The sequence below is a fragment of the Lagenorhynchus albirostris genome, chromosome 13 (assembly GCF_949774975.1).
Source record: "Lagenorhynchus albirostris chromosome 13, mLagAlb1.1, whole genome shotgun sequence".
In the NCBI taxonomy this organism is placed as follows: domain Eukaryota; kingdom Metazoa; phylum Chordata; class Mammalia; order Artiodactyla; family Delphinidae; genus Lagenorhynchus; species Lagenorhynchus albirostris.
In genome coordinates this window covers 48888787-49032965 of record NC_083107.1, presented here as the reverse complement: position 1 = coordinate 49032965, position 144179 = coordinate 48888787, and the positions used below count along the sequence as shown (strand labels likewise).

At 38.8% G+C, this 144179-nt stretch overlaps 1 long non-coding RNA gene across 1 annotated transcript; it reads left to right on the top strand.

The window, feature by feature from the left end:
* The first annotated feature begins 61092 nt into the window (after positions 1-61092).
* On the top strand, positions 61093-111020 carry LOC132531964 (uncharacterized). The gene is made up of 3 exons (XR_009544252.1): positions 61093-61229; positions 95923-95959; positions 110927-111020. It is a non-coding gene; the product is annotated as an uncharacterized LOC132531964 (long non-coding RNA).
* Positions 111021-144179: the final 33159 nt, after the last annotated feature.

Sequence of the window (144179 nt, the reverse complement as noted above, 5' to 3'; positions counted from 1 at the left end):
TATACCACATCTTCTTTATCCATTCATCTGTCGATGGACATTTAGGTTGTTTCCATGTCTTGGCTATTGTAAATAATGCTGCTATGAACATTGGGGTGCATGTATCTTTTCAAATTAGAGATTTCATCTTTTCTGAATATATGCCCAGGAATGGGATGGCTAGATCATATGGTACTTTTTTTTTAGTTTTTTAAGGAACCTCTAGACTGTTTTTCACAATGGCTGCACCAATTTACATTCCCACCAACAGTGTAGGAGACTTCCCTTTTCTTCACACCCTCTCTAGCATTTATTATTTGTAGACTTTTGATGATGGTCATTCTGACCAGTGTGAGTTGATACCTCATTGTAGTTTTGATTTGCACTTCTCCAATAATTAACAATGTTTAGCATCTTTTCATGTGCCTCTTGGCCATCTGTATGTCTTCTTTGAAGAAATGACTTTTTAAGCGTTCTGCCCATTTTTTGATTGGATTGTTCGTTTTTTTGGTATTGAGTTGTATAAGCTGTTTGTATACTTTGGAAATTAAGCCCTTTTCGGTCTCACCTCTTGCAAATATTTTCTCCCAGTCAATAGGTTGTCTTTTCATCTTGATTATGGTTTCCTTTGCTATGCAAAAGCTTGTAAGTTTGATTGGGTCCTATTTGTTTATTTTTGTTTATTTTTCTTTTGCCTTGGGAGACTGATCTAAGAAGATATTACTATGGTTTATATCCAAGAGTGTTTTGCCTATGTTCTCTTCTAGGGGTTTTATGGTGTCATGCCTTATATATAAGTCTTTAAGCCATTTTGAGTTTATTTTTGTGTATGATGTGAGGCAGTGTTCTAAATTTATTGATTTACATGTGGCTGCCCAGCTTTTCCCAGCACCACTTGCTGAGGAGATTGTCTTTTCTCCGTTGTATATTCTTGCCCCATTTGTCAAAGATTAATTGTCCATGGATGTGTGTATGGGTTTATTGCTAGGTTCTCTGTTCTGTTTCATATTGATCTATTGGTCTGTTTTTGTGCCAGTACTATGCTGTTTTGATTACTGTAGCCTTGTGGTATTGTCTGAAGTCTGGGAGGGTTATTCCTCCTGCTTTGTTCTTTTTCTTCAGAATTGCTTTGGCAAGCCTGGGTCTTTCATGGTTCTATATAAATTTTATGGTTATTTGTTCTAGTTTTGTGAAAAATGTCATGAGTAATTCAACAGAGATCTCATTAAATCTGTAGATTGCTTTTGGTAGTATGGCCATTTTAACTATATTAATTCTTCTAATCCATGAGTATGGGGTATTTTTCCATTTCTTTGTATCATCTTCAATTTTCTTTATCAATGTTTTATATTTCTCAGTGTATAAGTCTTTAACATTCTTGGTCAGGTATATTCCTAGGTAATTTTTTTTGACGCAATTAAAAATTGTTTTGTTTTATTTTACTTTCTCTTTCTGACATTTCATTGTTGGTATAAAGATGTGCAACCAATTTCTGTATGTTAGTCTTGTATCCTGCTACCTTGGTGAATTCACTTTTTAGTTCTGATAGTTCTTGTGTGGAGTCTTCAGGGTTTTCTGTATAGAGTATCATGTCTGCATACAATGACAATTTTACCTCTTCCCTTCTGATTTGGATACCTTTTTTTATTCCCCTTGTCTGTCTGACTGCTGTGACTAGAACTTCCAGTACTATTTTGAATAGAAGTAGTGAGATTGGGCATCCTTGTCTTGTTCGAGAATTTAGCAGGAAGGCTTTCAGCTTTTCACCGATTAATAATATGTTGGCTGGGGCTTTGCCATAATGTATTTTATTATGCTGAGATGTGCTCCTTTTATATCCATTTTGGTGAGAGGTTTTTTTTTTTTCTGTCATGAATGGATGTTAAATTTTATCAAATGTTTTTTCTGCATCCATTGGAATGATCATGTGTTTTTTGTCTTTTTGTTGTTGTTGATGTGTTATCACATTGATTAATTTGGGTACGTTGAACCAGCCTTGAGACCCTAGGAAGAATCCAACTTGATCATGGTGTACGATTGTTTTTATGTGTTGTTGGATTCTGTTTGATAATTTTTTTTTTTTTTTTTTTTTTTTGCAGTACGCGGGCCTTTCACTGTTGTGGCCTCTCCCATTGCAGAGCACAGGCTCTGGACACGCAGGCTCAGCGGCCATGGCCCACGGGCCCAGCCGCTCCACGGCATGTGGGATCTTCCCGGACCGGGGCATGAACCCGTGTCCCCTGCATCTGCAGGCGGACTCTCAACCACTGCGCCACCAGGGAAGCCCTGTTTGATAATATTTTATGAAGGATTTTTACATTTATATTCATCAAAGATATCGGCCTGTAATTGTTTTTTTGGTTGTGTGTTTGTCTGGTTTTGGTATCAGAGTGATGGTGGCTTCATAGAATGACTTTAGGACTCCTCTTCAATCTTTTGGAAGAATCTGAGAAGGATAGGTAGGAGTTTTTCTTTGTATGTTTGATAGAATTCCCCAGCGAAGTCATCTGGTCCTGGGTTTTGTTTGCAGGGAGATTTGTTTTTTGAAATTTCAAATTCTATTTCACTTCTAATGGTTGGTCTGTTCAAATTATCTGTTTCTTCTTGATTCAGTTTTGGTGGGCCATACATTTCTAGAAACTTATCCATTTCTTCTAGGTTGTCTATTTTGTCAGCGTCTAACCGCTCATATTAATTTCTTATGATTTTTTAAAAATTTCTGCAGTATCGGTTGTTATTTCTCCTCTTTCATGTTTTATTTTGTTACTTGGGTCCTCTCCCTTTTCTTCTTGATGAGGCTGGCCAGAGGTTTGTCAATTTTGTTTATCCTTTCAAAAAACCAGCTCTTGGTTTTATTGATTTTTTTTCTATTTTTTAATCTCTATTTTATTTATTTCCTCTCTGATTTTCATTATTTCCTTCCTTCTACTGCCTTTAGGTTTTGTTGTTTCTTCTCTTTCTAATTTTTTAGGTGGTAGGTTAGGTTGTTTATTTGAAATTTTTCTTGTTTTTTGAGGAAGACTTGTATAGCTGTGAACTTCCCTCTGAGGACTGCTTTTGCTTCATCCCATAGATTTTGTATGGTTGTGTTTTCATTGTCATTTATCTTGAGGTATTTTTAAATTTCCTCATAGATTTCACCATTGACCCATTGTTTTTTGTTTTGTTTTTTTTTTTGGTGTTTTTTGTTTGTTTTTTTTTAGTAGCATGTTGTTTAGTCTCCGTGTAATCATTTTTTTCTCATTTTTTTTTCCCTGTGGCTAATTTCTAGTTTCTTGCTATTGTGATCAAAGAAGATGCTTGAAATAATTTTTAATGATTATAATTAAAATTATTATAATTTTTGAGGCTTATTTTGTGCCCTAGTATAAGATTATTATAATTTTTAATTATTATAATTAAAATTATTATAACTTTTAAGGCTTATTTCGTACCCTAGTATGTTATCTATCCTAGAGAATGTTCCATGCAAGTTTGAAAATAATGTGTATTCTGGTTTTTTGGTTGTAGTGTCCTGTAGATATCAATTAAGTCTAACTGTTCTATTGTGTCATTTAGAGTCTGTTGCCTTATTGATTTTTGGTCTGAAAGATCTATTCATGTCAGTGGGGTGTTAAATTCTCCTATTATTGTCTTCCTGTCAATTTCTCCCTTTATGCCTATTAGTATTTGTTTTATGTATTTAGTTCCTTCTATATTGGGTGTATATATGTTGACAAGTGTAATATCCTCTTGTATTGATCCTTTTATCATGATATAGTGTCCTTCTTTGTCCTTCTTTATGGCCCTTGTTTTAAAGTCTATTTTTTCTGATATAAGTATTCCTACCCCTGCTGTCTTGTCATTTCACTTTGCATGAAATATCTTTTTCCATCCTCTCACTTGCTATCTGTGCGTGTCTTTCACCCTAAAGTTCGTCTTTTGTAGGCAGCATATTGTAGGTTCTTGTTTTATTTTCCAGCCTGTCACTCTGTGTCTTTTGATTGGAGCATTTAGTCCATTGACATTTAAGGTAATTATTGATAAGTATGTGTTTATTGCCATTTTAAACCTTGTATTTCAGTTGATTTTGTATTTCTTCTTTGTTCCTTTCTTCTTTTTGTTTTTCCTTTTATGGTTTGATGGTTTACTTTTGTATTATGCTTGAGCTCTTTTGTTATTGGTTTTTTTGTGAGTCTGTTGTATGTTTTTAATTTGTGGTTACCCTTGTTTTCAATATTAACCCATAAGTACATCTCCTTGTTTTAGACTGATAGTCATGTAAGTTCAGACACATTGTAAAAGATCTACATTTTCTACTCCCCTCCCCCACATGTGTGATTTTGATGTCCTATTTTACATCTTTATTTCTATCCTTTTGCTGTTCATCATAGTTATAATCAGTTTTGCAAAATTTTTTGATTGTATTTTAATCTATATACTGGCTTATTTCAGTGATATTCAATCCTTATATATATATTTGCCTTTCCTATTGTTATATTCCTTTACCTGTATATTCTTGCTTCTTTTCTATTTAGAGAAGACATTTCAACATTTCTTTTGGGATAGGTTTAGTATTGCTGTGTTCTTTTAGTTTTTGCTGTTCTGAGAAATTCTTTCTCTCTCCTTCTATTCTACATGATAATCTTGCCAGGTAGAATATCCTCCATTGAGGTTTTTCCCTTTCAGGACTTTGAATATATTTTGCCGCTCCATTGTGGTCTGCAGCGTTTCTGTAGAGGAATCAGAGGATAGCCTTATGGGGTTCCCTTGTAACTGACTCTTTGTTTTTCTCTTGCTGCCTTTTCTATCAATAGTCTTTGTTAATTCGTTCATCATTTTTATTACCACCTTTTTGAACTCAGGGTCTGGTAGACTGGCAAGGTCTGTTTCATTGCTTGTTCTCTCATGGGATATCTCTTGTTCTTTTAATTGGGAGTAGTTCCTCTGCTTTTTAATTTTACTTGTATTTCTCTGACTGTAAATTTAGGAGAAACAGTTATCTACTGTGGTCTTGAAAGGCTGTTTTTATGTGGGAGCATCCCTGCGTAGACTGAGTCCAATATTTTTGGTGCAAAGGGCTGTATTTGGTGTGGACACCTGCCACGTTTTTCCTCAGCGTGTACTGGCCGATGTCCCCTTGATAGGACGTGTGTTTGGTAGTGTGGTGACCAGAGCCTGCACTCGATGTTGGGCAGGGCTTTCTCTTTGCTCTGTGGCTGTCATAGCCCTGTCGGGGGCAGTGCCTTCTCCCCACTCGTTGGAGTAGAAGCCCGCAGATCTGGTTCTAACCTGTAATGTGGGGAGCTCAGGACTGAAGTGCTCCCTCTGGGAAAGGAGTTGCTGCGTGTTCCTCCCCAGGAGCTCTCCACCAGGAAGTGCAATGCTGTGATGCCGCCTGCCACCCAGTGTGCACACCCACAATATCAGATTTATCTCTGCTGTAAGAGTGCTGATAATCAGATCATGTGTCAGCCCCACCTATCTTCGATGTGTGTACGCTCACAAAACATGAGCCCCCAAAGCCCACAGAAGCTGCGCCATGCTGTGAGCACACTGACAATGAGGCTTCTATTGTGGACGCACCCACGCTCCACCCTTTACTTTGATAACAGTGCTCCTGTGGTGGGTCCACGCTCTGTCCCATGCATACCCCAGTTGCGGCCTGGACTATACACCAGGCCCTTCAGGCTGTGTCTTGAGCAGCCAGATCAAGTCATCTCACTGTGTCTATTTGCTGAAGCCCAAGTTTCAGCACCCAACCCCTGTGCACACCAGCAAGTGCCCATCTAGGGCTGGGACGGCGATGACAAGAAGCCCTCAGCATCGGTCCCTCTGTATCCTGCTTTGCAGCAAGCCAGCCTGTGCAAACTCCTCTCCAGCAGATTCCTCCCCTGCATCTCCCTTTCTGTCCCGGCAGACCTCCCAGCCAGTGAAGGAGGTTCCAAGGTGAAGGAACCTTTCCTCTTTCACTTTTCCCTCCTAGGGGAACAGGTCATGTCCCAATTCCCTTTTTTTTTCTTTTCTTTAGTCCTACCCAGTTACGTGGGTATCTTCCTTGGAGCTTTAGTTGTATGAGATTTTTCTCCCGCTTTCAGTTGGTATTCTCTGAGAATTGTTCCAGGTGTAGATGTATTTTTGATGTATTTGTTGGAGAAGGTGAACTCCATCTTGATCTCCCTAGACAGTAAGCACCTTGTTCATCTTTGTATCTCCAGGGAAGAGCGCAGGGTCTGATATACAGGAGAGACTAAAAATCTTACTGAACTGCTCTAAACAGAAATTTCTACTCATTTAAATTAAAATAAATATTTTATTCCTCAAAGGACTCTCTAATTATCTAGAGTCACAGTGTATCTGCAGGGCTAGGTATAAGCATTTGCCCTTTTCATACACATTGTCTCCATGATCAACAGTGGTTCAGATCTATCACTTGCCAACTTTTTCCACTTTAGGGTCAATCTCACATTTTATTTCTGCTTGAACGTCCGAGAGGGATCTAAAATAAATCCATTTTTCGAATTCTTTTTCGGCTTCTTCTGTCATGCTTGCTTAGATATCTTCAGTCGTCTGTATTCTAGGCTCTGTACTATGAGCTGAGCATACACAACTAAGTAAGGCCGATTCCTGACCTCAGGGAGTTTATAGTCTGATAACGGACAATAGGGAAGAAGCCATACACGCTGTGGTGGAGATAAAGCACCAGGTGCTGCTGGGAAGCAGGAGCGGGGCTCCCAAATAATGGACTGTTTCCCAGGGAAGATGTCACTTGAGCCAGGATTTGAAGGATCAGTGGAAGATACATGACTGAGCAAGGAAGTGAAGGGCATCACAGGTGGAGAGAGAAACATCTGAGAGGGGACAGCAAATGCAAGTGGTGGTGGCAGGAGGTAGCTTGATATGTTTAGAGATCTTAAAGCAGGTGATGCGTATGGGATTAGGGATGCACATGACGTTGTGCGAGGAGAGTAGGTCAGAGATAAACGTTGAAGGCCCATGCAACTAAGTTTACGTATTTGAATTTTAGATTGACAGCATCCAGGGGGTATTGAAGCATTTTAATCACATTCATGTGTTAGAAAGGTTTCTGCAGATGCTTAGAGGGCTATGGAGTGCAGAGGGAATAAGGCAGAGAGAAGAAAGACAAGTTACGTGGCAGCAACAATTATCCAGACAAGAAGAGATGAGGGCATGAGTAAAAAAAGTGGCAGTAGGTGTAGAAAATAAGGAAAAGGTAGAATTTACAGCACTTGGTGACTAGGGGATCAGTAGGTGGGAGGTGTCTAGGATGACTTCCAGGTTTCTGACTTGGACAATGGGGCCAGTGGTGATGCTGTTTCAAAAGACAAGGGATGCAGGAGAAGGAGCAGGTTTGAGGAGGAAAATAATGTTGGGTTTTCAGCATCTTTCATTTAAGGCCCCTCTGGGTATTCAAGTAGAAATAGCAGTTGGATGCTTTCTAGCGTTGGCAAAGTGGTCCAATGAAAAATAACTCTTGGAGAAGCTATTCATTTAGGTAAAATCCCTCCAAAATAAAAAAAAAAAAGGGGGGGGAAGCTAAGGATGGAGACCAGATGAACACCAAAATTTAAGGAAAGGAAAGAGAAAAGAGAACCCTAAATGATGAGTGAGAAGGCACAAACAGAAGGTAAGAAAAAACCAGGAGAGAGTAGTAGAGTGGAATCTAAAATATCAACATAAATAACAATTTTGAAAGTCTAAGACATGTGTAATGAACAGTGTCAGAGACCACAGAGAAGTTAAAATAAGTTAAGGTTAAAACTATCCCCCACTGATATGATATTTTAAACTATTTGCTTAGTTTATAGAAAAAACTTAATAGGCACTATTCGAATTTTGAGATGGGCTTTAATTTGGTATGTGTAATGGTCTTTATGACTAAAGAAGGAATTAATGTTATTACTTTTCTCAACTCACTATAATTGGAAAACTTAGTCATCACAAATGCTTGGTATTCCCAGTGTTGGTATGTGAGAAATCACGTAATTCTAAATCCTGATTTTTACGTGTTATGTATTAAAAAGATCTCCACAGAGGCTGAGAGGGGAACATATACATTTCAAAACACTCTTAACACTAGGATGTGCCCCCTTCTTTTTTGTAACCCCATTTCAGTCAGGAAATCTGCATTCTAGACCTAAAGATGTTACTAACTAGTTGTGTACACTAGGGAAATCAGTTATTCTCTTTGGACATTTTCATTAATGGGTAAATTTACAGGATTAGGCTCTTCTGCTACGGATAAATCGAGATAAATCATGGTCTGGAAGATCTAAACCATGCTTCTTTATTGATCATCTCTACTGAATTTTTATCAGGTACACATATCCTTTCTTAGCGTTTACTTCCCAGTCTTGGTGGGAATGGGCCATTTTGTCAATATTTTCTTTTACACCGTCTACCTCCTAAATTCCTGTTTCATCTTTGCTTTACTTTTCTTCCTATTCTATCTGTTAGGCAGAGATCCATCCTCTGTACTTTCAAAATGTGTTTTACAAATATTTATTATAGCATTTATTATATTTTACCCTAATTACAAGAAGATGTGGTCCTTGAGGCATAGACCTTAATTATGTTTGTGTGAGTATTGCAAACATAGCACGTGTCTGACACAAACTGATGTTCAGTAAACATATAGGAATTGTTCAGGCAGAGGAGTCAGGTTTATCATGGTGTCTTCTTATCAGCAGGGAGAGAGATTTCTAGCTCACTGCCCCAAACTCTGAAGGAAACTGGAAGTCTGTGGATCTGCAGCTGTATACAGAGTGGCAAGAGCTCATGTGGCTTGGGACTCTATAAATGGTTTCCAGAGAAGCTTTTTTGGGAAGTTCTTTTTAATTAAATGGTGAGGCGGGATCACTGACAGTGAGATCCTGGAGGGAAGCCAGTCTATCCACTTTGAAGCAAAGCATATTGAAGCGTAACTCTTCTAGGTGGGATATATGGGGAGATGGATGATAGCAGAATACCTAAACAACTGCTGGCTGATAGGCTCAAAGGCAGCAGGAGGGATGCTTTATTAAGTGCCTGCCACAGCACAGTTACAAACAGGGCAGAACCACACTGCATACAGAGAGCAGTGGTAGCAAGCTGGCTTACCTAGGGAAGGTGTGAAAGGCACCATAGAAAAGCACAAATCTCAAAATGAGATCTGCCACCCTAAGCAAAGACAGACTTAGCAGGCACATGGTATTTTGAGATCATTCACTTCCTGGTCAAATCTATGGGACCTTAGCTGGTACATGGACACGTTTTTGTATATAATATTGTACATCACTGTGTCAGTATCAAGCTGTTAAAAGTGTTTATGGAAGATGATATATTGATCTGTTTTATAACCCATCATATAAATGGATAGTAAACTTAAAGTGTTATTTTCAGATAAACAATAGGTATGACTGGATACGCCATGTAAGAAGTAAACTATAAAACGGATTTTTTAAAAAAGGTATTACTTCTAATTCTTGATCCTTTCATCAATTAGAATTTAATTTACCAATAAACTAAAATAATCTGACCTCATTTCCTCTCATAAATATTCTCATGTATCTCAGGTATACTTTGGTTTTAATTGGAAATCTAGTTACAAGTATTATCTAGTTCTTTAAATATTGGTAGCTAGATATGGTAGGCTTAGCTCCCACTTATAAGAGGAATTCTGGTTAATCAAAATACCGTTAATCTTCCTTTAAGAGAAAATTTATAATGATGATAATGGAGTTTTCTATAAAAATCTTTAAAACGTAAATCATCGTTATAAAAATAAGGTCAATACAGAAATAAACAGTCAAGTCATTTAATATATCTTGAGCATCGACCATATGCAAAAGACTGTGTAAGTGCAGGAACAATATAAGAATATTGAGAGAATACATGACCTCAGTATTTAGTAGGTAAGAAAAACCTGGGGACATAAATAACTGTGGTAAAAGATAGAATGGGATCTATGTGATAAAAGCTATAACATTTTTCTAAATGAATAAAGTGTAGTCAAGTTACAGTGATTATTTGAAGTAGTGTAATTAGGACTTAGGTAACCATTACTAGTTGAGCAAACTTTTCCAAAGCAGTGCATAAGATTCTGTGGTGAAATACAGACAAAATATATGAGACTCATCCTTCAGAGGTGAGTTTACCTTTCAAGGCCCATTTTAATTGAGTAGAATCCCCGGAGAGTAGTCTTGATGCTCTAGAATTCCAGAAAATTGTGAACAGGTGCTCTGGTGGAATCTAAACAAACTTTATTGAATGTTACTTAAGCCAGAAATTATACTAATTTCTTGAATATTAGCTCTGAAACTTGTTTCATATATAAGTAGTTTAAGGCAAAAAATTAAAGAAAATATCATTTAACATAGGAAGTAATAAATATGTGAAACTTGGTGCTCTGACTGGGTATGAATTGAAAATATTAATAAATACAAAAAGGGACTTAATTTTCTAGAGCAGCATACTTTACAGCATATGGCAGTAGAATGAGATTTCATTCAGGGATCACTGCTTATCGTGATCTCCCATTTTTCTGTTTCTCAAACTACACTTTGTGAAGGAAAGTACCACCCAGCACTAATACACTTGCCCTTTGGCTCTAAGGATCCATGAAAAGTTCAGCACTAAAAGTCAAACAGGGAACATTTTCTTTTTGTTATTTTCAAAAAATGGTGACAATTCTACCTCTTCATAAGAGCTACTCAGTAGCAGATAAAGACTATTTCAGACTGAGGATATAATAATTACCACTTCTAATCTTTTGACAGCCCTGCCTACAGCTAAAATGCCTGGCATAACTCACTTTCTGGCTGCAAGGTAGGAGGTTCTCATACCTGTCTATACTCAAGCTGTGCTACCTGACAACCCAAGATCTTGAAGCAAGAACACTTCCCCAGAAGCGTCAAAATACCATCAAATTAATATAGTGTTTCCAAGTGTAGACCTCTGCCTTCCTGTCTCAAACATTTTGGGGACTTGCTAAAAATACTGGTTTTTAGGTTCCATCTCATTTTTACTAAATCCCAAGGTATTCCCAAGGCAGAGATCAGGAAACAAATTAATCTCCAAATGTTTAAATTTGAGAATCCCTTATCGAAGTTGGGGGATGTTCCCATGAAAAGATCAAAAACACACAGAAAATAATTGGGAAATCCAAATAGTGTTGACAACAAAGGATATCATATATAAATGATATGCCAAAGGCGAGCAGTTAACATTTCTTGAGTATAGTTCATTTAGAGCAATGCTACATTGTTCATTGTTCATATAGAAACAGCTCCCTAGTTACACTGCAGACAAACCAAATTGACAAAGGCTTCCCGGGAGACCCATGCTTATGAAATAGAAGTACTCTCAGACTGAAGGAATGTATTAGATGGTTTCCTCATATAAACATGGTTAATTACTACTACATCAGAGCCTTGGGTCCTTTGCAGATGAAAAGAAAATCTAGCAATAATCCAGTACTTTACAGAAGCTGCCTTTTGAGACAGCCAGAGCTCACCTAGCAGACCCCGTCTCTGTCTTCTCAGTATCCTACTTTTTGTATCCATTCTGGGGCCATCAGCTTCTAGAGGTCACATGTGACTGTTGCCTGCTGCGACTTTGTGATTGATTCACAAAAAGTATATGAGCATTGAATTGTGAAACTTACAGTGTTTATGGATTACTTTTGAAAAATAAGAATTTCAAACTATTTCCAACTAACCAGGCATAAATTTTCCTCACGACACTGAGAAACAGGAAATGGGAACAGGTGAACATCTCATCACATTCCAGCAAAGCCGCACTAGGTGAAGGCTGTCTGGACAATGTTGACTTGACAAAAGCCTGTGCACACCAACTTGTCTTTGAATTTAAGATCTAAAGCTGTGGTTACTGATGCACTCGGGTGACTGGTTATAAGAACCAGAGAAAATACATTCACCCTGAAGTTTCAACTAGTACCTGCATCCATATAGATAGCTTTATTCTATAAGGAGTAAAGAGAAAAGAAAAACAGCAACAACATGGAGCATGTGGAAGATTTTATAATAGAAAAATAAGAGAAGTTGTAAAGGATAAGCATGCTGGAGGAAAGGGGCTACTACAAGAAACAAAAGACAATTTGAGACTGCATATGCTGTGTGTCCTCAATGAAATCAGTCTAGTAAGTAAGACACAAAAAGTTAGATTAAGATGGAGTTGTCATAGATGAGAAAATAAGGTAGGGAAAACCAAAAGCACAAAAGGAGAATGATCTGTATTGACTATGTTAAGAGGAGACTTCTGTATTAGAGACAATAAATCAATAAAGAAAAAGTCAGTTAATCTTTCAAAAAAATAGGAAAAAAAAACTTTAGAAATGCATTTGTTGTGGAATATAAGCACTCCTCTAAGTCTTTGAGAGGTCAGTTATACCAAACATAAATAAGGAAAAGGATGGGTGCAATTTATAGTGAGAGGTCTTCTGCTCTGCAGTGTTTTCTTGATATGCCATAGACTAGGGGTCAGCAAACTGAGACACGCAGTCCAGATTGCCACCTGTTTTTGTAAATAAAGATTTATTAGAACACAGTCTCACTCATTTATTTACCTACTGTCTATGGTTGACTGTATATTACAGCAGCAAAGTTGAGACACAGCCCGTATGAACCAGAAAGCCTAAAATATTTACTATCTGGTTCTCTACAGAATATGTTTGCTGAACTCTACCCTAGACCACTGGATACATAGAAATGTTACTAAAGCATCAGATCCCTGAGTTTTTACCGCCTTTGTGTGTCATTCGGTTCTACACTTCTTACAAAGGCATCTAAGGTGTGTGTTACCTCTTTCTCACCAGATTCAATCAGCATTTCACCAATGTAGTAGATAAGCATAATGTCCTTTTGAATTGTAACAAGGATTCTTTTGTCCAGCCATTGTTTTCTGTGCTGGACAAATGGACATATTTGATGAAGATGTTTGAGGAACCATCACTATCTGCAAAGTTTTTGATGAAAATATTTCCAGGGATGTAAGTAGTTTGGGTTAAATTATTGTGACGGGTTACTGCCAGGGGATGTCTTCAGCAAAATGGTGGAATAGGAGGCCCCATACCCTCCTGCTGCCTACAGAAACTCTGACTCAACAATACATAAACCAATTCCCTTATGAGAAATCAGAAAACATGTCAAGAGGCTCTTCCACCCCAGGTGAGCATGAAACCAGCCACATCAAAGCATGGTGATCTGAAGGAAAATTCCAGCTCCTGGCTTCTTCCTTGGGAGGGAAAAAGAAAACTGAAACGTACATCCAACATTTTGACCTTTGGGATGGCAGAAAGGCTGCCCAAGGGATTGGCTTCTGTTTGGCCTGAATCTAAGCACTGACAGGAAAGGGTGCCAGGTTGGGGGCTACTAAGAATAAAGGTGATGGTTTGGACTAGCATTCACTCAGTAGCCATAGTACCCCCTTTCCCCCCTGCTACTCAGCATAGAATAAGAAAACCCTTGTTTCTCCCTGGAGAGGGAAAGAGTTCGCACCTAAGTCCAAGATTCCATCTTTTCAGGGGGCTTCCAAGGGACGAGCTTCTGTCATTCTTCTCTCAGAGCACTAATGGTATCCTGCATACTCGAGGTGCCTGGGGGCCACTGAGAACAACAGAGTGGGGTGGTTTGGTGCCATTCCAGGTTTTCTCATTTAGAAGACTTGAAGACACTATCAAGGAATAATCTGAAAAGGTAATTAACAAAACAGTCCCATTTACAATCGCATCAAAATGAATAAATGAAGGAGACAAAAGAGTTGTACGCTGAAAACTACAAAACATCGCTGAAATAAATTAAGGAAGACACAGACACATGGAAATACGTCCTGTGTTCATGGATTGAGAGGTTTTAATACTGTTAAAAATGTCCATACCACTCAAACTGATCTATGGATTCAACTCAAACTCTATCAAGATCCCAGTGGCATTTTTTGCAGAAATAGAAAAATTGATCCTAAAATTTATAGAGAAACATAAAGGACCTTGAATATCCAAAATAATCTTGAAAAAGAAGAACAAAGCTGGAGGCCTCATACTTCTTGACTGCAAAACAGATTACAAAGTTACAGTAATCAAAATGTCACCCATACCTGCCCCGAGAGCTAAAGGGATCCTTGCCTTGATTTATTTCTGTGTTTGTTTCAAAAGCACTCAGTATTTGACAGAGATGTTTTGCAGCTGTGCTTTAGAAAGTATGCAGTGGTCAGTCACCCTGAACTGGCTCTGACTTGACCACAAGAACGTACCTGTGCAGATGAGACCTGGAGGTGTCCAAAAGTTACCTTTGCTTTATTGGCATGCTAAGATCTCCACCCAAGGTGGGGGGATTTGTAATCCACTACGCACAATTCATTCATGCCCTATGCAAAGAAATGTCGAAGACTGCCCATGCCCCAGCTGCCCCCAGCTGCCCCTAGAAGTCTCCGCCTCTTTCCTAGAGCCCTGATGACATATTTGCCTCCTACCCCTCAAAATTCTCTTGCTCCCCTCCCTTTGGAGAGAAGGTATTTTTAGAGCAAAGCTCTCCCTTCTCCATTCCTTGATCCATGAATAAAGTTTCTGCTCTGCTATACCGAACCTGGTTTCATTCGATTGGCATTTGCGACTCCAAGCAAAAGACCCACCTAGGGGTCACAGATCCACTGGGGATCAGTAACAAAAGCATATAGAACTGGCATAAAATAGACACATTAACCAATGGAAAATAATAGAGAACCGAGAAACAAACCCCAGTCAAATGCTCTTTGACAAGACTACACAATAGGGAAAGGACAGTCTCTAACAAATAGAGTTGGGAAAATTCGATATCTGTGTGCAAAAGAATGAACTTGGACCCTTATCGTACACCATCACAAAAATCAACTCAGCATGGATTGCTTAAACATAAGACCTGAAACTACAAAACTCTTACAAGAAAACAAAGAGAAAAGCTCTCTAGTGTTGTTATTGGCAAGATTTCTTGTGTATGACATCTAAAGCACAAGCCACAAAAGCAAAAATAGACAAGTGGGACTACATCAAACTAAAGAACTTCTGTGTGGCAAAGGAAATAACAGAATGAGAGGGAGCCTATGGAATGGGAGAAAATTTTTGTAACCAGTATATCCCATAATAGGTTAATATCCAAAAATAGATTAATATATTTTAATATGTTTCTAAATATACACATATTTATAAATATATTAAAATATATTAATCTATTAATATATAATAATAAGGAACTCCTAGAACAATAGCAGTTGTTCAATAGTGAAAAAAAAAACTTGATTTAAAAATGGACAAAGGTCTCAGAATTGGAAGAGAGGCTATGATTCTCTATCATGAAGCAAAACTGTTCTCTTTCCACCAGACCTCTAATTTTTTGCTTATATAGATTCTGAATTTGTTAATTTCCTAATGTTAAATCATTTGTCACTCCTGGGATAAACCCAACTTGGTCATAAATTATCATACCGCTCATATCCTGCTAGTATCTTTAGAGTTACTTTCATCTATGTTCACAAGTGAAATCGGAATGTTTTTATTCACAAAATGATCTTGTCAGGTTTGGTAGCAGGGTAATGCCAGCTTCATTTTATGACTTGAGTAGTTAGTGTTCCCTCTTATTCACTAGAAGAGATTGTAGAGATTTTGATTTTTTCTTAAATATTTGACAGAACTCTCTGGAGAATCTGCCTATGCCTTAACTTTTCTTTGTGCAAATATATTTGGCTAATTCAGTTTCTTTAATGGTTTAGGTCTATGAAATTTTCTATTTTTTGAATTAATATCGATGTTAATTTTTCTGAGAATATGATCATTGTATTTGAGTTTAAAACTTACCAGAATGACATTTTTCATAACATGTTCTTGTTACCTCTTAATATGTGCAAACATCTACTATGTCTAAATAGTAAATTCTGCTATTTAGTCATCTCCCTTCTTTATTTTACTTAATTTTACCACAGTTTTGTCAATATTATTAGTCATTTATAAGAAACAACTTTTGACTTAGTTGACCTCCTCTATTATTTTAGGTTATTTTCTGTCTAATACATGTCTCTTCTTATTTTTACTTCCTTTCTTCTGCTTTCTCTATATTCACTTTGGATGTCTGGACAGTTATTGAGAAAGATTTAAATATCTCTATTCTTTAATTCCCCTTGTTGCTAACTAACATTTACGAATTTGTATAATACAAATGGTACCTAGAAGAGCAATGTTAACGTTTAAAAAAAAAAAAAAGCAATCCGAAGTATGTGGCTCCCTTTTTTGTGATTTTGGAAGTCAGCAAGGAAAGGCAAGCTGCCCAGTGGTAGACCTTTGTTATGCAGACACATATTTCATTGCAGGCTTGCTTGAGATACCTTGGAAAGCATTCCTGCAACTAGAGCTTATAACTATAGTAGATTTGGTTGGAAAGCCTTGGAGTATCACTCTGTGTTCGCTTCTTTTTGTTGATTTGTTTTTTAAGTTCTATCAGTGATATTGCAATGTAGCCTAGTTAGAACAGGTGTCTCTGAAGAGGCACCTTTCATAGTAGATCAGACTATAACCTCAAGTCTCTCCTCAAGTCTCTCCCAAGCATTTCCTATTAAGAGTTTTCAGCCAGGCAATGAAAGTGAGCTCAGGGGCAAAAATCAGATTAGGATGTGGGGCTCTTAGTCCATTAAAGGTAGAGTAAAAGAGGCCAGTAAAGGGTATTTAAGAATAAGAAATCTTTTGATGAGATTTTTGTTTATGATTACATGCAGACAGAATTGACTAGAGAAGCCCACTAAATTTTTGTAAGAAATGGTATTTCCAAAGAAATACGAGCTACCTACAAAAGCTTGTCATTTTTCTAACCTTACAGCAAGACTCTGGCCTCAAATCTGTACCATCAGAATGTGGGCTGCACAAAATATCCAGCTTCTAAAAATAATATCCTCTCCGTTGTTTTGATAAGGACAAGGAAAATCTCCCAAAGGACAAAACCAAGGACCTACAGCGACAGTACCCAGGGTCATTGTAATGAGTTACCATATGCATTAACCAAGGAACTTAATTCAGTGACAAAACAGATTTTTCACCACTCTTGCCCAGTGGTATTTTATGGTTGCTGTAGTTCAGTGAGTAGTATGAATGTCCAATGCTTCTTCCCAAAAGAGAGTTTTAAATGCATTTGTGCTATTTATTCCACCATTTTATATTGATGTAGGGGTGGAAAAACGTCTTTTCCTTTTATATTTTAATATCGTGAACACGGTGAGCCGTGTCAGGAGGAATTGTTACAAGGGAGACAATTCCAAAGTTGCATCCGTTTCAAAGTCCATCTCCGAGTGATGTGCAGTCCTCTCCGTCAGGTCTTGGTTGGCTCCTTATGTTGTGGTTTGATGTGTGGGAAAAGGGACTTGAACTTTCAGGGGGGAGATAAGCAGTGGACTGTGGCAAAGACTGATAGTTACCCCTTAGATAGCCATTCTACCCGTCTATAGGAACAGACTTTCAGTGAGGCATATGGCTGCACAGCTGTAAAGACAATTCCCAGCCTCTCTTGCATCTCTTGTGCCCGGGCCAGTGGGTTCTGAGTCAAAGTATTCATAATTTCTGGGTGTTCCTTTAAAAGAAGCATCATGCCTGCTCCTTCCCTTTTTCATTACCTTTTCCCTCTGGTTGACTGAACGTGAATGGCTTAGCAGGAGCTTAAGAGAAGTTATCTAAGATTGGCAGGTATAAAATGAGGATAATTTAGCAACAATAAATAAAGGGCCTTGGTCCTTGATACAGTAAAACCAGTATACAAGCCCTAGACCATTTATTTTGGACTGCTATGTGAGGGATATACAAACTTCTATTTTCGCCTTCATTACAAGAAAAGAACCTGTATCGTAACTAGTATAATGCCAGTGGAAGTAATTATGATGTCAGAGAGTATGTAGCTGAAAAGGTCTTTATTCTTCTTTCCACACATTTAGAATTCTAGTATTTGAACTTTGAGCAGCATTGGAAGCTATTGATGAAGGTAAGCTCTGCTCCCTTTTGATGTGCAGTAGATACAATGTAAAAATCCCCAAGATTATTCCTTCTAGTACTGATACGTCCACCGCATTTCTTTCCCTGGCATTCAGAGATCCCTGGTACTATTTGAGTTTATGTTTTAGTGGTTATTGTAGTTATTGCTTTCTGCCTTACCTCCCTGAAGTTAGTAAAATCTTTATAGACCTCATGGCACTCAATATGATAAATCACATCATAGCCAAGCTATCTGGGAGCTAAACCACTGGCATTTAAGATAATAAATGCCACAGCAAAGCCCCTTCCTCATCTCCCACTCATCTCTTTTGCCTTCCTCAGTTTATGACTAGTTGGAAATAATATTGCTTTGGTGTTGAGATTGCAGAGGATACAGAAATTCAAACTGTATGGTAGTTGATAAAAATAAATTGTATCAAAAAATGAGATAATGTCTTCAGATAACGAACTTCAGATAGCTATAGAAAGATAATCTGGGTACTTAAATGGGAGATGAACACTTAGATTACTGTACTAGACCAGCAGAAGAAACTTTATTTTTTTCTTTTTGGATTTTTTATTACATGTAGAAATTCAGAACTCTTGCCCTGCAAAGGCCTCCCAAATGCATTTTAATACCTGATGATTTTATGTGGTTTATTCCCTGCTTCCAAGAACGTTTGCACTTTTTAGGTAGATGAACAAACTGAGTTGCATGGCACGTACAAGGTCATATTTTGAGTCACTAGTAAAACCTGGACTAAGTTTCTGAACCGTTGTTCAAACCAGTTTAGTTCAATTTTCAGTACATTGTATATGCCGGGAATGTTTTTTTTTTTTTTTTTTTGTGGTACGCGGGCCTCTCACTGTTGTGGCCTCTCCCGTTGCGGAGCACAGGCTCCGGATGCGCAGGCTCAGCGGCCATGGCTCACGGGCCCAGCCGCTCCACGGCATGTGGGATCCTCCCAGACCGGGGCACGAACCCGTGTCCCCTGCATCGGCAGGTGGACTCTCAACCACTGCGCCACCAGGGAAGCCCTCGGGAATGTTTTAATACTTTATATGGAAAGTTATTTTGCATGACTCCCTGATTTTCACATTTTTCTTAACCTGTTTTTTAGTTGGCTGTGTTTTTCTTTTCTTTTCTTTTTTACTTAGTCGAACCTTTTCGCATCACTTTTTTTGCCCCTAAGGTGTACGTGTGCACTGTCTGGCTTATCGCTTTTGAGGTACGTGCACATGGTAAATTCAAACGGCTGAAACTTACTGAGCAATGTGAAGTGCTGTGAAAGAGGAAAGACTTAAAGAGATTATTCCTTACACTAGTAAGCCTAGATGGATCCTTTACAGATGTGTTCTTTGCAGATGTTATGTAATAAATTTAAGGGGCTATTTGTGTGTGATAAATTAAATGCAGTAAGTCAAAATGAGGCATTCACTTCCATTTAAATAAAGTGAAAACTCATTTTATAGTCAGTCAGCTTGCTATAGAATGGATAATATTAGGGCATCAGTCCTCTTTTTCCTGAGCATACAGCAACATATCTTGCATTTTCTTTGCTATCATACTTTTTCAGGATTTGGCCATTCTGAAAAAGTAGCCTGATGATAAGCTTCTCTTTATTCTTTCCCCAAATTAAGCTTTCTTTCTGCATGCTTTCAAAGAAAACACAGTTCAATTATTTTCCATCTCTTTTCCGTCATTGCTTGAGGAAAGATATACGGTCTCAGAAGTGCCAGTCAAACTAGAAAACGAAGAGGTTGCCAGTAGCTCAAGGGATCAATCAATAGTGTCCACCTTTGCAAATTGATGGTATTTTGAAGTAATTATAAATAATCATGTTATTAGTAGTAATACTATTATTATAGAACTGTCCAAACAAATCAACATGATGAGCCTTTCTGACACCAAATATTTGCTTTATTCTTTATCTGTTCCTGCCTTTCCAATAACCATTCAACCACTATTTAGAAGATCTACTTCTATGCTTCTCAGCTCTATTTGCAAATAATAATAATAAATTATAAAACATTTCGCCACTGATTAGCCAAGTGAAATTCATCACTTTTTCCTGAATCTGAGTCTGCTACCTTTTAAATTGCTATCTCATAGTCCTTTAAATCACTTAGGCTAGAAAACTTTTGAATGTACTGTATTCTTTGGCATATATATATATGTATGTATGTTGTGTGTGTGTGTGTGTGTGTGTGTGTGTGTGTGTGTGTGTGTGTGTGTGTATCCCCTCCCTGACCCCCAGGCTTTATCCTGGTAGTGTGTGCTGATTTCCCAGAATTCTTTTCGCTCATTATTTGGTGAGGTTCTTTGATGTCTCCTTTTTTTTTTTTACTTTTTATGCTGAGACTTTATTAATTATATAAAGCTCAGCCACATGTATGTAAGCCTCGTGTATGATAGAAATATACAAGATCATAGAAGGATTCGACCCCTTTTTCTCATCTTGCAAAGGTAACTAAAAAGAGGTCCTGTAGTTTCTTATATCCCTTCCCCATTAGAGCTTCTATACCTCTAGTTCTGGCTGTTGCAGCTCCTGTTCTGACTTCCAAATTATTCCTCCCATCTCTGATTTCTTCCCACTCTTATCCATTATCCTAGACACCGAAGTGATTTCAAAATGCAGATTTGACCCTGCTCAAACCCACATTGCTTTCAGTCTCCTTAGCATGGTACTCAGGTCCTTTACCATATGACCACGGCCTACGTCATCAGCCTCATCCTTGTCACTCCCATCTGTAATAGAAGTACTTTTCTTTGAGGATATCTGTTTGGGAACCTATTGTGGTAAAGAGAAACCGCTAAGACCACTCTTTTGATTCTTAAATTAATAAAGTGCCCTTCTCCTTCTCCCATAAATGCCCATTCAAAAATTAAACTAAAATAAGCAGTGTGCCAAATTTTAGGACATCTTCAATACCATGAACTTGATTGTGGCAGAATCATCTAGATCAACTGTTTAAGATACCATAAGTATATAAAAAAATAATTGTTTCCTTCTTGAAATTTGGGCTCAATATGTTTTGGTTTTTTAATTCCATTTTAAAATTCAAAGAAAATAACCTGTGTTAGATGCTCTTATTCAAGAAATACACATGCACACACACACACCCCTTGTCAATGCTTTGTTGCCCTAATTTCTTCCAAAGTTATTCAACTGTGACTACATTAGTTTAGATAATTAACTTGAGAATGCCTTATTTGGCATAAATGCTTTAAGTATAATATTACACAGAGCTATTTTTTCTGTTTCTCTAGAGTTTGGCTTTAACCATGGCTTTAAAAACACTAGGTTTTTGCATAAATTTAGAACTAAAAAGCCATCCACAAAGTTGCACTGGACACCTCTGTTTCTCCAGTGTCCAGCACAATGTCACATGGAAAAAGGTGCTCAATTGACAATTCTGGAAGGCAAGTGAATAATGCAGGCAGAGGTAAACCAACACATCGACTTTCAATCAACTGATCATTTACTGTGTGTAAGGCATAAGGGTAGGTCCATGGTATCTAGAGAAGCATAAACTTATACATGTGAAGAGGATTAATGGCAAGTGCCCATGTGAATGACACAGATATCCACCCATGAATGGTACAATAATAATAGTAAAAAGAATGATGATTAATATTTATTGTTTCCTACATGCCAGGATCTGTGATAAACTCTTCTAGGCACTGTATCATTAAATTTTCATAGAAGCTCTGTAAGGCATGAACTACCATTATCCCCATTTTGCAGATTGAGAAGGATTCAAGAAGTTATGTGTACACTTGGCTTTATCCATCTAGTAAGGGGTAGAGCTGGAACTGCCTTTTTCTGAGCTTATAACTCCATAATGCTCTAGAGGTAGTGTTTACTTCTGTCAGTGGCATCACTAATATGGTGAAATTAAATGATGAATAGAATCAAATATATTCACTATGAAATAAAATTTAAAAAAAAAATTTTTTAGTGTATCAGAGCACAATTAAGACATAGCTTCTCTGTGTTATCAGCTCATAGGAAGAGGGAGTTTTTTCCAGGGATTAAAGTTCACCTTTGGTTAGAATTGGCACTCAGCCAACCCTATTTCCACAATGTTTTGAAGTCTTGACGTATTAAGATATAAATAGCATAAACATTGATAAATCGAGTGTGTCATATGCTTGAGATTTCAAGTTTTAAAAAGACTTCCTATATAATTTAAAAGGATTTTAAAAAAATAAAGCATTGCTCCTTAAGACTACAGAAGTTACCATGGTACGTTTCAAGTCATAATTCCAAAATAGCATCAGCACACATGATCGCGTTACTAATTGAGTCCATAGCAAATATGGAACAGGGTGCACACGTGAAGCTCTACTTTGATAACTGAAGTCTATCTTGAATAAACAGCAAACAATGTATCTTAAGTTGTCATTACTGTGGTATTCAAGTGAAAGGATGTTCGTGAATGATTATGCAGATTTCAAGAAACACATTCAAAATGCAGTTTAAAAGCCGTGTGGAAAACATGAAAAGAGTTCTATTTCTTGTTTTCTTAGCTGAGTTAATCTGCTCGTATTTCAGAAATCTAATATTTAAGGACGAAGAAACTGGCAATTTACTTGTCATTGGCACAGATTTAACGACGGGAAATTCCTATAAATATTTCTAGTCAATTAGGGTTGGCCAGGAAGTTTGAAAATTCGCGATACGAATAGAACAATTCATAGGGAAAAAGACAAAGAAAATGGATTTTGAAACCGTGAGACAGTACGTAAATTAAAGGGATAAAATAAAGGAATATGAGATTCATTCATTCATTATTCATTCATCCAGTAGGTTTTTATCAAGCACTTTACTGTGTGTAAGATCCAACAATGGACAATAGCCTCTTCCCTCATGGGCACTTTCTAGTGAGAGGTACAGAAGTTTTAAGACTGATAGTCTAATTCATTATTTAGCTACAATTATGATAATATGTTTTAAGGAGACATTAGAGTGAACTATGAGTATAGTAAGAGAGCTTGATTGAGTGGGTGCAAGAGAATGGGGACATGGCAGGCACATCAAAGACAGATTCATTAACAAAGCAACGTTTTGGTCGAGGTCTGAATAATTAGGCCAATCAACTAGTGAATGAGGCAGAAAGGCAGGTAATTTTGTGGTGTGAAGTACATGCATACAGAACTGTGGTGGACATGACGCGGGATGGAGTAATAATGATAACAAAACGTCTTAACACTGGTGTAGTGTTATCTATGTGCCAAACATCATGCTAAGAGCCGAATCTGTGTTTCCTCATTTACTTCTTATAGCAATACCCTGAGGTCAGTTTTATTATTATCGAATTTTAAGGATAAAGAACAGGCAGAATAACTTCCTCAGGATCATGATACTGATCTGTGGTAGGTCTGGTTTGAACTGAGGTCATATGATTTCAGAGACTGCATTCTTGGTCACTGTCTACCCAGATTATACGTTCATCTGTAACTGTCCAGCATCTATGTGAGTTTCTATACCAAGCTTTTTCCATAGTGTCGTAAGGTAGTTGTTGCAGAATTGAGTATGATTATGGTCAGGTGATGTCCAAGAAAAATGCTATATTTAGAAGCAGTAATACATGGTGGCTGAGTTTACTTTGGAATCAGCCAGGATTTGACTCCCTTCCTTTCTCTCTGTGTGGATGTCAGGCAAGTTTCTTCAGCGTTCCAAATACCAATAAATAGCTACAAAATTGGGATGATAATAATGATGCTGTTATTACAAGCTTGCTATGAGGTTTACATGAGAAAATAAATGTTCAGTGTATCCCTGGCACAGAGTAATTACTCAATATATGTTAGCTATTATTATTAGCAGAATAAAAGATTGATAATGAATGTCAAAGAGGACTTTGAAGGCCTTGCATAAGAGGGTGAATGTTATAAGCAGCAGGAAGCCACTGACATTTTCTGAAAAAGAATAACTTCAGCATACATGGTAAATTATGAGTGATAATCTGTAGTTTACAAAGTGTTTTTGAATAGATTACTTAATTTAATCCCCCTTAATCTCAGAGGGATGATATTTTGATTGTCATTCTACAGATCAGCTAAAACTTAGAGATCTTAAATGAGGTATCCAAGCGCTCACAGGACTTGGTGGAGTAAGTGTGACTTAGATTCAGTACTTCAAATAAAAGGTCATTGTGCTTTTCATCATACCACAGCTTACAGTGGATTTTAAAAGACATTGTAAAGAGGTTCCATAGAAGAATTAAGGGGCAAAGCTGTTTTGATTATTCTGAATTTGAAGTGGAGAAATTATTATTTTTTTAATTTTAGAATGTTGATGGAAGGAACATAGGTACCTGGTGAAGGTTTGAGAAGCTGGGAACTGCGGTGTTGGTCCCATCTCTGCCACTTCTTGGCTTTGTGACGAGTCATCGACGAGTCACTTAACCTTAAGTGGTTGTAGGTTTCTTCAACTGAGAAAAGGAAAATATAATCCCATTTCTTGGGATTTTCCAGTGGATCAAATGACACACCTTCCTCCCCGCAAAGGCCACAACCAACAAAGCAGAAAACTCAGGAAAAACACACATGTATTATTGTCACTTCCCGTATAAAATGTTTCCATTCCCGACCATGAATTTAAAATTTTATAGGAAAAATGCAGTCAGAGCCACCGGAGTTGAAAGAGAATCTATCAAATATTTTTTTTATTAAAATGAAATTAAATATCCAGAAAGCTAGGTTTTCAGTGACATTTAATACATGTTAACCCATTGATATGGCAACTCTACGTTTTTCCGTTTACTGACCCGGCTCGCCAGAAACCTTTCGGGTGCCCTCTCTCTTCCGGTTCAAACTGTGAACCTACAGACCTGTCTTGGTTCACTGCATGTGTCATATGTATTGGGGGACATTTTTCCAAGTCTAGTCCTTTATCCAGATGTTAATGAATTTTTTGCTTTTATGGCTTTGCTTTCTGTGTCCCATCATGTTTCCAGACATATCATCAGCTTCTTTAGGGAAGCAGGAGGAAAATTCTGAGGTTCTGTTGTATTCTCAGCTTCCTTTATGATTTGCAAGACCCCTTGAGATAGATTTTTTTTTGCGATGGAGGGACGGGGAAGGTGTGAGAGTGGGAACTTTCTACTTATTCCCTTCCTTTCCTATTCCAGTCTTACGATTTCCTCCCCTTCTCATTATCCCCAACTGATTTTATACCTGATTCTATCTGATGGAAAAATTGGAGATGTCTGAAGATGTCCTCAGATATAATGCCACACATTACTAGAAATTTCCATAGCATAACTTATATTTCTGGAGTTTAGTATAATAACCACCAACATATTGTAAGCCTTTACAAAATTACTGCTTGAAAAGAAAAAAAGGGGACTCTGACCTGTAGAACTTTTGTAAAAGCTAGAATGTCTGAAATAATTTACCTGCTTGAAAGAATAGCTGTATTAAGAATTTCCCTCCTCTCCCCATCCCTTTGGCTTAAATGAGATAATCTGATATTTTCCTACACAAGATCATAAGCAGCTAATGTGGAAAAGCTTCATGTGAAAAAATATGCAAAAAGTACTGAGATAACATTGAAATATGTTAGAGCTTGGTTTTGTTGGAATGTTAGAGACAGCACTGTTGTATATATTCTTATGAGCCACGTGATAATGTAATCTATATGATAGAAAAGCAGTCAGCATATGAAAGAATTTTACTATTCTGCAAAGGTAGTTTTGATTTGTAACTTTTTTTTTTTTTTTTTTGCCACACCAGCAATAACACCACTTAGAAACTCAGAACACTAGAATGAGAATAAGCATTTGAAATCACATAGTCCAATATCCTTATTTTATACAGGAGAATGCTGGTCTCAGAGGAGAGGTGAAGTGGTTGGCTAAGGTCATACTACTAGTTAGAAGCTCCAACTAGCACCCTGACATACTAATCCTGGTGCAGTGTTCCTATGTTAATCCTTATTTTTTCCTCAGTGTGCTCCATGGTTTGCACACCTCAAAGCAGAAAGACTTTATCTGGGATTGGGCTTTTATGCACAGGCAAGAACAAAGCAAGAATCTAGCCTAGCCCCCAACACATGCATCAATTTCAAGCAAATTGATATGTGCCAACAAACAGTACTATTAAGAAAGGGATGTTTTGTGGACCAAAGAAATGACCTTCACACATGTGGAAATAGAAGCAGTGTTGAATGCACTGTAAGATGGAAGAACAAATGAATTATATATAAAGATAGTTCAAATTGATTATGGCAGCAAGAGACTAGTCAAGGACATTCACAGGCAACCTTACTAAAACATTTCTCTATCGTTCCTCGAGAAAATATTCCAAATCTGGAAGAAAACGGCATCTGGATAGAGAACTCCTAAACCATCACATTTTGTCAATTCCATTGCTACTAAAACCCACCAAAATTTAAAAACCTAAAAACCAGGTAAATATGCTAAATAGGGTTCATGTGACATTACTGTGAAATAGAGGCAGCTCAGATGATGAACGCAGGGCCAGATTACGGTTTGAAAATCTGCATAACGAATGCTTTTTCATATTCACCGCCAAAGCAAAGGGGAGAGAAAGCAATGCCAAACTGAGGAAGGCTTTCCCAGCAGAATGTGTGAGAGAAGTATGCTGGGTGTAACTGCCAAGTTTTATGGCAGGGGCTGAAGGGCACTGGGCAGTCACTGTGAATAAAGAGTGACATGCTATTTTAGAATTTGCTCTCATGGGAGAACACTAGCTGGAAGGTGGAGGGCTGTCTTCACAAACGTAAAGAACATTGAATGGATGTTATATTGAAAACCTTGAAATCAGCTCTAAAGGATACCCGGAATGGTTGTCCTTAATGCTTATGTTTTCCTCCAACATAGATACCTTCTCCTCATCGTAAAGCAAATGATAATCAAACACCAAAGGCCTAGGAAGTAGTGTGGCATGATCAGAAGTCACCCCCTGCCTCACTGTCCTCCTGTAAATTAACTCACTGAAGTGGAATTTCTTACAGGAGAGTTTTTCGTCACCCTCATCCTATAGTTATCCATGACCACTGAAGCCTGTCTTGTGTTTATATCATCACAAGTAAAGTCACTCAGTAAATAATGGAGGAAGAGGAAACAGGTGAAGAGTAAGGACCACCTGTGATGACAGATGAGCAGAGAAATCACCAAGACAACTGAAGGGAGACACGTTTGGAAGTCCTAAAAGAAGCCAAGAATGAAAGGGCTTTACTTTTCCCCCTGGAAATGCACAGTTTCTGTCTACCACCAAATGTTCAGTGGAGTCTTCCGTGTTTGGGAAATGACAGTAACTCCATTCTGGTAAAACTGCCTTCCTGATCATCGTGTCTCCATAATCAAACAAGAGAGAAGGAGCTGCGTTTAAAAAGACACGTGAGAAGCTAGCCGTGTAGAAGTCACTCATGTAGATACAGGGAGATGAGGTACGTGAGACTGAGATGAACATATTAGCTGGAACTATAATCTAGCCCTGCATTTTAGGGAAGGGCACTTTCATACAAGAAAAGGAAGCTATGCTTTAAGGACTATTTAAGGCACCCCATGACCATGGGTGGAGGATAACATTATTTAAGTTAGACTATCCAGTCTATGAAAATTTATACAAAAGGGTGCTCTAACCTTAAGAAGTGTTTTTTTTCATGACTGGAACATGCATATCAGACTCAGCAATGACTGTTTTATTTGGCTAGGAGGGTCCACGTCTGGAGGGGACGATGAACAATAACTGTCCTCTCTATTTATAAGCTGCTCAGCATTTTCATACTCTGTACATTGTTTTATAATCATCATTAATAATAATGGACTAACCCTTTTGCACAACATAAGATGAATCAATTACTTGCTTCAATCAAACATGTTCATATATTCAGAATTTTAAAGAATTTTGACAGATTCTGTTGATTTTTTTTTTTCTTGTAGGAATGCAAACTTAGTACTGGGCAGCTGACCAGAGGGTTCAGGTAGACTTGGGCGTGTGTAGAGAATCGACAAGTAAAACTTTGTGTTCCATTTGCAAAGGACCAAGTATCTCTTGAGGGAGAGGGACTCCAGATGACAAAGTTTATCTCAAGGCAATACTCCAGGTTCAGTCAAGAGGCAGGGCACAGAGTCCATCATTCTCTTGTGACATGGATTTAGAGTGAAAAAATAGTCGATAGAAACCAAAGAAAGTGACTTCACTATGAGCTCTGTGGAATCATTGTTCAGGTTTTAGAGGGAAGGGTGAATGAATTACAATCTTTTTCCCTCTCCAGAATTCAAAGCCAGTTGAAAGAAAGACACAAGAAGCAAAGATTTAAAAAACAAACCAATAAACAAAACCCTTTATTATGAACCAAACATGGAATGGAAGACAAGATTTCTAGGTGTAGCCAGAGGGCCTTACTGAGATTTTAACTGATGAGTTAGGCAGACTTACCCAGGCAGCCCCTGGCTCTACTGGTTCACTGCAGGACACCCCTGCAGGGCAGTCCACTTGCTGCGTTTCAGAGAACAGACCAGAAAGCAGCCTCAGAGATGATTTGACAGGGACTGAGCCATACAGTCCCACTTCCCTCTGCCAAACTCATTCATCAAACAGTATACTTCTCTTCCCCAAAGGAGAGAAAATGGGGAGTGGCGTTGTATGTGCCAAGCTTTCCTTCCCAAGGAAAAGTGATGAGTGGGGAACACGTGGTCCTACGAACAATACATAGAATACAGGGTATCAGCAGCTGAGGGGCTAGAAACAAGAGGAGATGATAGAGACAGTGCTCTTAGGAGACTTAGTCCTCATGGCATTTGGTATAAATAACTGTCATATAGGCCCCAGCCAACAGCGTCAGGGTTTCATTTTATCCCCAGATATGGCCTGGAAGATATGGTGCTCACCCAACGTCCACAGTACATGCTTAATATTAATAAAATATAAAGTTATATTACAGATACTTTAAACCTTATAGGTAAATAATTATATGCAATTGGACAAACACTGTAATCAATTTTATGGTGTGCAGGTTACTAAGTTAATTAGAATATCAGTTATTCTGAATGTTTCCCCATCCCATGTCAACCATTTTGAATCAATGAGAGTTATTTGATTGAACATTCCTCTTTAGAGATCCATTATTTTCCAGACACTGTCTTCATAACAGACATAGAGAAATGAATTAGATAATTCCTTGCCCTGAAAAGACCATATCACAGAGAATTTACAGACATGTAGCTAATTAGGTACAGCACAACAAAAGTGCACTGAAAGAGGCAGTGCAGAAGTAGCAAAAAATAGAGAGCGTTCAGATCTGCCAGGACCTCAGGCAAGGCTGGGATTTGAGTCAAGGGTGAAAGTATTTAACAGGCTCCTGAAAAATAAGTGAGATGTCACCAGGTGGGCTTGGAATGAGAGAGGACATTCTAGGTAGCAACTGGAGCAATTCTCACAATAGGATGCTTTGTGAAATTACAGATAATGCTATAATTGAAGAGTAGAATTCAACTGTAGCATTGACAAGAGTTAAAGGTCAAGATGTAGGTTGAGGCAAGCTCTTACGAGTTATTAAGTGCTGTGCTTCTGTTATTATCATTACGTGTTTACTGCTTTTGTTTGTTTTTTGTTCTCTTCTTTGGCAATGGAGACTGCCCTCTCATGTTAAAGAATAGGTGGGGACTAGATACCACCTTGGAACCACTGATGTTTGCTATACTTAGAAAGGGAAATGAATGAGGAAAACGCTCTTAATCTTTCTGGGAGAAAAGAGTAGTTCCACTCTGAGAGAGGCTTATCACTGGGCTTGGTGATTACATTTCTGTGATGTGGTAGACATTGGACTCAGATTTCCCAGCATTCACGGGGCTGATTTGCATTTAAGAATTAATGTGCATGATAAATAAATGCATTTATAGATCTGTAGTACTTTCTTGAGGGCCTATGATGGATCCTGTTGTTGAGAAGTAATTGTTCTGCCCGTTACTGTTACAAAAGGGCTTGGCGCCAGAACTGGTGATAGCTGCAAGAGATAAAGAACCTGCCTTCCTTACTGACTTTTGGACCCAAATGATAAGGTCAACCTTACCTATTGGGGGAGTGCCCCATCATGTAGTCCAAATCTCCTGCAGAAGAAACTTAACTCCCTCCCTCTTCTGCCAGAAAAACGTACCATTCCTGAGCCACTTTGGTGCAGCAGCACTTGTCTGCAGTAACTGATTATCCTTGCTGTGTCCTCCCCATGAGGCCAAGGAGATCTAAAGAGTTTAATTCAAATGTCTCCAGCCAGCTCGGCTGGCGCCTGTCCATTAAGCAAATCACTGGGGAGTAAGTATCCCTCCCCATAATATTTGTTATTACAGACGATCACAACTGCTTCATAACAGATAACTGCTATGGAAGATGGGATTCGGTCCATTTCTTGGCTTGGGACACAAATTGTCAAGTGAGTGAAGGGTAGCAGAATAATGCCACCCCAAAACATGTTCCTTGGGCATATTGGTTATTTTGAACTTAGGGACCTAAAAAACAGCGAATGTGGGGAGGAACTTTCTCTGAACTCCTCCTATCTGCCTAAAGACAGATCCTGCAAAAGGAACTCTATGATCATAAATCCCCTCCCAGAGAGTTTCATCAACCAGGGAAGATTGACTCTCACCACAGAAGAGGAGACTAGAAGCCGACACCACACCCAGATGAACTTTGTCACAAGCTATCATATCTCCTGTCTGTTATTCTAAGGGCCAATTTATCTTTTCTAAAGGTTATTTACACTCCCCTAAGAGGCCTGCATTCCCCTATCTTTTCCCTGTTAGGATGGTATTTAAGCCTGAATTTGAAGCCACCTTGGGAGTTATGCAATTTTCCCTGCATATCTCCCGTATATATTTACATACATGAGGTATACATGTTAATACCCCTCTGTTTGTTTTTCTCTTGTTAATCTGTCTTTTATTATAGGGGTCTCAGCTTAGAACTCAGAAGGGTAGAGGGAAGATTGTTTTCCCCGAAAACCACTGCTCCTCTGTCATCCATTCACTGCATTCAGTGTAATGACATTGGACTGATCCGGTGGTGCTTTCCTACAACACTCAAGGTACATATAAGGATCCCTGTCAAGGGGAGGAAAGGCAGATATCCTCGGAAGAAGGAAAACTGGACTTTTGGATATCTTGCTATTGCCTGTATGGGGAAAGTAGTCAAGGATTTTGCACTTTGGGGACAGACTGGGACGGGTTTTTGAACTCCTATGATCTGTAGGGCCTCACCCTGGTTTTATGAACATGCTCGAGAAAGAGATAATCCGTGTTTTTAATCAATGGAGATAGACACGATCAAATATGCTTTGTAGCAGTTTATGCTGGCAACAGTAAGGCGGAGGACAAAAAGGGATCCTGGGACTAGGTGAACATCAAGGAAGCCACTGCAGATATTCAAACCCGGACTGAGAGTAGCCGTAGTGATGGAGAGAAGGAAAATAATCAAGGCTTCCTCACCGGGTATATCCATATACTATTAATGTAGTTTTCATTTTAGGGCATTATTTCTTAGGAAATGTTTATTGCAGTCCCAGTGCCACAGGTTGGTTCATGGTTCAGTGTATCATTCACACGAAGGAAGTGCATTAGGCCATGTCCAACCATCAATGACTTGGTTTGGGGCCTTGCTCCCTGGGGAATGTCAGCTACCAGCCTCCTCCTGACTTTATGACATCTATTGAAAACTGAACCCTCCTCCTGTGTAAAGGTGTCCTACCCCTACCATCCTCCTCCTGGGTGAAGAGTGGTTTTCATCTTAAAAGAAATACCAGGCGCTGGCTCTGTGTGAAGGAAGTTGCTGCCAAGATAAAGAAGTTGCCTAGAAGCAATAATTGAAGGGACAGACAAAACTGATGTTCTTATAAAAATGCTGAGGAGTAACTGCTAGTTAGGAAAAGTTAAGGTTGAAGGCAAAAACCAAAGGTGTAGTCTTGAATTTCATCCATTGATCGTGTCTAGAAGAGCTGATTATATGTATTTCCCTGATTCTTAAGTAGCTAATATATTTTGTGGCAAAATATTTTTCTGAGGCAAGGGATATACTTGTAAGACAAAGAAATAATCATTTGTTTGAAAGTACAATCCTTTACTTTAAAGTATTTTGCACCATTCATTGGAGTGAGAAAAGAGTGAACAAATGGGTAAGGAGTTACAGTTTGAAGTTACCCAAGAACCACGTCATAATGTTTTCATTGTTTCTGAAATTATCTTACATATCTTAGGAAGGAACGCCACTCTAATCCACTGCTGTCAGAGATACAGAACAAGCAACGGCGGCAGCAGCAAATAAGCCCAAGAAAAACTATAAAATGCATCTCATTCTCAAAGGGATGGATAAGGCCCAACAACCCCACAAAAGCTTCTAAATAATGTTTCCGTGTAGATATTAGGCTACCTCAGCAGAGACTTCAATTAGAAATATTCTGTAGGCAAAGGGTAGAACAAGATGAACAGACGAAATTTAACTTACTTCTCCAGTACATGCTGTGAGAGCTACATTCTCACCTCCACAAACCAGTGAATCAAAGGTACTAAGGATTCAAGCATTTTCTTCCAGCAGTGGGTGGCCCAAGTGCCGCAATTCAGCTGTCTTTTCATATTAGAAGGAAAGCTGAAATCATTGTCGCTCGTATTATATCTTCTTTGTTCTGCTGCTCTCACTAAATTCTCTGAATTTTATCTGAGGTCTCTCTCCCACTAAGAAGATGAATCTGTGCTGCAATTTCTCTGCTTAAATTGTGGTATAACTCCTCCTTTCAGAAAAAGAAAGCGTAGAAACATTCATTTTTACAAAGAAGCCTGGCTTTGGGAGACTTATCTTTTCATTACAGAAATAAACTGCAGATGATTAGATTGTTACATTTCATAAATTTGCTCTGTAAATCTTAAAACAGTTGCTCTTGGTTTTGTAAAAAATGACTTATCAGCCGTCGCCTTTCAAGGATGACTAAATCATATGACTGCAAGGGACTTTCCCCAGAATGGCCAACCATTCAGCAATGAATTCCAGTGACACATTCCCTATGAGGGCAGGCACTCTTTCTGTACAAGGAATCTGCCTTCTGTTTATTGGTTTTTGCAGTTCCCTAACTCCCCACCTGGGGGAAAAATGACAGTGGAGGAAGTGGAGCTGGAGGGAAAAGTGGAAATCACCTCACTTGGAATTATGGAAAATTATTCTGAAAAGTATTTTTTAAATCAATAATAAACATAGGTTGACTTCCTGTGAATCCCAGGACTGTGCTGGGTGGGGCTGGAGAGAGGTACAAAGAGAAATTTAAGAAGAAATTTTTCCCTGATGAGACTCTGAAGAAAAGCATTTAGTTGAAGAAATTAGCAGTATATGATAAAAATAATTAGTGGAGGAGGGGGAGGATTAAAAGACAATCCACAACGTCTTCCACCTTTACCCTTCTCTCCCCTTCATCTTGGTATTTATAATTCATGCCCTCATAGGATCTCAATACACTATGAGTATTGAGTCTTTCAGTTAGGGAATTCCCTGGCAGTCCAGTGGTTAGGACTCCATGCTTTCACTGCACAGAGCACAGGTTCAATCCCTGGTTGGGGAACGAAGATCCTGCACGTTGCGGCCCAAAAAAAAAAAAAAGTCTTTCAGTTAGAAGAAAGACTCATTTGTTTCTCTCTCTCCTTTATTTTTGCAGAGAATCCTGCCCACCCACACATTCCAAGGTTCTATATTTGGTGCCAGTGAAGCTCACGAATGAATGACCTGCTCTTGTTCAGTCCCAGTTCTCAATTTCTGGGAGAGAGAATTTGATTGTCTCCGCCGGGGTAATCAGCTCTGGCCAGGGGACTCAGGATCGCATAGTTTAAATTTAACCATGGTGGGTGGAGAACCAAACTGTGGCTCAGAGTTCAGTCACTGGAGAAAAGCAGACGGTTTTTGAACACAAAAGTTATCCCCAAAGAACGTTTACTACACTAAGTTGAATAATTTATGAGAAGAAAATTTCTATAAGGCCATCTTTTAGCAGAAGCCGTACATATTTCTTATTTCTCTCTGACATTTCCAGGAGAAATAAGTATATCATTCTGCAACTGAAAAGAAACACTGTTTTTATTTTTCAGTTAGTGTGCATGTGTGTTTAAGACAAAATTCTTTCTTGACTTCCTTCTGTAGTAGAAAATGGAAAGGCAGTCAGCCCCAAGTCAGCTAGCTTCTTGTCCCTGACTCTACCACTGTGTCAACAAAATTCTCTCACCATATGCTCTCTGCAGTGTTTAGGCAGATCTATATTATGGGGGAACCATATGTTGACTTTGCAATAGCATATTTTCTACTTTGCAGATTTGAGCCCACCATATTGTGGACACAGGCAGTGTCCTCAATAGCTTTCATTTGAATGCCAAGAGGGCATTAAATGTATGTGCAAACGGTACAGCTAGATGTATGATTGCTTGATTTGAATAAGTGAATGTGGGTCCCTGACAGGTGGTTCCCTACCATGTTTAGGATCCCGCAGAAACATTTTAGAATTCCAAACCGAAGGAGAGGTCTTGTTTCGGGCTCTTCACTAGACTTGGGTCTTTGTTTAAAGCTTCTTGCTTTTTCCCCATGGTTTACATTTTGAAGATGTTTGGAATTGCCTTTCAAAATGGCAATTTCCTGGTGTTCTTGGAAAAAAAGTAAAAGACAGCTTACTCTAAAACTTTTTACATAGGAACATATTTATTATATATATATATATATGCGCTAATAATTGTTATCTTTGTGTTAATGTGTCTAATGTATATTTTCCATGTATTTGCATACTTTTAGCTACAGTAAGAGAAGTTTCTTTTTACAGAAATAAGATATCTGTTTAGGTTAGGTGCCTAAAACAAAACCACTCTTCTGTACCCTAAGGGGTGTATCTCATGAACTAGGGCGGATCATTGCGCATTCTATTTGCGTTTTAAAGCAAAAAAGAAGGTAATTCACAGAGGTTTTTTTAAAAGGTCTTTTTTAAGGTTTTTAGAGAACTTGTTAAAAAAACACCCACAACCAAGGCGCATCCCCTCTCCTGTGTCTTCTCCCCACGAAATGCTCAGACTTCCAGTTTAAAGGAGAAACACAGTCAAGCCAGATAAAAAGCATCCCAATGCAGAGAAGGTTAATCGTGGATGGCAAGGGAGGTGATCCAGACAATCTGCAGTTTCCTTTGGAATGACTGCATGTAGCCTTTTCTTCCCCAGGCCGCTGAGACAAGACGGCTGACATTCACTAGTCCCGAGACTCCAGGTACTAACTGTGCTCATCCACAATTGGGATTCTTCCTCCTTCCTCACTGTCAACCTTCTTCTGACCTAAGAGTCCTGGGAGGGGAGCCTGAGAAGGAGGTCTTAGGGACCCACAGATAAGAAGATAAGCAGAAAAATGAATAGAAATATGAAACCCTGGATGCCCTGGTTTAGCAATATTAAGTAGTAAGCTAGGTCTTCTGTCTGTTCATCGAATCCAGATAAATCCGGGAAGAGAAGTAATTTGTTATGTGATAACAAATGCAGTTTTTCAGCTTCATTTTCAGCTCATGGCCTGACAGCCCAGTGAGTTGTCATGACAAACAAAAACGAGAATACAATATAAATTTCAAGCTGTATGATTGTTTTTTAGTCCTCCCTTCTCCCTGTGTGATAACAGAAACTCAGCCTGCATCCTGAGTTATGCTTTGATCTTGGTGGCTGTTCATAATCATCACAGCAGACAAACGGCCAGTGTCCTTGTCTGTAAAGTAGAAACGATAATGCTGCCTGCTTCACAGGGTTATCATAAAGATTGAATGAGTTAATGGACATGTACTGCTTAGCACGGGCTCAGGCCTATAGTAGGAGAGCAAAGAATGTTAGCTATTCTCATGCTTATAACTTCTGTTAGAAATAGGAATTGTATACTTGTAATGTAAGGTTATAAATATAATTATACTCTATCAGGCAGAAGACTTGGGTTCTAGTATTGGCTCTGTCACTAAGAAACTAAGAGTCCTTAAATCAGCCACTTAACACCTCTGGCCTCAGCTTATAAAATGAAAAGTTTGGATTGGGTGATTATTAAGGTCACTTCTGGCCCTAATATTCTTCTGTTCTTCTGTTTGACTTTTCCATAGGAAATGTTTTCTACAGTAAGACTAGCTGGGCTAGAGATCTGCTCTCCACAACACAGTTCTCTTTTTAGAAATGCACAGATCAGGAGTGAGCTTTTCTTTGAGGAATCAGTTTCATGATCAGAACTGAGTATCACTTTCTTGGAAATTTCTGAGCCCAAAGGAGAAAAACTAAATTTCCTTACCATTGAATATTTTTAGAAAATAAATCTGGTATAACAGAAGTACTGAATAACAGTGGGGTCTGATGGAGGTATGTGTCATATCCCAGGACTTACGGAGCAGTACAATGGTGGCAGAGGGAGAGGGAGGGTTGAATTGGAGCAGATCTGGGTGGTAAACCAATAATAACATTCCTTCCACGATGTCCAGGCACCAAATCCAAGTTGATATGTGGTTTTGGCAGTGAATGGAAGGGCCCAGGATCCCCGAAGGATATTGACAAAGGATAGTGATGGGAATGGGTTGCAGGAACATCTTGGCCGGAAACCACATGGGCAGTGGCTTCTGTTCAGGAGAGTTGTCCACAGGGAGCCAACAGGCAGACATGAATGTGTTTCAGGGTCAAGGTAACACTAAGCAATAGCCCAGTCCTGGAGCAACGTGGGCATGAGAGGGAGAAAAATCATAGGGGCGAATTCCTCAACTCCACTGACCACCATTGTGGCAGCTGAATCTGAAACCGCGAAAAGAGAAATCAATGTGGAGGCACCCCTTACGTGAAGAGGCCCCTCCAGTGGGAGTCCTCAGGAAAAGCTCCACATACCAGAGAGTTGTCCAGGGCCATCTAAATATGGGGCTTGGGGCAAACAGATGGACAGGAAGATAGTATGCAAACTGGCTCTGGGTTGGCCAAAGGAAGAACACCATAAAGCATTCATCTTGTATCTGACCTATGCCACAAACCTGCCCTTTTGCCCTGAAGCCAGCAGAAAGTAGACCGAATAACATCTTTATATTCTGAATCAGGATTTCAAATAGCTCTGGAATTAAAACACTCGTGGTGGCCCTGTCACCATTACCCGCATGTGGAGATCTCAGCAGGATGCTTGATGTCCAGGGTAAAACCAGGTAAATTCTGGGGAAAGCTAAAAACCCTAGTGTGGATGGTGACGATGAGAGAAAAGCAAAGCAGAGTTGGAGGCAACTCCAGGCAGAAGTGTGGTGGGATGAAGGAGAAAAATGAAAGGTAGAGGGATCAAGTGGGAAATATGCTAATCCTCCATTTCCAAAATAAACTTTTCACTCTTTTAATATGGGGGGACAGTATGCCTCTCTCTACACCTCCATTGGTCATCCCAAAGGGAAACCTGCACCTCAGTAGGCCCTGTTACATGGAGCCCATAGTAATTCCTTCTATTTAGGGGAAAAGAGTATGGGAGGAATGGACTCACTAAATGGAGAGAAAAACAGAACCATTTATATATCGATATATCAGTCAATATCGTTCTTATCCATAAATATTAATACACAACCAGTGAACACCTGACATTTGATAAAAATAAAACCAAAAAAACAAATAAGACAAAGGACCAAAATGAACAAGTGGAACAACTAAAAATAGGAGTGAAAACATTTAATTCGTGGAAAAGAAAGGGACATTTTAAGAATCCTAATTAGTATCCACCAATTTAAATTAAGTTAATATAAATTAAATTTTAAGCAAATTAGATTCAAATAAACAAGAACAGGCTGTCATCTTGTATCTTACCAGATAACAAGAAAAGTTTCTTGAAAATGGAAAATACTTGCTTCAAGACAAAACAAGCAAAATCACTGTTCTAGTAATCATGATTAAGAAAATATACAAAGCACACAGCTTGAAAAAACTAATGAAAGGTATGGAAAATCAATCCTGAAAGAACAATATCTACTTAATAGGAGGTCCAGGAAGGGAAAGCTGTGTTAATAGATGGGAAGAAATTATCAGAGAAAAAAAATGAGCTAAGGTAAGGCCCAGAATGCATTCAGATTGAAAGGATCTGCTGAGTGCTGAGGAAAATGAAATAGTAGTTAATGTTTTCTGAGTTCTTTAAATGTGTTGTTTAAATTTTTCCAACAATTCTGGTATGTTTATTATTAACCTAAGGGTTAAACGCTCATCATTTTAAAACTGAATAAAGTGAAATATGATTCAGTTTTTAACTTACAGGAGGTCCCACAATTTAGTGGCACACCCAGCTCTAGAACATAGTCTTGCCTGAGAAACTCTCCTCTTAGTCACAAAGTGTGTATGTAGAGAGGAAGAAGACTCACACCTGGATAGATTGTTACAAGTATCAAAGATATAGAGATGGCATTAAAAGGCTTGCATTGAGCACATATGTTGCCAGTGAAAAGATACGAATCTGAGTTAAATCAGTCTTTTTATTAACATAATTATGCTACTAGGAATTCTGAGTGAAAATGATTTAGAACCCAGAAATTACTTTGTGCCCCCAACCAAACTATCAATAAATTTAAGACAAAAACATATTTTAAAATCTGCAAAATCTAAAGAAGTTCATCTCCCATGTACCTATTTTTAAGAACAAAAAGAAAAATTAAATTATTGCAGCAAAATTAAAGAAAAATCCAAGAAAGACACGGGATTTAACAAACAGAAGTAACTTAGGGGTTCAGTGGACCCCCAGAATTATAGTTTTTCAGAAAAACCAGAAAGCATTGATTTACATGAGAATGAAGAATGTCTTCAAGAATATAGTAAATTCTAATTATTGGAAAAGTGGAAGCTCTTAATATCTCTTCTACCAAAAATAAGAAAGAAAGGCAATTAAAAACTTTACAAAAAGTGCAATGTGGTAAAGTCATGGTTTTGCAAAACACAAACTACAATTTTCAACTATTTTGAGCAATTTTTTTTGGAGCATTGAGTAAGATAAACCGTTGGACTTTGATGCTTGGAACATTGTTCAAGTGGCACAGATTTAGTGACTAAGATTATATTACTTTTCCTACAGATACAGTCATACAACTTGGTTGTACAACTGATCATTCCTACACAATCATATCATACATTCTAGTCAATGGTATTCAAGGTTTAGAATAAAACTAGACACACAGAAGACTTTGATATATTTACAGAGGAGAATATATATTATAAAACTTGGCAATATTAAATGATGACATAGATAACAGAGTCAGGAGGTAAGGAAGGGCGGGTATAGAGATGTGGGTAGACTAATGTTTCTCATCTTACAATATGGGAATCCAGCTGATAGAGAGTAAAGGTAGTGGACCCAGAAATAAAGGATTAAGAATATTATTGAATATTACACTGATAAGTGTTAACATGAGAAGAATTTAAAGTAAGGTGAGTTGAAGAAAGAAGTGGAGAGAGGGTGGTAGGGTAAGTGTGCATAACTCATCACATTTTATAGATGAGAATCTATAGAGTATCTAGAGGTGATAAATCAAGAAGCACTAATAATAAGAATTAAGAGCAAACATGGTTAAAAGTGGAGAAAGAGGAAGGAATGAGAGTCAAAAAAGGGAGAATTTGACTTGTCTTGTGAATCTCTTCTGTGAATATATGTTTTATTCCTTTTCTGTGAGTGCCTATATTACATTTCCAAGTAAATTTTTTAAAGGGCATGTAAGTACAGGTGCCAGATGTCATAACTATATAGAGGCCAGCTTGATGACTCTACTTATTCCTCTTGGCATAGAGGTACTGTTAATCACTCCTTTTGTTTGATGTTTAACTCTTGAGATTTGCTATTGTCATTGAGTTTCACATATTTTAAATAACAATTTCATTTAATACTCATGCCCTGGAGAAAATATAGAAAATTGTAATTTTAGAAAATTATATCAGAAAATAGGAAATTGTAAATTTAAGAAGAAAGAAAAAGCAGGACTATCCTAAATCAGTGATAAGCTTCTACCTCAATACCAGACTGTTCCCTCTTTCATTTCCACTACATCCTTCTCAATCTTGATTGAATTTGCTCTGCTGGCTTTCAGTCAGAACCACTCTAGAAGATTGATAAGGTTCTGACTCATGACCATTATTAAGGTTTTGGTCAATCTACATAGAATTTAATCATGTACCACAGATAATTTTTTTAAATATATGCAGAGATATTTTGTTGTTCAGATGTATTTTTTTCTGTTTTGTTTTCAAACTAATACTATATCTAAGATATATTATTTGCATCAGGTCTGTACAGTTGAAGACTAATAGTACATTTTGTATTTGAAAAAATTCTAAGGGTAAAGGTTTATTTGTGGTAGTCTTAAAAACAACAAGAAATAAATGCTAGACTGTATGCAGTGGCAACTATGGATGAATGTTTACTGAATATAGACTTATTTATATTTTAAAGAAACATATAAACATTCAGTAAACATCTTATTTTATATGATGATCTTATGCCCATTAATTGTTGTAACAAACGTAAAAAATTAGGTAGTCACAGGTTTTAATTCTTTGTTCTTCAATAAATTATTTTCCAGGGACAATAAGCTATAATGCTTAATTGTGAAATCTTTCTATAGTGTGCAGAAGAAAATAGCGTGTTTTCAATGATTGCTGTAGAGTGATGCACAGAAAACATCTCAATATAGTAGTAAAAGATGGACAGTAGTATGTATTGCCAACCTTACCAAAAATGTTTCTGATTCTTTAGCTTACTGAATGAATGACTACTTCATTATACTTGGAGTGGGGCTAGACAGCCACTGAAAAAATATCTGCAAATTTTGCTGGGGTGGTGACCAAGACAGAACCAGAGAATCTTGTTGAAAAAAAGGATTTCCAACAGATTGCATCCCTTGGTGGAAATGTTCTGCCAAATCCACTGGGAAGATATGGCCCTTCTCTAAAGACTGTAAAGCATGGAAATAAGTATTCCAATATCTCTAGCATTTGCATCCCACCAAGTCATCTCAAATGCCATACCCTTTTGTCTGATGTTTCTGGCATGTGGACTACTTATTCTGACAATTTCTCACCTCCTTTTTCTTAACTAGTGGGATAAATGGAGAAGTAATAGGAGTAGAAAAAAAGGAAATAGAAGTAGTCAACCAGTTTCCATTGCAGTTCAAGCAAAGAGCTATCAATGTCACAGAAATCATATATTTAAAAATATATATTAAAACTGTTACCAGCAGCAGTGGATTTTCAGGTATGTAGTAAAGAGATGCACTGGGTTCTAGAGATGGAATTTTCATAGCCTCCACAATTAACAGGGCTCGGAAGAAAGATATTGGGTTTTTTTAATTTAAAAAAAATTTTTTATTGGAGTATAGTTGATTTACAATATTGTGATAGTTTCTGGTGTACAGCAAAGTGAATCAGTTATACATACACATATATACAATCATTTTTAGATTCTTTTCCCATATAGGTCATTACAGAGTATTGAGTAGAGAGAGTTCTCTGTGCTATACAGTAGGTTCTTCTTAGTTATCTAATTTTATATATAGTAGTGTGTATATGTCAATCCCAACCTCCCAATTTATCCCACCCTCCCTTTCCCTACTGGTAACCATAAGTGTGTTTTCTATATCTGTGGTTCTATTTCTGTTTTGTAAATAAGTTCATTTGTACCATTTTTTAGATTCCATATATAAGTGATATCATACGATATTTGTCTTTCTCTGACTTAACTTCACTTAGTATGATAATCTCCAGGTTCGTCCATGTTGTTACAAATGGCATTATTTCATTCTTATTATGGCTGAGTAATATTCCATTGTATGTACCACATCCTCTTATCCATTCCTCTGTCGATGGACACTTAGGTTGCTTCTGTGTCCTGGCTATTGTGAATAGTGCTGCAGTGAACATTGGAGTGCATGTATCTTTTCGATTTATGGTTTTCTCAGGATATATGCCCAGGAGTGGGATTGCTGGATCACATGGTAGCTCTGTTTTTGGTTTTTTAAGGAACCTCCATACTGTTCTGCGTAATGGTCGTACCAATTTACATTCCCACCAACAGTGTAGGAGGGTTCCCTTTTCTTCACACCCTCTCCAGCATTTACAGTTTATAGATTCTTTGATGCTGGACATTCTGACCAGTGTGAGGTGACACCTCATTATGGTTTTGATTTGTATTTCTCTAATGATTAGTGGTGTTAAGCATCTTGGCATGTGCCTCTTGGCCATCTGTATGTCTCCTTTGGAGAAATGTCTGTTTAGATCTTCCAGCCATTTCCTGATTGGGTGTTTTGGTGTTTTTTTTGATATTGAGCTGCATGAGCTGTTTATATATATTGGAGATTAATCCCTTGTTGATCACTTTGTTTGCAAATATTTTCTCACATTCGGTGGATTGTCTTTTCAGTTTGTTTGTGGTTTCCTTTGCCGTGCAAAAGCTTTTAAGTTTACTTAGGTCCCATTTGTTTATTTTTATTTTCATTACTCTAGGAGGTGGGTCAGAAAAGATATTGCTACAATTTATGTCAGAGAGGTTTCTGCCTGTGTTTTCCTCTAAGAGTTTTATAGTCTCAGGCCTTACATGTAGATCTTTAATCCATTTTGAGTTAATTTTTGTGTGTGGTGTTAGAGAATGTTCTAATTTCATTCTTTTATGTATAGCTGTCCAGTTTTCCCAGCACCACTTATTGAAGAGACTGTCTTTTCTCCATTGTATATTCTTGCCTGTCCTTTGTCATAGATTAGGTGACCATAGGTGTGTGGGTTTATCTCTGGACTTTCTGTCCTGTTCCATTGATCTATATTTCTGTGTTTGTGCCAGTACCATAGTGTTTTGGTGACTGTAGCTTTGTAGTATAGTCTGAAGTTAGGGAGCCTGATTCCTCCAGCTCCATTTGTTTTTTTTTTTTTCTTTTGCAAGATTGTTTTGGTTATTTTGTCTTTCCATACATTTTGTAAAATTTTTCGTTCTAATTCTGTGAAAAATGCTACTGCTAATTTGATAGGGGTTGCACTGAATCTGTAGATTGCTTTGGGTAGTATAGTCATTTTGACAATATTGATTCTTCTAATCCAAGAACATGGAATACCTCTCCATCTGTTTGTGTCATCTTTGACTTATTTCATCAGTACCTTATAGTTTTCTGAGTACAGATCTTTTGCCTCCTTAGGTAGGTTTATTCCTAGGTATTTTATTCTTTTGATGTGATGGTAAATGGGATTGTTTCCTTAATTTCTCTTTCTGATCTTTCGTTGTTAGTGTATAGGAATACAAGAGATTTCTGTGTATTAATTTTGTGTCCTGAAACTTTACCAAATTCATTGATGAGTGCTAGTAGTTTTCTGGTAGCATTTTCTATGTGTAGTGTCATGTCATCTGCAAACAGTGACAGTTTTTATGGGGTTTTTTTTCCTTTTTTTCTTTTAACAGTGACAGTTTTAATTCTTCTTTTCCAATTTGGATTCCTTTTATTTCTTTTTCTTCTCTGATTACTGTGGCTAGGACTTCCAAAACTACATTGAATAAAAGTGGCAACAATGGACATCCTTGTCTTGAGCCTGATCTTAGAGGAAATGCTTTCAGCTTTTCACTGTTGAGAATGATGTTTGCTGTGTGTTTCTCATATGTGGCCTTTATTATGTTGAGGTATGCCCTCTTTCTGGAGAGTTTTCATCATACATGAGTTTGAATTTTGTCAAAAGCTTTTTTTGCATCTATTGAAATGATCATATGGTTTTTATTCTTCAGTTTGTTAATGTGGTGTATCACACTAATTGATTTGAAGATATTGAAGAATCCTTGCGTCCCTGGGATAAATCCCACCTGATCATGGTGCATGATCCTTTTAATGTGTTGTTGGATTCTGATTGTTAGTATTTTGTTGAGGATTTTTGCGACTATGTTCATCAGTGATATTGGCCTGTAATTTTTTTTGTTTTTGGTGGTATCTTCGTCTGGTTTTGGTATCAAGGTGATGATGGCCTCATAGAATGAGCTTGGGAATGTTCCTTACTCTGCAATTTTGGGGAAGAGTTTCAAAAAGATAGGTGTTAACTCTTCTCAAATACTTGATAGAATTCACCTGTGAAGCCATCTGGTCCTGGACTTTTGTTTGTTGGGACTTTTTAAATCACAGTTTCAATTTCAGTACTTGTGATTGGTCCTTTCATATTTTCTATTTCTCCCTGGTTCAGTCTTGGAAGCTTGTACCTTTCCAAGAATTTGTCCATTTCTTCAAGGTTGTCCATTTTATTAGCATATAGTTGCTTGTAGTAGTCCCTTATGATTCTTTGTATTTCTGTGGTGTTCGTTGTAACTTCTCCTTTTTCATTTCTAATTTTATTGATTTGAGTTGTCTCCCTTTTTTTCTTGATGAATCTGGTTAAGGTTTATCAATTTTGTTTATCTTTTCAAAGAACCAGCTTTTAGTTTCATTGATCTTTTCTATTGTTTTCTTCATCTCTGTTTCATTTGTTTCTGCTCTGTTCTTTATGATTTTTTCTGCTAACTTTGGATTTAGGTTGTTCTTCTTTCTCTAGTTGCTTTAGGTGTAAGGTTAGGTTGTTTGAGATTTTTCTTGTTTCCTGAAGTAAGATTTTATTGCTATAAACTTCCTGCTTAGAACTGCTTTTGCCATGTCCCATAGGTTTTGTATCATCATGTTCTTGTTGTCATTTGTCTCTAGGTATTTTTTGATCTCCTCTTTGATTTCTTCAGTGATCCTTTGGTTGTTTCGTAATATATTGTTTAGCCTCCACATGTTTGTGATTTTTACAGTTTTTTTTTTCTGTAATTGATTTTTAATCTCATAGCATTGTGGTCTGAAAAGATGACTGATATGATTTCAATTTTGTTAAAGTTGCCAATGCTTGATTTGTGGCCCAAGATATGATCTATCCTGGAGACTGTTCCATGTGCACTTGAAAAGAAAGTGTGTTCTGCTGCTTTCAGATGAAATGTCATATAAATATCAATTAAGTCTATCTGGTCTACTGTGTCATTTAAGGCTTGTGTTTCCTTGTTAATTTTCTGTCTGGATGATCTGTCCATTGGTGTATGTGGGTTGTTAACGTCCCCCACTATTATCGTGTTACTGCCGATTTCCCCATTTATGGCTGTTAGCTTTTGCCTTATATGTTAAGATGCTCCTACATTGAATACGTTTATATTTACATTTGTCATATCTTCTTCTTGGATTGATCCCTGAATTATTACATAGTGTCCTTCCTTGTCTCTTGTAACTGTCTTTATTTTAAAGTCTATTTTGTCTAATATGAGTATTGCTACTCCAGCTTTCTTTTGATTTCCATTTGCATGGAATACCTTTTCCATCCTCTCACTTTCAGTCCATATGTGTCCCTAGGTCTGAAGTTGGTCTCTTTTAGACAGCATACATATATGGGTCTTGTTTTTGAATCCATTCAGCCAGTCTGTGTCTTTTGGTTGGAACATTTAATCCATTTACCTTAAAGGTGATTATCAATATGTATGTTACTGTTGCCATTTTCTTAATTGTTTTGGGTTTGTTTCTTTACGTCTTTTTTCTTCCTTTCCTCTTTCTTTCTTTTTTTCTTGTGGTTTGATGACAATCTTTAGTGTTGTGTTTGGGTTGTTTTTTCTTTTGTGTGTATCACAGTTTTTTGGTTTGCATTTCCCACGATGTTTTCATACAGCAGTCTATATATATATATACACACATATATATATTTGTTTTAAGTTTCTGGTCTCTTAATTTCACATGCAATTCCCATTTCCTGCATTTGCACTGTCCTCTTCTCGTGGTTGCTGATTGTGATATAGTTGTGTGGGGGTGATTTCCTACTACAACTTTATGTTTGCCTTTACCAGTGAGCTTTCCCATTTGTGATTTTCTTGTTTCTAGTTGTAACCTCTTCTTTTCCCCCTTCCTAGAGATGTTCCTTTAGCATTTGTTGTAAGGCTGGTTTGGTGAGGCCAAATTCTCTTACCTTTTGCTTTTCTGTAAAGCTTTTGATTTCTCTGTCAAATTTGAATGAGAGCCTTGCTGGGTAGACTATTCTTGGTTGTAAGTTTTCCCCTTTCATCAGTTTAAATATATCATGCTGCCCTCTTTTGGTCTGCAGACTTTCTGTTGAAAAATCAGCTGATAACCTTATGGAGAGTCCCTTGTATGTTATTTGTTGCTTTCAATATTTTTCTTTGTATTTACTTTCTGTCAGTTTGATTAATATGTGTCTCGGCATGTTTCTCATTGTGTTTAGCCCATATGGGACTCTCTGTGCTTCCTGGACTTGGGTGACTGGTTCCTTTCCCATGTTAGGAAGTTTTGGGCTATAATCTCTTCAAATATTTTCTCAAGCCTTTTCCCTCTTTGTTCTTCTCCTGGGACCCCTATATGTGAATGTTGGTGTATTTCATGTTGTCCCAGAGGTTTCTGAAACTGTCCTCATTTCTTTTCATTCTTTTTTCTTTATTCTGTTCCATGGCAGTGGTTTCCTCCACTCTGTCTTCTCGCTCACTCTGCTATTGATTCTTTCTAGTGTATTTTTCATTTCAGTTATTGCCTTGTTCATCTCTGTTTGTTCTTTAAATCTTCTATCTATCTCTTTCTTAAACATTTCTTGTATCTTCTCAGTCTGCGCCTCCATTCTTTTTCCAAGATTTTGAATCATCTTTACTATCATTACTTTGAATTCTTTTCCAGGTAGATTGCCTATCTCCTCTTTATTTAGTTGTTCTTGTGGGGTTTTTTCTTGTTCTTTCATCTGCAGCATACTTCTCTGTCATCTCATTTTGTCTAATTTTCTGTGTTTGTGGTCTCCTTTCCACAGGCTACAGGATCATAGTCTTTTGCTTCTGGTGTCCACTCCCTGGTGGGTGAGATTGATCCTGGTGTTTCTGTAGGCTTCCTGGTGGGAGGGACTGGTGCCTGTCCTCTGGTGTGTGGAGCTGGGTCTTGTCCCTCTGTTGGGCGGGGCCATGTCAAGGGGAGTGTTTTAAGGAGGCTGTGAGCTCAGTATGAATTTAGGCAGCCTGTCTTCTGATGGGTGGGACTGTGTTTTCTGTCTTGTTGGTTGTTTGGCCTGAGGCTTTCCAGCACTGGAGCCTGTACATTGTTGGGTGGGGCTGGGTCTTGGTGCTGAAATGTGGACCTCTGGGAGAGCTCACTCCAATCAGTATTCCCTGGGGCATGCGCTACCAGTGTCCTTGCCCCCACAGCGAGCTAGAATCGACCTTCACCTCCCTAGGAGACCCTCCAAGACCCCTAGGTAGGTCTAGTCTAGGTTCCTGTGGAGGTACTGCTTTGTGCTGGGTCCCATGCATGTGAGACCTTGTGTGTGCCCTCCAAGAGTGGAGTCTCTGTTTCCCCCAGTCCTGTGGAGCTCCTGCACTCAAGTCCCACTGGCCTTGAAGACTAAATGCTCTGGGGTTTTTTCCTTCCAGTGCCAGACCCTCAGACTGTCTTGGAGGGCTATTTTTACGTGCAAACATCCTTGTGTAGCCTGCGTGGGTTTAATATTTTTTGGTGTGAGGGCTGTTTTTATAGTATAGATGTCTGCCACCTCTTTCCTCCGTGTATCATGGCCATTATCCTCTTGATAGGAGGTGTGACTGATGTTGTGGTGACCAGAACCTGCACTGAATATTGAACAGAGCCTCCCCTTTGCACTGTGGTTGTCACTGCACTGTCAGGGGTGGGATCTGCTCCCTAGTTGTTGGAGTAGAGGCCCCCAGATCTGTTTAGTAGCTGTGTTCTGATCTGCGGTGTTAGCTAGGTGGGATTGAAGCACTCCCACTGGGAGAGAAGCCACTGAGTATTCCTCCTCTGGAGCTGTTCACCTGTGGTGTGCTCTGTTGTGTCACCTTTCACCCACTGTGCAAGCTCTCCGATTACACTGTTGTTGGTGCTGCCCTAGGCCCCACCTTAACCATGAGTATGCTGGCAATTGGCCCTGGTGTCTCTCAGACGTTTTCACCAGGCCACCAGCATAGATCCACTGAATTCAGGTCCCAGGATTGCAGTAATCATGGATCTGGACCCACTGTGGGTGCTGTGGGGGCAGCTCAGACTCTAGCCTGACCCAACCCCCACAGGTACATGCCCACAAAGTCTACAACTGCTAAAGCTAGACCCATCTTGGCTGCAGGAGTACTTGTTGTCTGTTCAGATGGTCTTCAGGTGCTGAGTTTACAACGCTGGTCTCGGGGGTGTCAGTCTGTGGTTTGTGCAGTTGTGGGGAGAGATTTCAGCTTTTTATCTTTAGTTGCACAGTCCCTGGGGCTCAGCTGTGGTTTCAGCCCCAGTTCTGTCTGTGGGCCACCCACAGAGGTCTACTCCTAGAGCACACAAGTCCACCCCAGCAAGGAGGGGGCACGGAGAAGGCGGTAGCTGGGGGCACAAGAGAGCCCAACCCAGCAGGGATGGGGCACAGAGGAAGAGGCAGCTGCCGCCAGGGTTGCAAGAGCACCCACCCTGGTAGGAGTCCTTCCTCGTGCCCGGGGAGGCAGGGGCCGATGCATCAGAAGAGAGGCTGCAATGGTGGCCCTGCCCTTTGCACATCACTCAACCATGGTGCTTTGCTTCTGTAGCTGTCTGGGTTTCCTCCACAAGCATTCCTGGTTGCAGATTTCCTCAATCCCGTCCTTTCAGGCTGTCTGCTGGAATCCAACAGCAATCCTTTCCCTGGGTCTGCTCTCCAAACTCCACATTCCAGCACCCAGCCCCTCCCTGTCCACATAGGTGTACACATCTCTCAGGCTGGGGGGTGCAGGCCTGTGGCACGGACCATCTGTGTAGGTCCCACTCTGTCCTGCCTGCCACAGACCAGTTGCTGCACTCTCCTCCAGTAGCCCCCGAAGCTCCCCTTCTGTCCCAATTTATCTCCCCACTGGTGAGGGGGCTTCCCTGGATGCGGGAACCTCTCCTCTCCTTCAGCTCCCCCCCAGGGGCATAGGTCTCTTCCCTCTTCCTCTCACCTTCCTTTTCCCTTCTTCTTTCTTTTGTCCTACCTGGTTATGCAGGGATCTTTCTTGTCCTTTTAGGTGTACGAGGTCCTCTGCTAGTGTTCAGCAGGTGCTCTGTGAGAATTGTTCCATTTGTAGATGTATTCTTGATGCATTTGTGGGAAGAGATGAACTCCACATCCTCTTACTCCCCCACCACCCTGACTTCTCCCCTCAGTAGTGGATTTTTTAAAAGGTATTGGTACAGAGAAAATTTTAATCTTTAAAACTAATTTGTAGAGAATTTGAATGCATTTAGCATGCAGTCAGTTAATGTAACAGAAAATCTAGTGTTGTTTGAGTCAATAGCTCAGGCACTCTTGTTTTAAAATGACATTATTAGAGTATTAGAGTCTGAGTCCTTTGGTGATGATGAATGCAATGATGAATCCTGAGTTTGCTTATCATTAGTCAAGGGAAAATATGTTAAAAATGCTTTTATCCTTAATTTATGATCAGGTATATCTTTATTTCCAAAAAATACTAGATGGTGGCATAAAAGAAAGATCTGGGAATCTCCAAAAATTCTCTCCTCCTACTGCACAATTCAAAAAGAGATTATTGAGTAGCCTTTGGATTATAGAAAATAAATACTATTGTATTTTGCATCACATAGTCTATGAATAATATAGCTGTTGGCTGAGGTAGCCCTATGCTGGAAAAGATCAAACTGCCAACTGTTGGAAAGAGTGGCTGCACTTAGTGTGTGGAGTTAGGTATGGAGAAAAGAGGAAACTCAGTCATTTGTAAGGAGAGGGTGCTGGCCCCAGAGGGCACTGAAGGGTTGGAGTAAAAGATCCAAAAAATAGGAGTAGGAAAAAAAGGGACTGCAAAGAAAAGCAGGTAAACAGTTGTCTGACAAATTCCCCTGAAACTTACATGGAGTAAGTATAACAAATATACTTTAGTAAGTATACTAAATATACTTCAGAGCCAATATACCGGAGCACTGATTGTGAATTCTTGCAGCACAAGTCTATGTCTCAGAAAATGCCTTCTTTGTTAAATGAATGTGTATCAGTTCTGAGGTCCCTATGGTCTTTGTTAATGTCTTCATTTTTGTTCTGAAGATGAAAATTACAATCTGAATGTATTATTAATATTCTCAGTGTTTTGACCCATTGACAAACCTTCACTTTGTTTCTCCTGTCAACTGCTACTGTAACACCAAGCTCCAAATCAAAGCTATCCTTCACAGTCCAGAGTGGACCCTAATCAATGCCAGTAAATTTTAAAAGGCAGTGGCTATGGTACAAGATTATTAATTTTTAAACAGAAAAATAATACAGTACAAAACTGCAGCCCCTAGGGCCATGGTTAACAATGTTGACATTATGGTGCTTTGTTTAAGAAAAAAATCATTACATTCCCTTAAAACATGAATTTGTTTTCATTAGAAATAAAATACTACTACCTATGTTTTCCATCAATCAAATATTTGTAGAATACCAGCTGTGTGTAAGATGAAGAACTAGGCATATAGTGGGTACCAGAAGGTATAAAAGAGCACAAAAGCACACAACTTTTTGCAAAGAGAAACCTGGGCATAAAAAAATTAACTTTATAAAAGAGATGATACAATTACTAAATGGCATGTATCGACAGAGAACACTATAGTATCTACAAGAGGGAAAGATTGGTAACAGGCCAGGATGGTCAGGAAGTATTCAGTTGATCGACAGCCTGATCTTCGTCTTGGATGAAGGTCAAATTTGGATCAGCAAAAACATTAAGGATGGCATCACAAGCAAAGTTGGTGGCATGAGCAAAAATATAAAGGCAGGGTTATATAAGGAATGATTAGCAGGCAGTGAGGAAACCAGTCTGCTTGGAGTGAAAGGATCATGAATAGGAAAACGTGGAGATAACCTGATAAATATAGTTTTAGAAGGAATGGTGAAAAGTCTCCAACTTCAGAATATCTAGTAGGAGATCCTGTCTGGATTTGTGTTCAATCTCATGAGGAATCGTGGTCATGAATATTTTAACCTTTGTATTTCATCTGGCTTTACCATCTGTCCCTCCTTTTTAGTCAGTCAGTATAACAGCCGCCTCCACCATACACATATAAAAAAAAATTAAGTAAATAAATTAGTAGTTCTGGATCAACCATATGGTCCAAGTAACTTGGTTTTGGGAATATGTATTTAAGTGTTTTAAGAATGACATCTGGACAAGCAGCAAAAACTCACAGCAGAGTGGCAGGGGATACTGGCCATGGTGAGGGTTGAGTCTAACTGCTTTAAGCATTTAAATAGTAGGTTATTAAGTGTGACCTGCCAACAACTTAACTTTGTTCAGATTTTCTCTCTCTGGTTGTTCCAAGTTCAGGCTGTTATGGTTAGTGCCCAAAGAGTCCACCCGGTTTTGCTTCTATAAAACCCAAGGAATATTCAGGATTTAATCTAAAATATCTTCTCTGTTTATCTTAATTATAGCATAACTTTAACTAGATAATGGAATTTTTTTCAATCTCAAATACCTAGACTTCTTTTAAATCATACTTTTAAGAAAAAAGGTAAATCATGTGAAAATAAACATATGGTATTTAGGGTTTTTTTGTTAAATTTTATTCAATTTTTAAAGGATACTTTCTGTTTACAGTTATTACAAAATATTGACTATATACCCTGTGTTGTACAATATATCCTTGAGCCTGTCTTACACCATACTATGTACCTCCCACTCTCCCATCCCTATTTGCCCTTCCCCTCTCCACTGGTAACCACTAGTTCTATGTATCTGTGAGCAATCTTTTTTTTTTAGTTATATTCACTAGTTTGTTGTATTTAGATTGCACATATGTGATATCATACAGTACTTGTCTGTCTTTGTCTGGCTTATTTCACTTAGCATAATGCCCTCCAAGTCCATTCATGTTGCTGCAGATGCAAAAATTTCATTCTTTTTTATGCGTGAGTAGTATTGCATTCCATTGTGTGTGTGTGTGTGTGTGTGTGTGTGTGTGTGTATCACATCTTCTTTATCCTTTCATCTGTTGATGGGCACTTAAGTTGCTTCCATATCTTGGCAATTGTAAAAATGCTGCTATGAACATTGGGGTGCATGTACCTTTTCAAATTAGTGCTTTTGTTTTTTTCAGGTATATATGGAGAAGTGGAATTTCTGGTCATATGGCAGTTCTATTTTTAGTTTTTTGAGAAACCTCCATACTGACTTCCACAGTGGGTTCACCAACTTACATTCCTATCAGCAATGTAGGAGGATTCCCTTTTCTCCGTATCCTTGCCAGTATTTGTTATTTGTGTTCTTTTTGATGGTAGCCATTCTGACGGGTGTGAGGTGATACCTCATTTTGGTTTTGATTTGCAATTCTTTGATGATTAGCAATGGTGAGCATCTTTTCATGTGCCTGTTGGCCATCTTCATTTCCTCTTTGGAAAAATGTCTATTCAGTTCTTCTGCCCATTTTTTAATTGTGTTCTTTTTTTTTTTTTTTGATGTTGAGTTGTACAACCTATTTATATATGTTAGATCCCTTATCGGTAATATCATTTGCAAATTTTTTTTCTCACTCGGTAGTTTGTCTTTTCATTTTGGTGATGGTTTGCTTTGCTGTGAAAAAGCTTTTAAGTTTAATTAGGTTCCATTTGTTCTTGCTTTTGTTTCCTTTGCCTTAGGAGACAGCTCCAAAAAAATACTGCTGCGATTTATGTCAAAGAGTGTTCTGCTTGGGTTTTCCTCTAGGAGTTTTATAGTATCTAGTCTTGCATTTAGGTCTTTAATCCATTTGAGTTTATTTCTGTATATACTGTTAGAGAATATTCTAATTTTATTCTTTTACATGCAGCTTTCCAGTCTTCCCAGCATGACTTATTGAAAAAACTGTCCTTTCTCTATTGCATATTCTTGCCTCCTTTGTTGTAGATTAATTGGCCATAAGTGCGTGGGCTTATTTCTGGGCTCTCTATCATGTTCTGTTGATCTATGTGTCTTTTTTTGTGCCAGTACCATACTGTTTTGATGACTGTAGCTTTGTAGTATAGTCTGAAGGCAGGGAGCATAATTCTTCCAGCTCTGTTCTTCTTTTTCAAGATTTTTTTGGCTCTTAGGTCTCTTGTACTTCCATACAAATTTTAAAATTATTTGTCCTAGTTATATGAAAAATGTCATTGGTATTTTGATAGAGATTTCATTGAATCTGTATATTGCCTTGGGTAGTATGGTCATTTTAACACTATTGATTCTTCCAATCCAAGAACACACTGTATCTTTCCATTTTTTTGTGTCACCTTCCGTTTCTTTCATAAGTGTCATAGTTTTCAGAGTACAGGTCTTTTGCTTCCTTAGGTAGGTTTATTCGTAGGTATTTTACTCTTTTTGTTGCAGTGGTAAATGGGATTGTTTCCTTAATTTCTCTTTTTGATCTTTCATTGTTAGTGTATAGAAATGCAGCAGACTTCTGCATATTAATTCTGTATCCTGAAACTACCAAAGTCATTGCTGAGCTCTAGTAGTTTTCTAGTAGCGTGCTTAGGATTTTCTGTGTATAGTATCATGCCATCTGCCAAAAGTGACAGTTTTACTGCCTTTTCAATTTGGATTCCTTTTATTTTTCTTCTTTGATTGCTTTGGCTAGGACTTCCAAAACAATATTGAATAAAAGTAGCAAAAGTGGACATCCTTCTCTTGTTCCTGATCCTAGAGGAAATGCTTTCAGCTTTTCACCATTGAGTATGATGTTAGCTATGGGTTTGTCATGTATGGCCTTTATAATGTTCCCTCTATGCCTGCTTTCTGGAGAGTTTAAATCATGATTGGGTTTTGAATTTTATCAAAACCTTTTCCTGCATTTGTTGAGGTTATCATATGGTTTTACTCTTCAGTTTGTTAACGTGGTGTATCACATTGATTTGTGGATATTGAAAAATCCTTGCATCCCTGCAATAAATCCCACTTGATCATGGTGAACAGTCCTTTTAATGTAACTGTTGGACTCGGTTTGCTAGTATTTTATTGAGGATTTCTGCATCTATATTCATCAGTAATATTGGCTGTAATTTTCCTTTTTTTGTGATATCTTTGTCTGGTTTTGGTATCAGAGTGATGCTGGTCTCATAGAATGAGTTCAGAAGTGTTCTTTCCTCTGCAGTTTTTTGGAATAGTTTCAGAAGGATAGGTATTAACTCTTCTCTAAATGTTTGGTAGAAGTCACCTGTGAAGCCATTTGGTCCTGAACCTTTGTTTGTTTGAGTTTTTAAATTACTGATTCAATTTCTGTACTGGTAATTAGTCTTTTCACATTTTCTATTTCTTCCTGGTTCAGTCTTGGGATCATGTACTTTTCTAAAAATTGTCCATTTCTTCTAGGTTGTCCATTTTATTGGCATATAGTTGTTCGTAGTTGTCTCTTATGGTCCTTTGTATTCTGCGTGTCAATTGTAATGTCTCCTTTTCATTTCTGATTTTATTGATTTGGGCCCTTTCCCTTTCTACTTGGTGAGTCTGGCTAAGATTTTATCAATTTTGGTTATTTTTTAAAAACCTAGCTTTTTGTTTTACTGCTCTTTTCTATTTTTTTAGTCTCTACTTTGTTTATTTATTTTATGATCTTTATGATTTCTTTCCTTCTACTAACTTTGGGTTTTGTTCTTTCTCTATTTGCTTTAGGTGTAAGGTTAGGTTCTTTGAGATTTTTCTTGTTTTCTGAGGTAAGCTTGCATTGCTATTAACTTCCCTCTTACAACTGCTTTTGCTGTGTCCCACAGGTTTTGGATCTTCGTGTTTTCATTTTCATTTGTCTGTATATAGTTTTTTGTATCCTCTTTAATTTCCTCAGTGATCCTTAATTGTTTAGTAGCATATTGTTTAGCCTCCATGTGTTTGGGGTTTTTTTTACAATTTTTTTCTTGTTGATTTTTTAGCCTCGCAGTATTATGGTTGGAAAAGGTGCTTGATAAGATTTCAGTTTTCTTAAGTTTACTGAGGCTTGTTTTGTGGCCTAGCATGTGTTCTAGCCTGGAGAATGTTCCATGTGCACTTGAAAAGAATGTGTATTCTGTTGCCTTCAGGTGGAATGCTCTATAAATGTTAATTAAGCTCATTTGGTCTGATGTGTTATTTAAGCCCAGTTTTCCCCTATTGATATTCTGTCTGGATGATCTGTCCACTGATGTAAGTGGAGTATTAAATTCCCCTACTATTGTTGTGTTATGATAGATTTCCCCTTTTATGGCTGTTAACATTTGCCTTATATATTGACGTGCCCCTATGCTGGGGGCATGTATAGTTACAATTGTTATATCTTCTTCTTGGATTGATCCCTTGATCATTATGTAGCATCCGTCTTGTTTGTTATAACAGTCTTTATTTTAAAGTCTATTTTGTCTAGGTGTTGCTACTCTGGTTTTCTTTTGGTTTCCATTTGCATGGAATGCCTTTTTCCATCCCCTCACTTTCAGCCTGTATGGTCTCTAGATCTGAAGTGAGTCTCTTGCAGGCAGCATATATACAGGTAATTTTTTTTTATCCATTCAGCCACTCTGTGTATTTTGATTGAAGCATTTAGTCAAGTTACATTTAAGGTAGTTATCAATATGTATGTTTTTATTGCCATTTTGTTAATTGTTTTAAATTTGTAGGGTTTTTTTCCCTTTCTTCTTTTGTTCTTTTCTTTTGTAATTTGATGACTATCTTTAGTGTTACGTTTGGATGCCTTTTTCTGTTTTGTGTGTATATCTATGGTTACCATGTGGTTTTTGTATAGCAGATCATATATATACATGATTGTTTTATGTTTCTGATCTCTTAATTTCAAATGCATTTTATTATTATTTTTTTTTTGTGGTACACGGGCCTCTCACTGTTGTGGCCTCTCCCATTGCAGAGCACAGGCTCCGGACACGCAGGCTCAGCGGCCATGGCTCACAGGCCCAGCAGCTCTGCGGCATGTGGGATCTTCCCGGACCGGGGCACGAACCCGTGTCCCCTGCATCGGCAGGCAGACTCTCAACCGCTGCGCCACCAGGGAAGCCCTCAAATGCATTTTAAAAAGCCTCCATTTATTCTCTCCTTCCCTCACGATTACTGTTTTTGATATCATGTTTTATAGCTAATTTTTGTGTGTGTCGTGTCCCTTAACAGCTTGTTGTGGATATGGATGACTTTACTGCTTTTGTCTTTTAACCTCCCTACTACCTTTGTGGGTGGATGATTTCCTATCTTTACCATACATTTGCCTTTACTGGTGAGCTTTTTCATTTCATATTTTTTTTGTTTCTAGTTGTGGCCTTTTCTTCTTAACCTAGAGAAGTGTCTTTAACAATTGTTGTAAAGCTGGTTTGGTGGTGCTGAACTGTTTCAGCTTTTTTCTTGTCTGTAAAGCTTTTGATTTCTCCATCAAATCTGAATAAGAGCCTTGCTGGGTAGATTATTCTTGGTTGTAGGTTTTTCCCTTTCATCATTTTAAATATATCATACCACTCCCTTCTGACCTGAAGAGTTTCTGCTGAAAAATCAGCTGATAGGCTTATAGGAGTTCTTTTGTATGTTATTTGTTGCTTTTCCCTTGCTGCTTTTAATATTCTCTCTTTATATTTAGTTTTTGTCATTTTAATTATAATATGTCTTGTGTGTTCCTGTTTGGGTTAACCCTGTATAGGACTTTCTGGGCTTCCCAGACTTGGGGGACTGTTTCCTTTCCCAGGTTAGGAAAGTTTTCAGCTATTATGTTTTCAGCTATGTTCTCAGGCCATTTCTCTCTCTATTCTCCTTCTGCAACCCCTGTAATGTGACTATTAGTGCACGCGATGTTGTCCCAGACTTCTCTTAATCTGTCATCATTTCTTTTCATTCTTTTTTTTTTGTTCAGTGGCAGTGATTGCCACTACTCTTTCAGCTCACTGATCCGTTCCTCTATATCATTTAATCTACTACTGTTGATTCCTTTTTTCACTTCAGTTATTGTATTCTTCATCTCTGTTTGGGTGTTCTTCATATTTTCCAGCTCTTTGTTAAAAACTTCTCACCTTCTGCTCTGTGCGTCTGTTCTTCTTCTGAGTTCTTTGATTATCTTTATGATTATTACTCCGAACTCTTTCTCAGATAGATTACCTACCTCCACTTCACTATTTCTTCTTCTGAGGTTTTATTTTGTTCCTTCATCTGGAACATAATCCTCTGCCACCTAATTTTGTTGAAGTTGCTATTTGTATTTTTATGTATGTGGTAGGTTAGTTATGATTTTCAACCTTGGGGAAATGGCCTTCTGTAGGCGATGTCCTGTTTGTCCCAGTAGCACACTCCCCTCTTGTCACCCAATCTCTATGCTCTAGGGGTTCCCCCTAAGAGGCTGTGTTTGTTCTCCTGTTTTGGTGGGCTATGTAGGCAGTCTGGTGGGCTTGGTTGGTCCCTAGCCCAGTTGGTTGCCAGGCCCTGCCTTGTGTGGATGTGGCTGGCTGCCGTTTAATGGGACCTGGTCGCTAGGTGACTGGCTGTGGAACCCTAGGGGGCCCTGGGGCTAGTGCTGGCTCACTAGTGGGCAGAGTCAGGGCCCTGAAGACTCCAGGGCTGTTGCTTGCCCACTGTCAGGTGAAGCCAGGTCCTGAGGTTAGTGCCTGATTACTGGCAGGCAGAGCTGGTTCCTGGAGTCCAGGGATTCTGGAGTTTCTTTCACATGTTTTTTTTTGGGGGGTGGGCAGGGGTGTACGGTTCCTGCCATAGTTGGGTATGGGGTCCGGTGTGTCCCGAAGCTTGCGTTGGCCTGCTAGTGGATAAGGCCAGTGCCCAGCTGGCCCCAGGGTAGGGTCTAGCCTGCTGTGGTGGGCTAGGTCCACAGGCTGCAGATTGTAGTTTCTTGTATCCAGTGTTTGCCCCCTGGTGGGTGAGGCTGGTCCAGAGGCTTGTGAAGGCTACCTGGAGGGAAGGGCCGGTATCCACCCAGTGGATGGTGTAGCTGGGCCAGGCCATCTTAGAGGCTGTCTAGATGTGGCTGTGGGTTGAGGAAGTCTTTAGGTAGCTTGTCTGCAGATGCATGGGGCTCTGTCCCTGACCAGTTAGTTGTTTGGCCTGAGACATCCCAGCACTAGTGCCTATAGGCTGTTGGGTGTGGCCAGGTCTTGGAGCTAATGAGTTAAGATGGCAGCCACCAACAGCAGTGTTCATGGAGTAAAATGTTCCCAAATATTGCTGCCACCAGTGTCTACGTCCGCATGGTGAGCCCCAGCCACCCCCCACCTTTCCAGGAGACCCTCCAAGACCAGCAGGTAGGTCTGGCCCAGGCTCCTATCCAATTACTGCTTTTGCCCTGGGTCCCAGTGCATGTGAGGTTTTTTGTGTGCCCTTTGAGAGTGAAGTCTCTTCACTCTTATACTGAAAGACCACCCCTCTTTTCTTCTTTATGTCTTTAGTTGTAGAAGGTCTTTTCTTGTAGGTTCCATCTTTTTCATTGGTGGTGGTTCTGCGGGTAGCTGTGATTTTGTTGTGCTTCTGAGAGGAGGTGAGCTCAGGGTCTTTGTACTCTCCCATCTTGGCTGCTCTCCCCTTGTTTAGTATTCGGTGAACAAGAGCAACCTACTATATCCTGGGCTCAGTACATACTAAACTCTTTCTCCTGTACTTATTTTACCTAGAGCATTGATGATTGGAATTGATGTTCAGAATGATGACTCCAAGAACGTTTAGGACTATTTATCATCAAATAACTATTCAATCCCTCATGGAATGAATGGAGGTTCAGAAAGTTGGAATGGCTCTCAACAACCTATAATTCTTTCAGATACCTTACCTTTCATAGTTTCACTACTTTCTTCTATGCAAATGACTTCTTTACTTACATCCTAGTCCTGGCTTCATTCCCAACTCTCAGTTCCACATTTCCACCTGTCTACTGTCTACCATCTCCAAGCTTCCCTCTCATCACAGTAAATTAAGCAGGCCAGTTGTCTGCTGTCATAGAGTCCATCTACTGATTGAGAAATAGGACAAATAGGAGTATGTTATAATATCACATGGTGATTAATGCTGTGGGTGGTGCTAATTTTAGATAGGGTTGTCAGAGAAGGCCTCTTAGATAAAGTGCCAAGGTGTGAACATAATAAGGAAGAAAGGCATGGAAATAACTAGGAGAAAATTTTTCCAAGCTGAAGAAACATGTCAAGAGGCCCTGAAGTGGGGTATATTTTGTGAGTTTGACTAAGAGCAAAGAGGCCAGTGGGAAGGAAAACCAGTAGTTGGGTAGTACTGCCTCTATTAAATCTATTTTTTTAATTTTGAGGTATAGTTGACTGACTTATAATATTATATGTTTCATGTGTACAACATAGTGACTCAACTTTTAAATGTTATACTCCATTTACAGTTACTGTAAAATATTGGCTGTATTCCTGTGCTGTACAATAGATCCTTATAGCTTATTTATTTTACACATAATGGGTTTTACCTCTTAATCCCCTGTCCCCAGTAAATCTTATGGGAACTTGGTTTGATCCTTTCTTCTTCTTTCAAAACATCAGTCATAACACTTTTACACTGACCTTCCAGAGTCTTCTTGTTTTCCTTAACCTGCTCTGTCCCCACACTCTGTGCATTAAATCCCAACTCCTCACATCTTCTTAATGAAGATTTCTCAGTTACTCCCACCTGTATTGAATGATTCCTTTCCTGAATTTCTGCAGAAATATTGGCCTTCAGCACACACACTTTAATACAATGAACAGTTTTCATATACTCCCGTTTTCTCTGCTCACATTGTGAATTCCTTAATGCAGATACACATCTATTTTACTCTATTAATTTAGAGAAAGAAAAGAGGATTCATACAACTTATTGATAATACTTACATACTATATAAGATTATTATAGTAATACAGAAGAATTACCTGTTAACCTTTAATTAAATAGAAACATGATTCATCACAACTCTGTATTTATTGAAAACCTCAAATTGGTAGAAATTTAAGAATGTTAAAATCCCTTTGAGTAAAAGAAATTGGAAATTGCCGTATTTGTATTATATATATATGCTATACATATTTATAACCATCTGTGACATATACAGACACATTTATACAAACTTGATATTCATTTTAATACTTTTCCAAATAAGGATATTCAACATTTATTAAGCATTTGATAGCTTTCAAAGCATATTTACATGTTATCATATATGACTCTCAAAGCAGCCTGTGAATTACTTAAGCAGGGTATTGTTTCGTTATTATCAGAAGTGACTTGTCAGAGATCATGCACCTGGCGAGTGACAGGCTATATGTACAGTCCCTAAGCCATCGTTTTTTCCACTATAAGCCAGAAATGATCTAAAGGTCTGCGGTTCTTCTGATTATTCCATCATTCTGTCTTTTATATTGAGAGAGAGAAGGAGCGAATAAGCAAGGGATGTGGGGTTAGTTGAATTTTGAGCAGGTTTATTTTAGATAATATTCACAAACAGTGTCTGTAGTGGATCAGGTGTGCAGTTCTTATAAACTGAACTGAATATGGAAAACCCAGTTGCTGGCTCATATAGGCACTTCATACCTGTTAATGAATGAGAGTGTTGCCAAATTTTTCTAACTTGTGTGCTTTTGTTTGTTTTTTTAGAGAATTCACTTATCTTTTCCCACCTTTGATGGGCTAAAAATAATCACATACAAAAAACCCTATATCCACTGAGGTTTTATGAGGGAGCACAGAAAACATGCTTTTGATTACTGCCTAACTGCATCATGTCAAACATTGTGGTTACATTTTAGGAATGAGCAATGTCAGTGTGGAATTATCCATGCACTCCTTGGCATCAAGATGTAGCTAATGTCAAATTAAAGTAGCTAAGCATGATGGATGATAATAAAGAGGAGACTTGGGGGAAGCTGTTTATGGGTTGTTCTCAGAACGGCCTAAATAAAAAAGAAAGAACACGCTCACGTTGTCATATACTATACATCAAATGCACAGTCACCAACATTCGATAATTATGTGAATATATCAACCAACTTAGAGTTGTAAAAACTTCTCCCATCCTTGGGGATACTGCACCCTGTTATTATCATTTAAGAAGCTTTCCAGTGGAACCATTTAATATAGATTGTTGGTAAATAAGTTGAGGCCCAAGACCGGTGATTATTAACTTTCCTCTTTGTCCAATATATGTAGTTTCATTATTGGGACCCATCATATATATTGACATAACATTGATATTATTTTTTATAGGATCCGGGAAGTTGATTACAAAGAATCTCTTATCTCCTGCGTACTCAACCTGTTTTCAGCAATATTGTCAGTCCTGCACACCACAGCCATCATTTCCTGTGACTTCTGCCCTTTCACTCTGCAGCACAAAAACAGGTAATTACTTTTTTACTTTTCATTTGTTTACAAATTCTAAAAACAATAGTGACTTTCAGGTTAGGCACCACTGGCAGTTTAAGTAACCCCTTTTAAAAGGTCTGTGGTTGTACCTCAGGGCCTTTGCCAATTCGATAGGTCATTAAATTCCTGAAAACACTATTTTCATTTGACATCATGGCCTCTATGGAGAATGTGAGCTGTTGGTACATTCTCCATCAAATACTTGAGAGTAACTTCTGAGCTTGTATCTTGATCAATAACTCGGGATAGATTCACATTTGATATCATGACATTCAGAAATTTCCAAAGTCACTAAAGCTCTCATCTGAGCCCTTAATGAAATGTGATCATCTGTCTATCTGTTGATTGATCCATTGATATATAGATCAATCAATCTACCCGTCTATCATCTCTGTGGTTTCTTTTTCACCTGAAACCAAACTGGATTGCTGTTGGTACAAAAGTTTTGGAGATAGATGTTTTTAAAGTCCTTGTCTTAGTCTGCCCAGGCTGTCATAACCAAATACCACAGACTAGTGGCTTAAACAACAAAAATTTATTTGTGCCTAGTTCTGGAGGCTGGAAGTCTGAGATGAGGGTACCAGCGTAATTGGCTTCTGGTGAGAACTCTCTTACAGGCTTATAGATGGCAGCCTCCTCACTGAGACCTCACATGGTGGAGAGAGACAGTGCTCTTTGTTGGCTCTTTTCGTAAGGACAATAATCCTATTGGATCAGGATCCCACCCTTATTATCTTATTTAACCTTAATTACTTGTAGGCCTTAGCTCCAAATATAGTCACATTAGGGCTTCAACATATGAATTGGGGGAGGGGGAAATACAATTCAGTCCATAGCAGCCCATTATAGTTTTTGCACTTCAAAATGTTAGTTAATAAGTATGAGAAAAATATCCACAGACAGCATTCTGAAGAAAGTTAAATTTTCTTCTCACAAAGTGAGACGAAATTCAAATCTGCTGGTCAGAGGACAGCTCAGTTACATTTTTGTTTGTTACACTGCACAAAATATAATCATTTTTCCACAGTCACAGAATTCTTCTATCGGTAAATTTGCTTCAAAATATTAATTATGGCTTGCTTCTGTCAAACTCACCCTATAGGAAATTTAAATGCACAAGTGAATTTCAGAGAGACTTTGAAGATGCATGTTACATATAAAATTACATTAAATATAGCCAGGAAGAGAGAAGTATATCATTTTAATTGGATGTGTAACACTATCTACTTACCTATCTATATCCAGAGGACATTTGTACGGATAAAGTATGTCAAAATGTGCCCTGAAACTCATAAATTACACCACCCAGTATGGTGAAGAATTTAGTATAAATATATCAAGGTTTAAGAAAATGATTTTTATAAATCCCAGGATTTAAAAAGTTAGTTATAAAATTAATAATTGTGATATGATATGTTAAAAACATGGTAGAATTTTTCAAACTGTGTTCTACAGTGCCTTAAAAATGGCACTTGAGTTAGAAAAAATAGAGCTAATTGCTTTATAAATAACAGTTAAGAGACATATTTATAACTGACAGTTATGAATGCCTTGTACTCTCTCTCCTGGCGTTTATTAGATGTTATCTAATAAATAGTGACAGTGTCATGGAGACAAAAGAAAGATTCAGATAGACCTGAATATGAATTCTGGGTCTACCACTTGATTTGCCATATGATTGTGGACTCCTCACTTAACTTTTTCGTAGAGCTTCTGGGTAGATTAATCTTTTTAAAAATCTATTTAAAGTACCTAACACTGTGCCTTGCGCATAGTAGGTACTGGATATATATGTTAGTGCCCTTTCTTCCCTCTCTCTGTTACTATCACACTGAATATAATACAAAGCCATGGTGTAGATTAAAGCATTTAGGTCATCAACAGAGCTCACATACATAAGCTCAGACCACCTGAGCCTATGGCTATAAAAATAGATACAATTACCTAGAAGGTATGGGTCCTGTCAACAAAAAATCAGTTGATGTAAGAAAGAAACGGAAAATTTTATTTGAGGCAAATTTGAAGATTATAACCCAGGAAGAGCATCTCAGAAAGCTCTGATAACTGTTCTGCCCGTTAGAAGTCAAGGTACAGTAATACAAGCTTTTTGAGACAGAAGGCTATGCATTAAGTGACGTACTATTAACAGTTTACATACTTCAGATCTAAGCGGCCCCTTACAAAGTCAAGAAGGAATGCTATCTTTTAAGGAGCTGTCTGTCTTGTTGATGCTAGGAGAATGTTGCTCTTTATGGTTGAGCAGGTATGTTTGCTGATGGGGGACATTTGGTCAATGCACAATGCGGGTATACAGTGCATAGTAGGGGGGAGAGAGGAGGCCAAAGGGCAGAGAAAATTTTAAGTATTTCTTGTCTTGCCATAAAATAGGGATTTCATTTCACAGTGGCCCCCTGTTAATCATTACTCTTTCAATAGAAAGCACTAGGTGATCAAATATTTGGCCCCTTGAAGTCAAAGCGGCTGCTTGCCTGCTCTAGGGTCCATCATGTCTCTCGATGCTGGGGCCCAATAGCCCGGTTCTCTCTTTTTGTCGGGGTTATACTAGCAGAATGTTCAGCAAGGATTGACAGCCGAGTCTAGGTTATCCAATAAGGGACTTAAGCCAGTTTTCCTTGCATGTGCATTATGTATGCCCACTATTTTATAACAAACTGTAGATGTGATCTTTAATTTCAAGTCATTTAGACATCATCATCTTAATGTGAGCAGGTGAAATACAGTGTGAAAGTCAAAAGCCTATCACCTTATAAGTTCTACAAACTGTAATTTAAATTGGTAGTTGGAGCAACATCATCATTTTCCTATTATTTCCCCTAAACTTGGAAGAGCACTGTTCAGAGAAGAAATCTGACACTTCAAATAGTGTGGCCAAGTGGTCCTGCCCCTGGAAAACTGACGGATAGGTACCAGGGTGCTCACGTTACAGATTACCGCCACAGGCTGACGGGCTGTTTCCAGGGCTACCCCTTGGTGACCTTGAGCCCAAGGGAAATCGATTCGGTATCCATCTATCTTCGTAACCAACCTGGGGAGAACTAGGGTCATAAACTTGTTTCATAAATCCAGTTCCATAAATCCATTAGGTCCAGTTAGGAGCTATGCAATATTCAATATCTAATGGAAAGGAGTATTTATGGCCAGGGTCTCATTTAGTGATATTGGTGGTAACATTAGCTTGCATGATGTTAAGTTTCTTTCTTTAATACAATTTCTGAGGACCATCACTTAGAGTCTTGGAGAGGAGAAATCCACCAAGGCAACCTGGGAGTACTAGACATAGGCCACAAACCCAGCAATTAGACTGATTTTTGAAACTTCATATGATTGAGCCTAAGAAATACATTTAGCTCATAAGCAAAAATGTGAGCGATCGTCAAAGTAGAATCTTGGGTCAGCTGTCTACTTCAGTCAGCTGTCTACTTCAGATGTTGTCTTCTTCTTGTCCTGGTCTGGTAGTATACTGGTCTTAGTTGAAGTCAGAAACAGGAGTTGTAGTTCATTCAGGAGAGGCCTGATAAAGTCCCTTCCAATGTGGCCATAAACAGTTCTTTATCTGATATCTTTTCCAGTATGAATAATCTCCTGGGTTGCAGGTCTTGGCACACCTGATTTTCATCCAAAATTAGATTGCTGCGATAAATTTCAGAAACAAACTTTTGAACTTTACAAAAAGTTATCTGGGAATTGCATCTTAGCCAGTAAATACAGACCTCAATGAACAAAACTAGGACTTAATATTCACTGAAACATAATCTTTTTCTCTCTAAAAGTACCTGCATTTCTACCAAATAGAGCCAAATTAAGACTAATTTGTTGGCAAAATCAGTCTGGTTAATTGAGACTCTTTAAATTGGCTGTGCTGGAACTTTCCATAAAGAATCTCAGATTAAACTTTAAAACCTCAAGGCCAGGAAAAATGTACCAAGTGTGTCATAGATTGTGCCTTTGGTATCTGTAGATTTGGGGGATGGATTGGGGTGAATACTTCTCTTCTCGAGGTCCCCAAAATACCTTGAGATTTCTGCATCTGTTAGGAGGTGGCCTTCCTTATATACCTGAGAAAGCTGCTGGGAACCTAAGAGTTTCCAAACTCTGGAGGGATCAGGTAGAGGGAAAAGGTAAATGTTTCAGTTTTACTTACAGAAGTATAATTTAAAGGTTTCCTTATATCTAGAAAACACAGATTAAAAACCAATAACATTTCAGACAAAACCCAAAAATTATAACCATATTCATAACGTTTGCTTAGTCCTATGTGACTAATCCTTGATCTTAATCTTCTGTTAACAGTTTTATGAAGCCATCAGGTTTTCCATTAGAATTCTTTAATTCCTTACCCAGTTCAGTGGTAGGACCTGAAAGTTACCAGAAACCTGTACTTGTCAAAAAGTCCTTGCTGTGAATCTTCTTGAAGATGAAGCATTTTGCAGAGAGGATCAGAGTACAATGATAACTGTCTGTAAATGACAAGAGACTTAAAAAGTCAAGGTTAAAGGCTGATTACAATGCAGTTGAAAAGAAACTTGGTTGCTGCTGTGACATAAAACATTTGAGGTAATTACTAAAATTATGACTGATACCATTTACCATGACATACCAGAGTCTAGGAGTTCATATAATGTCTCGAATGTGTACATTAATAATGTATACCCACAGGATAGAATCTAAGAAGTTTTATCACCACTTATTTGATAATGCTTCCCATGTAATTTAACATACCAAATAAGCCTAATGAGTTTAATATTCTTCTCTCTGAGATGTAGAGAAAACAAATATTTCGAGGTTTCAAGGACCCTTTGTAAAACCTCAGAGTTAGCTGGAGGTCAAGTGAACTTCATTTAGAATTCGATCTTTGGGAAGTTTATCAAAAATATCAAGAAGTTTTAGAACACTTGATCAAATAGAATCACAAGTCACTGTGAAACAATACCCATTCGCTTAATCAAATGACAATAAAGGACCTCAATGACAAATACAGATCACTTCAAGGCAAAGACCCTCACACAGTCTCACACAAAAGTTCAGTATTTTAAGAAAACTTTGTCTCCTTAGAGAGAAAACTAAATTCAGGTTTTGTATGACTTCTTTACCCATAAAATTCATTTTCTAAATTAAATTCAATCTTATCTTAGCCAATTCTGACCACGTGCAAAACTCTGTGTTCTTCCTCCACACATCTTCCATAACTTTCTGTATCCTTATTAATCTGTCCCTCACTTCCCTTTCCATTCAGAAACAACCAGCTCTAAGAGAAAAATCACCTTTTTTTTAACGAAATGCATTTCCGTTACTCATGCTTTTTTTTTTTTTTTTTTACGGAAAATACACACCCTACTTTCCTTGCATACTGAAGGGTTTCGCCTTATGAGTCTTAACCTTAAACGGTCATACCAGCATTTCTTGGCCGGCACTTATGAATGTATTTCATAACCTCTAGAGATGTACACCTTCTCATAGCATTTCTTTCCTCAATGTGGTACAAGATATGTCTAATGAACCCAAACATCTTTAGTTTCTCATAAGACAAAAGTAGGTAAACTTAGACCTGCCCAGAAATTAATGCTCCCGTATTTTGTCCTAGTTGAAATGACCTGGATAGTGAATGAAGTCTTGTAATTTAACTTAGTTTCAAGTTACCAGAATCTAGAGAGATACTATCCTTAAAGCAGATTCTCTCCAAACACAAATATTCCAAAGAGTTTACCTAAAAGCTCTTAGATCATTTACCTCTATTTTATTTACTTAAAAGTTTTATCATATTGGGGTTTTTTGCTGACAGACTTTATAACAAGGAATAGTAAGGTCTTATTTGATTTCTAGTAAACCTAGGTACAATAAAAGTATTCTACTTAATGCTGATAACTCTAAAGACATGTCTATAGTAATCAAACCAACAAGCTTAAGCTAACTTTAATACCAGATATTAATTCAGTCCTGAATATTTCCCAGATCATGTGAACCTGAAGTTCATTTTGGCCAGTTTCTTTTGTATTTGAGTATTTATATGAGCACTTAATTTCCTTTAAGCCAATTAACTAGAGCTCTTTTACAGATTAATTTTGGCAGTACCACACATCTGCAACACACACAGAGATCTGTACAAACACAGAGACCTCATAGTTCCCATCGGCAGATTTCAGCCATGAATCAAGTACAACAATATAAAACCCATCAGTTACAGAAGAGATTGGATTCAAGTCGGGTTTCCGGCAGATGGAACAAATCAAGGTCACCTGTCTAGATGGCTAAACCCTTTTTACAAATATTTATGGAAAAGACACTTAAGATTTCTATTTGTCTCTGCCAAATCAAGTTCCAAATTCCCTACCCCATTTCCTGAAATTTGTATTTTAAAAAGATAGTGGAGATAAGGGTTCCTAGAGAAGACCAGGTAGAACATTTGCATCTCAAAGGCATAGGAGGAGAAAAGCAGGTTCCTCCTAGGATGACTTTGTTCCCTTACGGCCAGAAAAAAATCTTTTCCTCAATACTTGCAAGCCTCTTAAAATAAGTACGGGAAGTTTGGGGAGTAGGAAAAGGATTGGTGGGCTTTGGATTCTTTCTGGAGCTGCACCTCTGGTCCTGTAAAATACTAGATTTGTAAAAACGAGGAGAGTTGGTTTTTTCCTCAAAGAATTGGGTGGCCACCTCAGTGTATCAAAGGACTGACACACCCATTCACCTATAATGGAATATTTTACTTTCCCTCATTTAGCTTAGAGGAGAGGGCCCCCACCGAAAAACATTCCTATCAGGCTCCAGATACCGGCTATATAGTCAGTTTAGTCAGACCAGTGGCTTTCCATTTTGGTAATCCATTTACACATACTTTTGAGGATCCTCCCTGGACTTAAGAAACTCTTTAGTACCGCCCTCAGTTAGGCCTTTGATCTGAAGAGTCTTGCCTACAGCCTCACGTGGTCCCTTTTCTAAAGGTAACCACTTAATAGTCTCTTTAGAGTGGAAAAGTAGTTCAGAAGATTATTACAATGACTACTCAAAGATAGAGGGGAGCAGTAGTTAAAGTTTTAGGTACCTTTTAATATCATTACTCTTTCATCAGCCTTCTACAACAAATCCTTCAATAAGGCTATTTTGGGCTTTTTGAAGCCTTTTGGGGCTGCCACAGACCAATTAAAATAGGTACGTTAGCTTAAGATGTGAGCTGTCTAAAATTTTAACGATTTAGACGTTTCTCAAATTCAAAAGATCCATGGAGATAGCCCTACGTATACTTTCCCCTGCTATACTAATGTTAGAAAAGAGAAAACCACCACTGTTATTTCCAGTAGGCCCTGAAGGCACACATCCAGAAGACCGCCGGCTTTAACTACACACTCAAAATTATTTGGGAATGTCAAAAGAACCCCAGCTTGGCCATTTCAGGGCCCAATTTTCTTCAGTTCCCAATTAAGTGCTTGTAAGCATACATAAACCCAGCCTGTATTTCCATAGGTGACTTGTTTGCACGGGAGCTGTTTGGCCTTTGAGGCACAATTTCCCAGTATCAATTTCATAGCTGAATTCAAATATGAGATATGATCTGAACGACTTTCTGAGGACAGTGTGGTGGATCGCATGTGTGCTGCTTCTGAGTCTGGCACCCCAAGGAGTTACCCTTGGGTTGGTTCGACTTCTTTTACATGGCTTGGTTTCTCCCTACGGGAACCTAAAACCATCAGAGGTGCCCAAAGTGCTAGAGTATCAGCTTCTGTTCGTGCCTTCCGGTTTGAGCGGTACGTACTTAATGGTCGTGGTGGGTCTCCCCTATAGGACCACTGCATGTCATGAGGATTGATTCTCAGACACTTCCGCAAGGTTCTCAGTCGCCTGAGGATACCTTGTGGCCAGAAGGAGAAAAATGGCCCTTGATTCTTCAGAGCTGAATAATTCAGTCTCTCGTTTCACTAGCAAAAGTTTTGTTCAGACCATACATCAGCTCATTTTTTTTGATTTAAGGCAAATTTAACATAAACCCAGCCACCTATGTTTCCCTGGGCCCCTGCCCAGACCCCCTAGGCCCTGCCTAGGAAATGCACTGGTGCCCCTTAAGACTCCCAAGTATTACGTGAAAACCAGCTCAAATGAAATTTTTAGGATCATCACCCAAACAGTGAGATCCAAATATCAGAAGAGCTCATGGGAACACCAAAGGAGTACCGTGAAGCCGGTGAGGCTCAGTGGGCCCACGCTGGTACCAAGCGCCAGTTTCGGATAGACTCCAGGTGTCCCCTGGCTGGTGTCTCTGATATCCTGCCAGCTGTACCAAGCATATGTCGACGAAAAATTAATCAGTCGATCTAAGAAAGAAATGGAAAATTTTATTTGAGCCAAATTTGAGGATTATAACACAGGAAGAGCATCTCAGAAAGCTCTGAGAACTGTTCCACCGGTTAGAAGGCACAGTTATATAAACTTTTGAGACAGAGGGCTGTACATTAAATGACATATTATTGACAATTTACATAATCCAGATCTAAGCAACCCCTTACAAGGTCAGGAAGGAATGTTATCTTTTAAGGAGTTGTCTTAGCGATGCCAGGAGAATGTTGCTCTTCATTGTTGGGCAAGTATTTTTGCTGATGGGGAGGTTTGGTCGATGCATAATGCGGATACACAAACCACAGTGGCAGGGAGAGAGGAGGCCAAAGGGCAGAGAAGACTTTTTTCAATGTTTCAATTTTTCTTGTCTTGCCATAAAATATGAATTTTATTTCACAGTCCCTTTTATAATCTGCCCATGACAGCTATTCTGGCCTGGATAGGAACAGCTCACTACCAGCTTTGGCCCCTTCCCAACTAAGTCACCATGTCTAAATGTGAGCCTCTGTTGCTCTAAGTAACTGGCCTTTAAGGAGTAAAAGAAGTGGAATCAAAAGAGTAAAGAAAAGTCAAGAAGATTCTCAAAGCTTAAGTGTTCTCATCCTGGTCTAGAGCATACTGATTAGGTATCTAAATAAACAGTTATAGCCCTGATGATATACGTGAACAGGTGGGTTCCTGAAGTCATTGCAGAGGCCTCAGCCCTGGCAGTGTTTAGTGCAGGAGAGGAAAGCGTGTTGTATTTGTTCCAGGGCAAATGAAACTTTCCCAAAAATCATACCTCACCTAATCTGTTGTTAAGATTTTGGAAGAGAAGGAAAACTTTCAGTAAGCTGAATTTTGCTTTGTGGAGAGGGAAGGATGAAACTGAGCCATCTGAAAATACACATTTTATATCTTTATGGAGCTTTTCTTATATAATAAACAGTGAGGTAGGCACTGGAAAGAAAATGCTGAATAAAATGGCCATGGTCTTCAGCCCTCACCCAACTCACAGTCTATGGGGATGACATACTTCTAAGTATTTCCTGATGCCAACACAAAGCTCATTTGACTATTAAAAGTGTTTCCTGTTTTCCCAAATGTCAAACTCGTGTCTTCCCATATCCATCCATATGGCACCAGACCTAACTCACCTCACATCCATTATCCCCTTCTTACACTTACTCCTTTTTTTTTTTTATGGGTGGGGAAGTATTTCAGAATCATTGTTATTATTTGATCTCAAACCAAGGTGAATCATCACGTTCTCTGAAAGTGAAGTTCCTGAAAGTCTTGCTTCCATAAACCATCCATTGGCCAATTTGGAATCTTCTCTTGAGAAAAAGAATCAGTCAGCAGGTATTTGGGGAGAGTTTCTGTTTTAATCTTAGGAAGATAAAAGTTAAGGCCCCTATGAATGTACTCTTTTTCAACTCTGAATGACACACTTTCATTCAGAGATCCTTCAGTTAAACTCAATTTAGTGTCAGGATCAGGCTTTGAGAGCAAATTGATGAATTTAAATTAACTGCCTTGGTGGAAGACAAACTGTAACTATGGTGTACCCTTCCTTCTTCTATGCCCAGATAGCCTGATCTTGATGAGCAGCTTCTCTTGGCACTGTCTGGCCAGAGATTTCCACCTAATTCATATGGTTTCTTTGAAACTCAAACCATAAGAACATAATTTCCTCCTTCTGACAGCCTGTGGCCTCTGAAGTGCATTCCTCTAAGGGTAAGACATCAGCCTGAGAGGGTGGCCACGCTAAATGAGCTCTTATAACAGATAGGATCTAGGGAGAAGTGGGTGAATAAGAATAATGAGCTTAGTGAACAGCAGTAGCTAGGTATTGAGCATTCACTGCATGCTCACGTACACGGAACCCCTACAGCACCACCATGAGGCAGCTACTAGTATTAAAGATCACACAGCGAGGATGCAGCTGAGTCATCTTCAGTTCAGGGGAAGAAACTGCCCATAATCACTACACTATAGAAAAAAGCTTTACTCTAAGACTCAGGAATAAGACTAGCTCACTCAGTACCGATAGGTTTAAAATCCTTTTTATCCTTGGTTACTTGCAAAAGAGAGACCAGTTTTTAGTAAAAGTTTTCAGCTATTGAGTTTGTATTGGGAACCCTCGGCCAACCACATTTCATACACACAGATTTAATAACATTTGAAAAACATAACTGATAAAGGACTTCAATGTAGAATATTAAAAAATCTCAAAACCAGTAATAATAATTTAAAAAACCCAATTAACAAATGGGTAAACTATTTGAACAGGTTGTTCACCAAAGATGATGGCCAATAAGCACAGAAAAAGATTCTCAGTATAAGTCATTAGAAAAATGCAAATGAAAACACAGCGCTTTCCCATGCTTGCTGAATGGTTAAAAATTCAGTAGTCTGTTTATACCAAGTGTTGGTGAGGATATCGAGGAACTAAAACCCTCGAATACTGGTGTTTATGTAAAATGGTAGAAACATTTTAGAAAATAACTTGGCAGTTTCTTGCACACTCACCAAATGAAAAAGGCATTCTACTCCTTGGTATTTACGCAAAAGAAAATAAAGCAGATGTCCACATAAAGACCTGAACGCAAATGTTCATATCTGACTTATTGGTAATAGCCAAAACCCTGGAATACTTGTATGGCCAAACCGTGGTATATTTATACAATGGAATACTATTAATCAACAAAAAGCATGAAATATTGATACATTCAACAACATGGATGAATCTCTCAAAATAATTATATTGAGCAAAAGAAGCCAGACATGAAAGATTACATAATTTATGATTCCAATTATATAAAACTCTAGACAATGCAAACTACTCTACAGTGACAGAAAGCAGAGCAATGGTTGCCTAGAAGGGTGACAGGGAGGGATAGGACCCAGGGACCACAGAAAGGTGAGAAACTTCAGGGAACAACAGATCTGTTCACTATCTTGATTATAGTTATGGCTTTTCAAAACTTATCAAATTGAACATTTTAATATGTGAAGATTATTGTATGTCAGGTATACCACAATAATAAAGCTGTGAAAAAGAAAAAGAAAAAAATGGTAGTTGAGAAACACAAAGATTTCTCTAAAATTTTCACTATTGGTGGTTTGTGGCATTAACATTTCTGGGGATATTTTACGTGTATTTTGTGGGACTCTGTAGTACTCAAAATATTCTAATTCTAGCGTATAATTCTGAAAACTTTGATAGCTCTGGAGAAAGTGTTTGCCTGCAGGGAAGTCTCCCCATTGTCTTTCAAATCTGCCAAGTAGTTTGGCTGCTTTTCCTGATACAAATTTGGCTTAGGCTTGACTACAAGTATGGGAGGCAATACTTGGTGATCCTCCTGACAAGTAACCTACTGATGGAACCATATGATCAAACAATTCCCCAGCAGATGTACATCTGGATCATTTCAGGGTACTTTTTAAAATGGTCCATCATCTCAGAATGCCAGAGAAATCTGTTTTACCACATAGAAAAAGGAGACTTCTGTTTATATCTGTAAGATCTCTTGCTTGGTTCACTGAGTCTGAACCCCTGATTGCAGATACATATTTCAGTTCTCCTTAGTGCCTGTGATTAACTTCTGTTATTGACAACAGTAACAGCAAAGTTACATATATTGAAGGCTTGATGAGTGCCCAGTTAACAACTTCTTTCTACCAGAGGATAATCAAAACTCAATAAATAACATTCGTTATTTAAGAATGTCACCACTTCTGGATTTTCAGCTATAGCATTTCAATCCCAAGAGTGAACCTAAGCTTTAACAACCATTTTTTTCCACATTATAGTACTATAAAGTGAACGATTCTATGATGTATTTCACACATTTTTGAATGTGCATCAGAGTTTTGTAATAGTCTATGGAAAAACACAAAAAACTTTGCAAAATGAAATCAAGCAAATTATGAGCATGTATTACAGATATTAGTATCAAAGTATATCTTCTCAAATCTACCCTTGGGAAATACTTGAATCCCTCAAAAATAGAGATGATTTTTCAGGCAGTTTTATTACACATTTATTGTAATAGAATACTTTTACTTTGTTATTATAAATAAATGCATTTATATGCATATTTATGTATACATATATCCACACACTGTACACAATTAATGATCATTAAATATGGTCTGTTTATATTTTTCACCAAGCCCAAGACTTATAAAAGTAGGAATGCTAAATTATAATAAGTATATTAGTAATCAAATGAATTTAATTTTTACATTTCATAGATGTGATTCAGTTTCATTTTGTATTATACTTCACATCGTGGATTCAGGCCTAGGCAGCATTTAATTGATACTTTTAATAAACTCAGAGTTATTTGTGAGCTAACAAATCCTAATCCTTCAAGACAGAAGTGTAAACAGGACCCTCATTCATGAGTCACATAATTATTTTTTCTTTACTGAAAATAATTTTTATTTGATCTACCACCATATGTGTATCTATATTTATTTACATACACACTGAAATCCACTCACTCAGTCCTATACACACACTCAAATGCAGAAGATCCATTAACTGAGGCATTCATTTGTAAACGGAAAATGGTTCAAATATAGTGCATTATTCAATCAAGAAAACAGATTTTTTTTTTAATTGTGTGTTTTTTCTTTTCCTGGCAAAAAGTAAAATAATTAGTTCTCTCTGTTTTGTGGATTTTGATGCCACAGAACTTTTTTTTTAATGTATTGCACTTAGGAAAATGTTTGATAATATTCAAAATACTGATGAGGTCTTTAAAACTATTTTAGATAATTTACATGATTTCATGTGCACAAGAGCCACTGCCCTCATGCTGCTTTTCACAGACCACAAGTCACTAAATAATACTGTGATTTTACTCCTATGCTTTATCTTCTGGCAAGTGATAATCTGTCTCTATAGCCTGACATTCAGTTTACAAAACAGTATAAAAGGGAAGCAAATTAAATAAGGGCATTTGATAAAACTTTACACAGAAAAATACAGATTAGTGAATATTTAAAAGGCTGACTGCAAGGCAATATCAAATTTATTTAAAAGATGTCTGGGTGGTTTTATTTTGTTGGGAATGGAATAGATGGAGCAACCCAGCATGGAGACAGGAACAACCGTTCTCAAAAGGCACCGTGAAGGCACCGTGAGCACCTCCTTCTAGAATTTCTTTTATTATACATCCCTATTATCAAATGGGCACCTCTTCAAGCTAAATTAAAAACAAACTTTTACATAATATTTAAGTATTTTAGGTATTTTCAGTATAAATCAGTAATGGAGAGCAGTGTCTCTATATAATCCATACTCTCAAACTTCTAAAATATTCTAAAACATGGTGATGGTTACAGAGAAAGTTTATCCTACAGTTGACATTGAAAACTCTTCTCAGTCTTACCTCTATAGGCATCTTGGTACCTTGTTACTGGAGGAAAAAAACATCTAGTAGCAGTTCGAGCATTTAGGTCATATTTATTATAATATGCAGGTAATCCGGGTCATAGGCCGATACCATCATATTTTACTATCCACTATTATCTCAAATTAACCTGATGTGGTCTTGGATTGGAAGAATTAATATTGTTAAAATGGCCATACTATCCAAAGCAATCTACAGATTTACTACAATTCCTATCAAATTACCTATGACATTTTTCATAGAACTAGAATAATCCTAAAATTTATATGAAACAACAAAAGACCCAGACTTGCCAAAGCAATTCTGAGGAAAAAGAACAAAGCTGGAGGCATAACCCTCCCAGACTTCAGCCAGTACTACAAAGCTACAGTAATCAAAATGGCATGGTATTGGCACAAAAACATATATGGAACAATGGAACAGAACAGAGGGCCCAGAAATAAATGCACACAACTACAGTAAATTAATCTTTGAAAAAGGAGGCAAGAATATACAATGGAGAAAATGCAGTTTCTTCAGTAAGTGGTAGTGGGAAAGCTGGAGAGCTGCATGTAAATCAATGAAGTTAGAACACTCTGTCACACCATACACAAAAATAAACTCAAAAATGGCCTAAAGACTTAAATATAAGACATGATCCCATAAAACTCCTAGAAGAGAACAGGGCAAAACATTCTCTGACATAAATCATAGCAATGTTTTCTTAGGTCAGTCTCCCAAGGCAAAAGAAATAAAAGCAAAAATAAACAAGTGGGACCTAATCAAACTTATAAGCTTTTGCACAGCAAAGGAAACCATAAACAAAACAAAAATACAACCTATGGAATGGGAGAAAATATTTGAAAATGATGTGACCAACAAAGGCTTAATTTCCAAAATATATAAACAGCTCATACAGATATATGTATATATATATATATATATATATAAAAGTCCAATCAAAAAAATGGGCAGAAGACCTAAATAGACAATTCTCCAAGGAAGACATACAGATGGCCAAGAGGCACATGAAAAGATGCTGAACATTGCTAATTATTAAACAAATGCAAATCAAAACCACAATGAGATATCACCTCACACTGGTCAGAATGGCCAGCATCAAAAAGTCCACAAACAATAAATTCCGGAGAGGGTGTGGAGAGAAGGGAACCCTCCTACACTGTTGGTGGGAATGTAAATTGGTATAGCCACTATGGAAAACAGTATGGAGGTTTCTTAAAAAAACTAAAAACAGAGCTACCATAGGATCCAGCAATCCCACTCCTGGGCATATATCTGGAGAAAACCATGATTTGAAAGGATACGTGCACCCCAGTGTTCACTGCAGTGCAGTTTACAATAGCCAAGACATGGAAGCAACCTAAATGTCCATCGACAGATGAATGGATAAAGAAGATGTGGTGTGTATATCTGTATATACAATGGAATATTACTCAGCCATAGAAAAAGAATGAAATTTCGCCATTTGCAGCAACATGGATGGACCTAGGGATTATCATACTAAGTGAAGTAAGTCAGACAGAAAGACAAATATCATATGATATCACTTATTTGTGGAATCTAAAAAAATGATACAAATGAACTTATATACAGAACAGAAACAGACTCACAGACACGGAAAACAATCTTACGGTTACCAAAGGGGAAAGGGTGGGGGAGGGATAAATTAGGAGTATGAGATGAGCAGATACAAATTACTATATATAAAATAAACAACAAGGACCTATTGTATCTCACAAGGAACTATAGTCAATATCTTATAATAACCTATTATGGAAAAGAATCTGAAAAAGACTATATATATACCTATATAAGAATCACTTTTCTGTATACTTGAAACTAACAGAATAGTAAATCAGCTATACTTCAAAAAATTTTTTAAAAAGAAAGTTGAAATTACTCCTTGATCCATGGGCTGCATAAAAAACAACATTAATCTTGTATATCTGCATCTGACCTCTTGGATGACCAGTTTGCATTGTCAACGAACAGTAATATTTTGAAAGGAGTCTCTTCTTCTGAGCACTAGGTCTCAGCAGTGGGTTTAAAATAGTAAACCATGTTGTAAACAGATGTGCTGTCATCCAGCACATCTCTTTTGTTCCATTGATAGAGCGCGAGCAGGGTAGATTTAGCCTAATTCTTAAGTGCCCTACGACTTTTGGAATGGTGCATGAGCACTGGCTTCGACTTAATGTCACCAGCTGCGTTAGCACCTAATAAGAAAGTCAGCCTGTCCTTTGACGTTTCAAAGCCAGGCATTGACTTCTCTCTAGCTATGAAAGTCCTAAATGGCAACTACTTCCAATATAAGGCTGTTGTGTGTGCAGTGAAAATCTGTTGCTTAGCGTAGCCACCTTCATGAATGATCTCAGCTGGATCTTCTGGATAACTTGCTGCGGCTTCTACATCGGCACTTGCTGCTTCAGCGTGCACTTGTATGATACAGAGACAGCTCCTTTTCTTAACCTCATGAACCAACCTCTGCTAGCTTCAGACATTTCTGCTGCAGCTTCCTCACCTCTCTCAGCCTTCATAGAGTTGAGGGGAGTTAGGGCCTTGCTCTAGATTAGGTTTTGGTTTAAGAGAACGTTGTGGCTGGTTAGATCTTCTACCCAGACCACTAGATTTTCTCTGTATCAGTAATAAGGCTGTTTCACTTATCATTTGTGTGTTCACTGGAGTAGCATTTTAAATATCCTTCAAGAACTTTTCATTCACTATTTGGCACAAAAGGCTTAGCTCTTGGCCTATCTGGCTTTCAACAGACCTTCCTCACTAAGCTTAATCAGTTCTAGCTTTTTTTTTTTTTCATTTCTAGCTTTTGATTTAAAATGAGAGATGAGCGACTCTTCCTTTCACCTGAACACTTAGAGGCCACTGTAGGTTTATTAATTGGCCTGATTTCAATATCGTTGTGTCTCAGGGAATAGGGAGGCCCAGGGAGAGGAAGAGAGACGGGGGAGCGGCCAGTTGGTGGCACAGTCAGAACACAGTATTTATCGATTAAGTTCACAGTCTTATATTGGCGTGGTTCATGGTCCCCCAAAACAATTACAATATTAACATCAAAGATTGCGGATCAGAGTTCACCATAACAAATATAATAATACAAAAAGTCTGAATAAATAATGCGAGAATTACCAAAATGTGACAGAGACCGTGAAGTGAGCAAATGCTCTTGGAGAAATGATGCCAGTAGGATTGCTGATGCAGGACTGCCACAAACCTTCCATTTGTAAAAAACACAGTATCTGTGAAGCACAGCAATCTGCATGTAGTGCCATAAAATGAGGTTTGCCTGTATTCTAGCTTTAGGCTTCTGTGGCCGGTGGTTCCAACGTCAGTTCGGTTTCAGTGCTTTTGCAGCTTTGTTCAGGTCCGTACCACGTGTGCACTACTTAGAGGTTGGTCTGGGAGCTGGGCAAAGGTATACACATGAGCTCAGCTCTCCAGGTTTCGGTATGCTAATTAGGATCAGGTTCACGTAAGTAGTTTGAGGGTTGAACCTAGGGATTCACAAACAGCTTTATGGTCTCACTTCCTCCTTACTTTCCATTACATTCCTAGCATCTAAGCTCCTCTTTGTGGTTGTCCAGCCAGAAACCACCTCCTTTTATGATTGTACCACATCTGGGGCCAATGAGCGGGAAGGCAGTTGGGTTTGGCTCCAACCTCTTGCAGCCACAGCTTCACTAAAAGGAGATAAATGTTTCCTACCCTTAGAGTTTCGGCTCTTGCAGAATTCACCACCAGCCACTGTCACTGCCACTGCCACTGACATCTGCACCGTGGCACTTACTGGTGAAAGTGCCATGAAAGTGAAAGAACGGAGGGAAAAGGGAGAAGGTTGAGGGATTTCCTCTATGCTCTGAGCTTTAGGAGTTTCCTTTCACACCCCTTCATCCAAGCTTCTCCTGGTTCTATCACTCTCTGCACTACAATGCTCACCTCTCGGTTTAGACTGCATTGATTTCAGACTGAGGGCATGGAAAAAATAAAAAGGGAAAATCAATGCTGATTCAGAGGCGCTTCAGATTCTGGTATCCTTCTCTGATCCACCTGTTGCTGTTTACTTTTCAGAGTTCTCAGAGAGCTGGGTCATGAATTTTGTTCAGGCTTTATAGCTGAGTTCAATGAAGTGAAAATGTTAACTCCATCTTGGGTTAATTCTATCTTACCTGGAATTGGAACTCTGTAGTGCATATAATATGCAAGTATGATTTAGACAACACACATCACATATAATATAAAAGAATTATTATGGAAAAAAATTGTCTTCCCTGGAATTATTAAAGTAATGTATTATTCAGACATTGTAGAAACCATGGTGATAATCGATGATCATCCGTTTTGCTTGACCAGAACTACTCTATCAAAGTATAAGACATCAGCTCAAATTCAAATAATAAAAATATACTGTTAACAAGATTGATTGATGTTTTGACCCAGCTTGGCATTACTGGAATATATATAAATTTGAAAGAAGATATATGCCCTCAAGAAGCTTTTTTAAAGGTATCAGAGAAAAAGTAGAAACTAGTGAAAATGTATATTATAGCAAAAAAGTAAAACAGAACTTTAGCGTAACAATGGGAGGAAAAGAAGAAGGCAACCCATGTCTAACTTGACAAACTGCATAAACAAGATGTTCTCAAAACCAAAAGGAAGGTTCAAATACACTCTTGGGGGGAAGGTGAGATTTTAGCTGAGTCTAGAAGGACTGTCAGAACGTACATTGGCAGTAGAGGAAGTGGAGAAATGAGTCTGAGTGAGTAGTTGACAGGCACAAATTATGGGATGGGAAGAAACAAAAATAGATATGCCAGTTTGGCTGAAGTTAGAGGTTTGTGCAAGGAAGTAGGCCAATATGGCTGGAAAGAGAAAGAGAAATCACCTATGAATGTAAAGCTTAAGAATATAATTTCAAGTCTACATTTACTTATTGTTATTTACCTTTTAATACGATATACTTGGTTCAGTGAATAGAAATAATATATTTTCAGGTGCTCAGCATTACGTGTGTTCTGCCTTTAGTGGGGCGGGAAGGCCTATTGTTAAGGGCACCCGCATGTGCAAGGAGTGATAAACAGCAAGGCCAGCGTAGGGACTGTGTTCAACACGCTCCGCCTTTCTGGTGACAGAGCTAAGACTACAGGAGGTCAGTTTGGCAGGTTCAGAACACCCTTCCCCAGAATAAGCCTCAGGTACTAGGCCAGTTCCTGAATAAAAGCGGGCTAATTCGAGTGTCTAAGAATCTCAAGCAATCCCCTGGTAAGGAAGCTGTTCTGACAAGTCATTGAAATGAATTATGCCCTTTGATGTGTCATGCCAGCTACACTCAGAAGCAAAGACATTTCAGTTATTAAGGAACAGAGTTTGTTGCTAAAGCTTATTTAGGTCCTCAGAGTGATAGACTGGACCCTGTGGTACCCAAGATCTGTGATATCTAAGATGTGCATCATGTCATGTCACTGCAGATATGTCTGCTCTGGAGAGGCATGTTCCTCATAGATCCCACAGGGGTTCCACCCTCATGGCCTTAATTCCCATTATCAGGTTCTTATTCTTCAATCCTGGTGCTTTCTTCTTTCCTCCTTCCCTGCCTCTCTCTCCTCCTTCTCTGCCCCTCTCTCTCTCTCTTCCTTTTCCAATAACCTTCAAATATTCTCTGTAATACCTTCTTACAGGGCAGGCTTCACAGTCTTATAGTGGTTATGTCTCTGACCCTCTGGAACGTGAGACCACAAGAGTGCAGAACCCCTATCCCAACTCTGTATCACCAATGCACCAAACTGTTTGATGGTCTACTTAGCAGTCATGACAAGAAATGAAAAAAAACAGCAAACTCGGTGCCCTGTTCTGTAACTATAATTGGAGAAGAGAATAAAATAAATGGAATAAAAGAAATTAGATGATTGAAATACTAAACAACAAGCAGAAACGACATTGTGATAAATAAGAGAAGCAAGGTCTCTGAACATCTGTTGTAGGTGACACTCCTTCCTACAAAAGCAAAAAGCCAGGTATATTGTTTGTATGTTTCACCTCTCCTTACTGATTACAAGACAGTGGAAGGATAACGGGCAAATTTACCCCATCTGAATTTACCAACCTCTGACTGGTGTGATTATTGTAGTGCATTTCATGGAACTATGTCAGCTTGTGACACTAAATTCCAAGGCAAATCCTACAGAGCTTTGAACAATACCTTACTGTCTGATAACTTTTAAACATGTGCTTTCCATTTTAGCACAACCATATTTAGCCCATTGGTTAAACAACTTGGTTTTCCTCTGTCCTCATGATTAGAACCTCCAAAGTAATCCCATTCCTTACTCAGCCCACTCCTTGGCTCACTCTACCACCTTCGTTCAGATACCAGTTGATTTCTAAGGAGCTATTAGTTCCATGTGGAGCTGTAAGTCAAATCAGCACTGTTAAACTAAAAAGGCAGTAACTGCTATTATTTTGGACATAGGTTTGTTTGTTTCCTCACTGGCCTCCCCTCCTTCAAATACTAGCATGATATCCACACTATTCATGTATCTTTGTTCCTGATAGCCTCATAGCAACTAGCATTCTACTTTCTTGATTTTTATTTGTTTTCCAGTGGAAAATCCAATCTGGTGTTATAGTGACAAAGAGTGCTAATTAGCAAATGAATGCAATTAGTAGTTACCTCAAATGTTTTCAGGTAACTTCTGTTTCTGACATATACTTAACAACAGTATAAGTCAGCATTTTTCATTTTACGCATATGAATTCAACAAAACGGTAAAACAGTGGGGGGGGGGCGGGGAAATACCCATGCACTGAAACAAGTCAACATGAGTATCAGAGGAGTGGAGAATTAAGGTCTTTTCTCCACCTTAGAAGATGCGTACTTGTCCTCCCTGACCAGGCAACGCTGGCCCCTAGTCAGTACCCCCATTTTTCAGATAAGAAAAGTGGGACCCAGACAGGAGAATTGATCTCCATCAAGAGCAGCGCTCATTAGTACTATAATTTTCATTTTGTATTGGCTGAATCATCTGGATGTGGTGGTTCTCAAGTCATGCGTATTCTATCTTTTCAAACAAATTTTACCTCTTTGGTCTCTGTGTATTTCGTTGGCATTATCAGGAGTCTCAGCATACAGCAAGTGCTCAATATTTATAAGAATTGTGGTGAAAATACTGATTTTTATCTCTTCATACCACTCATCTTCTGGGGGAAAAAAGACAAGTGCCCTCCTTTGAACTCTGTACCCTTCCCTGCTGCTCACATGGTTACAGTGAGGACGAATATTAAGCACATGCCACCAGTCTGGACCAGTAACTCTGGACAGGTCTGTCAGATGCCTTTCCAGAGATTTTTCGCATTGAAACTGAGGGGAGAGATTAACTCCCTGGGGGCAGAGCTGGGAAGATGTGAGCCCATGAATAGTAGACAGCGTTGGTTCTTGGGTGAGAAGGTCAGATACGGAGAGTAGAATTTTTATTCAGAGAAAGGCAAAACAAGGACCAGAAAACTGGCAAAATATTTAGTGAGTGCCAAGCATTCTTTCATAACTCTACATTCCGTCTTTTTTAACCCTCATAAGAGATCACATGAGTAAGGCCACCGTGTGAGCTAGCCTATATGGTACCTTTGTGATCATGAGGAGAAAGTGTCTTCCTCAGGGCAGAGAAAGTCTTGTTCCTGGCTGCGTGTCCTGGTGAGTGCAGGGCCAGTCACCCCGCAGCAGGTTCCTTGTACAGAGCACAGTCTGCACAGGTATAGGGTGCCTATGAATAGAATTAGGAATGCGATTTCCATTTTATGGATGGGAAACTTGACGTTCCAATATGTTAGGTAAAATTGTTTTTAATGCAGGGAATTAAAAAAAAAAATACCCTGGTTCCCACAGCTAGTAGGTAACAGAGCCAGGATTCACACCAGTGTTTCCGCAATGGCTTGTGCATTTCTCATCTCCCTGCTTACTTGCGTGCTCTCATTATCGTGCTCGATCTCTCCCTCCAGCTCCTCTTACTTTCCTTCTGTGGGTATACATATACATCTACTCTCACTTTCACCCCTCTTCCTCCAGTGGTCCAAGCTAGAGGCACAATCGGATCACTTGTATGGAAACAGAGAAGACCACTGTTTGCACAGGGCCACTCAATCCAGAGTAGATCGCCAGCATGTGCTTTAAAGCAAGCAGCTAGAAATCCTTAAAAGTGTAAATATGTTACTGCTAACAAGCAAAAAGTTGGTAATGCTTCTTCTACCCTTGGTGTTTTTTACCATTTCCGTTTGTAAACAGAGTGAAGATAGGGCCAGGAAGGGTGGCAAAGAAAAGTTCTTTGCAAAATAATGAGAAAGCACGCCACCAAAGAGCTTCAAACATCAGTTTGTGCATGACCGGGAATTTCCAGTTCTGCCATAATGAGTCTAAATTCAATAGCAACATAAGGAGCTAAATCTGTTGGGCCAGTTACACATACCTGGCTAAATTAGACTTGCTTGGGAGAGATAGTCATTCTTTCAAGTTGGTAGGACAAACTTCATCCATCAGAACAATTACTTAGTGAATGCCAGAGGCCTAAAATAGGTAACACCGTTTCTAAAGCAGCTGCACCTATTTGAAGGTATAGCTTGTGAAAAATCATTGATCAGGGATCTTTTGGTACTGTTGTGTGCTATGTTTTCACACTGTGAAAAGAGAATGGAATGAGACCGGCTCCTGCCCTCCAGCAGTTTGTAATCAAAGCATAAAGCAGTACCCCCTTTTCAGGAGGACCAGAACACTGGGCACATTTTCAGGAGAGAATTAGGTCCAGGAGTAAAATGCAAATATCCAGTTACCAAACTGAGAAAGGAAGTGAGACTTGATTTTAGAAATAAGACAAAAACCTGGACTTTTAAACTGTGAGGAATAAAGGTAGTACAGGGAGATTTGATGAATTTGGGCAAGATCCGGACCACTGCCCAGGGCAAGGAGTTGCAGGGGTAGAGAAGTGAGGGGCAGGCAAGCAGACTGGTAGCTCCAAATGAACGAAGGCCTGATTTCAAGGAGTTTTTCATTCCCTAGAGAAGCCAGACATATATACAGTTAATTTGCACTGTGAAATGGAAGTGTGTAATGCCATTATTTCAAAAAGGTGACGCAGATATAAATTTCTGGGGTTTTTAAAAAATATAGAGATTCAGATCCAATAGGCTGGGGATGGTACCAAGAGTTTGCATTTCTAATCATCCCAGCTGATGTTGATGCTGATGGTCTATGGACCACAGGTTAAGCAGCAATAAAGGAAATTGAGGAAATAAGAAAGTACTATGGGAATGTACAGTAAGCAGTGTTAAAGAGGAAGAATTCTCAGAAGCTGGGAACCCTGAGCTAAAAAATGCAAACCAAGAAGACTTGGGTTTTGCAGCAATGTTCAGTAAATTGGTGAGCAACAACTAGATTGCATTTGTTCAGCCAATATTTATGGAGACACGTGGCATTCCACAGCAAAATACTTGTTATTAGAAGCTTTCATATCAATTAATCACAAGTAAAAACCAAACAACGGCAGCAGCAACGATGAGAAATGAAAGGCCATGGCTATTCTATTTCAGAATACCAAACTTTAAAATGTTAGTAATGCTTCCCCTTTGAAAATTTAAACTGCATTCTGGTTTTCGAAATATGAATTTTTATAAAGTTAGCTCCAAATTTTCATGTACATCTCTTCTCTAAATGGGCAAGCCAAGGGGGTCGTGTGTTCATTCTCTTGGGCTTGTATTTTGCTTGCCTATTATGGAAGGCAGATTAAGGCCAAAGACCTTGTTTCTGTTGACTCAAGCACCAAGTGACCTGTTTCAAGAAGAGAGAGTAAACAGCAGTCACGAAGACAGCCACTAACTGTGCAGCAGGTGTTAACACCTGTAGCTACTTAATTCCAGCCAAGATAATCACCTCTCTCGCTCAAGCTCATGTCAAGCACTGTTCACCATGAATGAGACTGGAGATATTAAGTCATGGCTTTCTCTCAGATGCTGCAGCAAGAGATGGGGAGATTTGGATGCCAGGGAATGCCACTTTGGTCAAGAGTGCATGTAGTTTAAGCCACACCTCCTGGTACTCTGGCAGCCAAGCATGGAACACGGACAGCAGGAGCCTGCAATGGGTACTATCTGCCAAGGGCTACATCCAGAATTGGCTGGAGAAGTGCTGAGAGGAAAAGATAAGGCGTTCTCAGATAGGAAGCCACCGCATCACCAGAATTCTCTACTAAATTTAGCTATAAGCAACTGGACCCTGCAACTGATTAATTTATTATTATTTGGGGTTTAAGGGGTGTGTGTGTGTGTGTGTGTGTGTGTATGCACATATATGGGTGAGTACTCACGATGCAAGCATGCAAACTCCCTCCCCCTCACCCCTAACGAACAGTAAGTTCTCCCAGGGTGTAATCATTACAAATAGGTTTCCATTACACTGGAGATTAGCCGATGATGATTACAATTTATCAATTTAGGCATAAGGAGAGCAAACTTCTAGGGCAGTAGCTCTCCCTAATGACACCACTGTGCTCTCATGGTTCAGCAACACTGCTTCATATTGCAGAAGACTCTATATTTCACGCTCTACTCCAAGGCCTCAAACAAAAACCTTTACATCTAAGGAATGTGTTTAAGGGACATTTAAAGCCTACCGTTAAATGAAATAACAATAGAGTAATAAGCAATCATAAACTTAGAATGTTGGAATAAATTGCTGGAGGTCAAAGAGTTCTGCTAGTCTTCAGGTAAGAAAAATCTCCAGGGGGAAAAAAATCTCCTTTTCACTTGGTAATCCAATTCTAATATATATATTTTAAAATGTCAGTGTCCATTTATTTAGTCCATTGCAACCATTTTTAATGGAACAGATACTCCCTAGGTCCAGGTTTATATACTCAGTTTAGGACCTCAAAAATTGGAGATGACCATACAGTAAAAAATGTGTTATATTTTAAAAAGTATTAAATCTTTTATTTTCCTTATATTATGTGTAATTGTATTAACAGAAAAAAGTTACTGGCAGTTCACATACGAGTAGCTAAAGCTTCCCGTATCCTTTCCTGAGCATTTTCTCAGTTTGTTCTACCAAAGCATTCATCCCAGAAATGTCAAAACATCATTAAAAGCCCTCTTTACTGCAACAGCCCTTCCAGGAATTTTTTTAAATGTGCTTTTCTCTGGTGTGTCATCAGCTTGAAGGGGCCTTTAGAGATGACCTAGGTGGACTGGGAAGGTAGGCAAAGGACATTCTCTGTGTTCTTTGACAAACCAGTCTGTCAGACGTAGGTGGACCAAATTCTTTCCCTTTCAAGGAATATCAGCATTGTGTAATACTTCGCAAAATGCAAGCTCTTTTGAAATAACAAGTCATGATTAAGAAATTGGGGGAGTGTTGCAGCTCTGAGCTTTATCACAAATTTTTAAGAATATGCAGGAAGGCTAAATTAGTCCGTTGTTTCCCCCCAAAGTCATAAAAATAGGAAAATAGCAGACATGGCAAAGCAATTTATGTCTACTTTCAGGATCATGTGAGAAGAAATGACTACCACAGCAAAAGCCACAGACTGTTCCCCAGAAATAGTCTAAGAATCAGTATTTCTAAGGTCCACACCATAGTCCTCCAGAGTTGTAAGAGTCTTGGAGCCGCTTGTCATTTTCCAGTGGACGATTGCCCATTAATCTGTCTCCACACAGATTGGGACAAACCTAGGGATGGTTGCTAATCAGTATACCACTGGATGGCTAAGATCCCAGAGATATAAATGGACAGTAAAAGTCATTTAGACCAATCATTAATTTTACAGCTAGGGAACTAAGCTGCAGAGATATTCAGGAAAATGTCCAGGGTCACATACCTTGAACGAAGATTTCTTGAACTAAGATTTCCCAAATCCCAGATCAAGCCTGAATGGCACATATCAAGAAAAACTGGTATTAAATTAGAAGTTGATTCCCAGAAGATACACATATGGCACAACAGAAAAAGAAAGATCTGATAGCAAGCCAGCATTAATAAGTATTAAGAAAGATGTAAATATGATGGAAAGAAAATTGCGTTTACCTGTAATAAAGCACAGAATCAATCATGGTTCTTTCCTAGATTCTCCCGTGGCTCCTTTTTCTCTTCTTGGTCTCTTAAATATTGGAGCTTTCTCTAAGTTCAGCCTTGGCTTTTTTTTCCCCTCACTTTATGTTTTTATTTATAATCTCATCAACTCATATCTTTAGTCATAATTCATACACATCTGATTACTAATTACACAGTAAATTGCTAAGCCTGTCAGTTCTGCCTCAGAAATGCCTCTTGAATTCTTTTCTTTTCTCTGTTCCCACTTTTGCAGGCTTAATCCAAAACACTCAGTATCCTTGGAAGATTTCCAATTTTTCCCTAATTTTCTCTCTGTCTTCAGTGCCTTTCTCTTCTAAGCTATCCTCGCTATAGTTTTCAAGGTCATCATTTAAAACTGTAACCTGATCATTTCTCACACACCCCACTGCAAAACTCAAATTTATTTATCCATTGATCTTCTATTAACAGGAGAATGACTAATTACTTTTCCAGTTTAATTTTCTACATTTCCTTCATGCTGTATCCACACCAACCACACCAAAGGATTTGCCCTTACCTGAACATACTAATATTTTCCCGCATCACCACTCATAACTAAATGACTTTCCAAAGACTGTGAACTTCAGCCAGGATGGGTTATCTCTCAGTCATTCCACATGTTCAAAGCCTAGCACAGCATTTTTTTGCACTTAGTAGGAACTCAACTAATGTCTGTTGAATGAATGAATGAATGCAGTAACTAACTGGTGAGGGAAGATACACTGAACCTGGAGTGATATCTTGCAAACATTTTTTTAAAATTGTTGAACATTAAGAATGAGAAATGCAAATTACCTTTTTTAATGTTTGATATTGTTTAATGCAAACTGTGGTATCAAACAGAAATAGAATTATAAATATAGATCTCGGATTCACCTCTCTGTGTACTCTCCTGTCCTAAAATAAAGCAGAAAAATACATAAGCCTCCACGGGAAGACATCAACACAGTTGTGCTGAATTCTTAGTGCTAGACCAGCACTTACAGCCCTGTGTATTAGTTGCCCTAGATTATAAATCCTCCCCTGGCTCTTAATTATTCAGCTACCAAGGGATTCGTTTGGTACTGCTGCATTATAGCATGTTAATCCAGTGCCAATTTAACATTTCTTTTATTTATTTTGCATGTGTTTTATTTCTTAAGGGGCTTTAAACATGTAAAATCTTTAGAAAGCTATATATTTTCGTATAGTTTTCTTTGACTTCAAGGTTGTTTATGCTGCTTGGGTTGTTATCTAACATTCCCGGTTAGCCCCTTACACAACTCAGTGGGCATGTGGGCTGTGCATTTAAGGTAGCAAATCTTATGCCATCTGGTTTGGGTACCTAGGATATCATCAGTAGTGAGCTATACTTGCAAGATAATTTTGCAAAACGAGAGCTTCTAAGACTATAACTAGCTTTATATCCCACCAATTTGATGCTGATTTCCAAGCTCTGATCACGTGTTTCAGGGCAACCATCTAAGAACAAAAGGTTTCAGTTGGGGAAACCTTTTTGCATTTATGTTCTTATTCTCTCATTATTTCACTGTATATGTATTTTTTCTCCAACTAGAGAGTAATATCTGATCTTCTATTTGTTTTTTGTTTTCAAATCTCTCCCACTCTGCCAGTACCTGCATAGAGGTAGATACAGAGTTAGAAATTAACCACAGAGTTTCTCAAGGTGTCCTCATGGACACTGAGGCATTTGTTCTGGAAAATGGCTCCATATTTGGGTTCATGGCTGATTGAACATTCATGAGAATTGACCACTAATGGAGTCATAGGCTATAGAAGATTTCTAAGGTTCCACAATTCTCTTGTGGGCTTCTGTCTCCTACCCTCACTATGAAATTCCTGGAGGAAGAACCATATTCCCTTCATTCAATCATTTATTCATCAAATATGCACGGATGGGTCCTGTGTGGTGGTTACTACACTAGCCTTTGATAATGGAGCATTGGACAGAACAATGACATCTTCACTTATCTCTTTATGATAGTTTATAGCTTTGAAAAATGTTCTTAAAACTGACAGGAGGCCTTTCAATAACTAAAAGTAATAAAGGCCCATCTGGCATATTTCCCTATGGTGAAGTCTGTGCTTTCTTCTCCTTTCCTTTGCTCTTCTCTCAAGCTCCTCTCACTGTAATGGAGTGAAAAATCAGTTTTCTCCCTTACTAAGTTTTAGTCACAAAGATACAGGTACAGAAAACTTGTAAACTGAGCAAATAGGCAATTACCAAATATTAATGAGCAACTAGTATATATGGTTCATTCATTTAGTAGTCATTCATTTACTAGTCATTCATTTACTAGTTCATTCATTTACTAGTCAAACCTTGTTGAGCAGGTACTATGTGGCAGGCACCCATCCAGGCACTGTTCTACAGTTAGGTAGGAGGAAAACAAGTATAAAGTGAAGAAGTCCTGTCCTCAAAACATTTTCAACCTAGAGTCTGTTTTTCCCCTCTAATTAATTGGAAACAAATGGCCTGAATGGTATCTAATCACTACCACACCCAAGTCCTCCAGAGGGAACTGGGCGTACTCTTCAGCCGACTGCCCAGTTTGTCAATTTCAGTAACCTTTGATTCGAAGACAAGGAAAAGATACACAAAAAGCAAAATTTCCTCATCTGTACTCTCTGGCTTTCAGGCTGACATGTCAGCAGATTATAAATGCTGCCTCATTATTGAGTAGAAGCCTAATTACCTGGAAAGGAGGGACTGTGTTTGGATAGCCCAGGAGCTGGAAGAACTTTTCCATCATACAGAGCTGCCACTCCCTTTCTGGGGATTATTGATTCTGCGTCTTCCTCATAGGAGGGTCAAGCCTGCTGTGCTGATCAAGCATGTTCCATTTAGGAGATCCTCCCTCAGCACATTGGGCTTGATCCTGCTTCAGGTGTTTTTACATTCCTCATGGTCTGAAACACGGTGAGAGGAAGCATTTGGGTTTAATAGCAAATGGGTTTAATAGCAAATGTAAAAGCTAAGTAAAATGAAAGGTATCTAGGTTCCTCAGCTTCCCAAGAGCAAGACAACATTGCTTTTACAGATTATATAACACTCCTTTCTTTGTGCTGTTCTCTTGCTGAAGTAATGACAATGACTCTCCACCATTTATCAGATCATGTTCAAATCTATCCACTCCACAACTGTGACCTTTGCATAACCTCAACCCACTCTGCCCGTTCTGATTACCTTTGGCCGCACTGGGCCACACACCTTCCTCTTTGGAAATCTCATCTTTTTTGTTTTTAAGAGCTGTATAGCTAAAATCTGTCTGTTTCTTCCTCTCTTAACTGAATGTATGTACCATTCCACGTATGTTTCACACCTTTGAGTACTAAATTGTATACTGTCTTCAAAATATGTAGATAGAATCCACCAGAGAATAATGAGTTGGATTTCCTTCTTTTACCTAAATGATCTGACTAATAGTGCTCGTATACTCTGACACAGTAATCTCACCATGATGTAGTTATAAAAAGGAAATCAGTAGAACAAGGTATATATACATGGTTGCTCACTGCACCTGGGGATGGGTGCTGGGGCTAAATTTCCAACATTAGGGGACTGGGCAATTAAATTATTGTGTATCAACTCCAAGGAATATTATTTTGACATTAAAATTATAGAGTTTAGCAACATGGAAGCTTAAAAGAATCTAATCATAAATGAAAGAAGCAGAATAAAAACTATGACTACGGTTATTGCAACCATGTATCATATGTGTGTATACAGAAGAGAAATGTAAAGGAGAAAAAAAATAGAAGCTGTTCCTGAGGGCAAGAATTTTTGTCTATTTCATTTAGTGCTCTAGTTTCAAAATCTAGAACCATGCCTGGCACATAATAGATGCTTAATAAATATTTGCTGAGTGAATGAATATGGGTATATAATGAGTGATGGGACTGTACGTGATTTGTCGTCTTTTATTAGTTCCTTTTCCATTAAAATGATCTCTGTTAAAAAAAAAAGGAGGGGGGTAACAAGGAAAAATTCATTTATAACTAAAACACATTCTTGATTCTTACACGGACACTTTTGGGGTAACCCCAGGTGAGGGAAAGAGAGAACAGTGTTCAATGGCTCATATTATTCTGTCTAGTTCTCATAATAATCCATTGAGGTGAGTATTGTTATCATTTTATATATGAAGAGACTTAGGCTTAAAGAAATAACTTTTAAGACACCCATGAGTTTTCTCTCAGTCACACTGCTACATATGACAGGTGGTACAACTCTATTTAAATAAGTCTTTGAACACAAAACAAAAACAGACCTAAAATATATCAAGATCATATAAGGGATTGATAAAGTAGGATTTAAAATAGTGGGCAAACTATGGAGGGTCCTTAAAAAACTAAAAATAGAACTACCATACGACTCAGCAATCCCACTACTGGGCATATACCCTAAGAAAACCATAATTCAAAAAGAGTCATGTACCACAATGTTCATTGTAGCTCTATTTACAGTAGCCAGGACATGGAAGCAACCTAAGTGTCCATCAACAGATGAATGGATAAAGAAGATGTGGCACATATATACAATGAATATTACTCAGCCATAAAAAGAAACAAAATTGAGTTATTTGTAGTGAGGTGGATGGACCTAGAGTCTGTCATACAGAGTGAAGTAAGTCAGAAAGAGAAAAACAAATACCATATGCTAACACATATATATGGAATCTAAAAAAAAGAAAAAGGTCATGAAGAACCTAGGAGCAAGACGGGAATAAAGACACAGACCTACTAGAGAATGGACTTGAGGACACGGGGAGGGGGAAGGGTAAGCTAGGACAAAGTGAGAGAGTGGCATGGACATATATACACTACCAAATGTAAAACTGATAGCTAGTGGGAAGCAGCCGCATAGCACAGGGAGATCAGCTCGGTGCTTTGTGACCACCTAGAGGGGTGGGATAGGGAGGGTGGGAGGGAGGGAGACACAAGAGGGAGGAGATACGGGGATATATGTATATGTATAACTGATTCACTTTGTTATGCAGCAGAAACGAACACACCATTGTAAAGCAATTATACTCCAATAAAGATGTTAAAAAAATAAAATAAAATAAAATAGTGGGCAAGAGGCAGAGGCCAGAGTGTACAGCACCCACATCACTGATTCTCTGTGTAGGTTAATGAAGTACAATGCACAAAATAAAAAATTTAAAAAATAACTTTGTGAAAGCAGCACAGTCCCTTCAACAGTATTTAGGTTAATATGCCAGTCCTCCTCTAATACTTGAGATTATGACTACCATAATTGATAGCAAATGTAGTGGCAAGGCACTGAATTGTGTTGTCTCAGTTTATGAAGCTGCAGTCTTCTGTGTATTTGAATGCTGATGGATTGCTCTAAGTGATTGGATTTAAAGTGAGCAGAGAAAGGTAGTCAGCATTACAGTTTCATGCAAGGATGGCCTTTTTATCCTTATATATGTGGAAGTAAATGACAAGAATGGGATCACTTTATTATTTAGTTCATCTAAGTGTTCTCCTCTATCAACTTCAGAGCAAAGAAAGACAAAGGTTTAATCTGTGTAGAAGGTGCTCAGCAGAATGTTTTACCAGCTTGAACTATAACTGTTTCCATACAAGAGCAGTGGGTTGCTTCTGTATCAATATATGTGTGTGTGTGCACATGTGCACGTGTGCGAGACAGATGGACAGGGCTGGAGATGGATGACATGCAAACATTTTTTTTTTTTAGTCTCTTACGTATTGCCTAGATTTGCTTGTGTCCTAAGACCAACTCTAGAAAGACTGGTGGTGGCAACCTTCTCAGGTCAGTCTCTGAGAAGAATTCTAGAGAGTTCCAGATTCTCTTGCAGTATTAGAGATTCAGGGTGAAAAATATTGGGCACTGCTGTAGACTGGATGTTTGTTTGTGTTGAAACTTAATCCGCAATGTGATGGTATTTGGAGGTGGGGTCTTTGTGAGGGCATGAGGGTGGACCCCTCATGAATGTGATTAGTGCCCTTATAAGAGAGATCACAGAGAGTTCCCTTCCCCTTGGACCACATGAGGACCCAGCCAGTTAGAAGACAGGTGTCTATGAACCAGGAAGCAGGCTCTCAAGAGACACTGAATATGCCAGGGCCTTTATATCTTGGAATCCCCAGCCTCCAGAACTATGAGAAATAAATTTCTGTTGTTTAAGCCATTCATTCTATCATATATATTATATATATAATCATAGTCTGGACTAAGGCACTAAATTGTAATGTCCTCGTCTTGGTCATTTCAGGCTGCTATAACAAAGTGCCACGGACTGGGTGGCTTACATACAACAGAAATTTGTTTCTCTCAGTTCTGAAGGCTTGAAGTCCAAGATCAGAGTGCCAGCATGGCGGGGTTCCAGTAAGAGCCCTCTTCTGGGTCACAGACAGCTGTTTTCGCTTTGCATCCTCACATAGTGGAAAGGGTGAGAATGCTCTCTGGGGACACTAATCCCCTATAGGAGGTCTCTACCCTTATGACCTTATCACCTCCCACAGGGCCACCTTCTAATGAGATCACATGGGGGATTAGGATTTCAAATGTGAATTTGGAGGGAGCACAAACATTCAACCCATAACAGTCCTCACACTTTTTTTTTTTTTTAAATCAATACTCTTTATGCAAGGAGAACAACAATTGAAATTTAGGGTAGAGCCCAGTGGCTTTTAATTTTATTCCTAAAACCAACTTCAGGATTCTTCCTTATTACTTTAAACTTTTCTAGTAACATGGCTCATACATTAAAATAGTCTGGGCGTAAAATGACAAATAGGACAAAATTAGCCTCTTCCATCCTTTATTTATTTATTTATTTTGACGTTCTTTCCTTTCTTTGGCAAGATTCCCTCTTCAGCCTGCAGAACTATCCACCTCTACTCAGCTCCCACCATCCAGTATCCACTGTCCAATACAGGCTTGCTTCTGCCTCTGAGAAGCTATATAAATGTATGTAATCCTGTCTTTGTCACATCTTCCTTGTTAATAGTTCTCATCTGAAAAATGCCTTTCTCCTGGGATTATTGTAAATATTCAAATAGATGCTCTATAGCTTGTTTGTTTTGATAATGTGAAGTGCTATATAAATCTTACTTTTATTTATAATGCCCCCACAGATTCAGGGTTCCAGACTCCAGTGCATTCCCATCAAAATCCCTTTAGGACCTAATAGGTGACAGGCAATAAAAAGAAGCATTAACAGATGATGAAAACTAAATCAAATGGTACAGGTGGGTCAATCTTGATGAAAAGTAATCACTAGATATAGCAAAGTACTAGAGATCGTTAGGGAGCTTGAGAAAGTAGTTTTGGGAGGCTAGAAAGTTGGAAAACCTGACTGGAGTTATTTCAAAAAAAAGAATGGGTGGAAGAGGAATCAGATCTACTAAGTATAGGCAACTCTTTTGAGAAATTTTGCTGTAATAAAGCAAACAAATGAATTGGTAGCTGGAAAGAGACACAGACTCCAGAGCAGGCTTGTTTGTAAGCAAGCTAATGAGAAGGATTCAGTAGAGAGGAAAAAATGATGATGCAGGACAAGGTTGCTGGAGTGTCCTTGGACAGACAAAAAAGGATTAGATGGGGTGCCCAAAGGAGGTGTCCTTAGCAGCACAGACACTGCATCTACCATAACAGGGCAGAGGCAGCTCTGATGCTGCTAGCTGGGTGGGTATGGTGGTGGGAACCTGTGAAAGTTGTCTCTTAATGGGTTCTTTTTTCTTTGTGAAATAGGAAGCAAGGTCATAAAACTGAGAGCTGGAGTTAAAATGAAACAGGAAAGGGAGTGGAATATACATCTGGGATTGTGGAGGAGGAAATGGACTAGAATTCTGCAGTATGATTTCTGGGCAGCATTAAGAGCCTGGTTGAGATCTGCAGTCTTTAATTTAAACTGAGAGGTCATAGGCACAGAGTAGAAGACAATTTGGATTTCCCCACGGCTGAGGTTTTACTAAAGGAGTACAGCGAAGCAGGAGGGGCCAAGAGAATTTAGGGAAGTGCTAGGGAGTGGTAATAATGGTTGACCATGGGATTTAAAGGGAAGTAAGGGCTTGAGAAGGCTGAGAGCCAGTGAAATGGGGGTAGGATCGATGTCAGATCCAAGGACTGCTGGAGTCAGGGAGCAGAAGGAAAGATCTGAAAATTAGAGAGAGAGTGGTCAGATCATGGAGGCATTACGGGTAATCAGAGTAAGTGTGTAAGGGAACCAGAGTCTTCCCATGGACACGTACGTGGCTTGCTTCCTCACCCCCCAACCACTTCTCAGGGAAACCTCTCCTCACTTGCTTATTTAAACTTGCAACTTCTCCTCAGACTCACCGGTGCTTGGTGTCCCCATTTTCTAGTTTGTATTTCCTCAAATAGTTGTTTACATCTCATATTCTGTATACATTTATGTATTTATTTTGCTTATTGAATGCCTTCCTCCATTTGTCCTCAGTGAGGACCAGAATTTAAGTCTGTTTGGATACATGTACCATCTTTCGTGATTAGAACATTGCCTAGCACAGAGTAGACGAGGCATTCGATATACTTTTGTTAAATGACTTGAATAAAGCAACTTTACATTTTAATACAGGAATTCCAAAGAGCCAATAAAATTCATCAAGTTCTCTTAATCTTATGGCTTCTTCTAGATAGTTGAATTTTCTGTACAGCTTATGACAAATTAATGAAGTTCCTATTCATTCTAACTATTTTTGAATCGAAATCTAAAATGGTGACTGTGAAACTGGTTTTTTTTACTCTAAAGGGGATTAAATAGAACACTATTTAACCTTTTTTTTTTCTTTTTTACCATTCTAGGTCACTATTATAAAATTAACTCTTGGACTTTCCTGAGGTGAGTGTGAATTTTGGTCCCTTTGCAAAGGGTTGTTAGTGATCTTGAGATCACAATACTTTAGTTGAATCTATTCCTTTTGTCTCCTGCTTTCTGTCATGCCACCAGCTATTACTTTGTACTCCTATGTGTATACGTGCCTGTAACAGCTCGTTCCACTACCGCTCCTGCCCCTACCCCATAATTTGCTGTCTTCATGTACTTTGGACCTATTTTAAAGGATTTACGTGAAATAAGAGAATATAGGACTTCCCTGGTGGTGCAGTGGTTAAGATTCTAAGATTCCGCCTGCCAGTGCAGGGGACATGGGTTCAAGCCCTGGTCCGGGAAGATCCCACATGCCGCAGAGCAGCTAAGCCCATGTGCCACAACTACTGAGCCTGCATGCCACAACTACTGAAGCCCGTGTGCCTAGAGCCCATGCTCTGCAACAAGAGAAGCCGCTGCATGAGAAGCCTGCACACCCTAACAAAGAGTAGGCCCTGCTCACCACAACTAGAGAAAGCCCACGCACAGCAACGAAGACCCAACGCAGCCTAATTAATTAATTAATTTTTAAAAAGAGAATATAGACACTAAGTGAGGGCACGGGGGCCACTCTTAACGGGATTAAGGTCTAGGCAACACCAGTTTCTGCTGTCTTTATTGCCTACTTCTAGGTTCTTAGTTGTGTGCTAAAGAGGTGAGATTGATCGACATTTGAATTATTAAGAGGTGAGGTGTTACTATAATTTACATCACATGATATTTTGGCCTGTCAAATCCCTTCTTTCCCACATGCACGGCTGCCTCCTCCATCTATTCATCTGGTCCATTTTATGCAGGTCGAGCTGAACACATAATGCTGCATGAAAATGTAGAAGTAGTAAGGACACCAATTAAGGTCCTCCGATTGGAGAAACACTGCTCTGAAAATGTGCCCATTAACAACGTTCCATAGGCCCTTAGGACAAAGTTCCATCTGAAGACACATTCTTACTGAAGCAGCAAATGGTGAAACATTTAAAAAAGAAAAAAAAAAAACCCAGTGTATTCGAGTGGTTTTACAAATAATGTAAAGGTCTATGATAAATCTTGAATTTTTCACCGTAACTAGATTTAAATAGCACAGGCACTTCATGCAGCAATAGACATTTGGTTACTTAACAGATCCTCCTAGAGCTGCAAGTAATACATTTATATTTTTTGTTGTGTGTGCTATTCAGCCTCCATCCTACTCTGAAATTTTGGGGAAAAGTAGCCATCCAAGAGTCAAGAAAGCACAGTTCTTCGACTGGTCTCTGATATAAACTGTCAAGAGTCACAGCCTTGACCATTACGCCTTCCGGATGTCAGTTTCCGCATCTGTGAAAACCATCCCTAACGTCTGTCTTAGAGTTTAGAATCTACAACACGTTGCCCCGGATCAAAGGATTGAGGAGTTCTGGTTCCACCCAGTAGAGGGTAGTGTTACCTAGACAAGGCCTCAGCGTGAGCCCAGCACAGATGGAGCAGTGGAAGCCGAATTTAGAATACAGAATGGGTAGCTACCTACCTCCCTGTCTTGAGTCACCAGACCACAAATGCTTCTCCACAAAATAGCAATCTCCAGCAAGTGTAGAAACGCACTCCTCCTCAGTCGTTTGCCACCGTTCCTAAAATGGACACATTACTCATTGCTACTGGAATATGAACAGGAATTTAAACTCCTACAATCTGTGTTGTTTTCTGAAATTTAAAGTTTGTTCTATGAATACATTCATTTATATAAAATACAGCAGCTTGTCTATACATATTGAACATTTAAAAATTACAGTTGAAAGTCACAGATTTTTCCTCCTGCAAAAATATTTAAGAAGTATTTATAAAGTTTGATGATGTTTAATATCATGCCAAGAACGGAAACCTTAATTGCACTTTTTAATATACAAATAGCAAAAGTCATTGGCCTGTGACAGACAGAGAATTAAAGTTCTAGGTGTCAAATCCGTAGTCCTAGTACTGGACGAAACCCTGACTCTCCATCAGCCTGTGAAGTTTACGGAGTGCCTCACACTGGAGTGGTCCCCATGTGAGCCACAGAAGCTGTCTAAGAACGCATTCTCAAATAGCAAGTCGTGTCTGCTGGGATAAGATTTATGCACATAAAGTAAAGTAGTGGCAGGATTAGATAGTTTAAGATGCTGTCTCTTCAGTACAAATAGTAACTCAGTAGGAGATATGAAAGTATTTGTTGAAAAAGTGACAAAATGGATGAATTAAGACATCAGTATAAAATACAGTTCATGGAGAAGTCTTCATTAAGGGCTACTGTTTAACAACAGAAAAAGAAAAATTAGGCAGTACATGTAAAAATGCACTGAAAGATCAAAGGTACTATGCACGTGTAAGATATTACTACCATCATTAGTATAATTTGGGGGTTCAGGGTCACCTTGAGACCCGGTACTAAGGGACCTTAGAAAGGCATTTCGGTAAAACTTTCCTACTTCTGCTTCCTCTTTGATCTTCATCACTGATAGAGGGCCTACTTACTTTTTTTTTTTTTCTTTTTTTTTTTTTTTTCCTACTTACTTTTTTGTTTCTAGTACAAATGCTGAAGCCTGAAAGGAAAGAGTGAATAGAAGAACGATGTAATCCACAGGAAAGCACCGTGCCCTGTTCTGGTCCCAGGCTGGAGAACCACAGCCTGTCTTCCCCTGCAATGCACCACCTTTGCTATTCCTGGCTGTAAGACTGCACCCTTTTGGGGGGAGTTAAAAGTTTCTCAGATCAGGAGGAAGCCTGGCCACTTTAGAGAAAATAAAATCATGATCCGCCTTCCTCCTTCTCTTTTGCCTGTAGCAGCTGTAAGTGCAATAAAATGTGAGAGTAAAAACAAATTTGCTACGGCAACAAAGTATACTCTAATAATGAAGATGGTGTCTAACAAGCAAGAGCAGCTCGAACTTTAGGGGGAGGGAAAGGAAGTACATCTTGAAGAAGTAGGAAGAAAAAAACATTAAAAGTTTAAAGTTTACCATTCTTCAGCCTACATATTGTTGGCCCATTTAGACAAGATGGATTTGTATCTTGGCTGACTTCCTCCTAGCAGTATTCTAACCAAGCAAGGTTTGATATTTTGGGGTAGAGGGTACCTAGGACTTCCTAAAAGCAGGCAGAAGGAGAGATCAGACCCTCGGGACAGTGTACCATCGATGGGCAACACACAGAGGCCTGTGTATCTAGATCCTCTGCTTTACCACTGGGCTTCCCGGGGCTTGGTCCAAATTCTTTGACAAGATAATTCTCAAGAAACATTTCAGAAAAATGGCTACCAAGCCAGAGAGGGGCCCGGAAACAATACAAACCCGTCATGAGCAGGCTGAACGTAGAAGTCAAGGACCTTAAGGAAAATAAAGAGGAACTGCTGAGAATCAGACACTGGGTTGAAGTAGACTGAATTTATTCCACCTATTCTTTCAAAAAAATTTAAATTAAGGCATTCAGAATTGGCTAGGTTATGCTGCAGAATACATCAACACCAACATTTTTAGTGATATAAACAACAAAGGTTAATTTCTCATTCACAGTATCTGTCAATCACACCTAAGTAGGGAGTTCAGCTCCATGGCCGCCTCATCCTGGGAGTTCAGATGGATTTTGCCAGTTGTGAGGATCTTACGTCAGAATTAAATGCTCTGATCTAAAAGTGACATATGTCGCTCATGTTACTTCTGCCTAAGCCATTGGCCAGAACAACACTATCCAATTTCAGGAAGGGAGAATCTTCCCACGTGTCTGGAAGAAGAAAAGTAGATGTAGACACGTAAGTCTCTACCATAGTTTGAGTGCACTGGGAATTTTTATATGTGAAATACACGGGACTGCCCTGGTGACACAGTGGTTAAGAATCCATAATGCAGGGGACACGGGTTCGAGCCCAGGTCCCGGAAGATCCCACATGCCGTGGAGCAACTAAGCCTGTGCGCCACAACTACTGGGCCTGCGCTCTAGAGCCCACGAGCCACAACTACTGAAGCCCGCGCACCTAGAGCCTGTGCTCCGCAACAAGAGAAGCCACCGCAATGAGAAGCCCATGCACCGCAACGAAAGAAAGCCCACGCACAGCAATGAAGGTCCAACACAGCCAAAAATAAATAAATTTTTAAAAAATAAATAAAATACATGTTTCTGTTCTCTGGGAAAGTACTGGGCCATTGTGTTATATAAAAACAGCCTTCTTCCCTTCAAGAATGTGTGGGTATGGGGACAGGGGTGTGGTGAGCATCCTAGAAAACACTGGTAGATGGTTGTGGTCATTTGGACTCACATTTGAAACTGAAGGGTTTCAGACTCTGACTGCTGGCAAGAGTTCAGTGGCAAAATTTTGCAAGGATGTAGCTTGAGGCCTCATCATCTTTCCAAAGGCAAAAAGATGGATCTAAGGATGAGGCTTCTCGAAAATCAGAAAGCTGCCAGAACCTCGTGATGGCTGTTAGCAGACCTTTTTCCTCTCCTAGATCTTTATTAAGGGTGTCCCCCAGCTTAACACAAATAACAAAACAAACTAAAACAAAGCCTGTATTCCCCGTTCCCCTTACTTAATTTCTTCACGCTCAGTTCAAACTCTATTTCTACTCATTCCCACTCTTTGTGCACTTATCCTCAGCATGAGTTTCCTTAAAAAATTAATGGTTCTTTAACATTCCATGGATTGGAATGAGTCTAAGTGCACAAAGAGTGGAATGAGTGGAATAAGTTCCATGACAACAGTAACCTTACCTCTGACCCTTTCTCTTTTGTCGTTTCTTCTAGCACTTAGCACAGGGCTGTGACAGAGTTGGCCAGCAATACATATTTATTTGATTATACCAGTAATTGGAAAGGGAAAAATTTTTATTGAGAACAGTGCCCCAGGCTAATGCAAATATACTTTAGGTAACTATGTTGTCATTGAAAACTAGATTTTAAAAGACAGCTCTCTGATTTGGCATCTGTTGTCACTTTAGTTCCCTCAAGCCACCTTGCAATGAGGTGGAAAAGGCAGTAAAAGAGAGAAAGTGAGCAGCTAGTGATGAGAACAATATGGCCTAGGGAAATAAGAGTTGAATCGGAACCTGGATCCTGAATTCTAATCTTGATTCCGCCACACACTAGCTCTGTAAAGATGGGCCTTGACATCTTCATCTATGAAAAGGGATACTTGCAATTGCCTTACCTACTTCACAGAATGCTGAGAGAATTGAATAAAATCATGTAAGTTAAAGGAATCTGAAACCTTTAAAATACTTGACAAATATCATTTTCAAGTGGGATCATTAAGAAGGACTTAGTTGTGTCTAATGTCTTCTGTGCTATCAGAGCAATTTCAGGATGGGTAGGGGATACACAGTAAACCCCTGAGAGCACATGCTCTGAACTCTTTGAAAGATCTGTATCTAATCAGCACAAGGTCCTATTGCTAATCGCCGGGGGTTTCTCCCTGGGCGTCCAGTTCAGTCTGTAAAGTGTTATATTTATAACTTTCTGAAGCCTCTCAGAATCCCAGGAAATAAGAGTGTGATCTGATTGTGACTGTAGTTTGCGGGTTAATATTGCCGGGCTGGTGGTGATTTCTAACAAAAGCAAAACTGCAGGTATCCGTGAGAGAAGGGCACTAAAGCTTTCCGCATCTCTGAGAGGGGCCGCTTCCCCTCCCTTCATCTGTCTCTTCCTCCCTCCCATCTGGAGCAGAAAAGACCACAGCTGGAGCCAGAAAAGGCCTGCTCAACTGCAGAAGCTGATATGGGGGGGGAGTGGGGAACAAGGCCAGTGGGCGCGCTCTGGCAGTAGAGAGAAATACCAATGGCGGGAGAAGCTCAGCTGGGGTTCGGTGGTCATGGATAGGAAATATCGAGTCCCCTTCATGAATCGTAGGAATTCTGTGTGGAAGCGATGTTAATATGTGAGCCCAGTGGCACATCCCACAGAGAAGCTGTTGTGGTGGGGAATGTGGCAGATAAGGCCAGTGTGAAGGCAGGAGGCCTGGGCTTGAGTTCTAGCGCCAACTTTATGAGCTCCACCCTTAGTTTCTCTGAACGTTTGTTGTCTCATCTGAAAAATGGCAAAAGAGGAGGGAGATTAAAAGCTAGTTCAAAGCTTTGGTGTCAGAACTGAATGAGAATACTCTTATGAAAGAAGCCCTTTTGTAAGCAATCAGTGGATCATCTGTAATTACGAAGGACTTTCTGTCCGTATTCTGCACCTCCTCAAGAGAGCTAGGCAGTGAGGACTGTGAACAACTGTGATATAGAAGGAGAGAAACAGACCTGGGAGTAGAGGAATTTACATCCAGCATCGTGGACATAACACAACCTGAATGCTTCACCACGGGGAAAGCAGAGTCAGAGTTCTATGATCGTATCATGGCAACTCTGAGACTTTGGTTGCAAGGCTATTCAGCAAATGTTCATTGTGGCCTGACAGAGAATACCCACATCCTAAGCCCCAGAACCTCTGAATATGTTATTTTACATGGCAAGAGGGAATTAAGGTTGCAGATGGTATTAAAGCTGCATGTTAGCTGATGCCAAAAATAGAAAGATTATCGGATAGACCCAGTGTAACCAAAAGGGTCCTTAAGAGTGGAAAAGAGAGTCAGAGGAAGAAACGCAATGACAGAAGCGGAGTCAGAGTGATGCAATGTGAGAACTCAACCAGACATTGCTGGCTTTGAAGATGGAGGAGTGGCCCATGAGCTACAGGATGTAGGCAGTCTCTGTGTGCTAGAAAAGGCAAGGGAGCAATTGGTTTTCCCCTAGAATCTCAGAAGAAACGCAGTAAGATCTTCAGCCTACACTTTGATTTTAGTGCAGTAAGATTCCTGCCAGATCTCTAACCTACAGAATGATGAGATAATAAATCTGTATTGTTTTAAACCACTAAGTGTGAGATGCTGTATACAGCAGCAATAGAAAACAAATGGAACACTCAAGACAAGACATTTGATACTAAGGAAGGTCTTTTGAATGTTAATATCAAAAGGTGTACACATCAGAAAGGTGAGTTTGTAAGTGAAACAAAGAATTCAGAGGGTTAATATAAACTGTAAAAAGGACATGAAGTTGTCATTTTTAACATCTGTCCCACAGCCTAAAGAAACAAGATTAAATCTGAGAGAATCACCAAAATTCATCCTCTTCACTGAGGCCCAAGTAATCTTTCTATAGCACAGATCTGATCTTGGCAAGCCCTTGTTTGAATCCTTTGTGGACTTCACATTGCCAAAATAATACATTTAAAATTCTATCTCTGCGATTTAACTTATTTCTCCAATTTCATCTCCTTCAACCGTTCCATAAGCTAAAATACAGGAGAAACTCTTGTCATAGCAAATATATTCCTATTATTGAAAGTGCTGGGCTTTCTATGTCTCTGCACATATAGTATGTTTTCCACTTAAAATATACTTCATTTCCAATAATGCCATTTGCAGCAACATGGATGGACCTAGACATTATCATACTAAATGAAGAAAGTCAGAGAAAGACAAATACCATATGATATCACTTCTATGTGGAATCTAAAATATAACACAAATGAACTTATTTACAAAATAGAAACAGACTCACAGACATAGAAAACAAACTTCTGGTTACCAAAAGAGAAAGGCATGGGGAGGGATAAATTAGGAGTTTGGGATTAGCAGATATAAGCTACTATATATAAAATAAACAATAACTCTATAGCACAGGGAACTATATTCAATAATTTGTAATAAACCATAATGGAAAAGAATATGAAAAGTATGTGTATATATATGCACACACACACGTATACATGTACATGTATGTATGTATGTATATACATGGTTTTCTTTTAAAAAACTGAATGACTTTGCTGTACACCAGAAACTAATACAACGTTGTAAATCAACTATACTTCAATTTTTTTTAATTCTTCATTTCCTTCAGTTTGCAAACTCTGACTTGTCTTTCAGTTTAAATGATACTTCTTCAGGAACACACTTCTTTAACAAAGAAGCCTGACTTAGATTCTGTAAGCAGACATTTGTTACTTTTTTAGCTGATCACCGTCCAACCCACCACCCTTTCTGTTACCAGCTTGCTCTCCCTTTGGGGAATTCAGCATTGTGCACAGTATTTTAGTGAGAGGGACTCCCAATGTCCACTTCTCACTGTTGGCGGCTCCTTTTAAAACTTGAAGTTAGCAAGCCAAATTCTTGTTGTCTCCACCCCCTACAGCCCAAGGACAAGTATGTGATCTAAAATTGATCCAGTCCCCAGCAGTTTGAACTTTGAGTGAATGATGCAAAAAACTAAGTTCACAGATTGACCATAAGGAGTGCAATGGCCAGCAGACTGGATTTTGTTCCACAGCATGGCCTTTGCTTGCTTGATTCCTGCCCAGTTTTCAAGCCCAGTTTCCCAGCCCCTTCACCTTCTCTTACTCTCTTTCCAATACTTTTCCCCCTAAATCAAGCCAGAGTCAATTTCTGTTCTTACATCAAGAGTCATCACTGATAGATGCTTCTTTCTCTGGGCTCCCATACCACACTGTTGATGTACATATTATAATACCTGTCACTTATACTGTATACTTTATTTAGTTATTCATAATTAGGATGGGTTTCAAATAGCCCTGACCATCTCATGGCCAAACTGGATACAGCAAAGTTGTGCTTTATCTGATCAGATTTTTTTAAATAGGGAATAACTTTTGGAATTTTTAAATATGATGTTAAGGGGGAACCTTGCAGAGAAGAATCACATTGACTTAAGCATATGTAGTGTGATAAAGCCTATGAAGGAAGTATGATAGGTCTATGGGGTCAGTCAAGGATGGAGGCGATAACGGAGTAGCAAGGCAGAGACTCAGGAGGCGATGGATTGAAGCAGAGGATACAGAGCTTAGAGTAGACAGTTGTGTTAGATTCGATATTTGTGTGTAATTGCAAAGAAGGACCTACAGAGTTCACGGTGATGTTTAAGAGGATCATATTAAGAAATTAAGAGCCCCTAAACCCTGAGAAATTTATGGAACAAAGTCTCTGATACTTAAAAAAAATACTAAGCGGTAAAATAAATATAAGGAAAATCAAAAACACGTTTGAAATTTCCTGTGATAATTTCTTTTGAAATCTAAAATATTAGTATTTTCAAAAATATTTCTTGTTGTTTTTCTGGTATCTCTGAACTGTTTATACCTTAATCACTGGCTTAGTCTGCCTGTTGTTGATTCAGTCCTGGACATTCAAGTGAATGAAAATCAATGGATTTGACCATCTTCTGGTGAAACAAAGCAAGTTGTTTACGTAACAGGTGGAGTTTTTGTTGGTGGTGTTATTTTTGTTGGGGAGGGGGTTGGCTTGGGGATTAAGGGATGGAGCATTTCGAAATGCCAACCATGAACCACGAAAGCTCATTGTTTCATCCTACAGTCTAGTGGCTGTTATCTATTTCAGTCTGAGCTTGAGGAAAAAAGGTCATGGATAAGGTAAGTCTCCCATGCAGCTGTTGGATAAAGGAACTTTCGTATTTTCATGGTGTAGGTAGTAATATTCCTTTCAAATGAGATTTTTTGGAAAGGGTTTTTCTGAAGACTTAGAATGAAAACACCTGGGCCAGTTTCTGAATGCAGAAGGCAAGTCTCACCTCAGGTGTTAAGCATTTGAACTGGGCCATGTCCTGTGGAGTCGTGCGATATCAAATGCTTTCGGATCACATTCACTGACCAGTTCTTCAAAAGGGGTATCTTATTTTTAGCTCATTTTCTCACAGAGTTCATGAAGAAAATGCCACTGTTTTGTAGGAGCAGAATCTGAAAGGTGGAAACTTTGCATCTATTACACAACCATTAAGCCTCATCAGCCTCCCCCATTGCTAACCTATATACTATATCAAGACAGGAAAGCATGGATAACATTACAATCGACCATAAATAAAGTTCCCACATTCAAATATTTTCCTGTCTCTGAAATTACTGCCAAGATCTGTTAATGGAGAAACGTTAACAAGACATGCAAGGTGCACGTATGTGTATATGTGCGTGTGTGTGTGAGCACACGTGTGGAGGGTTGTGTGTGTGTGGAGGTTCAGTGGTACGACACCTCTAAGAAGCGTCCTGTGCCCAAAATCTGGTTGAGCACTCACAGAAGGACTTGATAAATCTTTCCCTAAATGCAACTCAGCTATCGCACACAAACAGGGGTACTTCTTGCTCAGGTCAGCTAGATGCCTCGTTCTGAGTGTTACAGTCCTTTCAGGTTTCCGTTGGATACCGTTCATCTCAAATTATGTAGCTTAAATTCACTAGACGTTCAGTGTGCTGGCCTCCACGCACCGCCTCCCGAATTTTTTAGATTTACTGGATTTTCCTGCAGCTACATGAAAATAACTGCTTCATCATACAGTGATTGAGCTTTTAGTGCTTACCTAGTCAGGGCCTAATTCCTTAATAAGCTAATGCCTGCAGTCGTTTCTAAAGCAAGAATACCAGGAACATTTGTTATCGAATGGAGCCCTTACCAGTCATTAGTTGCTGTTAAGCCCCGATTAGATTAGTTTTCTACAAGCTATAAAATCATTTCGGCATAACAGATGCTCAGGGAAATTTTTGCACCATCTCTTGCTTTCTTAGTTCTTCGAAGTGAAAACTGACCCCGTGTGTGCTGGGTGACCCTTGTTTTGCCTCTTTTTCAAGGCGTCTATATTTTAAAGAAGAACTGAGTATTAAGTTTACAGGTGATTCCATCTTTACTTAATTTGTAGCCACTTAATTTGCACACTCAGATTTTTATTCCCTACAGATATATATGGTGTATAGGGTGTGTGTACAGAATAGAAAAATGAAGGCTTAGAAGTTGAAATGGTTTCTATAAAGGCGAGATCCGTTTTTCGAACGCTTGACGTTTTCGATACTTTGGATAGGCTGCAGGTTTCCATTCACTCTTTAATTGAAACCTGTGGAAATTATTTGGCTGGTATATCTGCATCAGTTGTTACTAAATGTTAAGTTATAAAGATTTGAGAAGTTTCTAAGAAGAACTTAACGCTCTCCATTCCTGATTCTGCCAGGAGAAGAAGTAAAAGATGTTGTACTACTGAGAAAGGAACGGTAAGGTGTTGAAATAACATTTTCCACTATCTCTTCCTGTATAAAATGTTTAGGCTCTGAAAACTCTTCAGTTAACATCACACAACCAATTAGTTGTGTAATGTTAATAGGTTAACAGTACAGCTGGGTTAACCCACACAGTCTCAGGTTGGGGTAGTGTCCCTACACGAATAGGAACAACTTTTCACTCTTAGAAATGTCATGGTTTGAATGGTACATTATATTAACCTTCTAGATGTTAAGGAAATTATTTAAACATTTTATAAAGTTGATGTCCTCAATTACGTGATAAAGATGATATTTACTCTGCACACTCAATTAGTAAGAATTTTCTGGGCATCTACCCTAGGCACACGTGAAATGTTACAGGTGTGCATGACATGACTCTGTCCCATGTGGAATTTGCAACCTGTGTGATTTTAGTCCATTATAACAAATTTGACAGTACTCTGGGAATGAAATAAGAGTACTAATTGTCCTCCACAAATATAAAATGATAACAGTGAGATGCCACAACTTTCTAGCTTTATGACCTTGAAAGATGTACTTAACATCACCAAGCCTATTTCTCCATCCATAAAATGGAGACAGATATAGGATTCTTCTTAAAGAACTGTGATGAAGAGTCAATGAAATAAAGTCTAATGGGCTGAGCACAATTCTGGTCATATGGTTGACCTCAGAAGATGCTGGCCAAAAATAAATAGATGAATAGATGGATGAATTAATAAGTAGTAACTACTAAATTAATTCACACGTGTGTGGACAGGGATGAGGGTAGGAGAGAGAGAAAGGGGCAAGCATTCATTAAACATCTGTGCGCTAAACAATTTTGTATCCTCTCTCCTCCCTCTCTCTATACTTTTTTTTATCTCTGCCATTTACTAGCTCTGTGACCTTGAGCAGATTACTCAATCTCTTTGAGGTTGAGTAATTGAGGCAAAATCTCTTTGTTCCTCAATTTCCTCAGCTCTACAATGGTAAAATATATATATATACATATTAATTTAATACATCACATCACTGGTGCCTAGTAAGTGCTCATTAAACCATAGTTATTGCTATTTCATATAGCTGTTATTATTTCAGGAAAGGCATAGGATGATAATGGGAGGAAATGCAGACTTCTCTACTGAGAAAAATGGGGAGAACACGTTGGATCTCTCCATTACTAGGGGTTTGAAAAGGAATGGTTTGCAACTGAGTGAAACCTAGATCCTCTCTTAGGATTTGGTCCTGTACGCTTTCTTTCAGCGAGCATGGTCATTCACCACATGATTATTTGCCACAGCTTTAACAACGAAAGTGAACGAACAAACAAAAAAAGCCTAGGTGATGTGGTTAAGTCAGATTCAGCTACTGAACTACAGGCAACCTAAGAGGCTCCTCCAAGGCCAAATCCAAATGCTTATAATTCAGAATGTTTCTTCAAAGATATTCATGAACATATTCATGTAAGCAGTGCTTCAGAAACTAAGTGTTCTTTATAATAAGCATCCATTCATCCTAACATGCCTTGAAAGGAAAATTGATGCTATTATTCTAGCTCAAAAGATGATGAGGCAGAGTGAGGTGAATTGCCTGGACTAAGGTCACACGTTAAGTCAGTAGCAGAGATAGACTCAGAATGAAAAGTAAAAGTAAACAATATTTTCCCCCAACAATAGTGGTGCTTCAGTTCTAAGACTGTTACCTTTCATTGCCTTCTCTTTAAGTTTTGGTACATTCAATGGCTTTTGAAAGCAGCAAGCTTTGCACTATTCCACCCGCCTGGATGAGTTTTTAAAACTCACAAATTTCCACTCACTTGTGGTTAAACTTCAGCTAGCTGCCAGTGTATTTAAAGGAACACTCCATGAGTCTGGACAGCGCTATGGCCTAAAACAATAAAGAGGTTGTATCCAAATCCTATCTGCGTTATCTAAGCAGCTGGTTTAACTCTGGGAGGGGCTTCTGACCCTGAAACCTGACTTCTCCAGTTAGCCAGGTGGTATGTGGCACTGGCTTCAAGGTCTTGTCACACACTCCTGATACTTGGGAAAACAGTTTACTAAGTTGGATTATTGGTATTTTCAATATTAATAAAAATGGCAGTACATCAAGGAGTTACAGCCAAACATCTCAAGTCAATGTGGAGACTGGGGGACAGTAAACAAAGTGAACTGTCTCAGCAGTTCACTTCCAGTTATCTCAGAAGGAAGTCAAAACTAAAGAGCAGAGAGTATTCCTAGAAGAGCTCTTTGTAAGCTGTTTTTGACTTTATTTGGGCTTTGTTCCGTTTTGGTTTTGCCGCTTAGCTGTCTCACTGCAGCGATCAACACTGAAATTTCGCTCTGAGCAAAAAGAGTGAAGAGAAAGCTGGGAAGCCACCCTCCTTTCCACCTCCAAGCTTCATGGAAGAATAGCCCAAAGGCTATTGCAATGCAGACAGTAATGCAACCCCAGAGGTCTTTTAACAGGGGACATGACAATCCAGCTGGAGTTTGAAGTGTGACCTTGGAGGTTTGAAGAGATAAGCCACCTGTGGAACTCTCATATTGAAGAAAATCAGCCCTGCTTTTAGGAAACTGTGAAGGACTCCCAAGAACCTTGCCTAGTACCAACATGGCCCCACTGCCTGCACGCAATATAGTCCCAGGCTACCTGTCCAACCGTACTTACCATTGTTTCCTTTCACACTCACCATGCTTTCTGGAAGCTGAACTATCTGCAATCTCCTGTACAAACCCAAAACATTCCTAACTTAGGCAATTCTTTCCCTCAAACCTATTTTACTCTCATGTCTGCCTGTGTTCCTTGTCCCAGTAAACAGAAACTCTGTTTACCAACACTACTAATTGTCAAACTAAAAATTTGAAACCACCCTTGAATTCTTTTTTATATCTGCCTGTCAGATCCGTCAACAAATCCTGATTCCAACCACTTCTCACCCCTTCCATTACTACAAAGCTGTTGCAAGCCTCCGCCTCTCTTGCCTGGATCGCTGCAATAACCTTCTAATTAGTCTTGTTGTTTCTTCCCTTGCCCTCCTGCTGTCTATTTTCAACAAAACAGATGGTGATTCTGTTAAAATATAAATCCTATTGTGTCACTCGTCTACTCAAATTTTTCTTTACTTCCCGTACCAGTCAGACGAAGGCCAGTGTCCCAGCAATGACCTACAAGACCTTCCATGATCAGGCTTCATCTCTACTACCCTTGCTCGCTACTCATCCTTTTCCAGTCAGAATGGCTTCTGTTTTTCCTTTTAAAAACCAATCACACTCACTCCTCACATCCTCTACACTGCTTCTGCATGAAGTTCTTTTCTCCCAGTTATAAAATGATGTTTCTTCTGAACCCTTCTTCGGGTATCTGCTTAACTGTCATACTCTCTCTGGAATCTATCCTTACTTTTTTATTCCGGCACAGTATTCATCATTATCTAACATATTGCATACTTCATTTGTATTGTTTATTTGTGTTTGTATTTGTTTCCTATCATTAGGAAGAAAGTTCATGCAAGCAAGGAGTTTTATCTATTTTATCTATCTAATTTATTGTTGTGTCCCCCAGCCCCTAGAAGAGAGCCAGGCATACAGTAGATTCTCTTTAAATGTATCTAGAATGGATGAATAAATAAAGTCACCTTTTTACATTGCTGAAAGACTTAATGAGTATGTCAAAAAATAATAGAGTTATTTCTCCCTTGAAGGGCCATAGTTTTTAAGAGTCCAGAAGCATACAGCTCCTGAATTCCAGATAGCAAGGATGATGAAATCTTCTTTTCAAAGAAATGTCACTGTTACTGTTAAGTCCCAGTTACAATTCCACAAACTCCCTGTGGGCATAGTTAATCTGAGGCCCCTTTGAAAAAAATGTCAATTACCTCCTGGTTTCTTCCTTCTCCAGCACTGTGACATCCTCCCCGGATTAGTTCTCATTTCATTTTCTATAGCATCAACAGCAGAGCCAGCACTCATTCTCTTCAAACAAATTACTAAAGGCAACATGATAACCTGGCAGAACTGTCTCAACTTCAGTTGTCTTTTTCCCTTTGAAGTTACATCCCCTCTGCTCATTATCAGATTGAGTAGATTGTATGTGATGTATTATTGGTCTTGTTCTATTTTAGTATAACATTTATTGTATTCTAATGAGAGGTGAAATAAATTTGCTAATGACATGAATAATTATAAGTGTAAACATTAGCTGGGTATGTGACTACTGGGAGAATGCCTCAAAAAAGAAACAAATCCTATGGAGGTCAACAGAGAGAAAAAGCGACAACTGTAATCGAAGTCTTTCTCCCCTTCTGGCGGTTTATACCGCAGATAGGCTCTCGTTGCTGCCTACACAAGCAGAGGGGGAGGGGCAGGAGGATTCAGACTGAGTTTTCCGTTTACAAAGTTGGTAGGTTACTGAGGAAGGGTGGATGTGCAGTGTTACACTGAATTGCCCAGGGAGGAGGAGAATTGCTCACTTCATTTTTTTTTTTTTTTTTTGCGGTACGCGGGCCTCTCACTGTTGTGGCCTCTCCCGTTGAGGAGCACAGGCTCCGGACACGCAGGCTCAGCAGCCATGGCTCACGGGCCCAGCCGCTCCGCGGCATGTGGGATCTTCCCAGACCGGGGCACGAACCCGCGTCCCCTGCATCGGCAGGCAGACTCCCAACCACTGCGCCACTAGGGAAGCCCTGCTTACTTCATTCTAATTGCCTAATATGTATTATGGCCTTACTTATAACAAGGCACTCTGGTAGGCATTTCCAAGGAAACAGAGTAAGCATCATTTCTGATTCAAAAAATTTTCAACTGAATAGAGAAGACAAGAATATAAATGACTATATTGGCAAAGATATAGTCACAGTTTGCCACAAGTTATAGGCACAAATAGCCACCATGATAGAGGCACAAAACTGGTCCTAACCCATTCATTTGTGTTTGCCAGGGGAAGGAGGATGGGAAATGAATGTGGATGTGTGTAAGTGCTGGAAAAAAATCTTTCTGCCTCTATGAGGAGAGTCTAGGATACATTTTGAAATGTGAGTATGATTTTAACAGTCAAAGAGGCTCAAGAAGAACATTCCAGAAAGTCTGTGTAAAGTTGGAAAAATTCAGAATATGGTAAGTAGTGCATTGGGATGAAGCACAGGGAAGTGATGGTAAGTAGGGCTGAAATATAAGTGGAGAACAATAAAATCCTTAAATATCAGGCTGTAAGTTTGTACTTACAGGAAATAGGGAGCCACTGAAGGCTCTGAGCGTGAGTGGGACATTAAGAGATCTCAGAGTAGTAAGATTCTTTTAGGAGTTTCCAGAGGAAATGTGAACATGCAGCTCGCTCTCTTTCTGTCTTTGTCTTTTTTGGCCATTGGCTTCCAAGGTCTGTGTAGAGACAATCTGACCCATTGTAAGTAATTTAGAGATTGAAGTTGAAAGTTTGATCAATGTTAAGTCCTGAAATAGAGTAAAGTACTCACAGCAATTGTATTGTTATTTTTCCCACTGCAAAGCTAAGGAAGCTGAGGAACAAAGAGATTAAGTAACCTGCCCAAGGTCACATAGTTAACGGCAAAGAGAAAAAGAGACAGATTGAGAAGAAAACCAAACGTGCATTGTTGAATTGGCATAGATGCAAATACCATTAGACATTTGCTTAATGTATTATAGCTTTGGGTAAATTAATTTAAAGCACTAGAAGTTTAATGGGTTGAATTAATAGAATTAATAGAATTTTTAAATATATGGCTGAATATTTTGGTAGTTTTAGTTAAATATTTCTCAGTTGCCTTATTATATTGACTGAACAGTTCTACTCAAAGAAGCCTACACAGAAATATTTTATGGATTCTGAGCTTTTAAGGCTGTGGTTCTCTCTGAAGAACAAACAGATATTTGAAGAATGAACAAAGAGAAAAGCCTTCTTACTTTAATTGTAGACAAATAATTTTCCTTAATACACAGTGAACAGTAAGTAGAGTCGGTTTTGGAAAGTAAGTACAAGAGTAATTCTGCAACCCTTTTTTAAAATAAAACATTCTCATTAATGCAGCTAAGGTTTTCTTGTTTGCTCCATTTAACAGCTGTTCAGCTGTATTCTCAGATGGTGTGTGTGAAGAAGTCAGTTATAAAAAATGTTGTAAGCACCTTATTAAGGAAAAAAGGTTGCATGATAGCCTAAGAATAAATGTTTCTTCTCTATTCATCTGTTGGCTAGGGTCCCCTCCAGATACTTGAAGGGACAAGAGCCACATTCCCAATAATACTGATTTTACCCCTCTCTTAGGCCTAGACCATCATAAGGTTAAACTTATCTTTTACCTAAGTATACCCATATGTATATACTTCATTTCCATAATTAAGATGCAAAGGTCCCCATAAACAAAAACCAGAAAACGTGTGTATGTTATTGGTAAAACATTAGTTGTTGAATGAGAAATTAGAGAAACATATACAGAAAAATTCTGTGGACTCAGGAAATCTTATTTTTCTGAAAGTTTTGAAGCTATTGGGTTTCTGTACTATTCAGTTATTAGCACATTCATTACACTTTTGTCAACCAAGTAAAATAGACATCATATAATTCCTTTTATTTCCTCTACTTGAGGCTGAGCTTTCAACAGAAATTAATGTTGGGTCAAGAACTTTTAAAATGTATACTTCAACCTTACCCAACAATTACTCTAGCAATATATTCCAAGTAGATAGCCTATCTTGGGTCAGGCTTCAGAAGCACCCTCTGAAGTAAGAATTCACGTGTAAGTGACTTTTTAAGAAAGTGCCCTAAGAACTATGGAGAGAAGAGGGGAAGAAGAATAGGGAATAGGAAGAATCCAAGCAAGATTTGCAGAATTAGACAAAGTTCACTATGGACACGTCAGCCTGATGACACGGGGACTCTGCAGTATGAATTATGCCTCAAAGTTTGTCCTGACCTGAGGCAGAGAACTGGGCTTTCATATTCTCATATCTGCATTGGCTAAGGTTACTTCCAGCTGTTTCTTCCACGTGGGCAAAGCAGAATCAGAACCCCAAAGGCAGTTCACAGAAGAGTCCTAGGTGTCAGCAGTTCAGGCAAAGCCACTGAAGCCTGGAGAAGAGCTTTATTCACAATACGGAATACTGCACAGACATTTAAAAGTTTTAATTAATTAACAAGGATTTTTTTGAACTTATTTAGGGCACTGGCAATATATTAGAAATGTAGAAATATAGAAAACAGAAATGACAACCTACCCACATGGGGCTAACATTCCAGAGGGGAAATAAGACAAAAAAAACAAAAACGAGAGATGTAGTATGTAGTAGGCAGCTAGTTATATGGAAGAAAACAGAACTAGGCATGGTTAAGAAGGACTTACAAAGGCAAAAAGTTGTATGTAAGGGAGGGGACTATATTTTTTAACTTAAAAATATAATTGAAAAAGATCAACTGAGCAAAGACATGAAAGAAAGAAGCATTGCCGCATGCATATTTGGGGAAAGATTTTTTTCTACTCAGAGGAAGTAGTGCAAAGGACATATGCAGAGGGAATATGCCTGCTGTGTCTGAAGAATAGTGTGAACGTTAGCCTGTCTAAGGCAGATTAAGAGCTAGGAATTCTAATGGTATGGTGGTAATCATCTTGCAATATATAGATCTATCAAGTCAACATGTACACCTTAAACTTACACAATGTTATATGTCAATTATATCTCAATAAAGCTGGGGGGGGAGTAAAAATAAATTTTAAAAAAGAGATAGGGGTCCTGTAAGTGATCAGGTCAGAGAGTTAACAGAGAGCCACATCATCCAGGGCTTTGTAGGTCATAGTGAAGACTTTGGCTTGAGGAAAGTAAGAGGCCATTGGAAGGTTTTTAGCTGTGTGACATGATCTGAATTACTTTTTAAAAGAATCACTTTGACTGCATATTGAGAATAGATTATAGAGGGGGCAAGGATAGAAGCAGGGAAATAAATTAGCAACTTTTGCAGTAATCCAGGCAAGTGATAACAGTGAATTGGACCAGGACTATAGCATGGGAAATGGGTGAGAAGTACTGGATTATGTTATAAATGTAGACAACAGAGTTTCCTGGTGTGTTAGACAAAAGCCATGAGAAAAATTTTAAAAGGAGTTTCAAGGAGGGTTTAAATATTTGGCCTGATAATTTGGAAGGACAGTGTGGCAGTTAATTAAGATGACTTTAGTTTCCACCTAAAGAAAATAGAAGAGTAAAGTATATCCAAAGTTAGCAGAGAAAGGAAATAATTAAAATCAGAGCAGATTAAATTGGTAAACCTCAGCCATAGTAACAAGAAAAAAAGAGGAAAAACACAAATTACCAATATCGGGACTGAGAGAGGGAAATCACTACAGATTCTACAGTTATTGAAATAATAAAAAGGAAATTTTGTGAACAGTTTTGTGCCAGTTAATTCAACAATTTAGATGAAATGGAAAAACTCCTTGCACACAAACTGCTAAAGCTCACTCAAGAAGAAACAGAAAAACTCAATAGCTCTGTATCTACCAAAAGAATTGAATTTGTAATTTAAAACCTTCCCTCAAGATAATTCCAAGACGAGGTGGCTTCATGAATGGTTTCTACCAAATATTTAAGGAAAAAATAATACTATTACAACACAAACTCTTCCAGAAAACTGAAGAGCAGAGACTACATCTCAGTTCATTCTATGAGACAGATGACCTTAACACCAAAACCAAAGAAAACTAAAGATCAATGTACCTCATGGGCCTAAATACAAAACTCAAAACAAAACTTTAGCAAATTGAATCCAAATATACACACATACATGATGATACATATGGTAGGACAGGGAAACTTTTTCCTTCTTTCTAGGTTCTTTGGCTTGTCTAATAATTAAATTGACGTAAGACATAAACAAAAGAAAAACAAATTTAATTTCATATATATGGGAATTCCAAAGATATGAGGCTCTTTTATAGCCAAGACAACTGAGCCCTATATGCCATCCTGGGCTAAGGAGAAGGGGATCGGGGTCTGGGACTTCAAAGGGAGTAAGACAACTCATGGGTATATGGGAAAAGCAAATGTTTGGTTAAAAAAAAAATGCATGCCATGCCACACAGATAAGTCTTTCCGGTGTAAAAAGTTATCTCTGGTAATAGCTCTCTTCCTGGTATAAGCCTGATATATAAATTCTTTTAGGCAGTTAAGGAAGAGTTACAAAGCTCTTATTGAATCTGTTGGGCCTTGATTGTCTTCAGCCTGAAATAATCCACATGCCTAAGTGATACATTCTGTGGCAGCCCACCCTGAACCCCATCCACACTATAAGAGGTGGAAAAGCAAGCAAGCTGCCCTATAGCTTACCTACCCCTTGTGTACACTAAACTATTCCCTCTCACTTGATAATTTGAGTGTAGTGAGCTTATACTGCCAGCCCGGTTTTATGAAGGGCTCACTGATGAATAGACCACGATCAGTGAAGCATTCATTTACTCTGGTACCATACAGCACTGCATAAACCTTGCTATGGACTGAATTGTATCCCCCCTAAAATTCATGTGTTGAAGGCCTAACCCACAATGTGACTATATTTGGACTTAGAGCCAGTAAGTAGGTAATCAAGGTTAAATGAGGTCATAAGAGTGGGACCCTGATCCATAGGATTAGAGTCCTTGTAAGAAGAGGCACCAGTGAGCTTCAGCTTTCTCTTCCTGAGTATACTCAGAGAAAGGCCATGTGAGGGCACAGTGAGGAAGAAGCCATCTGCAAGTCAGAAATAGAGCTTTTGCCAGAAAGCTAACCCCAACAGACCTTGATCTTAGACTTTCCAACCTCAAGAACTGTCAGAAAATAAATTTCTGTTGTTTAAGCCACACAGTCTGTGGTATTTTGTTATCAGAGCCTAAGCAGACTAATACAAGCCTAAAATTAAGGAAGAGACCCACTATACCTCTTCCTGCTGAAGGACCCTCCCCTGTGGGATTAAAGTCTGGAGAAACTTAGAAAATTAACAAGGCACACTACTTGCCTTTAGTATTTACAGAGAGAGAGGCCATACTAAAATGTCCCTGTAGTGGTTATACAGACACCTTTTTTTTAATACATAAATTTATTTATTTTTGGCTGTGGTGGGTCTTTGTTGCTGTGCACAGGCTTTCTCTAGTTGCGGTGAGTGGGGCTACTCTTTGTCGCAGTGCACAGACTTCTCATTGCAGTGGCTTCTATTGTTGTGGAGCACAGGCTCTAGGCACGCGGGCTTCAGTAGTTGTGGCTCACAGCCTCTAGAGCACAGGCTCAGTAGTGGTGGCACACGGGCTTAGTTGCTCCATGGCATGTGGGATCTTTCCGGATCAGGGCTCGAACCCGGGTCTCCTGCATTGGCAGACGGATTCTTAACCACTGCGCCACCAGAAGTCCCCATATACCATTTTAATAATGTATTAATATTCACCCCATGGGGGAGTTGGGATCAAGATGGCAGAGAAGTGGGACATGGAGCTCACTTTATCCCATAAAAAGCATTAAAAATACATCTACAAGTGGGACGATTAGCACAGAACAGCTACTGAATGTCTCAGAAGACCTCAGACTCCTGAAAAGACAAGAAAACCTCCACGTAACCAGGCAGTACAAAAGGAAAAAGAAAAAGAAGGCATTGGGGTGGGGCCTGCACCCTAGGGAGGGAGCTATGAAGGAGAAAAGATTCCTGAACCCAAGGAAATCTTCTCACCAGCAGGGAGATCAGACTGGATGGAGGGGGAGCTTTGGAACCCAGGAGGAGAGCACAGCAACGGGTTGGGGAAGGCAAAATGGAGAGTAACCTGCACAGGTCGACTGCCCTGTGCTCCCCAGCCTGAGACACTCATCTTTTGGTGCAGGTGGGGGCTGAGTGCTGAAGCTCAGGCTTCAGAGGTCCGACACATGGAAAAGACCAGGGTTGGCTCTGTGGAAAAAGCCTGAAGAGGCTGGGCTGTGGCAACTGAGGGTGTACTCAGAAGAAGTCTGGGCCCACCTGAGAGGCAAGGCACCATTACTGGGGGTGGGGGGACACACGAGGAGAGAAGCAGGACTGCCATAAGAGCTTCTTTTCCTGTGAGTGCTCCCAGGCAACAGGACACTGCCTACAGGAGCTCCAGGGGTGGGCGCGAGTCACCACCACCATCATGGGCTCCAAAGGCAGTACTGGCCACCGCTGTGAAACCCACAAGCAGGCGGAGGCCCTGTCCCCATTGTCCCAGGAGTGCATAGAGAGGAGCTGCCCATAGGAGACCCCTGAGCAGGCACCAGGCTCTGCCCCTGCTGTCCCAGGAGCACGCAAGGGCCACTGTAACTGTACACCCCATATCAATGGGATAATGGCCAGCACACGCTGAGGAAAGAGGCAGCAAGCATCCAAAGTAAAAGCAGCCCCTCAATGCCAGACAAGAGGGCAGAATAGAAGGACTTGAGCTCACTGCCTCTCACAAAAACACCCAAATCACAACTCCTGAACAACCATCGATAAAAGAGACTGGAACCCACCAAAAAAATACATTTCACACTCAAAGACAAAGAACCCGCAATGATACAGCAGGAGGGGCACTTTTGCAACATAAATCCCATACCCACTGGGTGGGCGACCCAGAAACTAGAAAATAAGTATATCGCAGAGGTTCTCCCACAAGAGTGAGAGTCCAGAGCCCCACATCAGGCTCCCCAGCCTGAGGGTCTGGCATCAGGAAGAGGAATCCCCAAAGCATTTGGCTCTGAAGGCCAGCAGGGCCTGAGTGCAGGCAGCTCCACAGTACTGGGAGAAACAGAGACTCCATTCTTGGAAGGTGTACAAAGGGTTCACGTACACTAGGACCCAGCACAAAGTTGTAACTCCATAGGAGTTACTGTACTTACCTATGAGTCTTGGAGGGTCTCCTGGGGAGGTGGGAGGCAGCTGTGGCTCACCGGAGTGGGGAGTGGGGGGCAACAACACTGGTGACAGAGGCCCCAGAGAATATTGACTGGTGTGAGCACTCCCAGAGGTCACCATTTTGCCATCAGGACCTGGCCCTACAGGCACCAGGCTCCAGTGCTGGAATGCCTCAGGCCAAACAACCAGCAGGAGGGGAACATAGACCCAGACATTGGCAGACACGGTAACTAAAGCCATACTGAGCTCACAGCCACCTCAAAACACACCCTTTGACACGTCCTGCCCACTAGAGGGATAAGACCCTGCTCCACCCACCAATGGGCAGGCACCAGTCCCTCCCACCAGGAAGCATCCACAAGCCTCAGGACCAACCCCACACACCAAAGAGCAGACACCAAAAGCAAAAGGAGTTACGACCCTCCAGCCAGAGGAAAGGAGTCCACAAACACAGAAATTTAGACAAAATGAGATGGCAGAAAAATATGTTTCAGACGAAGGAAAAATATAAAAACCCATAAGAACAACTAAATGTAGAGAAGATAGACAATCTACCTGGAAAAGAATTTAGAGTAATGATAGTAAAGATGATCCAAGACCTCAGAAAAAGAATGGAGGCACAGACCAGAAGTTACAAGAGGTGTTTAATAAAGAGTTAGAAAATTTTAAAGAACAGAGATAAATGATGCAATAACTGGAATGAAAAACACACTAGAAGGAATCAATAGCAGAATAACTGAGGCAGAAGAACAAATAAGTGAGCTGGAAGACAGATTGGTGGAAATCACTGCCATGGAACAGAATAAAGAAAAAAAATGAAAAGAAATGAGGACAGTCTCAGAGATATCTGGGACAACATTAAATGCACCAACGTTCCCATTATAGGGGTCCCAGAAGGACAAGAAAGAGAGAAAGGGCCTCAGAAAATATTTGAAGAGATTACAGGCAAAAACTGCCCTAACATGAGAAAGGAAACATTCAAGTCCAGGAAGCTCAGAGAGTGCCATACAGGATAAACCCAAGGAGGAACATGCCAAGACACATATTAATCAAACTGACAAACATTAAAGACAAAAAATATTAAAAGCAACAAGGGAAGAGCAATAAACAACAAACAAGGGAACCCCCATAAGGTTAGCACCTGATTTCTCAGCAGAAGCTCTGCTGGCCAGAAGGGAGTGGCATGATATATTTAAAGTGATGAAAGGGAAAACCTACAACCAAGAATACTCTACCCAGCAAGGCTCTCATTCAGATTTGACAGGGAAGTCAACAGTTTAAAGGCAAGCAAAAGCTAAAAGAATTTAGCACCACCAAACCAGCCTTACAACAAATCCTAAAGGAACTTCTCTTGGCAGAAAAGAGGCCACAAGCAGAATCAAGAAAATTACGAATGGGGAAGCTCACAGGTAAAGTCAAACATAAAGTAAAGGTAGGAAATCATCCACACACAAATACGATATCACAACCGCAACCATGAGAAGAGGAGAATACAAATGCAGGATACTGGAAATTCATTTGAAATTAAGAGATCAGCAAGTTAAAACAAGCTTGTACATATATAAACTGATAGAGTAAGTCGCCTACATATGAACCTTCAAGTTGTGAACTTTGAAAGATGAGAACATGCGTTTGCATATCCAATCATGTGACCCTCAGCAAGAAGCTGTAGCTAGATCTGGATGAGGACAACTTCATTGAACTCCTTGCTGTGCAACATGAGGAGCTTACTAATGAAGACCTGATGGAAAGTGATTCATGACACAGGAAACGGCAAGGGGATTTTCGTTATTTGAGGAGGCACTCTTAGTTTAGAGGCACAGGACCCGAACATAGAATGGTACACAAAGGTTGCAGCAGCCATTCATAAAGCAATCCAGTGCTACCATGTCATCTATGACAAGAAAAAAAGAGCTACTATCCAGACATCACTGGTTCGTTTTTTCAAGAGGGTAGAAAGAATTGAAGCCAGCAAGGAACCAGAACCTGTGCCATCAATGTCAGGCATGAGTGAAATTGCAACTTGCCCACCATCTCCTATTGCTGATGATCCTTCAGCTCTACCACCTCCCACCTCCTCTCCCTCTTCCAGTCAGTAACTCTTCTTGCCTGTTCACTCAGTGCCAGCCCCTGTATGCCAGCTGTTGTACTGTACTACTGAACTTTTCAAGGTACTGTACTGCAAGATTAAAAATGTTTTTTTGTGTGTGTTTGTTTTTTATGTACTATCTGTGTGAAAAGTATTACAAACCTATTACAGTACAGTACTATATAGCTAGTTATGTTCATTCGCTACCTAGGCTAACTTTCTTGGACTTACAAACAAGTTGGATTTATGAATGCACTCTCAGAATGGACCTTGTTGGTAAGTAGGGGGCTTACTGTATAGCAAAACCTCATGGAACCAGAAACCAAAAATCTACAATAGATACAGACACAAAAAAGAAAAAGCAATCACATCACTAAAGATAGACATCAAATCACAAGAGAACAAAGAGGAAGGGAAGAAAAAAGACCTTCAAAAATAAATCCAAGGGTCTTCCCTGGTGGTGCAGTGGTTAAGAATCCACCTGCCAATGCAGGGCACAAGGTTTTGAGCCCTGGTCCAGGAAGATCACACATGCCGCGGAGCAACTAAGCCCATGCACCGAAACTAGTGAGCCTGAGCTCTAGAGCCCCCGAGCCACGACTACTGAGCCTGAGTGCCTAGACCCCATGCTCTGCAACAAAGAGAAGCCACTGCAATGAGAAGCCCATGCACCACAACAAAGAGTAGCCCCCGCTCACCGCAACTAGAGAAAGCCCGCGTGCAGCAACAAAGACCCAATGCAGCCAAAAATTAATTAAATTTATTTTTAAAAATCCAAAACAACAAAACGGCAATAAGAACATTCATTTGGATAATTAACTTAAATATAAATTGAATAAATGCTCCAACCAAAAGACATAGACTGGCTGAATGGATACAAAAACAAGACCCATATATGTGCAGTCTACAAGAGACCCACTTCAGACCTAGGGACACATACAGACTGAAAGTGAGGGGATGGAAAAAGGTATTCCATGTAAATGGAAATCAAAAGAAAGCTGGAGTAGCAATACTCATATCAGACAAAATAGACTTTAAAATAGACTCTTACAAGAGACAAAGAAGGACACTACATAATGATCAAAAGATCAATCCAATCAGAAGATATAACAATTATAAATACATATGAACCCAACATAGGAGCATCTCAATATATAAGGCAAATGCTAACAGGCATAAAAGGAGAAATAGACAGCAGCACAATAATAGTTGGGGACTTTAATACCCCACTCTCATCAATGGACATATCATCCAGACAGAAAATCAATAAGGAAACACAGACCTAAATGACACATTAGAACAGATGAACTTAATTGATATTTATAGAACATTCCATCCAAAAGCAGCACAATACACTTTCTTCTCAAGTGCACATGGGATATTCTCCAAGATAGATCATGTGCTGGGCAACAAATCAAGCCTTAGTAAATTTAAGAAAGTTGAGGGCTCCCCTGGTGGCACAGTGGTTGAGAGTCCGCCTGCTGAGGCAGGGGACACGGGTTCGTGCCCCGGTCTGGGAAGATCCCGCATGCCGCGGAGCGGCTGGGCCCATGAGCCATGACCACTGAGCTTGCACGTCTAGAGCCTGTGCTCTGCAGCGGGAGGGGCCATGGCAGTGAGAGGCCCGCATACCACAAAAAAAAATATATATATTTTAAGAAAGTTGAAATCACATCAAGCATCTTTTCTGGCCACAAGGTTATGGGGTTAGAAATCAATTACAAGAAAAAGACTGTAATAAAACACAAACACATGGAGGCTAAATAATATGTTACTAAACAACAAATGGATCACTGAAGAAATCAAAGAGAAAATTTAAAAATACCTAGAGACAAATGAAAATGAAAGCATGACAATCCAAAACCTTTGGGACACATCAAAAGAAGTTCTAAGAGGGGTGCTTACAGCAATACAATCTTACCTCAAGAAACAGGAAAAATCACAAATAAATAACCTAACCTTATACCTAAAGCAACTAGAGAAAGAGGAACAAACAAAAGCCAAAGTTAGTAGGAGGAAAGAAATCATAAAGATCATAGCAGAAATAAATGAGATAGAGACAAAGAAAACAATAGCAAAGATCAATGAAACTAAAAGCTGGTTCTTTGAAAAGATAAACAAAATTGAAAACCTTTAGCCAGACTCATCAAGAAAAAGAGGGAGAGGACTCAAATCAATAAAATTAGAAATGAAAAAGGAGAAGCTACAACAGACACCGCAGAAATACAAAGCAGCCTAAGAGACTACTACAAGCAACGCTATGCTAATAAAATGGACAACCTAGAAGAAATGGACTAATTCTTAGAAAGGTACAATCTCCCCAGATTGAACCAGGAGGAAATAGAGAATATGAACAGACCAATCACAAGTACTGAAAGTGAAACTGTGATTAAAAAAACTTCCAACAAACAAAAGTCTAGGACCAGATGGCTTCACAGGTGAATTCTATCAAACATTTAGAGAAGAGTTAACATCTATCCTTCTGAAACTATTCCAAGAATTTACATAAGAAGGAACACTTCCAAACTCATTCTATGAGGCCACCATCACCCTGATACCAAAAGCAGACAAGGATATCACAAAAAAAAGAAAATTACAAGCCAAAATCACTGATGAAACTAGACATAAAAATCCTCAAGAAAATACTAGCAATCTGAATCCAACAATACATTAAAAGGATGATACACCATGATCAAGTGGGATTTATCCCAGGGGTGCAAGGATTCTTCAGTATCCACAAATCAATCAATGTGATACACCACATTAACAAACTGAAGAAAAAAAGCCATATGATCATCTCAATAGATATAGAAAAAGCTTTTGAAAAAATTCAACACCCATTTATGACAAAAGCTGTCCAGACAGGAATAGAGGGAATTTACCTCAATATAATAAAGGCCATATATAACAAACTCACAGCTAACAGCATTCTCAACAGTGAAAAGCTGAAAGCATTCCCTCTAAGATCAGGAACTAGGCAAGGATGTCCAATTTTGCCACTATCATTCAACAGAGTTTTGGAAGTCCTAGCCACAGCAATCAGAGAAGAAAAAGAAATGAAAGTAATCCAAATTGGAAAAGAAGAAGTAAAACCGTCACTGTTTGCAGATGACATACTATACATAGAGAATTCTAAAGATACAGCCAGAAAAATACTAGAGCTCATCAATAAATTTGGTAAAGTTGCAGAATACAAAATTAATACACAGAAATCTCTTGCATTCCTATATACTAACAACAAAAGATTAGAAAGAGAAATTAAGGAAATGATCCCTTTTACAATCACATCAAGAAGAATAAAATACCTAGGAATAAACTTACCTAATGAGACATAAAATCTCTACTCTGAAAACTATAAGACACTGATGAAAGAAATTGGAGATGACACAAACAGATGGAAGATGTTTGTGGATTGGAAGAGTCAATATTGTGAAAGTGACTGTACTACCCAAGGCAATCTACAGATTCAGTGCAACCCCTATCAAATTACCAATCGCATTTTTCACAGAACTAGAACCTAAAAATCTTAATATTTGTATGGAGAAACAAAAGACCTCAAATAACCAAAGCAATCTTAAGAAGGAAAAATGGAGGCAGAGGAATCAAGTTCACTGACTTCAGACCATACTACAGAGCTACAATCATCAAAACAGTATAGTACTAGCAGAAAAATAGAAATAATATAGATCAATGGAACAGGATAGAAATCCCAGAAATAAACTCACACACCTATGGTCAATTAATCTATGACAAAGGAGGCAAGAATGTACAATGGAGAAAAGACAGTCTCTTCAATAAGTGGCACTGGGAAAACTGAACAGCTACATGTAAAAGAATGAAATTAGAACACTCTCTAACATCATACACAAAAATAAAATTGAAATGGGTCAAAGACCTAAATTTAAGATGGAACACTATAAAACTCCTAGAGCAAAACATAGGTAGAACACTCTTTGACATAAATCACAGCAATATATTTTTTGATCCACCTCCTAAAGTCATGAAAATAAAAACAAAAAATAAAAAATGGGACCTAATTAAACTTAAAAGCTTCTGCACAGCGAAGGAAACCATAAACAAAATGAAAAGACAACCCACAGAATGGGAGAAAAAATTTGCAAACGAAGCAATCAACAAGGGATTAATCTTCAAAATATACAAACAATGCATGCAGCTCAATATCAAAAAAACAAACCCAATCAAAATCAAAACCCCAATGAGGTATCACCTCACACTGCTCAGAATGGACTTCATCAAAAAGTCTACAAACTGTAAATGCTGGAGAGGGTGTGGAGAAAAGGGAACCCTCCTACACTGTTGGTAGGAATGTAAATGGTATAGGTACTATGGAGAACAGTATGGAGGTTCCTTCAAAAACTAAAAATATGATCCAGCAATCCCACTCCTGGGCATATATCTGTAGAAAAACCATAGTTCGGAAGCATACATGCACCCCAATGTTCATCGCAGCACTATTTACAATAGCCAAGACATGGAAGCAACCTAAATGTGCTTTGATAGAGGAATGGATAAAGAAGATGTGGTACATATATAGAATATTACTCAGCCATAAAAAAGAATGAAATAATGCTATTTGCAGCAACATGGGTGGACCTAGAGATTACCATACTAAGTGAAGTAAGTCCAACAAAAACAAATATCAAATGATATCACTCATACGTGGAATCTATTTTTTTTAAAAAAGAAAAGCAACAAATGAACTTATTTCTGAAACAGATATTAAAAACTAATTTATGGTTACCAAACAGGAAACATGGGTGGGGAGGGATTCATCAGAAGCCTGGGATGAACACACACACACTATATAAAATAAACAACCAACAAGGACCTACTGTATAGCACTGGGAACTCTATAATCAGTATTCTGTGATAACCTATATGAGAAAAGAATCTAGAAAAGAATGAATATATGTACATGTATAACTGAATCACTTTCCTGTACACCTGAAACTAATACAACATTGTAAATCTACTATATTCCAATAAAATTTAAAAAAATTCAAACCATGGCATAATCTCTTAACTCCAGACAATTGTGTACTCTACCTGTATAGGGAATATTAACTAGGACTCCCCCATGGCCCTCCTTTGCCTTTAACTATGTGGAGGTTATGTGGTGTCTGTTTGGTATAGGGTAGTAGGAAAACAACTCTTGGTTTCAATAAACTCATCAAGCAGCACCAAAAATGAAACACTGTCCTTCCCATGCTCAGTGTCCACTTGACTCACGATTTCCTCTGTGGAGATATCAAGGTTTGTTGACACTGTTGATGGGATGAAAAAGTGATGAAACATTCTTAAGTGGTGGCATAAATACACATGAAGAGGTCGGTAATAATCACTTATTGTTTACTCTCTGTTTGTTTGTTTGTTTTTTAGCCATGCCATGCAGCTTGCGGGATCTTGGTTCCCTGACCAGGGACCAGTGGAAGTGCAGAGTCCTAACCACTGGACTGCCAGGGAATTCCCACTTATTGTCTACTCTTTAACTTACTTTTTTTCCCTTCTGTTTGGAGATCCCATGACTTGCCATACCCTGGAATAATGACATCCTTCACTTCATCTTTGAATTTTTGGCACCTCAATTTTATTATTTCTGGTCACTCCCGTGGAAAATCATCAAAAATGGATATGTATATTTTCTATTATTTTCGAACCGAGTGAGAGATACTCTGTACACATGGTGATAGAATATGCAAAATCTGTGACTAGGACCCACCTTCTTTTTAAGTGAAAGAGTTATCCTCATGTTCAAAAGCAATGACCTCTGTGAACATAATCACACTAGCCTGCATCTGGGCTTAGTCTTATTTCCACCTTCCTACAAACATGGTGCTGAGTTTTCATGAAATTAAATTTTCAGGCAATACACAACTTCATATGGAAACAGTAATTAAAAGAGATAGCCTTACAAATGAATTCCTAAATCTGATTAAACCTATTATCAACCTAGTTGGTGCCTGCAGTCCACATTCAAGGTGGTAAAATTGCTAATTGGTCTAACCTTTATAATCATAACCAGTAATTTCAAATTGGCCTTCAACTCTGCCCAGAAATCCCCTAGTGCTCACTCTTTGAAATCGTTATTTCACATCTTTTCTCTTCGAACTCCTAAAGCCTCCTTAGCTTGCTTCTTAAATCATTAGGAAAAAAAGAAATAGAGGCAATTGAGTGACCATTGGGTCTATTAACTTACTTGTATGGATAAGCATTCTCTCTAACTTCCTTCCAATTAGAAGGGTTTTCTTATCTTTCATTAAACTCCTTTACATTTGTCTTGGATTCCACCCCTTTCTGCCTTCACAACAACTCTTTTACTCAATTATCACCCTCAGTTTGGTCATTTCTATTCTATATGTTTAGCTATGGGGAAGCATTTTTAAAGACCTAGAAGTGGAATGAATATGAGCAAATTTTCATTTAAGTCTTATCTAGATCTAATTATTTTATTCATATTTCATAACATTTTATCACACAGTATTCCATTCATTATTCTAAGATACTTATGCAGCAGGAAATATACATGTTTGCATAGGGTAATTATAAGATAATACAAGAAGTTTCAAAGACTTAGATCAATCTACAGGTACTAGGAATATACATGTAAGCAGAAGCAGATAAATAAACATTGGTAAGATAAAGACAAATTCCTGCCGTTTGAGAATCATGGGATGGGTTCCTCCATATTGGATGTGGAATATATATCTTGACATAGCAACAATATATTAGCATTATTTAATGAACAAGGGAAAAATCTTTAACGTGAAAAATTGACAAAGTGTTGATTAAAATATACACCCTGAATATTCTTTTCACTCACTTCTGATTTCAAGCATAAAACATTAAATTTCTACTAACCACTGAGGGTTTTTACTTTTTCTTCTATTTGACGTTTAGATCTGTTTCGTTGTAAGAAAAGTATGTGTATGTGCACGTGTGTTTAGGTGCATGTGTGTGACAGAGAAACAGAGACTTGACCTCATTGCCAATTAAAGAACATGGACATTGATTATTGAAACTGAGTCAGAAACACTTTCTCTTGCTTTTTTTTCTTTCTCCCTGATGCCCGCAAAGCTCTTCTTGACTCTGATCCTCTGGCCTTTGTCAGCTTACCTCCCCAGTGCAGGCAAAAGAGTTCACTACACCCCACCTCCACCCCAGAGTTCACTACACTCCACCTCCACCCCTCTCCTGTGCGCGCACATGCATGCACACACACACACACTGCTACCTATGGCTGAGTAATAAGAACCACATGGAAGAGCTGGCAAGAGAGGAATAATAAAAGGCCACCAAGTGAAGCAGTCAGTGCCCATTTTGGACCACAGAGCTGTTCTCACTGAGCAAGGATCAGAAAAACTCTAGAGAGTCCCTGAATAATATCTTTCTTACCCAGAAGAACAATAAGAGTTCTTTATTTTGGGGTACCTCAGGCAACACATCTGCTCTCTTTTTCTTTCTAGGCTTTCTAAAATTTCTGCAGCCATAAACACTCCTGTTCACAGTTTCCCATTTTCTACTTTGTCCAGCTAATAAAACACACCTTTGCTGGTTTGGCTTTAATGCTTCGTATTTCCTCTTTGGCTCATTAGAACAAAAGACTTTTACAGTCAAGTGTAATATTTCAGAGCTCTGGCTTTGTCAAGCATCTTCCTCATAAACAGTTTGGTTTGATTGGAAGCTACACATCAAGTTTATTTGTTATCCCAAGAGGCCAAAATTTGGCATTAATAAAGTAAAATGGATATAAGGCCTAGGAGTGCCCTAAAATATCTATTTAGAACAAGAGTCCTGGGACCTGTGGCTCTGTACATGTTCAGCAAATTCTGAAAACTAGAGCAGAGACCATCCCACACTCAGACTTCCACAGGAGTACTGGCAGGGGCCAAAATGATAGGTGGATATGCATATGTGTTACGAGTATTGATGAACTGGGCATGCTGGAGGGCACAGGCCCAGCTCGAGGGGGCAGAGCTACTCGGCCCCAATCAATTGCTGTCATTTGGGAAACAGGCCCTGGTTGTCTTCTGTCTTAAGAGAAAGAAGAAATATGAGTTTTCTGTAAAAGCTCCTGATAAAACAATGCTTTTTGCATTCAAATTGCTATAAGTCAGTTGAGTAGTAAGATTATCCTACTTCTTATTAACTTGATGAATACTTTTTCAATGATTAAGTAAAAATAAGTCAGTTAGAAGCACAATTGTAATGATCAAGATGGCAGAGTAGTAGGTTGTGAAGCTCACTCTCTCCCACAAATACAACAAAAATACATCTACGTGTGGAGTGATTCTCACAGAATATCTAAAAAATGGTGGCAGAAGACCTCAGACTGCTGAAAGGGCAAGAAAATCACGTAACTGGGTAGGAAAAAAGGAAAAGAAAAAAGCGAGAAAGGATTCGGGTCAGGACCTGCACCCCTCGGAGGGAGCTGTGAAACAGGAAAAGTTCATGCACCCTGGGAAGCTCCCTCACCAGCAGGGAGATCAGCCAGGACAGAAGGGGAGTTTCAGAGCCTTAGAGGAGAAGGCACCATTCAGGTTGCAGCAGCCAGAGCAGAGGGAGAACTGCACAGTCAGTGCCCTGGCCTTCACTCAGCCTGACACCTGCGTCCACTGGTGCTGGTGGGGGCTGGGTGCTGGAACTCAGGCTTCAGAGATCAGCTGAGGGGAGGACTGGGGGTGGCTGTGTGGAGACAGAGACTGGGTGGGGGGGAGGGGCTGGAATCCAGTGTGACCATGGCTGAGGGTGTATGTGGAGGAAGCCTGGGCCTCCTTAGAGGCCAGTAGCTGTTGTTTGGGGGGATGCACACGGGTAGGGTCAGGACCCAGACTGTAACCTTTTCCCCTGTGTGTGTGCTCACAGAGGGCAGGTCACTGCCTACACAGGCCTCAACCGCCACCAGCCTCAACTGGAAGCAGCCCAGACCCCAGGAGTGGTCACAGGCCCCTGCCGCCTCCCACTCAAACTCCAGGAGTGGTTGACATCCACCTCCACTCCCATATGTGTCATGGGGCACATCTGAGCCACAAAGGACCCCAAGACCAGGCACCAGCCACTGCATCTGCACACCCCCTAATCTATCAAAGGGATAACAACCAGCACACGCTGAGGAAAGAGGTGACAGGCATCCATACTAAAAACGGACCTCACACCAAATATATTAAACCCACACAAGCTACACAGGGTTGACACCACAGATAAATAATCCTCCAAGACCACAGTAGAAAACTGTTTCTCTTAAACTCACAGAGTAAGAGAATATAAGTAAAATGGAGAATCAGAGGAACCACTGCAAGTTAAAAGACCAAGAGCATTCCCCTGAAAGAACAAGCAATAAAACATACCTCTTACGTCTAAGAGACACTGATTTCAAAAAGGAGATAATGAAAATACTGAAGGAATTAAGAAAGGCTATCAACAGAAATGCAGAGTACTGTAAAAAGGAGCTAGAAACTATAAAGAGGAACCAAGAAAAATTAGAAAACTCATTTGCAGAGATGAAAGCTGAGCTAAAGGCAATGAATAATGAAGAAGAATGAATAAGTAACCTGGAAGATAGAATAATGGAAATCACCCAATCAGGACAGCAGACAGAAAGCCAAAAAAAAATTAAAAAGCAATATATAAGAGACCTATTGGATAATATAAAGTGTGCCAACCTACATATAATAGATTCCAGAAGGGGAAGAAAGAAAAAGGAGATCAAAAGATGTATTTGAAGAAATTATGGCTGAAAACTTCCCAAACCTAAAGAAGGAAACAGATATCTAGGTACCGGAAGCACAGAGAGTTCCAAACAGACCTACACCAAGATATAATAAAAGTGGCAAAAGTTAAAGAGAGGATTCTAAAGGCAGCAAGAGAAAAACAAAGGGTTAATTACAAGGGAACCCCCATAAGGCTATCAGCTAATTTCTCTAAAGAAATGTTGCAGGCCAGAAGGGAGTGGCAAGATATATTCAAAGTCCTGAAAGGGAAAAATCTGCAGACTAGAATACTCTACCCAGCAAGATTATCATTTAGAAAAGAAGAAGAGATAAAGAATTTCTCAGAAAAGCAAAAACTAAAAGAATACAGCAATACTAAACCTATCCTAAAGGAAATATTGAAAGGTCGTCTTTAAATAGAAAAGAAGTAAGAATCTATAGGAAGGACAAAGTCACAATTGGAAAATAAATCACTTAAATAAGCCAGTACACAGATTTTTTTTTAAAACTCAAAAAAATTTTGGAGAAGGTGATGATAACCACAATGAACAGAAAAAGGATGAACATGAAGATGTAAAAGAGGACATCAAAATCATAAAATGAGGGGGAGGAGAGTAAGAAAATGTAGATTTTTTTTTTCCTAGAATGTGTTTGAGCCTATATGACCAAAAGGCTAAGGCAAGTAGTTATAGGAAGGGGTTAACATAGTTGAAAAACAGGATAACCACAAATAAAAAACATACAATAGATTCACAAAAACCAGAAAGAAAATAAGTATAATATTGATAGAAAAGAAAAGAGCCAAGCCACTAAAGGAAAAATAAAAAGTAAAAGGAACAAAGAAGAAATATAAAATCAATGGGAAGACAAGGTTTAACATGGCAACAAATATATATCGATAATTACCTAAAATGTAAATGGACTAAATGCTCTAATTAAAAGACAGAGTGGCAGATTGGATTATAAAAATAAGAGCCTATGATATGCTGCCTAAAAGAGACCCACTTTAGGGCAAAGGATACACATAGATTGAAAGTGAGGGGATGGAAAAAGATATTTCATGCAAACAGAAATGACAAGAAAGCAGGTGTCTCAATACTCACATCAGACAAAATAAACTTTAAAACAAAGGCAATAAAGAAAGATATAGAAGGACAAAATTAATGATAAAAGGATCAATATAAGAAGAGGATTTTACATTCATAAACATATATGCACCTAATAGAGGAGCACCCAAATACATAAAAGAAATACTAATGAACATAAAGGGAGAAACTGACAGGCATACAATAATAGTAGGAGACATTAACACCCCACTCACATCCGTAGATCTTCCAGACAGAGAAGCAATAAGGCAACAGAGATACTAAATGATACAATAGAACAGTTAGACTTAATTGATATTTTGAGGACACTATATCCAAAAAAAACAGAATACACATTCTTTTCAAGTGCACATGGAACATTCTCTAGGATTGCCCATATACAAGGGCACAAAACAAAGCTCAGTAATTTCAAGAGTACAGATATGATCTCAAGCATCTTTTCTGACCATAACAGCATGAAACTAGAAATTAACCACAGAAAAAGAAATGATTAAAAAAAAATTACATGGAGACTAAACAACACGCTACTGAAAAACCAATGGGTCAATGATGAAATCATAGAGGAAATTTAAAACTACCTCGAGATAAATGACAATGAAAACACAACCATACAAAATCTATGGAATGCAAAAGCAGTTATTAGAGGGAATTTCATAGCAATACAGGCTTTACTCAAAAAATAAGAAAAATCTCAAATAAACAACCTAAGCTACCACTTAAAAGAATTAGAAAAAGAAGAACAAAACAAAACCTAAAGTCAGAAAAAGGAAGGAAATAATATAATAAAGAGAGGAAACAAATAAAATAGAGGGAAAAAAATAGAAAAAGTCAATAAAAGCAAGAGCTGGATCTTTGAAAGGATAAACAAGACTGATAAACCTCTGGCCAGGCTCACCAAGAAGAAAAGAGAAAGAACACACACACACAAAAAATAATAACAAGAAATGAAAATGAGGCATAACAACTGATACGGCAGAAATACAAAAAACCGTAAGGGAATACTATGAATAATTATATGCCAACAAATTTGACAACCTAGAAGAAATGGACAAGTTTCTAAAAACATAACAGCCCACCAAAACTGAATCCAGAAGTAATAGATCATTTGAAAAGACTGATCACAAGAACTGAAATAGAATCTGTGATTTCAATTCTCCCTACAAACAAACGTCGAAAACCAGATGGCTTCACAGCTTAATTCTACCAAACATACAAAGAAGAACATATACCAATCCTTCTCAAATTCTTCCAAAAAGTTGAAGAGGAGGGAACACTCCCAAGGACATTCTATGAAGCCACCAACACCCTGATACCAAAACCAGACAAAGAAACCACCAAAAAAAATTACAGGCCAATATCTTTAATGAATATAGATGCCAAAATTATCAACAAAACATTAGCAAACTGAATCCAACAATACATAAAAATCATACACCATGAGTATAGGAGGAGGAACCAAGATGGCGGAGTAGAAGGACGTGCTCTCACTCTCTCTTGCGAGAACACCAGAATCACAACTAGCTGCTGGACAATCATCGACAGGAAGACACTGGAATACACCAAAAAAGATACCACACATCCAAAGACAAAGGAGGAGCCACAATGAGATGGTAGGAGGCGCACAATCACAGTAAACTCAAATCCCATAACTGGTGGGTGGGTGACTCACAGACTGGAGAACACTTATACCACAGAAGTCCACCAACTGAAGTGAAGGTTCTGAGCCCCATGTCATGCTTCCCAACCTGGGGGTCCGGCAACGGGAGGAGGAATTCCGAGAGAATCAGACTTTGAAGCCTAGTGGGAATTGATTGCAGGATTTCGATAGGACTGGGGGAAACAGAGACACCACTAATGGAGGGCACACACAAAGCAGTGTGCACATCAGGACCCAGAGGAAGGAGCAGTGACCCCAGGGGAGACGGAACCAGACCTACCTGGTAGTGTTGGAGGGTCTCCTGCAGAGGCAGGGGGTGGCTGTGGCTCACTGTGGGGACAAGGACACTGGTAGCACAAGTTCTGGGAAGTACTTCTTGGCGTGAGCCCTCCCAGAGTCTGTCATGAGCCCCACCAAAGACCTCAGGGAAGCTCTAATGTTGGGTTGCCTCAGGCCAAACAACCAACAGGAAGGGAACCCAGCCCCACCCATCAACAGTCAAGTGGATTAAAGTTTTACTGAGCTCTGCTCACCAGAGCAAGAGTCAGCTCTACCCACCACCAGTCCCTCCCATCAAGCATATTAGATAGCCTCAACCATCAGAGGGCAGAGAGCAGAAGCTAGAAGGACTACAATCCTGCAGCCTGTGGAACAAAAACCACATTCACAGAAAGATGGACAAGACGAAAAGGCAGAGGGCTATATACCAGATGAAGGAACAAGATAAAACCCCAGAAAAACAACTAAATGAAGTGGAGATAGGCAACCTTCAATTAAAAGAATTCAGAATAATGATAGCAAAGATGACCCAGGACCTCGGAAAAAGAATGGCGGCAAAGATTGAGAAGATGCAAGAAATGTTTAACAAAGACCTAGAAGAATTAAGGAACAAACAAACAGAGATGAAGAATACAATAACTGAAATGAAAACTACACTAGAAGGAATCAACAGCAGAATAACGGTGGCAGAAGACCGGATAAGTGACCTGGAAGACAGAATGGTGGAATTCACTGCTGCTGAACAGACTAAAGAAAAAATAATGAAAAGTAATGAAGACAGCCTAAGAGAACTCTGGGACAACATTAAATGCAACAACATTTGCATTACAGGAGTCCCAGAAGGAGAAGAGAGAGAGAAAGGACCCGAGAAAATATTTGAAGAGATTATAGTTGAAAACTTCCCTAACATGGGAAAGGAAATACCCACCCAAGTCCAAGAAGCGCATCGAGTCCCATACAGGATAAACCCAAGGAGAAACACGCCGAGACACACAGTAATCAAACTGGCAAAAATTAAAGACAAAGAAAAATTATTGAAAGCAGCAAGGGAAAAATGACAAATAGCATACAAGGGAACTCCCATAAGGTTAACAGCTGATTTCTCAGCAGAAATCCTATAAGCCAGAAGGGAGTGGCATGATATACTTAAAGTGATGAAAGGGAAGAACCTACAACAAGATTACTCTACCCAGGCAATGATCTCATTCAGATTCGATGGAGAAATCAAAAGCTTTACAGACAAGCAAAAGTTAAGAGAATTCAGCACCACCAAACCAGCTCTACAACGAATACTAAAGAAACGTCTCTAAGTGGGAAACACAAGAGAAGAAAAGGACCTACAAAAACAAACCCAACACAGTTAAGAAAATGGTCATAGGAACATACATATCAATAATTACCTTAAACGTGAATGGATTAAATGCTCCAACCAAAAGACACAGGCTTGCTGGATGGATACAAAAACAAGACCCATATATATGCTGTCTACAAGAGACCCACTTCAGACCGAGGGACACATACAGACTGAAAGTGAGGGGATGGAAAAAGATATTCCATGCAAACGGTAATCAAAATAAAGCTGGAGTAGCTATACTCATATATCAAATAAAATAGACTTTAAAATAAAGACTCTTACAAGAGACAAGAAAGGACACTACATAATGGTCAACAGATCAATCCAAGAAGAAGGTATAACAATTATAAATATATATGCACGCAACATAGGAGCACCTCAATACATAAGGCAACTGCTAACAGCTATAATCAAGGATGTTGACAGTAACACAATAATAATGGGGGACTTTAACACGTCACTTACACCAATGAACAGATCATCCAACATGAAAATAAATAAGGAAACAGAAGCTTTAAATGACACAATAGACCAGATAGATTTAACTGATATTTATAGGACATTCCATCCAAAAACAGCAGATTACACTTTCTTCTCAAGTGTGCATGGAACATTCTCCAGGAGAGATCACATGTTGGGTCACAAATCAAGCCTCAGTAAATTTAAGAAAATTGCAATCATATCAAGCATCTTTTCTGACCACAACGCTATGAGATTAGGAATCAATTACAGGAAAAAAAACGTAAAAAACACAAACACATGGAGGCTAAACAATACGTTACTAAATAACCAAGAGATCACTGAAGAAATGAAAGAGGAAACAAAAAAATACCTAGAGACAAATGACAATGAAAACATGACGATCCAAAACCTATAGGATGTAGCAAAAGCAGTTCTAAGAGGGAAGTTTATAGCTATACAAGCCTACCTCAAATAACAAGAAAAATCTCAGATAAAAATGTAACCTTACACCTAAAGGACCAGAGAAAGAAGAAAAAAAAAATCCACAGTTAGGGCCTCCCTGGTGGCGCAGTGGTTGAGAGTCCACCTGCCAGTGCAGGGGACGTGGGTTCGTGCCCTGGTCCGGGAAGATCCCACATGCCGCAGAGCAGCTGGGCCCGTGAGCCATGGCCACTGAGCCTGCATGTCCGGAGCCTGTGCTCTGCAATGGGAGAGGCCACAACAGTGACAGGCCCACGTACCGCAAAAACAAAAAACAAAAAAAAAAACCCACAGTTAGCAGAAGGAAAGAAATCATAAAGATCAGAGCAGAAATAAATGAAGTAGAAACAATAGCAAAGGTCAATAAAACTAAAAGATGGTTCTTTGAGAAGATAAACAAAACTGATAAACCATTATCCAGACTCATCAAGAAAAAGAGGGAGAGGACTCAAATCAATAAAATTAGAAACGAAAAAGGAGAAGCTACAACAGACACTGTAGAAATTCAAAGCATCCTAAGAGACTACTACAAGCAACTCTATGCCAATAAAATGGACAACCTGGAAGAAATAGACAAATTCTTAGAAAGGTATAACCTTCCAAGACTGAACCAGGAAGAAATAGAAAATATGAACAGACAAATCACAAGTAATGAAATTGAAACTGTGATTAAAAATATTCCAACAAACAGAAGTCCAGGATCAGAAGGCTTCACAGGTGAATTCTATCAAACATTTAGAGAAGAGCTAACACCCATCCTTCTCAAACTCTTCCAAAAATCTGCAGAGGAAGGAACACTCCCAAACTCATTCTATGAGGCCAATATCACCCTGATACCAAAACCAGACAAAGATACTACAGAAAAAGAAAATTACAGACCAATATCACTGATGAATATAAATGCAACAATCCTCAACAAAATACTAGCAAACAGAATCCAACAACACATTAAAAGAATGATACACCATGACCAAGTGGGATTTATCCCAGGGATGCAAGGATTCTTCAATATACACAAATCAATCAATGTGATACACCATATTAACAAACTGAATAATAAAAACCATATGATCATCTCAATAGATGCAGAAAAAGCTTTTGACAAAATTCAACACCCATTTATGATAAAAACTCTCCAGAAAGTGGGTATAGAGGGAACCTACCTCAACATAATAAAGGCCATATACAACAAACTCACAGCCAACATCGTTCTCAATGGTAACTGAAAGCATTTCCTCTAAGATCAGGAATGAAACAAGGATATCCACTGTCACCACTATTATTCAACATAGTTTTGGAAGTCCTAGCCACGGCAATCAGATAAGAAAAAGAAATAAAAGGAATACAAATTCGAAAAGAAGAAGTAAAACTGTCACTGTTTGCAGATGACATGATACTACACATAGAGAATCCTAAAGATGCCACCAGAAGACTACTAGAGCTAATCAGTGAATTTGGAAAAGTTGCAGGATACAAAATTAATGCACAGAATTCTCTTGCATTCCTATACACTAATGATGAAAAATCTGAAAGAGAAATTAAGGAAACACTCCCATTTACCACTGCAACAAAAAGAATAAAATACCTGGGAATAAACCTACCTAGGGAGACAAAAGACCTGTATGCAGAAAACTATAAGACACTGATGAAAGAAATTAAAGATGATACCAACAGATGCAGAGACATACCATGTTCCTGGATTGGAAGAATCAATATTGTGAAAATGACTATACCACCCAAAACAATCTGTAGATTCAATGCAATCCATATCAAATTACCAATGGCATTTTTTACAGAACTAGAACAACCCATCTTAAAATTTGTATGGAGACACAAAAGACCCTAAAGAGCCAAATCAGTCTTGAGGGAAAATAACGCAGCTGGAGGAAGTAGGCTTCCTGACTTCAGACTATACTGCAAAGCTACAGTGATCAAGACAATATGGTACTGGCACAAAAACAGAAACATACCTCAATGGAACAAGATAGAAAGCACAGAGATAAACCCATGCACCTATGGTCAGCTAATCTATGACAAAGGAGGCAAAGATATACAATGGAGAAAAGACAGTCTCTTCAATAAGTGGTGCTGGGAAAACTGGACAGCTACATGTAAAAGAATGAAATTAGAACACTCCCTAACACCATACACAAAAATAAACTCAAAATGGATTAGAGACCTAAATGTAAGACTGGACAGTATAAAACTCTTAAGAGTAAAACATAGGAAGAACACTCTTTGACATAAATCACAGCAAGATCTTTTTTGATCCACCTCTTAGAGTAATGGAAATAAAAACAAAAATAAACAAATGGGACCTAATGAAACTTAAAAACTTTTACACAGCAAAGGAAACCATAAACAAGATGAAAAGACAACCCTCAGAATGTGAGAAGATATTTGCAAATGAATCAATGGACAAAGGATTAATCTCCAAATATATAAACAGCTCATGCAGCTCAATACTAAAGAAAGAAACAATCCAATCCAAAAATGGGCAGAAGACCTAAATAGACATTTCTCCATAGAACACATATAGATGGCCAAGAAGCACATGAAAAGCTTCTCACCATCACTAATTATTAGAGAAATGCAAATCAAAATACAATGAGGTATCACCTCACACCAGTTAGAATGGGCATCATCAGAAAATCTACAAACAACAAATGCTGGAAAGGGTGTGGAGAAATGGGAACACTCTTGCACTGTTGGTGGGAATGTAAATTGATACAGCCACTATGGAGAACAGTATGGAGGTTCCTTAAAAAACTAAAAATAGAATTATACCATATGATCCGGCAATCCCACTACTCGGCATATACCCAGAGAAAACCATAATTCAAAAAGACACATGCACCCCAATGTTCATTGCAGCGCTATTTACAATAGCCAGGTCATGGAAGCGACCTAAATGCCCATCGAAAGATGAATGGATAAGGAAGAAGGGGTACATATATACAATGGAATATTACTCAGCCATAAAAATGAACGAAATTGAGTCATTTGTAGAGACGTGGATGCATCTAGAGGCTGTCATACAGAGTGAAGCAAGTCAGAAGGAGAAAAACAAATATCGTATATTAATGCATGTATATGGAACCTAGAAAAATGGTACTGATGAACCAGTTTGCAGGGCAGAAGTTGAGACACATATGTAGAGAACAAACGTATGGACACCAAGGGGTGAAAACCACGGTGGGGGGGGGGATGGTGGTGTGCTGAATTGGGCGATTGGGACTGACATGTATACACTGATGTGTATAAAACTGATGACTAATTAGAACCTGCAGTATAATAAAACAAACAAAAAAACCAACTAATACTAAACTTTCTTTGGGTTATTTGTATGGAAACATGTTAATATAAATGTTTCAGACATTACATGAAATTTCCAAAAATGTTATATGCTCTGGTTTAATGTTATAAGTCATAATGCTAGTTATTACTTTATTTTTTTAACACCTTTATTGGAGTATAATTGCTTTACAATGCTGTGTTAGTTTCTGCTTTACAACAAAATGAATCAGTTATATATATATACAAATGTTCCCATATCTCTTCCCTCTTGCGTCTCCCTCCCTCCCACCCTCCCTATCCCACCCCTCCAGGCAATCACAAAGCACTGAGCTGATATCCCTGTGCTATGAGGCTGCTTCCCCCTAGCTATCTACCTTACGTTTGGTAGTGTATATATGTCCATGCCTCTCTCTCGCTTTGTCACAGCTTACCCTTCCCCCTCCCCATATCCTCAGGTCCATTTTCTAGTAGGTCTGTGTCTTTATTCCTGTCTTACCCCTAGGTTCTTCATGACATTTTTTTCCCTTAAATTCCATATATATGTGTTAGCACACGTTATTTGTGTCTCTCTTTCTGACTTACTTCACTCTGTATGACAGACTCTAGGTCTATCCACCTCATTACAAATAGATCAATATCGTTTCTTTTTATGGCTGAGTAATATTCCATTGTATATATGTGCCACATATTCTTTATCCATTCATCTGATGATGGACACTTAGGTTGTTTCCATCTCCGGGCTATTGTAAATAGAGGTGCAATGAACATTCTGATACATGACTCTTTTTGAATTATGGTTTGCTTAGGGTATATGCCCAGTAGTGGGATTGCTGGGTTATATGGTATTTCTATTTGTAGTTTTTTAAGGAACCTCCACACTGTTCTCCACAGTGGCTGTATCAATTTACATTCCCACCAACAGTGCAAGAGGGTTCCCTTTTCTCCACACCCTCTCCAGCATTTATTGTTTCTAGATTTTTTGATGATGGCCATTCTGACTGGTGTGAGATGATATCTCATTGTAGTTTTGATTTGCATTTCTCTAATGATTAGCGATGTTGAGCATTCTTTCACGCATTTGTTGGCAGTCTGTATATCTTCTTTGGAGAAATGTCTATTTAGGTCTTCTGCCCATTTTTGGATTGGGTTGTTTGTTTTTTTGTTATTGAGCTGCATGAGCTGCTTATAAATTTTGGAGATTAATCCTTTGTCAGTTGCTTCATTTGCAAATATTTTCTCCCATTCTGAGGGTTGTCTTTTGGTCTTGTTTATGGTTTCCTTTGCTGTGCAAAAGCTTTGAAGTTCATTAGGTCCCATTTGTTTGTTTTATATCCATTTTTCTAGGAGGTGAGTCAAAAAGGATCTTGCTGTGATTTATGTCATAGAGTGTCCTGACTATGTTTTCCTCTAAGAGTTTGATAGTTTCTGGCCTTACATTTAGGTCTTTAATCCATTTTGAGCTTATTTTTGTGTATGGTGTTAGGGAGTGATCTAATCTCATACTTTTACATGTACCTGTCCAGTTTTCCCAGCACCACTTATTGAAGAGGCTGTCCTTTCTCCACTGTACATTCCTGCCTCCTTTATCAAAGATAAGGTGACCATATGTGCGTGGGTTTATCTCTGGGCTTTCTATCCTGTTCCATTGATCTATATTTCTGTTTTTGTGCAAGTACCATACTGTCTTGATTACTGTAGCTTTGTAGTATAGTCTGAAGTCATTACTTTAAAATGTATATCTCAGAAATAACTAAATTTCCTTGTCAATTCATCAAATCTCTAATTGTGGTCATTTTTAAGTCTTTTGTCATTTACAGACAGTTCTGAGTGTAGTCTGATGCTTTTGCAAAAATGTTCCTATAAAAGAGTTTCAGCTTCAAGGAATTCATGGAAAAGACTCTGACAAGTACAGGTTTCTGGTAACTGACTATACTGATGAACTGAGTGAATAAGCATTTTCAGAACTCTAATGGAAAACTGATGGATTCATAAAAGTGCTAACAAAAGATCAAGATGAAAAAAAATTAATTACATGGGACTGAGTGAACTGATGAGGATGATTATAATTTTTGTGACTTTCTGTTTGAAAAAAAAAAATCCCACAAGGACTCAGAGGCAAAAAATATACAAATCAATTTTCACTGCAAAGTAAAGGAGCCTTTACAGTGGAGGATTACTGGACTGAATGTCAATATTATGATATAGTATGAGTGTGTTTCATGTTTGTTAATTGCAATCATTGTTGCTTTTGTTGTGTTCATCCATTTACAATGCTTGGTGTCAGCTTATTTGTCGCTTGTAAAAATAAAATACAGTGTGTGTGTGTGAAAAAAAAAAAAACAACAACTTAATTAGAAAACAAAAAATCATACACCGTGACCAAGTTGGATTTATCCCAAGTTCACAAGGATGGTTCAACATATGCAAATCAATCAATGTGATATCCCACATAAACAAAAGAAAAGACCAAACCACATGATCATCTCAATAGATTTAGAAAAAGCATTTGACAAAATTCAATATCCATTCATGATAAAAACTCTTACTGAAGTTGGTATAGAGGGAACATATTTCAAAATAGTAAAAGCTATATATGACAAGCCCACAGCTAATATAATACTAAATGGTGAAAAGGTGAAAACCTTCCCACTAAAATCTAGAACAAGACAAGGATGCCCACTTTTACCACTTCTCTTCAACATAGTATTGGAAGTTCTAGCCACAGCAGTCAGACAAGAAAAAGAAATACAAGGTATCCAAATTGTAAGGGAAGAGGTAAAACTGTCATCATATGCAGATGACACTATATATAGAAAACCCTACAGACTCCACACAGAAACAGCTAGAACTGATAAATGAATTCAGCAAGGTAACAGGATACAAGGTTAACATACAGAAATCAGTTGCCTTTCTTTTCACCAACAATGAAATATCAGAAAGGGAATGTTAAAAAAAAAATCTTTTAAAATCACAACTCCAAAAATAATATACTTAGGAATAAACCTAATGAAGGAGGTGAAAGACTTATATGCTGAGAACTATAAAACATTAATAAAGGAAACTGAAGATGATTCAAAGAAATGGAAAGATATCCCATGCTCTTGGATTGGAAGACTTAACATTGTTAAAATGGCCACACAACCCAAAGCAATCTACAGATTTAATGTGATCCCTATCAAATTACCCATGACCTTTTTCACAGAAGTAGAACAAATAATCCTAAAATTCATAAGGAACCATAAGAGACCCAGAATTGCCAAAGCAATCCTGAAGAAAAAGCACAAAGCAGGAGGCATAACCATCCCAGACTTCAGACAATATTACAAAGCTAAACTAATCAAAATATTGTTGTATTGGTGCAAAAAAAAAAAAAAAGACATATGAATCAATGGAACAGAATAGACAGCCCAGAAGTAAACCACACACTACAATTAATCTTAGACAAAGGAGGCGAGTATATTGATACAATGGGGAAAAGACAGTCTCTTCAGCAAGTGGTGCTGGGAAAGTTGGACAGACACATGTAAATCAATGAAGTTAGAACACACCTTCTCACCATACACAAAAATAAACTCAAAGTGGCTTAAAGACTTAAACATAAGGCATGACACTCCTAGAAGAAAACTCCTAGAAGAAACTCCTAGAAGAAAACATAGGCAAAACATTCTCTGACATAAATCATACCAATGTTTTCTTAGGTGGGTCTCCCAAGGCAATAGAAATTAAAACAAAAATAAACAAACGGGACCTAATCAAACTTACAAGCTTTTACACAGCGAAGGAAACCATAAACAAATGAAAAGACAACCTAGAGAATGGGAAAAAAATATTTGCAAACAATGTGACTGATAAGGGCTTAATTTCCAAAATATACTAACAGGTCATACAACTCGACAACAAAAAACAAATAACCCAATCGAAAGATGAGCAGAAGACCTAAAGAGACATCTCTCCAAAGAAGTAATACAGATGCCAATAGGCACAGGAAAAGATACTCAGCATCGCTAATTATTAGAGAAATGAAAATCAAAACTATAATGACATACCACCTCACACTGGTCACAGTGGCCATCATTAAAACGTCTACAAATAACAAATGCTGGAGAGGATGTGGAGAAAAGGGAGCCCTTCTACACTGTTGGTGGGAATGTAGTTTGGTGCAGCCACTGTGGAAAACAGTATGGAGATTCCCCAGAAAACTGAAAATAGAACTACCATATGATCCAGCAATCTCACTCCTGGGCGTATATCCAGACAAAACTATAATGCAAAAAGAAACATGCCCCTATGTTCATAGCAGCACTATTCACGATAGCCAAGACATGGAAACAACCTAAATGTCCATCGACAGATGAGTACGTAAAGAAGATGTGGTACACATATACAATAGAATACTACCCAACCATAAAAACAATGAAATAATGCCATTTGCAGCAACATGGATACAACTAGAGATTATCATACTAAGTGAAGTAAGTCAGAAAGAGCAAGACAAAGTACATATGATATCACTTATATGTGGAGTCTGAAATATAACACAAATGAACCTATCTGTGAAACAGAATCAGGGACAAGGAAAATAGACTGGTGTTTGCCAAGGGGGAGGGGGCTGGGAAAGGGTTGGATTGGGAGTTTGGGATTAGCAGATGCAAACTGGTATATATATAATGGATAAACAAGGTCCTACTGTAGAGCACAGGGAACTATATTCAGTATCCTGTGATAAACCATAATGGAAAAGAATATGAAAAAGAATGTATATATGGGGCTTCCCCGATGGCGCAGTGGTTGAGAGTCCGCCTGCTGATGCAGGGGACACAGGTTCGTGCCCCG